The sequence below is a fragment of the Apostichopus japonicus genome, chromosome 21 (genome assembly GCF_037975245.1).
Source record: "Apostichopus japonicus isolate 1M-3 chromosome 21, ASM3797524v1, whole genome shotgun sequence".
Lineage (NCBI taxonomy): Eukaryota > Metazoa > Echinodermata > Holothuroidea > Aspidochirotida > Stichopodidae > Apostichopus > Apostichopus japonicus.
Genome location: NC_092581.1, coordinates 1026825 through 1153223, shown reverse-complemented (window position 1 = coordinate 1153223; position 126399 = coordinate 1026825). Strand labels below are relative to the sequence as shown.

The 126399-nt window shown below is 37.2% G+C and overlaps 4 protein-coding genes and 1 long non-coding RNA gene across 35 annotated transcripts; 4 read left to right on the top strand and 1 right to left on the bottom strand.

Annotated features, from left to right (window-relative positions):
- Positions 1–3730: 3730 nt before the first annotated feature.
- On the top strand, positions 3731–15765 carry LOC139962430 (scavenger receptor cysteine-rich domain superfamily protein-like). 2 transcript variants are annotated; one of them, XM_071962366.1, is made up of 6 exons: positions 3731–3913; positions 6246–6572; positions 7874–8206; positions 8973–9311; positions 10223–10537; positions 11488–15765. In XM_071962366.1, exons 1-6 carry the CDS (start codon positions 3739–3741, stop codon positions 11844–11846), a joined length of 1848 nt encoding a protein of 615 aa, XP_071818467.1. In that variant the 5' UTR covers positions 3731–3738; the 3' UTR covers positions 11847–15765. The 2 variants fall into 2 exon arrangements, with proteins under 2 accessions (XP_071818467.1, XP_071818466.1); XM_071962365.1 differs by having other exon boundaries at positions 3732–3913; positions 10220–10537.
- A 2924-nt stretch (positions 15766–18689) lies between these two features.
- LOC139962711 (ABC transporter C family member 12-like) lies at positions 18690–33021 on the top strand. Of its 27 annotated transcripts, none has more exons than XR_011791324.1 (8): positions 18697–19049; positions 21525–21628; positions 21876–22032; positions 23529–23679; positions 24549–24763; positions 26820–26946; positions 30944–31022; positions 32219–33021. XR_011791324.1 is itself a non-coding variant. In XM_071962946.1 (6 exons), the coding sequence occupies exons 3-6, from the start codon at positions 21988–21990 to the stop codon at positions 32226–32228; spliced, it is 285 nt and encodes a 94-aa protein (XP_071819047.1). In that variant the 5' UTR covers positions 18690–19049; positions 21525–21628; positions 21876–21987; the 3' UTR covers positions 32229–33021. The 27 variants fall into 27 exon arrangements, 1 of the variants encoding a protein (XP_071819047.1); XR_011791339.1 differs by lacking the exon at positions 26820–26946 and adding an exon at positions 23771–23901 and having other exon boundaries at positions 18703–19049; positions 21876–22058; positions 24639–24763; XR_011791335.1 differs by lacking the exon at positions 26820–26946 and adding an exon at positions 23771–23901 and having other exon boundaries at positions 18704–19049; positions 21876–22058.
- An 8411-nt stretch (positions 33022–41432) lies between these two features.
- On the bottom strand, positions 41433–58290 carry LOC139963020 (uncharacterized). Of its 4 annotated transcripts, none has more exons than XR_011791471.1 (8): positions 57929–58290; positions 55493–55645; positions 54348–54591; positions 53331–53483; positions 51306–51464; positions 48193–48324; positions 46539–46955; positions 41433–43791 (listed from the first exon to the last, which is right to left on the bottom strand). It is a non-coding gene; the product is annotated as an uncharacterized lncRNA (long non-coding RNA). The 4 variants fall into 4 exon arrangements; XR_011791470.1 differs by having other exon boundaries at positions 58014–58290; XR_011791468.1 differs by having other exon boundaries at positions 41434–43791; positions 57987–58290.
- A 467-nt stretch (positions 58291–58757) lies between these two features.
- On the top strand, positions 58758–69755 carry LOC139963147 (testis-expressed protein 11-like). Its single transcript, XM_071963693.1, has 14 exons — positions 58758–58942; positions 59907–59988; positions 60956–61095; positions 61774–61858; positions 62744–62823; positions 63465–63495; positions 63828–63877; positions 65234–65365; positions 66173–66253; positions 66535–66620; positions 67447–67594; positions 68291–68372; positions 68952–69033; positions 69596–69755. Exons 2-14 carry the CDS (start codon positions 59934–59936, stop codon positions 69753–69755), a joined length of 1212 nt encoding a protein of 403 aa, XP_071819794.1. The 5' UTR covers positions 58758–58942; positions 59907–59933.
- A 6-nt stretch (positions 69756–69761) lies between these two features.
- LOC139963081 (testis-expressed protein 11-like) lies at positions 69762–106586 on the top strand. The gene is made up of 18 exons (XM_071963584.1): positions 69762–69823; positions 69961–70043; positions 72202–72345; positions 72974–73076; positions 73590–73711; positions 74097–74182; positions 74682–74732; positions 75957–75994; positions 77054–77143; positions 78064–78134; positions 78388–78504; positions 78712–78802; positions 79083–79220; positions 83015–83123; positions 100123–100249; positions 101125–101195; positions 103802–103895; positions 105262–106586. The coding sequence occupies exons 3-18, from the start codon at positions 72271–72273 to the stop codon at positions 105334–105336; spliced, it is 1458 nt and encodes a 485-aa protein (XP_071819685.1). The 5' UTR covers positions 69762–69823; positions 69961–70043; positions 72202–72270; the 3' UTR covers positions 105337–106586.
- Positions 106587–126399: the final 19813 nt, after the last annotated feature.

Genomic DNA, 126399 nt, shown 5'->3' with positions numbered 1-126399 from the left:
ATATATGTTCCAGACTTTGCCTCATACTATGAACTATTTACTAACACCCATATACTCGGAACGAGCTCATCTCGTCAACTGTATTTGGGTACTTTGGACTATGTAGGCTATTACTCATACTCTTACTTATAGCAATATGCTTGTATTCATACTCAAACTCAGGGCTATAGTTTTAACCCACAATAAACAAGAGTGCAGCTAGTTTTTTTTTTCCACACAATTTTAGCCTCTGAAATTGACTTTGAAACTATAACAGAAGATTATTCAATCCAGGCATCATATGATCGATATTTTGTGATTCTATGGAATGCTGAGCAAAGTGCAGGTTACAACCAAGTTTGAAAAGACACAGGATCAAGAAGTAATTCTAGTGGTAGGATTGTGAATCTGTATCAAATTGGAGACTTATAAAAGACTAAAGCTTAGCCGGGGTAAGTGATAATATTGAAATCATTTTGAAATGGGGGACACCGGGGGGGGGGGGGGTGGTTGTAGCAATTTATATGATTTTGGTTGTAGATAGAAATTCTTTCGAGATAAGTGAATAAGTTCGTTCATACCGAACTAAACATAAATGTGTCCTACATGAGCCTGTATGAGTAGATGCATGACTGCAGTTCAAAGATCACAGATTAATTACCTGAACAAGTCGAGTATAGTTACTATCAACACAGATGTTGAGTCAAGTTGTGACAGGGCATCGGGCAAGTTGTAACACCGTTTTTTTCTAAAAAAACATCATCCAATATTGGTGAACCAAAGTAGTCATAAAATTTAAGTTTGATATATACCCCAACACATGCAAAATAATTTCTCCTTTCAAAACGCAATAAATGTGAGTGTACCATGTACAAAGAAAACGTGCCAAATTGTCTTATTTTAACAGAAGAACACTAACCTAAATTCGAGAAAAAATTGAAAACTTCAACAAAGAATGAAAAAAAAAACAACAACAGCTCACAGTTGTATATGCCTATGTATATTACATGCCAACCTTACGCATTACGAGTAGAACTCCGTAGCTGGTGGCAGCAGAGACGTTCATAAAGAGAGTTCGGCCAACTGCGTAACGATTTCTGATTGGTCGAAAGATTTCATCGCTCACTGGCCACCACCAATTACAGCTCTGTACAGGTAGGATCAATACCGTCGTCATTACCTCGCGGGGAACAGTTCATACTGAAGTTTTGATTTCATACTGTACGAAAACCTTTTTTTCAATAGTTTTAGCGTTTTACGAACCTTGTTCATTTTTATTGGAGATCAAGAAACATCTGGAGTCAACAAGCTAAAACAGTGAAAACCTTCTACCTACCTCACGGTACAACGTGAATGGAAACATGTAAGCTACACCACTCTGAGTTGGACAGACCCCTTGATGACAGCTTCATTTTGACGTCAACTGATCGACTCAAATGTGAAAAACGTTGCAAACCACCATAGCTAAGGAAATGTAAGGCTTCTGAATTTTGCCTCCAAATTCCTCCTTTTGTGCTTGTAACCGGGAAAGCCAATCACTCGGAAATATTTCAGACATATTTTTGCTGCACCTCAGGCATAGGCGTACGGGACCATTTCAGTTTGGGGGGGGGGCAGAACTTTTTGTGCGCGAAAGTTCCCGTGACACTATCTAAGCGGAGCGCCACCATCGGTTGGCGCGTAGCGTACAAGAAAATTTTTGGCAAACAATGCCTCTCAGATTGCCGGAAACGGCACTTCTGAGGCCTTGCAAGTTGCATCTAAACATTCTTTATTTTATAATCTCACGTTTTAGAAATTTACACTTCCCCAAAAATTTGGTAAATTAGAAGAAGAAAAAATGGTAACATCACTTTGAAGGGGAAAAATGGGACAGTATATTTTTTAAGCTCCTATTTAGTTACCTTATTTATTATATTAACACAGTACTCAGCTACCTCCAGAAAAACATACCTTTTTCAACGACACGTTGGCGGGATAATGTCGCTGTGTCGGATGAGACTGCAATTTGTCTCACAAAAAAGTATAAAATATAACAAAGAATATGATACACCTGTACTTCTAGGCTTGTAGGCACTCCCCCCCCCCCCCACCAACCATGAAAAAGAAAATGTTTCTTATATACACTCATGTCGGGGATGTCCATGTCAAGGGCGGCGGAAGCATTTTTAATCTGGGGGAGGGGGGGGGGGCACCGACATCAAAGGGCACTTTGCAGAAATTCGGTTGGAATGATACAGCCTTATATTTAGTACCCTTTATAACTCTTATTGTATTATCTTATTTGTGTATACACATCACTCCATCAACGCCCCCCCCCCGCCCCATAAGGAAAATATGCATACTAGCACTGCAATATCCAATTACGCAAATTGGGAAAGAAAGAACAAGTTTTCTTTTGAGACAAAATGAGGTGAAATCATGCTAGTTGCTAATGTAGGAATCTTCCGAATTAGAGTTTTTTTTCTTGTTAATATCTTAACAATTTTTTTCCCATTCGAAATAGCTTTGAGTTTGACCCACAGAAATTAATTAAAAGTCACGGGCTTAGCCAGGATTTGCAAAGTTGTATGCACGACTATCTGAGCGGAGCGCCACCATCGGTTGGCGCGGAGCGTACTAGAAAATTTTTGGTTTTACAAACCCCTCAGATGGCCGGAAACGGCCCTTCCCGAGTGTTCATTCTGGTTCCCTGGCCTCTAACTAACTTGAGGCACCTCAATATTTATGTAGAAAAAAGGCAAATTTTTAACCTGAGGAAAAGTGAGGGGGGGGGGGCACGTGCCCCATGTGCCCCCCGTCGGTTCCGCCACCCTTGGTCCAGGTATACAATTGACTAGTTAGAAAAAAAATTGATCGTGCAAAAAGCGTGGTAGCCCAGATGAACTGCGCTTACGGTGGTGTTTCACGGAAATATTCGGGCATCATGATGCTAAATAAAGAAAATCATGGAATTGTCGGGCAAAAATTTGAAAAAGATTCGGGCAAGCTACTGCATATTTATATATAAGAGGAGAAAAAAAAATTCTCCTCTTAGGCTGCCCGAATTTTTCAGGATTTTTGCCCGAATTTCTTGTCCTCTGGAAATTTGGGGGGCAGTCTGCCCCCCCCCCCCCTGCCCCCCGCCTCGTACGCCTATGACCTCAGGCAACGCATGATCACGGCATATTCTCTAGTTTTGAAGCATTATTAAAAATATCAACAAAGTTCTCACTAGCAGCCGACAAAGTTTGTGTACGAAGTCAATTATTACTACAATTTAGATGTGTTAGAAAGTGGCGGCCAGTGAGCGCTGAAATCTCTCGATCAATCAGAAATCATAAAGCATCTTGAGCTATTTTTGTCATTACCATGACTACGGAAGCGTAGAAAGAACATTTAAATTGACGTTTTGATGACATGCACAATTAACTCGTCAATATTGACAAGAAGTTGAAAACTGACTATTCCAAGGTATCGTAAGTCGGTACCTCGACAAAATCGATTTGTAGTCGTCTTGTCGGTTTCCTAAGTCGGTAACTCGACAAAAATCATATTTCTTTGCCCTGTTGTCGAGTACTTATTAGTCTGTAACACTAAAATTTTGTCGAGTCAATGGTATCGTAACACGGTATATCGACATCTCGTATGTCGTGTTAAAGCTTCCGTAAGTTTTCCTGTTTTCGGCGAATTGTACTTTGTAAATGCTTCTTCAAACCATAAAATTGTACCTAGGCTAGACATGTTCAATTTCCTGGAAAGCGGGACATTGCGCAATGAATGCGGCACGTCCTTAACACGGTAGTCCATAGTAGGCTGATGCAAACCGAACGCCATTTAATTAATAAGATCTTGATACATATAATGCTTTGGAAAAGCTCAGGAAACATTACCTTTACACACATTGAAATATTTGTGTCATTTTCAATTTGTTGTATCTTACATGTCACTTCAGGTAAGTTTGGTAATAACATAACATCGCTCATGTTAGTCCAAGTCGCCTAATGTTAGGAATAGGCTAGGCTATGCTTCACATTCACAAGTGACATACTGTAAACCTAGGCCTACGCAGGTAAAAGTTGGTTGAAGGTTCCAACGCGTTCAAGTAGATCGCTTTACTGGTACGAATACCAGTATATTCGGAAGTAATGTACATACCATTTCAATGATCTTGGGGTATCTGGATTGGAATGTTGTACTCATTTTCATGATATTTCCTGAGGTTTCTATTTAAATCTGGAGGGTACCGTTATTCTTCGGTGCTTTCTGCACAGCAAATTTGTCAGCGGAAAACAAACAACCTTTTGTCAGCAGAATATACCATTTTTTTTTTTTGTGGAGGAGGGTGTTACTAAAACGAATGACAATTGCATTACACATAACAAATGACAATATGTTGTACACACTAAAAAATTGCGTTGACTAAAACAAATGACAGTGAACGACAGCACAGATATTTGCTTCAACCGGATATCACAGTTCAGACTTTGTGGGTATATTAAAGCCGCGCAAACCGAGTGGACGCGAGGTGCGTGGCTTACAGATCTAGTAAAGTACGGACAAGATACAAACACACCTTATAGTAAGCGAAATTGTAAGTCTGAATCTAAAAAGTAAATTCAACGTCATTTTTCCGATATTAATTGTTAATAACTAACAATACTATAATCTTGAAACGGCTAAAAATTTCAGGAAGAGTCCTAACAACTACTTCAGTTATCTTTCTATATAAATCTACAGAGGTAAATGTCAAAAGCACAGCACTCAAGCGCATTCTCACACAAAAACTTTCCCTGTGTTTCTATCCGTAAATTACACAAAAACCCTGCAACCACGTAACATGCGATTTTCCTCAATTCATATTTGCGCAGAAAACCAATAACCGCATTTACTCCACTCCGTTAATCATTCTATCTCCACTCACCACCATCCTTCGTTGTCATTCGCTGTCATTCGCGAATGATAATTAACCCTGTACAAAGTCAATTGTCATTCGCTGTCATTCATTTTAGTTTGTCCCGTGGAGGAGCAGAATGGCTTACTTGAACTGATTAGGCACATTGAATTGATTTAGGAGGAGAAGATAGAATTTGACTGTAGCAGGATAGAATTTATCTCCGAGACTATATTATTTTTACGATAGCTTAGTTAGGTTTGGAAGAGGAATGATGATTTAGTGCAAGTGGCAGTAGTGATTAATTTTAGTTGAACAGCATAACCTTATTTGGTTGTAGTTTTCGATATGGCGTGAAGGTGAAAATGGTGAGCAGTTGAACAATTTACGATTCAAATTTTAACCCTTTAGGGAGTATCTTTTGTGATATTTTCTAATTAACCTGTTGTATTCTTTTGATAATTTTTTTTTTAATGTCGACCGCCACCACCTTGTACTTCTTTACGTAAGTTTCAGTAATTATAAACCCATGCTTCCAGTAAATTGTAAATATGAAATTTCAAGCGTATTACTGTACGTAATCAATGGCGGCTTACTGTGTATTGTGGTGAGGTCGTGAAGCCAACTTTCAAAGCGAGCGTATTCAGTCCAACAGGAAGGGGTTAACTTAAAAATTGAATATTATATAGCTTTGAGGTTACTGAATAATAAAAATTGTCTTTGATGCCTGCCTTTGTTATTAATTTAACGGATGCCAGGTAAATAGTGTGCTACATCTACAAGACACCTGGGGAAAACTAATTTACAAGTTACCTGGCAGTTCACCAATTAAATACTCTACTCCCTGGATGAATAGAGATAATGGAGATTAAGTGCCTTGTCCAAGAACTCTCCATTTGATGCTTCAATACAATACATATCAACTTTATTTCATTTCAACAATGACATACATGTATGTTTTGTACTAAAGTGAACTTTGAGCCACCAGGTGTGATATTGTAGATCAGATGACAAATTTTTTTTATGATTTATTAAAATTGTGCATCTCAATAAATACATCTGATGATATAGCAATTGAGATGAATTGTTAATTTGACATCCTTTGTGATACAGTAAGATTAGGAACTCTTTCCAGTCCAAGGTAATTTGCAATAATGTAAAGAGACAATATACTTACTTCAAGTTCACGTAAATGGTACAATCTGTGACAATTCCAAGTATCAATATTCTCAGAAATGCAAATTATATCTAGACTTGATTAGAATATGATCCTCATTCGTCAGTCAAAACGTATAATTTTTCCCGATTAGACTACTTTTAATTGTCAAGGACTTCCAGGATGAATGTGTACACATTTTATTTCCTTGACTTTTGTTTTTTGTTTTCTCTGCAGGAAACATAGAAGGCAGAATTCGACTAGTTGGTCATGGTGCAGGAGCATATGAGGGCACTGTGGAGATCTACCACATGGGGCAGTGGGGTACTATTTGTGATGACAACTGGGGTATGGAGGAAGGCCATGTTGTCTGCAGGCAGCTGGGATATACTAAAGCACTTCGAGTCTTTGGAGGGGCACGATCTGGTCAGGGCAGTGGTCCGATCTTCTTGGATAATGTAATGTGCAGTGGATTTGAGGAAAAACTCACATATTGCAGCCATTCAGGTTGGGGAATAAGTAACTGCAAGCACACTGAAGATGCAGGTGTAACCTGTCAACAAGGTAAACGTCATTTTACTTTCACTAATCTGTCTCTCTCTAACGTATCTTTCCCTCTATTCTCTATCCTTCCCTCTGTTATCAATATATCTTTATCTACATATATTATGTTTCTAAATTAGCTGCCCGATAAGAGCAGAAATACCATCAGGCAGTGTAATGTGGCTAGTGTAGCCAGAGGGCCAGACATTCCCAAAATTCAATCACCTGTGCTCTATCGAGTATGTCCAGCATTTCTCATAAATGCAGAAGAGGAGTATTTATTGGCTGTAACTAAGAAATCAATGTCAGATATATTAAGAGTATAAGCTGCATAATTTCCCAACTGTAAGCAAGATGACATAAACAACTGTGTATGTACACAAGGTAGGGATAAAATATGGGAGAGCCAAATTCAGTATTGATTGAATTTTGAAGATCTAAGTGAAACCTGTCCAGTCTTTGACACAGGGTTCTAAGTTTGTTGTAACCACACTCCTGAACTATATATGACCTCTGCGTTTACAAGTGAAGAGTATTTTCAATTTTAAGCATTTTTATTGCAAAAAACAATGTGACAGGCATCCGTATTTCCTTCGAACAATGGAGGTAAGATTCAGATCACGTATAAAATGGTACTACATTTAGAATTCCTGAGAGACTGGTAACATCTGAATGGCTGAGGGATTAAGATGTAACATAACTGGGCCACATAAGTAATGGCCTTCCTACGACGTAGGCTAAGCACAAACAATGGTATGTCAATCAGGCGCGTAGCCAAGGGGGGGCGAAGGGGGCAGCCGCCTCCCCCCTTGAGCATATTTTTTGCAAAATTTTTAAAGGTTTTTATGATATCGCTAGTATTTTCAAAAGAGAAAATGCTAAGATGCAACTTAAAAGGCATGGGAAGTGCCATTTCCGGCGATCTGGGAGGCATTTACAGCCAAAATTTTCTTGTACGCTTCGCGCCAACCATGGTGGCGCTACGCTTAGATAGTTTGCAATGCCAAATCTACAGTTTCGCCCCTCCCTTGGCAATTTCCTGGCTACGCGCCTGATGTCAATTATGATGGTCACACTTGTACTTTTTCAGTAGATTGCTGAGAGAGGATTACCTTGTTATGGTCATTTCAGAATTGAAGAACAAGGTCACTTTGAAGTTAAGTGAAGTGATTACCAGTGATTTTCCTTAGTCGGGTCATTTACTCATTTCAAGTTGCAACACTGCTGTTATTTGATTTCAGTATATGTGGATCAGTCTTGATTAACACTAAACTTTGCAAAGAGTTAAGCCATTGTAATAATTTCTTTGGACCTTCTCCCAGGATATACTACCAAAGTAGAAAATAGGAATGGAGACCTAATCAACCTCAGGCTTGTGAATGGCGACTCTGGTTTTGAAGGCCGGCTAGAGGTATACACCGATGCCTATGGATGGGGGTCGATTTGTCCGGACAGATGGACTGACGCAACTGCTGTAACTTTGTGCAGACAGCTTGGCTTTTCTAATGTAGAAGCACCCTTGGCTTTCTATGGTGATGGACCATACTCTGTACTACATATCAGTTGTTATGGTGATGAAAGGGAATGGCAAGATTGTCCCCACCATTTCAACCCTGATGTTCACTGTAGGAATCAAGTCGGTGTGAAGTGCGCAGGTTGGTTTTGTATTGTGATATTTGTATTGTGGTTTTAATTTGTATTGTGGTATTTGTATTGTGTTTATTTATGTATTGTGTTGTGTATGTATTGTATTGTGGTATTTTCAGACCAAGTATCCATAGCTGGTGTGGAAAATCATTTTGCTCTTGATGTAGGCGACCAAGGCCATTTTGTGTGTAAGCCTTTTGGTTTGGTATTGTCATATGAAGGGTTGTAGCTGCCAAGGGCTGGGATGTGGACTGTTGTCTGCTACCTAATGTATCACCAAAACTCCCATTGGAACCCACCGTCCAACACTCTTTCGTTGAGAAAGTGGTCAAGTAAACTATAATATAATATAATAAAATATAATAATGATTAACTTAAGCATCCAAGGAACAAATGTTTCATATCAATTCAATAAAGTGAACCACTAAACGTAATTTCATGCATGCCTGATACTGGTAAGCAAGACACTATAGCATGCCGTGCACACTTTTGGTGTGTGTGTTACGGTGTGCTCCGAAGTGTCTGTTATGTGGGTTTTTCAAAATAAATTGCAAAGCGTTATTCTTGTTCTTTTGCTACATACCATCCAACACAAAAACACTGTTTTTATCAGTACCAAATATTTATATTTGCCCGACCAGAGTTAAAACAATTACCACAGTTTTTGCATTGAGTTAGACAAGTCGGTGTGGATAAATTCAATGACCAGTTGCAAAACGCGGCAAACATCATTTTATCTGGCCTAATGTATAACAATATATTGTCATGTTGCAGATTTTGCAAATGAAGGCACCATTCGCTTGGTTGGAGGCCAGTCACCAGTGTCGTCCACAAAGGGCCGTGTGGAGATCTTTCATGACGGTCAGTGGGGAGCTGTCCGTACAAGTGTATGGGACCATAAAGCTGCACAGGTCTCCTGCAAGCAACTGGGATATGAGGGCGGAGTGGTACTCGGTCCGAGTGGTGTCCTGACAGCGGAGCAGGAATGCTTCTTTGCCAACATCAGTTGTGAAGGATTGGAATCCATGTTAACTGATTGTGCTCAAAGTGGATGGAAGCTAGACTGCAGCAGTGCGCATTCAGTAGATGCAGTAGTTCAGTGCTACCCTCCAGGTAAGAATTACTATCGTTGTGCTTCATAGCAACAATAGCCTACAAAATGAATGTGGGCAACAAGTCACTTGTAACCTGTTAAATTAGTGGTACAACAGATCTCTGTGAAATATGTCAAGAATATCTACTGCTTTTTCAGAGAGAAAAAATGAAACAAGCCTTTGCATAGATATAAATTTTGTAAATGAATCTCAACAGTTAGAAACTAACCTATAAGAATCTTACCGGAAACCCAGTTCATCTGGTCACGGTGAAGGAGTATCGGAATTCTCTCTTCGCTGAGCATCAGAGAATAACAAGGAAGACACATAATTTATGCATTCCTGCTCCCGGGTACCTTAATGTACCCATCGCAATAGTTGAGAGTGTATTTTCATCATTTGAACAGTTTCTCAAGTACTGAAGGAGGAGAAGATACCTACTTCATGATCACTGCAGTGCAGCCTTGGTGAAGGCAGTTGTTACAATGTCGGTTACAAAAACAATGAAAACTCATTTTGACCTTCCTCGGTACTTGAGAAAGCAGTCAACTTTTGAGGTACCCTGGGTGGTGCCAGGTCTGGGCGCAGGTTCCTCCAGCTGAAGTGAAGCACACTTCCCCCCCCCATCCCTTCATCCCCCCTCTCCTCAGTCTCCTGGTTATTGAGGGTTGTGCCTTTCCTGCCTCCAGCTATAGATAACAATCCATTTATTGATGCCATACTCTATGCAATTCATTGTAAAGTCTTAAGTCATCTTTATGTATTTGAAATCCACATGTTTACCCACTCCTAGCAGAAGCTGCACTATACATGTAGCTCGGTTGGGTACATATCCCTACACACCAGAGGTATACTGCCATTTCTTGGGATGGTGACATTAAGTTTTCCTTGTTACACAAAAGACAATGTTTTCCTTTGGTTATACAGTAGCTCTTTATACACCTCGCTTGTACAATGGAACATCTCCAAATGAGGGGCGTTTAGAAGTGTGGGATGGAGAAGACTGGAGGCGACTTTGCCATGACGACATTGAGACGACTGAGGCAGAAATTGTATGCAAGGAGTTAGGATTTATTAGCCTGAGAAGTCTGGATACTGATAACGGAAAATTTGGAAACGGTTTGACGAGCGCCTTGCACCATGGTTTTATGTGTGACCAGGAGGAAGAGAAAATAGGCCAGTGTTCAAGGCGTCCATATTACAGCTATGCGTATAACTGTGCTGGAATTGCAATCACATGTGCTAGTGAGTAGTCGCAAATTATATTGAGTTCTCTGTTCAAAGTCTGATTATACATTGTGTTACACTATTTCTGTCACAGGGAATAACTCAGTGTTTATGTTTGTATATGTCGTAGACATGAGGTTAACAAGTTCTGTTCGTAATTTGCCCCACATCTTTGCAGTTTTGAAGAGGTTGGTCATTTTCTGTAGCATTTCTTACAGAGACACAATAGTAGCAACTGATAAATGGTTACTACAAACTAGCTTGTCATATACAATGTGTCTTGCTGCAGTAGGTGGTCTGTTGTTTTATATTGATGAGCACCTTATTCACTAAGTCCTGTGTTTTGTCTCTGGCACAGATAGCAATAACGTTTGAAATTCTTTGGTATGTATCTATGTATTTTAGATCCTCCTGCAAGCAGGAACTCGCGAAGAAGCCATTATATATCTTTTGTCTTTTCTGCAATTCTGATATGTGTCTATTCCTTTGGTATCGTTTAACTGGAATTGGAAACTTGAAACATCCGATTAATTTTGTTTTGAACCAATAATATTTTTTCTAAGTACTGATTACAGACTGTGTCATGTTACCATTGATTAGTATGTATGTCAGTAATTATCCGCAGTCACTTTACTATGAGCCTTGACAAAACTGAAATTGATGTAAACTTTACATGTAAAGTTTACATGTAAAGTTTACATGTAAAGTTTACAATGTAAAATTGAGCAAGACTTGCGAGAAAGTGTAACGACTTGAATTTACTATGCTTAAATGAACATCATGGTTCGTTTGTTGGGAATTTAAGGAATTAATCTGTTGGTAAGGTGACCAAACCCTGAACAAATGTGTTGCTACACATCAAGTACACTTTTAATAGCTGTTAAATTATTATATTCCACTCTCATTTCAATTCCCCTGAATCTCAAGCTTTGTTTCTCTCTCTCTCTCTCTCTCTCTCTGTACAACAGCCTCCAGACTGAGTTCAGGTGCATTAGTCGGTGTAGCTTTGGGATTGTTCGCATTGGCTGTAGGCATCCTTCTAATGCTGCTGTTCTGTCCGAAGAATAGGAGAGAAAATACATTTATGGAACCTCCCCTGCCACCTGCAGAGCTCCCCTTGAGAGGTTCAAGGAACGGTTATCCACTCAACAGAGGAGAGGATGAAGAAGCAGTTCCATTTACAGAAGAAGAAAGCAGTCACCTCAGAGAAACAAATGATTTGTTTCCTCCGACTTACATAGCTCTCTTCCCTCAGAGACAAGATTCGTCGCAGACATCTCCTCCACCGAGTTACGAAGATGTCACCGCTCTGGATGGTTCGGAATAATATATATATGGGATCTCCCACTTCCCAATGTGTCTCCCACTACCCAATGTGTCTCCCACTACCCAATGTGTCTCCCACTTCCCAATGTGTCTCCCACTTCCCAATGTGTCTCCCACTTCCCAATGTGTCTCCCACTTCCCAATGTCTCCCACTTCCCAATGTGTCTCCCACTTCCCAATGTGTCTCCCACTTCCCAATGTGTCTCCCACTTCCCAATGTGTCTCCCACTTCCCAATGTGTCTCCCACTTCCCAATGTGTCTCCCACTTCCCAATGTGTCTCCCACTTCCCAATGTGTCTCCCACTTCCCAATGTGTCTCCCACTTCCCAATGTGTCTCCCACTTCCCAATGTGTCTCCCACTTCCCAATGTGTCTCCCACTTCTCAATGTGTCTCCCACTTCTCAATGTGTCTCCCACTTCTCAATGTGTCTCCCACTTCTCAATGTGTCTCCCACTTCTCAATGTGTCTCCCACTTCTCAATGTGCCCAAAGAGACAGAGAAGATATGCTTCAAGCGACAGACGAGGTACAGCTGACTTATGAAATAGATTTTACTCAGAAGCAGGCAGAGGGGTAGAACTTAGTTTATAACACCTGTACAGTATCATATAGCACTTGCAAATGCCAACAAATATTAAACTATGTTAGCTAATACTTCTAGACAGAAAGTTACATGCTTTTTGATGGATTTTTTTAATATTTAGTGCTTTTGTTAAAGATAAAGAGATTATAAAATATATTTAGTATTGCTTTAACTATGGCCTTATAAATGGTTGACAGGGTTTAATACACCTTCAGGAAGCCTACTGAAGAGTTTTATACAACATTGAAGGTATTGTGCTACGTAATCCAATAAGAAAATTTTGTGCTACATAAGTAAAATAGGATTGGCTTTATTTCATAATTTTTACCTTGTAAATAACTTCTGTAGGCTTGAATATGATTTTGACATTTATATATTTACTAAAAATGCTACAAACTTCCATGTCATTGAAATTTGGGGGATAAAAAAGCTGTATCATACTGCTAAAAATGTTGGAAATTTTTTATTACACTGAAAAAGTGGAGGAATAAGAGAGACACTTGCAAAGAATGTTGCCTAAATGCCCTAAACTGTAACTTTTTTCTTTGTTATATAATATCAGTATCATAATTTTTAAATGAAGTTATCTGTAGGCGAAAGTTTTAAAGTATATTGTAAGTCTGCAGTACAAAATTCACTGAAATTTATGCCAGTGTGACAATGGATCTTTGTAGTTTTACCTGGAAATAAACCATAACATTGCCTTTTTTTACTTGCTAGGGTAGATTTGTATGGATTTTCTACATCATGTACAGACATGTTCACTTTGAAAACAACATTGTACACCCTGAATGTGCCTTTATGTTTTCTTAATGTAACCCATAGTGTTATTGCAGTAACATGCTTCAACTAATAACCATCTGTTTATATGAAACGCATGACATTTTATGCCTCACCTCTTGTGTTGACTACATCATCAATGCTCCTATTGGACATGTCAGCTCCGGTCACATTCGGCACCTTATACCCATTTGTGGCCTGGCACCTTATAACCATCCGTTGCCATGGCACCTTATAACCACCAGTTGCCATGGCACCTTATACCCATCAGTTGCCATGGCACCTTATACCCATCTGCTGCCATGGAAATGATTTATTCTAGCCAGTTTGCTTTTCTTCAATTCAACACCCCCCCCCCCCCTTTATATTTAACTTTGAATTTACATTATTGGTGTCACAGTTGTTGCATCAGTACTAAGCATCATTTTACCATGCTGTTGCCATGGAGATTGCCTTACAGTTGTACACTAAATTTATATAAATAATCATCAGGAATGGACTCAAATAAGCTAGAAAGAACAAAAGTAACCCCATGAGATCAAAGATAAGAACTTGACCATTGAAGTATTTCTCCTGAGCGGGATAATTGATGGCTTTATTTACTTATTCCTTCATATGTGGAAACATTTATGTGGAGTTAAAGCACCCCTAGAAATGCTCTTTTCAAAAACTTGTTAGAATTATGACTTTTAATTTCTCATTCACTCTACCATGACTTAACAAACAATTACATTTCACATTCCAACTAATGGTTGAATAGCAAAGTGTAAATATGTGACACAGGCCCAACAGATGGACCCGTCCATGCCACAGTTTGCCCATAACCCAGTACAATTGAACTGCATATCATTCTTGCCAAATGTCTCTTGTTTTATTTATTTTTTGTCTTTCATTTTTCCAATAAACATGAAGCTATCTTTGTATATTTTTTTTATGTGCACCCATATTTTGATTTTGGGAAAATGTCTTCCAAAGATCTTTAATTTTTTGACATGTTAGTTGTTGTTGGTTAACATGCATTTTTAACAGACTTATTATTCTGAAACATAAGAGTAAAATTTCACGGTAGTACTTTAAACTATTTGAGATGTGTGTAATGGTAGTACAGTAGTTTTAGATGCAACTTTCCTAAAAAAACGATAATTGATTGATGTGATATCCATGATGCAGCTAATTATTATCCTTCTAAGTTAAAAATTGAATCAGGAGAATTTGTGTCAAGTTCATCTGTGGAAAGTACAGTATGTGGCCTGTTAACTGTTGGATGAAAATTTATTATTTAGAATTGGTCAATATCTTATATGCAAATAGGTGCATTATGTAAAAAGATACAATCTTAGAAGCATTTTTGTTAAACTTCAATTATTTAATTGATATAGTCTCTAGCTAGGCTGAATATCTGTCCGTTAATATCATTCCAGGAAAATATATTGTATTTTATTTTTTATTCATATTTTTCTAAAATTGACAAAAGTGGCTTACATTTTCTTTTATACTGCATATGAACTTATCAGAATTTCTTATTTTTTCAAAATATTCATTAGAAATGAAGAAAACTAATCTTTGCTTAATGTAATACTGGAACAATAGTTTTAAACTGATGTTTCTATACTTATATATATATATATATGTATTTTGTGCATTGCCTTTTACAGTGAGAAACAGTGTCAGAACTAGGAATTGCTAATTAAATCAAGTTTAAAAAAGGTTTAGTTAAAATATTATAAATCTTTAACTTAAGGATTCGATCATTGGCAAGCTATTTCTGGAATTTGCCTCTACACTTTTGAAGGTACTAAGAGCACAAAAAACAGTAGTTTATCAGGAGACTGGTGCCTGTGAAGTGTCCTTATGTTGCATAACTTAAAGCAACCTTACAAAGAATTTACCAGGTACTTGAACAACTCCCTGCATTAACAAAAATATGTCAGGAATCCTGTCCTGGAAATCAGTGGCGTAGGAAGGTACTTTTGAGTGGGGGGGCTGAAGACTGATGGCCGGCCTGGGGGAGGGGTCTAAGGGGAGGGGGTATCCCCCTTTTTTTGTATTTCCAGGGGGGCCTCAGATGCAATTTGGTGCAATATAGCACACTTCAACCACCCACTCCATTTTGTATATAATTTTGCATTTTTACCTGGCCTTAGATACAATTTGGTGCTCCAAATGAGATTTTTTTCTCATTTGGAAATGAAAAAGGGGTTTTCTGACTTGCGGAGCGGGGGGGGCGGAATGATACTTCCGCCCCTCCACATTTTTCACTGGGGGGGCTGGCGCCCCCCCCAGCCCCCCGGTTCCTACGCCCTTGCTGGAAATGTTCATGTTTTGTCTTCCAAACACTACTGTAACAACCTTTTTTCCATCATTTTTTTTTCTTTTTTCTTTTTTTTTACCATTTCTGTTCTCATTTTGCATGATTGCAGAGCTTAAGATTATAAATTAAGAAATGCTTGAGTACTATGATTTTTTTTTACTTTGTGCAATAATTGACTGATGCTTTTATACTGTTGCCAAAACAAAGTTAGCTGATTAATAAAAAGTTTTTTGTTTTCAATTGAGCATCTGTTGTGTTTTTTTTTCTTTCTCTCACCATATGAATTTTGAAAGAGGAATGTTCTCAGAGTGTTCAACTTTATGTGTTCAACCCTGCCTATTCCCTGCCCCCCTCCTTGCCCCCCCCCCATAAAAAAACATTACATATTCTTGGCTATCACAGTAAACATTGATTGTATATTGATGATTCAGCCAAAAATACAGGTAGGTCCATCAAGTATTAGATGGAACTCCTTGTTGCTTTGGGTAGAAGGTCATGTCACTCCATATAAATGATTATAATTTACAAGTTGGTTTTCGATTAATTTATTCTCTCTCAAAGTAAGGTAAAGTAATGACAATAGTTAAGTTGCAAAATAAAGTTCAATTATATCAGCGTTCATATTGATTGTTAGGAAATGACTGCGAAACTCTTCTCTTCAAAACCGGATAATTAGGCCTAATACAGGGAACAAAAGAGAAGTGGAAGATTCATTTGAGAAACTTGTCTGAAACTAACACTTTCAATTGTGCCCAAACCGATTCGGAGCCCGTCTACCTCGTTCATCATACCCTGTAGGAAATTGGAAGGATACTGAAATTTTAGCAACTCGCTATTTTGACTTTAAATTTCGTCCCTGATTTAAAGTCATTACATGATGATAATCGCATACACATGAAAGTCCGTAGCTGAGATCACAGGACCGAAATCGGGATTGTGAAAGGAAGTGTTTCTTAAATGGATTTAACGGTGGCAGGCAATGTCACACTTATCGAGAAAACTGCTCTAATATGTTAGTTGAAACCCCAGTCTCAGTATCTAGACCCTTACTGGTTAGTTGACTTTTCAATATTGTTTGTGCCAAGGATATATATATATATATATATATACTTTTTATAACTGTTAATGAGGGCGTATTATTCCAGTGTTATGATTGTACAGAGTGCACCCCTGGTGCTTTGCCTCCGACAATTTAATATATATCTGTCATACTACTTGCCAAAGTCAAAGCTTTCCCAGGGAGCAGCCACAAAGTATTGCCTTACTAAAAAGCACTTTTCTGGTTCCATTTTGGGGGAGTAGGATATTCCCCCTCCGTGACCTTCCCCCTTCCGTGGCTACGCCACTGGGATGTGCAGCACCTATATCATGGATTTATGCCTTAGGGAGGAAAAAAGGTGTTTAAGCTACCGAAATCGAAAAGTGTACTGTTTCATCAATAGGTGCTGTTCTTTTTAAGAAAAGGGGCTCTTTAGAGGTTCCCTGTCACTGTGCCCCCCCCCCCCCACCACATTCACATTGTTTTCAGACTAGAAGGTTTTTCTATAGAATGTTGTAAACATTTTCATCTTTGTGTTAAAACGTTTTCATCTCCATATAAGGTTCACATGATAAGGTTTGAAAAATCACTCAGACCTTCTTACTTAATAGAGAGCATTTATGGAGGGGATCGACATCGAGAGCGGATGGTATGAATTGTAAACCCCATTTTTCAAACGCGACATTAAAAATAGGACGTCAGCAGAAACTTGCGTGTAGACCTAATTATAGCCTAAATATGCACCAGAATGCACTATTTGCTATCCAGAATTAAAGCAAGAATTATAGTATTTTTCATAGCTCATTACTGTAACTCATGGAATAAGTCAGTAATTTTCGACGTATATTTTGTCGCGATCGCCAGGTCTGACAAGCGGAGCGGCGGGGGAGGGGGTGGGGCCGTGGGGTGTTACGGGAAAGGCTGTCCGAACAGTCGCTCATGATCCCCTTTTGGCCGACCAGTACCATATATATTATTCACCGCCCTCCAATATGGGCGAGGAAGATATCGTTTAAAGTGATCAGGGGTTAGTGAAATAATGAATATAGTGCCAGGGGTGTGCGTGGGGCGGGGTGGGGGGGGGGTGCATGGTCTTGCCGACCCAAGACATTTGCACGTACCGTGAACGTACGGTATTTGTTTTATACAATACCTTCAAATTTGGATATAATTGGATGTAAAATGCACTCATGCAACAGATTGTTTTGAACAGACAGGATTCTCTGCTCTCTTACCATTGAAAAAAAGTGCTATAAAAAAAGTATAACACATGGTTCTATTTCATAGAGTGCAATAGAGCGGATTTTGCATGCGATCGACGAGCAATTGACCAATCAAATGGCCGGAATATGATTAGGTGTTGTATAATAGGCCTACTGTCACGCCTAGGCTTAATCAACGAGGTAAATGAATCTGGAGGATTCATGTCAATTGGGTGCGCGCGTACCATGTATGGAGGGTCATGTGATGTGTTCCAGGGTGGTACTATACTGATATTTCTCTGTAGCAGTTCGAGAACAGTGTTAGTGACTTCGTGAAAGATTGGTCGGTTCGGACATGGGAACTAACGGCATAAGAAGGTACTGGTACTTCAGGCCTACGAAATAGTGCTAATGCTAACGTTCAACCTTATTCTCTTGAATTAAGGCAGGCATTCTACATAATAGATCTTACTTATTAATACAGCTCTAGAGGCAAGCTTTGTCTCATATGGCCTAACGTTATTACAACACGCTATAAGTGAATGAAATGTGGGGAAATGTTTAGTTCAGTGCAACCACGGAATTCTCCATGGAACAGAGCCTAATGCTGCTCGACGGAAATATAGCTATCACGTTAGGCTACAAGCACGGTTATTGCTAGGTAACGGATGTCGTCTGCTGCTCTAAGCACGCAAACACATTTACGTACTAGTTGGGTGAAATCATCATGCGTAATAGGGAGAGTAGTATATTAGTACCACCCTGGAACACATCACATGACCCTCCATACATGGTACGCGCGTACGCTCGTATTTACTGTGTGATAGTTTCTCCAGATTCATTTACCTCGTTGGGCTTAATGCCAGACCAACCCATTCGGGTAATGCTATATTGGCCATTAAAACAACTTTTGTGACGAGATTCGCAGCGAACTCAATAAATTATCTTGACCAACATGTTTAGTGATATGTTATGAGACCATTTGAATTGTTTCGTTGTAAATGTAATGATTCCAAGTGGATATGCATCTAGCATGTCATTGTTAGTAAATCTTCGGTCAGACGCACACGGTCGTGGTCAAAGGTTAAGGGAATTAGGATCTGTATATAAAGCTCACGAAAGGTTGCACGAGCAGTGCAGTTCGCTTCCTGGCAGCCGTTGGCTAACAATTCATACGTAATTGTAATTTGTAGCCTATTCTATATGGGGAGTACTGTAACTGTCAAATAATGTGAATGGCAGATATATTCACCAGCTTGAAGGTTGTTCATTAGTTTTGTGGAGCAAGTTAGAACTTCACAATGTTTGAGTCAGCGAGCGTGAGAAATTAGGCTAGCCTATCATATAATAGTATCGCTAAGGCCAAACGATAGGCTAGTTCACGTAGGCACTGGCGTCTATAGGCCCTAGCCTAGGCTTAGTTAGTTGGAATGCTAGGCTAGGCCCCTAGGCCTAATATGATATTCACTAGACAATTTACGTAAGTAAAGTAAGTCACTTTATATCTTCCGACAAAATACTAGACCTAGCTGGTTGGGCCTAATTACTGTACTTTCTGGTTAAGGCTAGTACAGTTAGGGTAGGCCTAACTTAATTCTTACCAGAGTATCCTACCATAGCCTAGGCTATGCCACCTAGCACTTAACAGTAACAACTAACACATCCTCAAGAAACTCGCAGCCGGACAAATTAGCTTAGGATGAAGCTCTCTCTCTTTGCTTTTTTTCCCCTTTCTTGACAGGCAAGGCCGGCTCCTGTTAGATATTTAATTATTTTTAGGGGTTGAAACCAACGTTTTTCAGGGGAGGAAAGAAAGACGGCTTGGCTGTGGAAAGAATTCATTTAGGTAGTGAAGCAACTGTACGTAGTATTAGTAAATGTATCTTGTTTAGGAGAGTTTGGTGAAAGAAAGGAACATATTTCAAAGAGACACTTGTAGTAAATGAAGAAACTGGTAAATGGGAAAACAACGGTTTTAGGGGAGGAACCAAGGAAGGCATACCTAGTATAGGCTAAATTTGCTATATTATTTCATTCCCACAATGAATGCCATACAAGCAAACAACCCATTACCACTATGAATTCCATTCATGTAAATTACCCCATGTTCGCATACAATCCTATGCAAACAAACCGGCCTATTCACAAACACTTTTTATCTTCCAATCACTGAACAATTACACAAGTAAGGTACCTGGTCACATTTTCTATTTTCCTTCATACTATCACAACTTTCTCTAGCTTACTCTACAAAGAAAATATGCCATCAGAGCCTACAGAACAACAGTCTCCTCCCTTGAAAATAGTATGTTAGTTTCCTTAACCATGTTATTTTTCACCCTTAACATTACCTTTCTCCCTTAAATCTTTTCCTACAGTTATTCCACTTACAACATCTATTCTTTCCACATAGCCTAGCCAATATGCCTCCCATGAAAAACCTTAGTTAACTCCCATGAAAATGTACTTGGCTCCCCTATGATGTAGGGGAGGTAAGTTACTCAACTTTTTAGTGGGAGGAAAATAATGTTGTTATGGGAGGGAACAAATGGCCCCAGACTAGGCCTACCACCAAATGAAAATGGGAAAACCTAGGCTAGCCTACCAAAGGGGAGGCTAGATAGAGATGAGGACGAACTAGCCTATCCTAGGCTTCTTATACAAGCAATGGTACTTTGTAAAATGAAATTCTCAAGCAATTAGGCCTAGCTCTGGTCTAATTGATGTTGGTGATGGTTCAAGTATGGAGAAAACTCTCCATGCAAGCTGATGTTACCTAGCGTAGGCAACTAAATTGATATACATGTATTAATTTGATCAACTAGCATAATTTTGACCTGAAGCTAGGCTTAACAGTATTGGTCCAACTCTCGGCATATCTTTATCAGATCATAGACTTCTTTTGATGCCTAAGGCATGATTTTATGGTCGGTAGAACTGTTTCACTGAAACTTTGATTATTATTAAACCGAATTCAAACTTTGCTAAGTTGACCTCTCATTGTTGAGTAATTGTCTTTAATTTGGTTTTTAATTTGAAAACATTGATTGAAAGTTGTGAGGAAAAACAACTCATGGTAAACACATATTAAAGGTATTGAGAGATAAGTACAATATATAGTATCTCTGTCCTTGTTGATATAGAATATTATTACACAGATGCTAGAAGTCATGGAAGCACATGAGGGTTTACCATGAATATACCAATATGTTGTTGGTACTGTACTTGTGTATGGCTGAAAAGCCAGTTTTCATCTTTGCTAAGTGTACATGTTGTAGCTTAAGTGTCGGTCCTTGTATCACTTGTCAAGTTTCTCGTTTCAAGAATGATATTTATTTCAGAAAGTTTTCAATTTTCCAGTTCTTCATGAATGTGCTTGCCAAGTTTGTTTAAACTAGTACATGCTCACAAAAATTTTTGGCTGATGAAATGTTCTCAAAATTGTATTGCATTCATTCCTTACTTGACCATTATAGTGAACAATGTGCATCAAAGAAAGTTTTGGCATTTTATGAAGTGCTTCATAGGTTTGATAGCAATGTCTAGTAAGGTTCATTAATGAGTCATATTACAAGTATTAAAAATAAACAGGCACTTAGTAACAAAAAGAGGTACAGTTTATTCATGTTTGTAAAAATTCATTGGAAAGGTATGTGCATATGCAAACTGGAAGATGATCTAATGTAAAACTACTAAAAAAAAACTACTAAAATTTATTTCACACCATAGGTATACATATTGCTTTTATATTTGTCTTTACAGCATTGCATTGGCCACACTGATTCACAGGAAGACTCCATGAACTGTGACTGTAACATCCTGCTGGAGGTCTGAGACATTGAAGATTCTGTAATGCTTCCGTTTGGGTATGCAGTTTACTATAGTAACACAGAAATATTTAAGCTCTGGTATTCGTTTCGTTTATTTCTGCCATTAAACCACAATGATATTCATTTGTTTATACACAGTTATATCAATGAGGCAGCAGTCAGGGTTGTTTAGGTAGTCAGGAGGGGAGGAAGGGAGGGAGTGTATAAAAATGAGTCTAGTTGCAATGTCTACAGTATCTGCTTACCAATATATGAAATCTTATCTTTTACAATACTGTCTCAGGTGAAAGTAGAAGATGAAAAAAATGGAAGGAAAATTGTGAGTCTTGGATTTCTGTAATGAAGCTGGATCAGGTTTAGAACAAGTGGTTGAAAGATCATAAACTCCACCAAAAATGAGAAGATCCTTCAAGCCTGTCCTCTACAGAGAGATCTGGAAGGTGATTTAACAGAAATTGGAGATAAAGTAAGATTCAAAGGAAACATCAGTGTGAGCCCATATCATGAACATCAGTCTTGTCCTCTCAACAGTTGATTGTTGTCAAGATCAGTGCTAAATGTACGAGACACGGTGCCTTAGCCTGTTGGGACCAGTCGGTATTTGGTGTGGTCTGTTTTTGTGCTAAATGTACGAGACACAGTGCCTTAGCGTGTTGGAAACCAGTCAGTATTCGGTGTGGTCTTTTTTTGTGCTAAATGTATGAGACACGGTGCCTTAGCCTATTGAAAAAAGTTGGTAATTGGTGTGGTGTGTTTTTGTGCTAATTTTATGAGACACGGTGCCTTAGCCTTATGGAACCAGTCGGTATTTGGTGTGGTCTGTTTTTGTGCTAATTGTACGAGACACGGTGCCTTAGCCTGTTGGAACCAGTCAGAATTTGGTGTGTTCTTGTTTTTGTGCTAAATGTACGAGACACGGTGCCTTAGACTGTTGGAACCAGTCGGTATTGGGTGTGGTCTGTTTTTGTGCTAATTGTACGAGACATGGTGCCTTAGACTGTTGGAACCAGTCGATATTCCTTGTGGTCTGTTTATGTGCTTAATGTACGAGACACAATGCCTTAGACTGTTGTAACCAGTCGGTATTTGGTGTGATCTGTTTTTGTGCTAAATGTACAAGACACGGTGCCTCAGACTATTGGAACCAGTCAGTATTTGGTGTGTTCTTGTTTTTGTGCTAAATGTGATCTGTTTTTGTGCTAAATGTACGAGACACAGTGCTTTAGACTGTTGGAACCAGTCGGTATTTGATGTGTTTTTTTTTGTGCTAAACTACTATTCTTACAGAAAGGCTGAACAAGTTCCATGATATAGTTTGAACAGAGTTACACATTCCACTCATTCCAAGCAATCATGACAACATCAAAATGTAATTGGTGTTGCCTTTTTTGTGCTAAATGTATAAGACCTCAGCCTTAGCCTATTGGAACCAGTCGGTAATTGGAACCAGTCGGTAATTGGTGTGGTGTGTTTGTATTAAATTGATAAGTTCTCTCTTAGTTTATTGATATGAGTTGCTAATTAGTGTGGTCTGTTTTGTGCTAAATTAATGAGACCCGTTGCCTTAGTTTGTTGGAATGAATTTGTAATAAATATTTTGGTTTTCTTAAATTGATGATTGTTGCCTTAGTTTGTTGGAAAGAGTTGCCAATTAGTGTGGTCTGGGTTGTGGAAAATTTAAGAGACATTGTACCTAGTTTGATGGAACGAGTTGGTATTTAGTGAGGTCTTTTTTGAGAGTTCTTCAAACCAGTGTCCAATAACTTTGATCTGACCCTATAATTCCATTTCTTTCACAAAATGCCCCTCTAGAAGAGTACACATCTTTTGTCTCACGGCTGACAGTTTGGTTGTTAACAGGGTTTGACTTTTTTACTTTTGCTGTTACTTTGAAGAAAAGTGACTAATTTGTTTTGTATTCCTCTCCTTTCATCAGAAATCTGTGGTCTATATTGCTCAACAAGCTTGGATCCAAAATGATACCGTGAGAGGAAACGTTCTGTTTGGGAAAGATCTCAACTCCACCAAATACGAGAAGATCCTTCAAGCCTGTCCTCTACAGAGAGATCTGGAAGTGTTATCTGGAGGTGATTTAACAGAAATTGGAGAAAAATGAAGTTTCAAGGGAAACATCATTGTGAGCCAGAATCATTAACATCAGTCTTGTCCTCTTAACAGTTGATTGTTGTCAAGATCAGTGCTAAATATAGGAGACACAGTGCCTTAGCCTGCTGGAACCAGTCTGTATTTGGTGTTGTCTGTTTTTGTGCTTAACCTATGAGACACAGTGCCTTAGCCTGTTGGAACCAGTAGGTATTTGGTGTGGTCTTTTTCGTGATAAATTAAAGAGACATTGTGTCTTAGTTTGGTGGAATGAATAGCTAATTAGTGTGGTCTGTTTGTGCTTAATTGAAGAGGAGTGCTGTGATAATTTGTTGGTAATTAGTGTGGTGTGTTTGTATTAAATTTATAATTTTGCCTTAGTTTATTGATATGAGTTGCTAACTAGTGTGGTCTGTTTTGTGCTAAATTAATGAGACCCGGTGCCTTAGTTTGTTGGAATCATTTTGTAATTAGTAATTTGGTTGTCTTAAATTGATGATTGTTGCCTTAGATTGTTGAAAAGAGTTGCCAATTAGTGTGGTCTGGGTTGTGGTAAATTAAAAAGACAGTTGATTGTTGTCAAGATCAGAAAACTCAAAGATGAGCTGATTTGGTGGAAAAACACCAGCTAAGCTGGAAAGCTGCAATATACAGTCAAGGTTAGTCATAAGAAAGTAAGGTTCCTAAAAATGTAATATATATTTACTTGTGTTTCCACCAGTAAAGTTTCAAACACAGCCTAAACTTTGTTGGAATTAGTTGCTAATTAGTGTTTAATGTTTTGTGCTAAATGTACGAGACTTTCTTTGAAGAAAACTGGCTCATTTCTTTTGCATTCCTCTCCTTTCCTTAGGGTTCTGTGGACTATATTGGTCAACAGTTAGCTTTTTGACATAGCGCCACCCCATCATCCTTCACTCTATGACTTACCCACCATTTACAGAACTTACACGTCCTTGGATACCAACACAACGCTACCGAGTACACTTTCGATTCAAAGTGTGTCTCTTCAAAAGGAGTTCATATTCTTTCCGTCCGCCGTCTTAGGCTGTAGACTAATTTGTTCTGGTAAGTGAAGTATATGATCAATTTCATTGTATAGAAGCCATTTAAAACCCGTAGGGAGGGGCTGTTTTGCCAATATGACAACCCCTTACCCACCTATAACCGCCACCCTAGTCGAAAACTTAAACCTCTCTGATTTTGACGTAGACATTAATGACTGGATCCCTGCACAAAAATAGCAAAAAAAGACAACGTCCAAACTCCGTTGAAATAAACCCATCTCCTAACTCCAAACCAACCACCAAAAATTCCGCTCAAACAATCATTGTATCAGGAATCTTACCAGAACTATCAAATAACCCAATAACCCTTGCTAAACTAATCAATGAAGAAAAACCAAATGCCATGTTCTCAAATATAAACCGTCTTCGTAGTAACGACATCCTAATCACCCCCATGACCCTAAATCTGCAAATATCCTCCTGAAACCATGGACTCAAAAGACTAAACTAGGCAACCCCAAACCAAGAATCCCCCAAAACGTAAGACAAAGAAACTTCTCTGTAGTAGCCTGTGGCATAAACCCTGAAATTCAAATCAAAGATATTGAACAAGAACTCAAAGACCAAGAATACACCCCAATACAACTAAAAGACTCATTAGTCACGCCACAAACAATCCAACTTGGAAAGTAAAAATAACGTTTGAAGAACAAGAACCTCAACAATCCCTAATGAAACAAGAATACCAAGAACCCCCCAAATCACTCAATGTTTCAAATGTCAATTTTTGGACACACCCACCATACTTGCAAAAATCAAACCAGATGTCTTAGATGTGGCGAAAACCACAGTTTTTTTTCACTGTCACCGAGACGACGCTCAATGAAGCTGAACTGGTGGTTGTCGGTTTTTACCCATTTATTTACATGCGTAGTTTCAACAAGACCACGATGAAAACTAGAAAGTAAAGATATCAAAACATCAATATACAAACATTGGTGAAATCAACATATGAATTGAACAAATCAATAATACATAACATAATAATGCATAATATTTCTCCTTATAAATAATGCACAAAAGGAAGAAGTACAACAAATAACATTTGGTAACATGAAACAAGACATAGAGAAAGATTGGCAACAATTACAATCTTGATAATTAACTTACAATCGTTACCGGGCAAAATCAACAGCACGACAAACTGCGGTGTACAGGGGTTTACATGGATTAACTGCGGCTTTCTGGGGTTAACGGCTGCTTTCTGGCGTTAACGGCGGCTTTCTGGAGAATGTACAGAATACCAACAAAAAATAACCTCTGGCGAGATATTCTACTCCAGATACTCTTACAAATAAGCAAACAACAAATACACAAAAAAAGGCAATCAAAATAACAGGCACAAGCATACAGCAAAATCACATTAAAGGCAAATATCTATAATGGGATATTAAAAGAGATATACAATTACAATATCAAGCCCCTTAATACTTATATAAAACATTGAGAATACTTACATACTAAGAAACAGTGCTACAGAAACACATGCGACGCCTCTCTGAACCAGGAGAGGAATGAAGCATGTGCACCTCACAAAATACGCAAGTATACATCGATTACGTAATTGTACATCGATTACATAAGTATGCAAATCGAGGAGGTGGATATGAAATGCAACCAGTAAATGGGCAGTATTGACGTCTGCCCGACCTCGACCAAGCGGAAATTTCCCTTTGGTCACGCTAAGCAAATAGCACACATCGGCAACGATGACACTCCCCCCACTGGAATACATTATATTCAAGTATAACAATACCTACAATACCTAAACCACCCCATCGATGTACATTAAATTCCATAACAGCTTTAGCAATCAAAATTGTGACGTAAAGCTTCTAAACCAAGTAAATAACTATGAAGCCTCCCACACTTGACAGCTTAATAACGAAGATAAAACACATCAACTATATTTACATGGAAATTCAACGATAATGCTTGCAAACACTTAAGAAGATGAGAATGCAGATTCAAGTAAAACAATCTTAGTAATAGGAAGAACCAGCTCGGTAGTCCTAGTCTTAACTCTTACCGACCTAACTAACCCATCTCTACTACAGGTAACACTAACAACCAGCGCCAACGGCCAGAGGTTACGGGGAGTCATTTCATCTAAGATTAAAACCAAGTCACCAACTGCCAGATTATCCGTGACCCCCGTCCACTTAGACCTCTTTTGCAATTCAGGTAGATATAATTTTAACCACTTTTGCCAGAATTGGTTAGCTAGGTGCTGGACATGCCTCCAGCGGCGACGAAAACGGTCAACAGAGTTAGAGACTGTCCCGAACAAAAAGAAAACACAAAATGTGCCAATTGCTCAGGGACTCATGCCGCCCTTTACAAAGGATGCCCAAATTTAAAGAAGCTAAAACTGAAGCTAATAAAAAACAACAAGAACAAAGAACCTATGCAAATGTAACCAAATCTACCCATAAAATTGAAATAACAAATAAAATCGCCACTGAAAAAAAAACTTAATATCGCAACCTTTGTAATTGAATTAGTACAATACACCTTCCAAAAAGCAGACATTAATATTAAATCAGACGACCTTGCCAGTTATGCCACTGTGTTAGCACTAAAACACCTAAACTTAAATATCCCAGAAACTGTAATTATGGAACGTCTCCACCAACCTTCAATATTTAGTCCTCCTCAATCACCTACATGACAAGCACACTCCCTCCTTCGGTCAAGTTCCTCCACCTAAACATCAACAGTATCCTTCAAAATTATGCCTCCTACTTAGTATATTCACCAACCACTCCCCGGATATCATTTCGTTAAACGAAACTAAACTAAATACAAATTCCCACCTTAGCATCCCTGGTTACCAAACTTTCAGACACGATATCTCTCGCTCTATGGGAGGAGTACTTACTGCTGAAAAAAACAACCTCAAAGCCACCCTCCCCAAACCCAACCCAAACAAACTATCAAACAATTGAAATTGTACTCGAAAGAGACAATAAACCTCTCCACATTATTAGCTATTATAGTCCCCAAATGAGCCCATATCCACAATAAAAAAAAGTTCTAATAAAAATACAATAGTTCTAGGAGATCTAAATGCTCACCACATCATTTTTTGGTAGCACCAAAATATCTGAAAAAGGCATATCTCTCTTAGAAATATGTGATAAACACAACTTAACAATAATTAACCAAAATACCAAAACTAGGATAAACCCAATAAACAATAATACTGAACTACTTGACTACGCCATAACCTCAAACCACCTTGCAACTAAAACTCATTGGATTCAAATCCTAGAAGATGACCTAATCAGTGACCAATTTCCACTCCTTTTTGAGCTAGACATAAACCTCAGTCGCATCCAAAATAACGAATTAACATATAATTACAATAAAACAGACTGGACATCATTTAAAAAGGAACTCGTAACAAATTGCATTATCCCCAATTACCACAACAACAAGCTAAATTACATCGGCATATATTGTGACAGCATTGCCCAACATATCTTCAATACCTTCAAAAAACACCGCCCCTTAAAAACAACACAGAAATCGAAAACTAAATAGGAATATTCTTACTCTAATTAACTCAGACGTCGCCTACATACAACCTATATGATCTCCCCAGATCCAACTCTAAAAACCCAAATTAACCAACGTAAAAAACAAATAAATAGACAAATATCGGCGGTCGACCAAAACCGAGTCCAAAATAAATGCGATTCAATCATTAATGATAAAAACCAGAAACACTTTTGGAAAATTTAAAAAAATCATTAACCCCATTACAACCCCAAACACAGGCAAAACAGACCAAGGCCTTAAAGATAACGTAGGTAACCTCATCACAAAAACTCAAGACCAAATAAAGCTTATTGAATCGTACTTGAAAACTATATTCAATATCTTAGATGGCCCTCCATACGATAACAGATTCCAACACGAAATAGACCGTACAATTATCTGTAATGCAACCAGCTTTCTCCCCCATCTCTAAGGATGTCTCAACAAAAACATCCCTCTACTCAAAGAAATAGATATAAACGATTGGTATAGTGCCACTAAATATGCAAAATGCCTCCTCCCCTGGTCTTGACAACATAAATGACCTAATGCTAAAAGATTCCCCTCCGTCAGCCTCCGATATTCATTAACTCTCATATTTTCCCATTATTTAACAAACTCCTTAGACTCGGTTATTTCCCAACCCTGTGGAAATCCGCCAAAATGATTTTAATACCGAAACTAAGTAAAGACACACCAAAATTCAAAACTATCGACCAATTAGTCTCCTACCAGCCTTAGGTAAGATTTTCGAAAGAAATATAGATAGCCGCACCAGAACCCACCTAGAGTAAAATAATCACTTTGCCCATATCAATCAGGCTAATTCCACGCACACAAGTCTACAATAAACCAAACTTTCCACCTTTCCGAAGAAATTCGCATCGGCTTCATAAAAAACATGATACCACTGCCCTCTTCCTTGATGCCTAAAAGGCTTTCGACAAAACCTGGCACAACGGCATAAGAATTTAACTACTTAACTTTAATCTACCCTCCAATTACACCAGACTTCTTTAATTCCTCTTTCCTTAGTGAGCGCAATGCAAAAATATGCTACAAAAACCAATACTCAAAACCTATTCCACTTCGTGCAGGTACTGTACTCCACAGGGCGCTGTTTTCAGCCCCCTCTCCTACACCCTATTTTTTAATGATTTGAACATCCCCCCTCTATCTAAATGCAACTAAAGTCAGTACACTGACGACATAGCCATTTGGAGCACCAGTAAAAATATTTATATGGCGGAACTAAATATTAAAATAGCAATTACACATCTCGAAAATTGGTGCTCGATGTGGAAAACAAAAATATATCCCTCAAAATCTAACTTAGCCAATTTCTCCATAATAAACTCAAAGACCATAACCATATTTCCAAAATTAGTCTTTTCACCACCTCAATCACTGCTACTCCTAATGCAACCTTCCTCAGTACCACTTTCGATAGCAAATTATCATTGAATCTACATTGTAACAGAACTGCAGGACGCTGCTAGTTCCAACTTAAATCCATTCAAATCCTCTCACCCAAATATTACTTCCCTCTTAAATCAATTATTCAAATCTAAAAATCCAAAGTAAAATGATTCTCAGTTACGGGAGCATCACCCTGCTTACCATCTCTAATCCCAATAAACAAATTTTAAACAAAATCCACACCCCAGCTTATCCACTCGCACTCAAAAACCCTACCTATATTGCTACTTTGTACGTTCTCCGTGCAGGAAGCACAAAATCTACTTTCACCCGACTTGAAGAATTCAACACCAAGTTATACAAAAACAACCTCGAGAACGACCCTTTGATTGAAGACCTCCCCCTGAAATACAAAGTCGCAACTACTCACTACCCAAAAACCAAACCCTTTCTGTATAGACAATTGTTACTACTTAAAGACTCATTCCATTAAAAAATTCCTTTCCTAAATCGGTTTAGGCCCCAACTCCAAGTATACTTATATATACAGAACAAACCAAACAACTCCAACAATGACCGATTGATTAAAACATAAAGTAGCAACCACTCCCTTACCAAACAATAGAAACCGCAACCACTCCCTACCCAAACAATAGAAACCGCAACCACTCCCTACCCAAACAATAGAAACCACTCCGTCTCCATAATCCTCAGTACTTAGAAATTCCTCTCCTTTAGAAATCCCTCCCTAATTGGCTCTTCGACTCCGACCTCTGGTATGATTATGGCTATCCTGTACAATGTAAATATATAAGACTTCATTTACCAGCAATTCCCTGACTGAACATAAACAACTTTTCCAAGAAAACAAAGAAGAAAAAAATGTCTATTCTATAAAAACAAACTTATTATCCCCCATAGGACCTCTCGCCAGGTCGACCAGGGGTTAAACTCCTTTTGATTCGATATCAAAAACAACAAGAACAAAGCTTTTACTCGAATTACGAAAAAATGTAACTAATTTCATTTATTTCATTTCATTTATTTATTTTTGTTCTATCTTAACATAAGTATGACATATGACACAGAAGGAGATAAGAAACAAAACTTGTGAAAGGAAGTGTACTAAAAAACCCTATAGGGCTTGTCGGGTAGTGACACTCCCTAAAAAACTTTATGTGGAAGACATTATTAGATTTTGGTTTCATTTAATCGATAGGTGGAGGTAGAGGAATTGGACACTCTTGCTCAAGACATCAACGGCTTGAAGTACTCTGCTCAGGCGGCCTCCATTCTAGGTATGTACTTATAATAATATAATAATGATAATCATAATAATAATCATAATCAATTTACTGTGTTTGGAAAGAAACTTTTTGCTGCTTTGGATGAAGATTAAGGATTCTTGTTTTTCAAAAGGCAAAATGCAAGATGGACTATATATGAAAGGATGAATACCAAAAATTTAAGAAAAGAAATTGGGTGGGGGGAGGGGCTAATCAGGCAGAGACCATCATGCTACTACCCTGTTAATTTTGTGTAGGACCCTGGTTAATTTAAAAGGAAGAAATCCCTTTAGTACCCTTGAGTTTCTGAAAGGTTTCTTCTTTGGGATAAGGGTGGAGAGACATATCGATGTTCTCTTTTGGGTCTGATCGTCAGGAAAATGCAGATTAAACTGCCGTGTCCATTTGGAACCTGGGAATTGAACCCTGCTACTGGAACAAATGTATTCCATCAGAGCATAGACAATGATTCAGAGAAATATGGCCTTTATATTAATAATCTGTTGTTTTCTTTCCCAAATTTTTCTCTTTGGTTAAACAATGAGTGTAAAGATTCATTCGGTTGGAAGCAGCACCGCCCTTTTTCACCCTTTTTTTGGGGGGGGGGGGAGACCTATTAGCTCTTAGGGTCTGAAAATATTACAATAGGATTATTGTGGTGGACAGGACAGACAACAATTATTTTTGCTTGTAGCTGAATGTATGATGTCCAGGGATCACAAGGAAGTATCAAAAGCCCGATCAAAAATGCCGTTTTATTATACTATCAAAATTTGTCAGAATAAAGAAATTGAAAGCCAAAATATAAAGAGTTGATCTGGCCTTGTAGACTGCGATTGAACCAGTCTCTGTGTTCTACAAATAATAGAAAGTGGGTATCCATTTCTGTTTGTGACAGCAACAACAAAAAATGACTGCAAATTAACAAGTTTTTGTAAACTTTCTCTATTCAGGGATTCAAATCTCAAATCCACTCCAATATACCCCCCTACTTATGAACTGTCAGGTAGCTCAAGCTGACAAAACTTACTACAAAGATGAGAATAGGCCTTATGTGGTTCCTAATTGAGTGACATTCTCACAATTAAGTTAATTGACTTCCCCCACCCTCCGACTACTCTCACCCATAGAAAATACCCTCCACCCAAGAATACTTTAAAAAAAAAAAGGCCATGGCTTACCAAGAACCTCTTTGCATTAATTTTCAGATTCCAATGAACCTTCCATCAGCAAAGGAATGGCGCAACTCGGTCTGAAGGACAATTGACCGCTGGTGGAAAGGCTGTACCGGTACAACGCCAACCAGCTGGACCTGGCCGCCGAGCCCAAATTCACGGCATTCCCACCGGACTTTAAGCCGTCACCGTGCAAACCGCTCTTCTTTGACATACCTCTGAATCATATAGAGTTACCCTCCGTGGACGAGAAACTGGAACAGAATAAATCGGCCGCGCAGGGGGGTCTGGGTGGGTTCCTGCATAGATGGTGGAGCGGGGGTGAAAAGTAACTCTCGATTTGCCACGATGTCGGAAAAAGGATCGAAAGATAGCGTCTCTCCGGGATCAAATGCGATTCCCAGTGGGAATGTCAGCAGGTGAATAGGAGTGATATCCTTTACCAACCATGTTATTTTTCTTTTTATTCTCTCTTCTTTGGTCTTAGTTGTTACAGTATGTATGTGTTGGCATTATACAGTTACATGATTATATCTGCATGTATTGCATGTCATGGTTCCGGGTGCATTCAGATGAGGCACCTACAGATTGATATATCACATTTCGTAAACATCCATCATAAGACCACAGGAATGACACACGTCAGGTCAAATGGGCTAGTCCAGGTTATTTGGAACTTCAAATCGGTGTAACTCCTTCACCCTTAATCTGCGTCTATGAGGTCTTTTGTATACATAAGCCGGCAGTATTTGGGAGGGCTCTCACTCTTCTCCTGCATGTGCTGTCATCATCTTTTATTTAAGTTTTTTTTTTTTTTTTTTTTTTTTTTTTTAGTAGAGAAAACTACACCTTGTTGCAATGCCAACACAAAGATTGGGGAAGGCCAAAACTCACTTTCTTAACGTGGCTTGGCAAAAAAAAATTGAAGAATATTCAGAATGGGAATTGAAATTTTATATATTTTGGATTTGAAGTTTGTGTGTTAATCGTTTAGAGAAAAAGAAGAAAAAAACAGCATCTTTATTTGATGGGGCTTTAAAGATTTAAAAATGGGTTTCGGTTGTTGATTTCTTGGTCTACAAACATTGTGGTGCTTGACCAACTGACACTGTATGGGGATGTTAAGGTGACTCAATTTGATATTGGCAGGAGTTATGGATGGTAGTTGGAAGTACCAGGGGTGGGGGGGGTGGGGATGGTGAGGCGAAGCATCGAGAAGGAGAAATGAAAGTGTTGAAAGTGAAGAGGGAGAATCTTTGAATTGAATTTTCAGTTTGCAGTAGCACAGGTTAACTGATAAGGCTATATTTAAAGAAACTTTTAATAATGCACTCTTTGTGTATATAATTTGGGGTGTGGTAGTCGGAGTGGGGGGGGGGGGGTGATTGAGACGGCAATGAAAGGGAGCAACCTTTCCACATTTATGTTGTTTGTGCTATGGTAGTATCGTTTCCTTTTTCAAACTGGAGGGCAAAAATGTAAAAATTAAGAGTTATCTAAAACTAACTCAAACTTAGGTTTAGTTAATAAATGAAAGTTAAAGAAAATGATATTGATGGAAGCAGGGGTGCCATGGTATTGTAAACTGAATCATCAATCAGCCATGGAAGGCCAACTCCTTTTTATTGGGAACTTGTTGTCAGGCAAACCTATGGATTCAAGCCCTGTCTGGCTAAAGTAAGATGGGGTTATTATTTTTTATCTAGGAGAAATCCATTTCTTTTTCCCTCATGTGAAAATGGTCTTCCAAATGTTTAAAAAATGTGTAAAAATGTCCAAAAAGAATGGACTGGTGTGAATTGGATAGCCACCTGTTGTGAAGTAAAAGGCCATAGGCTTATCCCATATGTACATGTGACTGCTTAGCATCATTAAATAACTGCCCTCCAGGCTGATATTATAAATAATAGAAACATTATAGAAACTAACTGTCTGTTGTCACCCAATCATCTCAATAGTAGATGCAGGTGTCACTAAGAATGTTTATGAAAGATGTATTGCATGTTTTGATAAGTATTTGCATAATAATTTGATAAGGGATAACCTGTGTCTGGACAGGTAGTTGAAGGGTATTAACTGTGGTGGGAGGGATGAAGAAACATCCTGTCCATGAACTGATTTGTCATTAAAAAAAAGAAAAAAAAGAAGTTATTTCCAAGTGTCACTCTCTTTTTTTTTCTTCCTTTTACTGGAGTATTGTAAAAGGAAAAGCAGAGGTTGAGTTTGAGCCAGGGACCTTGAGATGCAAAAGTGAAAGTCTTTACCACTAGACCATAAGGTGGACCTCTGGTTTGAACAGCTTTTCAAATATTTAAAGATCCTGCTGTTTGGACTTAGTCGTTTTCATAAAACATTTTCTCCACTACTCCTTCCCCCTGACTAGCGATTGGCTAGTCAGGGGGGAGGGGTGGCGGCGAACTCCACTTGTCCGCGCGTGGACCTTGTCAGGGGGAGGGGTGGCGGCGAACTCCACTTGTCCGCGCCTTTACCTTGTCAGGGGGAGGGGGGCGGCGGCCTCACCTTGTCCGCGCCTTCACCCCTTCTCACCTTCTCACCTCTCACCCTTGTTACTCACCTTACCCACCTGTCAGGAGGAGGGGGGACCGCCTGCCTTCGGGATTCACCTTATCCACTTGTCAGAACTCCTTTTGCGAATACTCACCTGGGACTTGAACCGATGTAATCCAAACCAATCAACGATGGAATAACCAATTACACCATTTCGGTTCCCTCTGGAAAAACTTCGATTCTTATATTTATACTTCCACTCCCTCCAGAGAACAGAAAAGTAAAAGGCTCTGCCTGGACATGAACCGCAGACATGATGCTCTGTCGGGGGATCGAACCGGCGACATGGAGTTTGTCTGTCTCTCTCCAGTCCAGAGCACTACCAACTGCGCCACTAGAACTGTTGAGAATTAATGCTCGTTTCTAATATTTAAACTTCAGAGCCCAGAATGGAAGAAGGAAAAGAACAGAAAATCAAAATGCTCTGTCTGGGAATCGAACCGGAGACATTGAGTTTGTCTGTCTCTCTCCAGTCCAGAGCACTACCAACTGCGCCACTAGAACTGTTGAGAATTAATGCTCGTTTCTAATATTTAAACTTCAGAGTCCAGAATGGAAGAAGGAAAAGAACAGACATGATGCTCTGTCGGGGGATCGAACCGGCGACATGGAGTTTGTCTGTCTCTCTCCAGTCCAGAGCACTACCAACTGCGCCACTAGAACTGTTGAGAATTAATGCTCGTTTCTAATATTTAAACTTCAGAGCCCAGAATGGAAGAAGGAAAAGAACAGAAAATCAAAATGCTCTGTCTGGGAATCGAACCGGAGACATTGAGTTTGTCTGTCTCTCTCCAGTCCAGAGCACTACCAACTGCGCCACTAGAACTGTTGAGAATTAATGCTCGTTTCTAATATTTAAACTTCAGAGTCCAGAATGGAAGAAGGAAAAGAACAGAAAATCAAAATGCTCTGTCTGGGAATCGAACCGGAGACATTGAGTTTGTCTGTCTCTCTCCAGTCCAGAGCACTACCAACTGCGCCACTAGAACTGTTGAGAATTAATGCTCGTTTCTAATATTTAAACTTCAGAGTCCAGAATGGAAGAAGGAAAAGAACAGAAAATCAAAATGCTCTGTCTGGGAATCGAACCGGAGACATTGAGTTTGTCTGTCTCTCTCAAGTCCAGAGCACTACCAACTGCGCCACTAGAACTGTTGAGAATTAATGCTCGTTTCTAATATTTAAACTTCAAAGTCCAGAATGGAATCAGTAAAAAGAGCAAAAAATCAAAATGCTCTGTCTGGGGATCGAACCGGAGATATGGAGTTTGTCTGTCTCTCCAGTCCAGAGCACTACCAACCGCGCCACTAGAACTGTTGAAATTATACTTGTTTCTAATATTTAATCTTCACAACATTAGGAGGCAAATAAATAGAAAATCAAGTGCATACTCTTGTGTTTGAACTCAAGACAAGGAGTTTGTCTAATTTTTTCTCAGTTTATTGACAATTTCTTTGTACAAAACAATAATAAATATGCAATATTATACAACATAACAACTGCGCCACAGTAACTGTTAATTGGGAGATATGATAAGTGATATGATAAGTATTATTTTTTCTTCAGTTTAATGACAATGTCATTGTACAAAACAGTGATGAATATACAAATTATACTATATATACATATTCATATGTACTTATAGACAACGTTTATATAGCTTGGAAAATGGAAAACCAAATTTAATGTGATTTTTTTTCTTCTGAATAGACACCACACAGTTTCTTACTTTAAGTCTATTTACAATTTCATTGTAGAATTTTTTTTAAATAAATATACAAATTCTACGAAATATACAATATTAACAGCTTGGAAATAACCAGAAAAGCAACTTTGACATTATGTTACATATCATTGGCAACACATATAGCCTACACACAACTAGAACGTTACATCAGCAGTTTCCCGAATTGTTTACAATTGAAAATGTATTTGATATGGAGGATAGACAACTTCAGCGGGTCATAACCAGCTACAAGCTTGCCGAAGAATAAAATCTTCTCTTGAGCAGATAAAATGTCTTCCAAAAAATGTCTGTTCGCAATCTACAAGGAAATTGAGGTCACATGACAGGATCAGAATTAATGTTCAATTGTTTAATCCTGAATATTGCAAAACGGGTACAGATCGGGGAAGCCGCCTTGTTCATTAAATGTAAAAGACTGATTGGTTACTAAGACGTGGTGTTGCAGAAACCTCAACTGGAAATATTGAATTTTAGCTTCAGAAAGCGTACGGGAAGGAATCTTAAATATAGTTAACCAATCGTTCTGTGAGAAGTTAAAAGTTAAGCTCCACTTAGCGCAGGCTTTTGGTGGAAGTTAAATAGAGTCAATAAGGTGAGTGTAGACTAATTGCAACAATTAAGACATGCGAGACATAAAGATTGAAACGGTGATCTTGCTGGTCCCCGACATCGTTTACAAAACTGAGGGAATCCTTCCAATTTCTAGGGATTGCAGAAAGGATCCCATAAAAACGAGTGGAGGGATACCTTAAAAGCTTAAATTTGGTCAGAAGAGCTTTAAAGGACAATTGCTTCCCATCTGGCAAAAACATATTCCTAACAAACAGTAAACCGGCGTCGTAAAAGATTTTTGTCATAAACAATGGTATTATCAATTCTAATAAAATTATTGGGGATTTGCTCACCCAAGTGTTCCGAAGGTTTCTTAAAGGTAGCTAAGCTTACTCCAAACCATACAAATTTGTCCAATGAAGGTATTTGTAGAAACAGGAAATATCCTGGTCATGAAAATTACAATTAAAAAGCAACTCTTTACCGGACGGCGACAGAGAGGAATAAAAAAAAAGAGTTTCCAATACCCCGTGTTGGCATTATTACAATAACGCTTGACCCAAGAGGTTTTGAGAGCAACAACAAAGCTGTGAACATATATTATTTTTAAACCCCCCTTTTCAATGGGGTTAAACATAGTAAGTATCCTTACTTTATCAGTTTTCCCGTTCCAAATAAAATCAAAAATAGTACTTTGGATCTTATTAATAAAATCTTTTGGAGGCTAGGCAGAACCTGAAAAGGGAAAACGAGTTGGCTGATTGCTTCACGATTGTGTTTCTACCAATAGGTGTGAGATCACGCCCATTCCAAACTCTAAGCTGGTGCTTCAGCCTAGATAAGCTCTTCCACCCTCTTGACCCACCCCCCCCCTACCAAGTCTACCCAACCCCCAAGTCCACACCTTCAAGATGTTTAACCGTTCTCTTGTACCTCCATCTGGTTTACGTCACTGATCGACATGTATATCCCGTCGACTCCAAATATTTGGAATTTTAATTCCCTTTTCCCAATGTGTCCCAACCAACTTTTGGTGGATAGACCACCCCAACCCCCCCCCCCTCCCCTTCCATGGTACGCCATTTGACGCAAGAATAACACACCCTCAATGCAACTTATAGCTAATGGACACTTTCGTGTTATGATTATATAGTACCCCAAATGAGCCCATATCCAGCGCCACAATGTAAAAAATTGTTCTAATAAAAATACAAAACTCCTAGTAAATGCCCACCACATTATTTTTGGTAGCACTAAAATATCTGAAAAAGGCAAATCTCTCTTAGAAATATGTGATAAATACAACGATAATTAACCAAAATACCAAAACTAGGATAAACCCAATAAACAATATTACAGAACTTCTTGACTACCCATATAACCTCAAATCACCTCGCAACTAAAACACATTCGATACAAATCCTAGAAGATGACTAAATCAGTGACCATTTCCACTCGTTTTTGAGCTAGACATAAACCTCAACCGCATACCAAATAACGAATTGACGTATACTTACAATAAAACAGACTCCCCAAATACAACAACCAAAACAACGAGCTAAATTACATCGACAATTACTGTGACAGCGTTGCCCATCATATCTTCAATACTTTCAAAAGACACTGTCCCTTAAAAACAAAACAGAAAACGAAAACTAAATAAGAATACCCTTACACTTATGAAACTCAGACGTCGCCTACGTAGAACTTATATAATCTACCGAGACCCAACTCTAAAAACCCAAATTACCCAACTTAAATAGCAATAAACAGACAAATATTGGCGGATGAACAAAACCGCGTCCAAAACAACTGCAATTCAATCATTAATGATAAAAACCAGAAACACTTTTGGAAAATTAAAAAAAAATCATTAACCCCATTACAACCCCAAACACAGGCAAAACAGACCAAGGCCTTAAAGATAACGTAGGTAACCTCATCACAAAAACTCAAGACCAAATAAAGCTAATTGAATCGTACTTTAAAAGTATATTCAATATCTTCGATGGCTCCTCATACGATATCAGCTGTAAACACGAAATAAACCGTACAATTATCAGTAATGCAACCAGCTTTAACCCCAACCCCTTAGGATGTCTCAACGAAAACATCCCTCTACTCAAAAATATAGATATAAACAATTGGTATAGTGCCACTAAAAAATGCACCCTCCACTGGTCTTGACAACATAAATGACCAAATGATTAAAAAAATCCCCTCCGATAAATTCATTAACTCTCACATTTTCCCACTATTTAACGAACTCCTTAGACTGGGTTATTTTCCAACCCCATGGAAATCCGCGAAAAAGATTTTAATAGCGAAACTAAGTAAAGACCGCACCAAAATTCAAAACTATCGACCAATTAGTCTCCACCCAGCCTTAGGTAAGATTTTCGAAAGAATTATAGATAACCGCACCAGAACCCACCTAGAGCAAATTAATCACCTTTCCCCGTATCAATCGGGCTAATTCCGCGCACACAAATCTACAATAAACCAAACTTTCTGCTTATCTTTTAGGCAGAACAAAGGTTTGAGAATCCTTTGTTCGTTCTAAAAGTTTTTCGGGTTTCTATTGTTCCTCTGAAGTTGCAAACTGACCCAAAAAGGCCTATAGAGGGCGCTCGACGCATCTTGCCAGTCATACGTGATTTCAAAGCAGTCAAATCAAACCTTTCTTATTCATAAATGTTCTCCAGTTTTACGATGTTGTTTCCTCGGAAGTTGTATGCCAAGCGATAGAAGTGTTCAATGTATTAATCGTAATTTTTCCTTCAAAAATGGAACGGAGGGTGATAAAATACTGCCTGATACTGTTGTTTTAACTGGTTGTTGTATATTAATAGCTTTCAACCGCTCCGCGACATGAGCTATGCAGATTCAGGAAACGTTGCCTTGACCATTACTCTAGCAACTAGGCAATCAAAAGAATTAAGATCTTTTAAGGACTCAAAAATGTAGAATTTATATTCCAAAATGTTTCAATACCCAGAGAGAACAGTCTTCCTATGTGAAATAAAGAAATACAGATGCTCTATGTAGCACATGGGCATATTCTTTGATCAATTTGAGCAAGAAAAGCGGCTCTGCCACCCCTTTAATAATTAATGAGTTACATGACATTGTTTTATTTTCACTATTTCAGTTTCAAGTTCAGTACACACTGAATGTTTCGATTCTCTATCTGCCTTCAGTTTAGGTAAAATCTTGGGATTTTCATCCCTAGATATCGCTGGATATTGCTAAAAATCCATACAGTACAGTGTTCTTGGTCTTTTTCGGGCATGATCTTGGGAAATTGCCAAATCGGGAGTGGTCACACTCCGTTTAGGTCAGTGCACAACACGACCTCTAGACGTCACTAATACATAGCCCTATCACTAGACTTGTTATCGATGAAGTGGTGTGTTGCTGGATTTTGTCAAGGTTTTGGTACAACGGGCGAAGGTTATTAAGTTTTGTAACTCATCGGGAATCGATAAGACGGGGGTGGGGCGCAGTTGCGTAGGAAGGTACTTTGAGTGGGGGGGGGGGCTGAAGACTCATGGCCGGCTTGGGGGAGGGGTGTAAGGGGAGGGGTGTCCCCTCCCTTTGGAACTTTTTGGCATTTCCAGGTGGCCTCAGGTGCAATTTGGTGCAATCTAGCACTTCAAAACCCACTCCATTTTGTAAAAACTTGCATTTTCACCTGGCCTTATATGCAATTTGGTGCTCCAAATGAGATTTTTTTCTCATTTGGAAATGAAAAAGGGGTTTAATGACTTGCGAAGCGGGTGGGGGGGGGGCGAAGTTATAGGTGCGTCCGCCTGCCCCCCCCCCCCTCCCATGCACTTCATGATTTATTTTTAGATTCATTGTATGAGTTACGGTACTAGGTTTAGGGTAACAATTAGCATTCAGGTCGGAGTATAACATTTTATCTCTGGATGGCAGTCACGGTGTTGCATCGAAGGACATATGTCTAGTACAGTTCGCATATAGATCCTAGTCTAATACATGTTCCCGACGACTCGGTCGAGTTCGAGACCAGCCACAAGTGGTTTCATAGCACAATTGTACAATTGGTTATATATATATATATATATATTTATATATATATATATATATATATATATATATATACATATATATATATATATATATATTTATATATATTTATATATATATATATATATACATACACACATTAGTGAGAGAGGAAATATGAAAATGTCAAAATGGAGTTGTCGGTGTAAGGAGGCGCACGCCCCTTCCGAAATCATCGATCCTTCACAGGCTACCCTGTGTGTATAATAGGGATCAGCCCTGTAATTATGTCACTGTTCTTCTTTCTCTTCCCGGTTTCTTGCCGTTTTTTCTCCTTTTCCTCTATTTCTTCTTTTTCTTTTCCCTTCCTTCCTCCCCTTCTTTCCCCTCTTTTTCCCCTTTTTTCTTCTCTTTTTTTCTCTCCTCTTTTTCTTACCCGGGGTGAGCGCGCCCCCAACGCCCCCCCCCCTGGATACGCGCCTGATCAAGGTGGTCAGAATTTGACCCTAAGTGACCTTTGACCTCTTCATAGAACATTCAGTTCTTGTACATTTCTGAGCATGAGGATAATCACAGCTTTGATTTTGAAGCTATGTCGACAAGGATTTCAGGCTTTTGGAAGCTGATGACTCCAATTTACATTTGACCTCTTAACAGAACTGCTCAAAGTGTAATGCTCAGTGAGGGGGACCTACCACCTAATTATGACATTTTACCGATGCTACAGATGTTCACTAAACTCGACTATAAGGTTTTTGTATTTTGGCCGCTGATGACCTCAATTGACCTTTGACTCCGCTCAATAACTGGAGCAGCCAAAGAATTCATTGCTGTAAATTTACATCCTAATTTTCCTGAAATTCATGCAAGATTATGCTTGGTGAGTCATTCTGTTTACAAGTTGGAACATCACATATAAATACGTTTACCTGCATACATACACGCCTAGATTCCCTTTTGCATTTTGGCTAGGAATCAATCAAAGATTGAAAATTCCTCTCTTATGAATTTACAGACTCTTTATGCATTAGATTATCTTTTAGCATCATCACATGACCATCCTTAACGAAAATCCTTTCATAATTTCCATCTGTAAATCTTAGAAAATTTTCAACACGATACCCTTGGAAGAGCACTTTTGAAAACATGCAAGAGAGAAAAAAACCTGGTATTTTTAGGTGCAGGACAGATATGGTTTTATGGTATTGCAGAAGTATTCAAGACTATGCATGAAATAAAGATAGATTTCCCCAGAAAAAAATTCTGCCAAACTGTTCCTTAAAATTTAGGAAAGCAGTTTTTCAAGTGTTTTAAGTACAGCTTTCATAACAGTGTTCTCCATTTTATCCCTTGCTATTTCAAGGAAAAAAAACCGCATATCTTAGTGCTTCAATATATACACACATGGTGATACAAAAACAAGAAGTAGAAAAGCTTACATATATATACAATATATATATATATATATATATATATATATATATATATACTGGTATATATACTGGTATATATATATATATATATATATATATAAATGAAAATCGTAATGAGTTGGAAAATCAAGAACCGTGAAAACTTTCAGCCTCCACCGGGATTCAAACCCGGGCCTCCCGCTCTGTACACGGACACCCTAACCACTAGGCTATGGACGCTGATTGTATGTCCAGAGGTTCGAAACCGGTAAGGAAGGTCATGATTCCACTGTAGGCGTTTGTCACCTGTATCGAACAATACTAGTTCTGTTTTTGGTGACATATTTTGCCTTACTCTAGAGATCAAACATGATGCTAACCAACTCGAAATCATTTGTGATTCCTAAAGCCGGATCTCAAAAGAGATACTTCGAACAGACTTTATGTTTATGCAATGGAGGTAAACGACAAAGGCAAATAAATATATATAAATGAAAATCGTAATGAGTTGGAAAATCAAGAACAGTGAAAAAACTTTCAGCCTCCACCGGGATTCGAACCACGGGCCTTCTGCTCTGTACGCGGACACCCTAACCACTAGGCTATGGATGCTGATTGTATGTCCAGAGGTTCGAAACCGGTAAGGAAGGTCGTGATTCCACTGTAGGCGTTTGTCACCTGTATCGAACAATACTAGTTCTGTTTTTGGTGACATATTTTGCCTTACTATAGAGATCAAACTTGATGCTAACCAACTCGAAATCATTTGTGATTCCTAATATTCCTATATATATATATATATATATATACATATAGATAGGTAGTACTCTATTCGATTAAGCCCAAAAGGGTTTCTTAGTTGACTTCCTTTCACATTTTTTACTTATTTGTACTTATATTGTCTTGTTCACCTTGTAATACTATGTGATGAAACAAATAATAATAATAAATATATCTTTTAAGAAGCTGCAACATCGGTGGCTCAAAAGTTTGTGATCCTGAAAGTTCAAGACCGGCAAGACTATCTGGTAGCTGGATCGAATCACTTTCCGATTCTTCTTCAACTTTAGTCCTATTTCTAATCCCTTTGGAGGAAACTTCCATCGGCTTGTCACTTTGGATTGATGAAGCGTTCGGCACGTCGCTACCAGAATTGGAACAAACTTTTCTGTCTTCTTCTGCCTTCAGGAGGTTATCGTCTTGTAAGCCTTTCCTGATCTGGTAAGAGTTAGACCGTACTTTACTCGGAGGTGAGATGGAGGCTTTCATGTCCATAATGAAACTAGAGAAGGGATCTGAATCGAAAGACATGAAGGAAAAATTCATAAAAAAGATGACTTTAGAAACAAAGTTTAACAAACCTCAGTTAATTTGTTGTGAACAGTTGAAAAACAGCGCTATAAGGCCAGGCTGGATTTTTTATGCCACTTTTAATTTTTAAGGGAACGACCCATTAATTTGCCGAGGTTCATCGGTTTAGAGTGACAAGACTTTTTAGTCTAATACTTTAACCATTTAGCTCAGTTCCTCAGATCCAACACAAAATCACAACAAGAGCATCAATGATGCAGTATCTCAATACTGGAAGTTCTAATTTCGATTCCTAGTTTCATATCTTTGCTCTGTCTCTACAATTATCAATATCAATATATATAATATTTTTGGTCATATAGTTTGACGTCAATGGCAACAGTCAAATAAGAAGAGGCGAAAAACTCGACTATATTCTTGATGCCCGCCTTGAGAAAGCTAGGCCTATCGACCTACTGTAGGTTACTGTAGACTGTAGTGGTGACTACCATCAAAACTGTGTACACTTCCAATTATCAAAACAACCCACGTTTTTCTATCTCAATAATTTTGACATGAAGATTTCGTGGATTTATGACTTGGAAAAAATAATGTACATATGTAGAATATAAGTTTTAAATTGAAAGTGATGGGTGGCCTCCTCCTCCCCTAATAGCCACCCCAGTTCCTCTCCATTTTAGTATTTTCTTTTAATTCTTTGTATATTTGATGTCAAACATCACAGGTTCAAAAGAAAGCTAAACATACTTCTTATAACCTTATTATATCCTTATAAATAAAACATAACCTTATCCAAATTTTATAGTCTTATAAAAGTTGTAATGCTATGGCCGGCTCCTCTTTTATACATACTCCAGTGAAAATAAAATGTGATAGATCTTTATAATTTTTGTTTTTAATTCTTTTTTTTTGGGGGGGGGGGTTAAAGAAACATACCAAACAAGCTGTTAATTCATAATGATGCTTCATTATAGAAATGCACAATATACACTCTATTCCAAATGAATAGTTGTTGTATTATCCCATTAACATTATGTTAAATTTATGGAGTCACAGTTAATATATAAGTTGGAAACTTAACTTAAAAATTAAAACACACTGTAAGGCAATCAAACAAACTTACTGTACCATGGCCCAAAACTGCCTGAACACCACCAGTACAATGCTAATGTGGCTATTACTAAATGAAGGCCTAATATAGAATGCATTAGGCCTAGCCTAAACTTGTAGCCTTCAGCAGCACAACAAAGTGTATACGTAATTATACAAAATACCTGATGGGCAATCAAACAAACTTATCATGACTCTTGCTCTGAAAAACTACCTGAACAGAAGAACAATCCTTAAATTGATATTACTAAAACCATGGAGCTATAAACAGACGAAGTCCTAATATAAATTAAATGCACAACAATGTGTATGTGGAATTAGTGTGCAATACACGACCAGTGCCAGCATCTCACAACAGTACAGTAAATTGGTCGTGAGGGTGACCATTTTCGTATATCTAACATGTAGCTGCCATGAGGCATAGCCAATCTGCTACAAACCAGACTTGGAGGCGGGGCTTGAGTCATAGCCAATCTGCTACACAAGACTTGGAGGCGGGGCTTAATCATCAAAAATAATGAAACAAACAAGTTTTGGAGCGTGTGCAAAAAGGCCTTATTTCAACTGTTTTTCAGAGTGATTTGGCCAAATTTGGACATAAATCGGTGAAAAAGTCATAGAATGAGATACAATTCTGGAATAAAAAATAGTAACTTTTGTTGGCCTATATGATATATGCTTGCTCTGGAAATTCCAGAGAAAAAGAACTTTGTATGAAGACGCTGAAAAATTTTTAAGAGAAGAGAGAGTCCCACTTACTGTTACAATATCTCTATACATGTAATGTATTGAGATAAAAAGAGATTTACCTGTCTCAAATGACATGTTTACAGTGGTAGTACAAATTTGTCAACTTTTGGATAGATGATGTTTAATTTTCATTCAATGGGTGCAAGGGTGTTGTTGTTTTAATATCAAGTTAAAGGAACATGCTTTGGTTGAGTGAGTTATAAGAATTTATGTAAAGCAATGGGTTAACAAAACTTAACATTAACATTAAAGCCTGTTCTAAAAGAGCTGATAACATCATCAAGTTAGCCTTTAAAGGAACATACCGGAGGTTTAGCATATTTTAACGGTGAATAGCTTGGAACTGGATCAGCAGTGTGAGAGTGTAAAATCTCAAATTAATCTTGTTCTGGTGGACTACGACATTATTGTGCCTAAATTCAGCCTACATTTGTCATTTAGGTAGATACTGAAGAAGTGACGGATATGAAGTCATGCTGTCGAGGAAGGAAACATTTCTTTTACAATTTTATTAATTCTTATTCTCATTTCATTATCTGACAATAACACGGATGGAGAAATGTACTACATCTCAAACCTGCACATAATCAGAAAGCAAAGCCAGAATATTAAAGTGGAGGGTGGAGTAGAGGCAATAAGTAAGTGTTTTGTAACTATTTTGAATACATGTGCTGAAAGTTTCTCCATTTTGTTTATCATTATATTGATGATAACACTAGAGATTCTGTTAATGGAAAAAAAAAATGCCACCCCACCAAGATGGGGAATATTTTCACTTTCATTAAATGGCGTGTTAACTTTTTCCCCATAAGGTCTGTTCATACCACCGTCTCTTATGCTATTGTCTTGTACAGGAGCTGACGTCACTTACTCTCTTCGTTGAGATCTGGGTAGGAGTTGAATTTAAGCCCCAATGAATGAGCTGGAGCTTGCGGATTAAACACCAAATGCTTCATCACCTACAGCAGTGGGTAGTTTCAATCAGCATTCTATTAAACACGAAATGTAGTGTAAGCAATGAAACTTGAAATTTTCAACATGTTACATGATGTTGCATGTTAGTCGCAATTTAACATCTGATGATATTAAACACTAACATGTTAGGACAGTCCTTGAACAAAGCAATTAAACTTACATTAAACTAATTACTATACTCAAATTGACAGTTGAATGATCCATTAAGTAATAGTTTTGTCATCTCACCTTCATTCTGTCATGGATTGCTTCATTAGTCATCTTAATTCCTTGCATACCTTGAAGGTAGCCATCTTTATCAATCATATCTTTCCTGAAACTTGCCTAATAAACTCCCTTGTTATGGGATCTTAGCATCTATTACAATTAAAACATAATTACAAGATGGCAATCTATGGTACTCATTTCTTCTATGATGGAATGGATCTACAATTGACCCTTAACAACTGCATAAGTTCTACTTTAAAATTTGTCCCATTATAGTCCACATATTTTGTGGTTTAATGACTTTTTCCAACATACCGACAAGCAGAAAATGGCTACACTTTCTGGGTATTTGACCTTTCACCTATGACATTTAGACAATCACCCAAGATCAAGTTTACAGTATATGGTCAGGCACCTACCCACCAAGTTTGAACCTGATCGGACTAACAGTCTAGGACACACTCTTTTGCTCAATTTAGACCAACTTTAACTTTAACTTAATTGACCAGTTAACTACAAGCCTAAACAGCTAAATCTGTCTTGTTTTAAACTTTGTCTCTTCATTCTCTACATATAATGTGGTTTAATGCCTTTGTCCAACAAGTTGGCATGCAGAAAATGGCTAAAAACCAATTTTTAGATTTCTTGACCTTCGACCTCTTTGACGTCATCAATCACGCAGGCATGAGTTAACATGGTCAGGCACCCACTCACCAAGCTTGAACTTGACAGGAATTTGGGTCTAGGAGGAGTTTGCGACATATTTAATTTTGCTTACTCACTCACGCACACACACACACTCACTCACTCACATTTTTTATGTGGGGTGAAGTACAATATGTCATCTCCCTATACATTACATGAAGGGAGATGAGATCAAAACAAACTCAACAAAAAGTCACAAACAGTTCTGCTTTACAGCAAGAAATAGATAGTGGTCTACTTTAAAATGCACTGTGCAGTTTTCAGTACAGTCAACTGTTCAGAGTGTAAATTTAAAAATCATATCGTTACAAGCAGCTTATTTTAGCCGCCCACCCCTCCTCCACTCACCCCCACCCCAAATAGACTTCTATTTATCTTCCCAATCCTTTACAACTTGAGATAGTTTAAAATGTCGTTAAAAAGACACATATTTACCTTTCAACCAGTTACATTTATAGTAAGTAAACATTCAGTTTGGGATTATCCAATAACTTGTCTCAATAAAGTACATTGCATTTACTTTTCCCAGTCAGTTTTTTATTTTTGAATTGTTTTACAAAAGAATAAAACATAGATAATATGTTGCCAGCTGACAAAACCTTGGTTCAAATAAAACATGTTTAGAGAGTGAAACTTACTTATGACTGGTTAAAATGTCCCTGTAACTATCGCTACCACTGGACTCCGTGTTCAGAGATGAGCCATGCTTGTCCTCCGACTGAGCCGTATCTCCTAAATTTTCTATAGGGACCTTTTGTGGGGAGAATAAACTGCAGCGGAAGATGAAAGAAAAGAGAACCAACAATGTAGACAGACAAAGGGTGAAAGAAGAACAAACAAAACACACTCAATGAACGTAAGAATATGTACGTCAGGAAGCAGGTCGATGGCAAAATACCTCTTGCGGTAATGAGCTTAAAAATCATCCATCACCGATAGCAACAACTGCGGTATGCCCTTTAACCCTTTCAATGCCTTAGGTGCCCTCTTGATCATCCTACAACTTTATCATCTAAGTCATGGCTCTAAGACTGTCCAAAACTCCAGTGAAATTTGCGCCAAGAGCCAGTAAATATTGAGCAGCTGCGGGAAATGTTAAGATTTTCATGTACAGTTTTAAAAAAAACACTGAAAGAAAAGTTGCTTTTAAAATTCTGTCAATTCCACATGTTTTTTCTCACTCTGGAAACCATGCCCCCTGGTGCCTTTTCACAAGTGTATGTAAATAGCCTTGTTTTCCTACTAAAACTACAAAGTTGCCGTAGTGCCCTGCCATCTCGATGAAAACCAAAGACAATTTCGAATTCTCTACCTTGAAATAGTGGCTGTGCCCCTTCGGATTCTTAATGAGAGTACATTAATAAACTGGGTACTTAGGTAAAAGCTGCAATTGCTGATTTAAGGCACCAAACTGCATTAATAAAAGCTTTCAATATATAAATATCTCTGCATCCTACCCTTTTGGTTTCTGTTACAGCTTATTGTTGCTCCATTTACTGATACTGTTAATATAATAAACTATTATCAACTTTTGTTTACCAAAATATTCTATTTTGATTATTCTTGTGTGCAATTACTCCATCGTAATGTTCAACTACAGTAGTAGCAGTGTGGTCTAACAGTTGAATGTTAAATGGATTCCTGAGGGGTGAGAAAGGTAGGGATTTGGGACAGGTACAGTGACAGGACTCACAGGAGTAAGGATTGGGGGGGTACAACAATTACAGCCCATCATATATGGAGGGACTACGCCTACCTGCGGAAAGAAATATGATGTTTGTCCAGACGAAGGACAGATTTATCCTCTAAACTTGACAACTTAGGGAAAAGCTAGGGCAGTAGAATATTTGAAAGAGCTATTTGCATTAGAAAATACAGGAATGTCTATGAAAACCTCCAAAATTCTGGAAGGATACAACAGCTCCTGAAACCCTACTTCTCTTGTCCCTTGCATCATTGACCTTACACCCCACCCCTCTCCCCTCCGTCCTTTCACTTCAAATCGCATGGACGCATGCAATAAAATACTGCTTAGTCATTCCATCAGCATGGCTGGCATCTACTGCATGTCTAAATTGTCCTTGGGTCCACAGAATGTGTTTTAAGCACAGTCCCTCATAGTGCTGTGCCGTTTACACGTTTAAACGTGTAAACGAACGAAACATCGTTTAAACGTTTAATAAAACCTGATGAACGTTTAAACGAAACTATGATATCCACCGAAAATTAAATTATTGGCAAAAATCACGTATCAATTCCCGTGTTTATTTTGTCTACTACGCGAAATAACAACACAACTTACGATCAGTCGAATCATAAACCGCTAACGTAATCCTACTATTGTTACCCACCGATTTATCCGGCGATATGAATGGCTTAAACTTGAATGCTGTTATCCTTTTGTGAAAACTTCCTGATTCGCGGCACAAGTGTACTTTATATCGAGCCGACAGCGGCGATGCAGATAATCCAGTCAATGCATGTTCGATCGAAATGATTACAATCCCTATCCATCACGTTGAACTCTCCGACCAGACAATACCGGGTCTAATACTCGACTTGGTAATAGTTGTTCAAATACATGATCAAAGGAAATGTATCGATTGGAGATTGTAAAAAAATACTCGGAAAACCAGTAGAGAAATTGCCAATTGTGTACGAAAAGTAAGTTCGGTCCTTTCAAATTTTACGAAAGATCCAGCAAAACACTTTCGAAAAATTCACGCGAAACTGGCATATCGTGTAAATGCAACTAATGTCATGTAAACAAGGCTCTAGTACACCCATTTATGAATAAACCGTAAGACGACATCTGGTGTTAAGCAGGGGGAAAAGAAAGTATTTTCTAGAATTTCCAAAATACGGGGAAAAAAATGTCCTACCATAGTTAAGTGCATAGCAAATAGCCTAACCACCTCGTTTGTTACGGATCTCACGTAACTACAAAAACACAACTAATTGTATTTTGCGAACTTGACGTTTTCTACAAGAACATGGAAATAATGTTTAGCATTAGTTAATCATGCTGTGTGGCCTAAAACATATTTTATTACAAGGTTTACTTTCATAAAGATGGCCATAGCTTGATATCTTGTGCTGCGTGTATGAACTGTGCAGTCTGTGCCTCGTGTATCATGGGGAATACTCCATGAAACGTTTCTTGGAAACGTGCCAAAAATGTTAACAAACAGGTGTTAGACAGGGGATGAGCGCAGTTGTTTGGCAAAGTATCTGGGAAAATTCTGAGCACATGTACAGTATCCTACCGTAGTATTTAAGTTCGGTTAAACCGTACTGCAGTTGTAAACTGATGTACGTTTAGTGCGCGCTATTGATTGTTAGGCAGTCTAGAAACGGGGCTTTGCCGAACGTTTTTTGTTTCATAATATCGGAGGTTCTGTAAGTTAAACTTTTTAAAGATTGTAAGACAGATTAAATCTCTTTTCATTTTATAACATAATATAGCTACTCTAACTTGTCATTTAAAATTTTTCATCAGCTTCGTGACAATTTAAATTAAAAAAGTTGTCAGTATTTTGCATCCTCAACTGCGAATTTTTTTATCGCCAGACACGCAAAAATTTCCTTTTCCTTTTCCGGGGTCTTTGCCCCACCAGGGCCCTGGCTCGGCGTTTTCTCACGATTTTCGCAAACGTTTAAACGTTTAAACGAACGAAAAATCAGCCGTTTAAATGTTTAGGTCTTTAAATGAAAACTCACAGCCCTAGTCCCTCAGTTTGGTGCTACTTACTCACTCTGGTGGGAAACTTGAAACAAGTTGGCTGCCTTTCCTCTGAAAATTTGATCACTCCCAGCATCCATTATTAAGCATAAGCACTAAGATGGCCTTCTTCCCTCTAAAATTGGATCTCTCAAAGAATCCAGTATGCATGAGCATTTAGCTGTGGCCCTAAAATGAAAGAGAAAAAAGTTACTTGTTTACTTTGGTCCTGCTTGTCATAGGCATTTTGTCAGGGAAACTTGAAACAAGTTGGCTGCCTTCTCTCTGAAAATTTGATCACTCCCAGCAATGCATCCAGTAAGCATTAGCACTTAGCTGTGGCCATGTAATGAAAGAGAAAATATATACATGTTACTTCAACGGCACTGCTTTTCAAAGGTATTTTGTCAGATTTTGGTGCAAAAAGTACTCAGGAGAGCTGTGTACTAGATGTGACCAGATCTAGAATGAGGCGCTGTTCAAACAATGTTATAACTAGTTGTAGTCGATCATATTGACTAGTTTCTCAGTGTAAGTCTTGTCTTGTATCGTTCTATGTGCAGCTATTCAACTGCTTAGACTTCCAATAAATGCTTACAAACAAAACTAATGAATAGGTCAATGGAACATTGTTGTATTTTAAGGATAAAAACTGATTATTATTTAGAAGAATGAGTAGAAGGAAAGGCATGTATCGTAGGTGTAACAACAACCTTTAATCCAGGTAACAGGTTTGGCTTAACAGCTCATACAGATGATGCCAACCAGACTGCCTAGCCCTTCTGATTCAGATGTGGCAACTATTTCCTCTTGCAAACCTGCTCATACAAGGCTCAGCATAGAAGAATATAGAGAGTAGTTAACTCACCAGTTAAAGCAGCATTTTGCGTTGGGTCGCTTTGTTCCACCTTTTTAACATGTGCATCGATTTTTTTAGATGTATCAATCATAAAACAGCAAACTAAGATACCATCCAAGTTTCATCCTGCCAAGAGCGTTAATTAGCGAGTAATTAACGATTTATGTCGATAACGAGTAAAAGTGTCCTCGACAAAGTTTTCATATCTCTAAATCCACTAGTTTGAATTCCACCAATCAGTGAATAGTATGTTTATTCATGAGCATTTTGTGTTTGGTCGCCGTTTTCTACTTTTTTGACATGTCCATCGAGTTTTTTACATACATCAAATCACAAAACAGCAAATTAAGATATTAGTCAAGTTTTTCCCTGCCAAAAACGTTAAATTGGCAAGTAATCCACATACAAAATTAATCGCATTCAGTTCCCAAACCCACTAGTTTGAATTCAACCAATCAGAGATGCAGGTTTAGTTATGAGCCATTGCTAAAAATAGATGCAAGACTTTGCGTTGGTACAACCAGGGAGTTGTTATGCAACTCTCTGGTACAACTGCCATATAGACTGTACACAAATCAAGCGTGGTGTTATATTATGTATCTGTCAATGACGTTCGTAGTGTTTAAATATTCATATTATGGGCGAGGTTTATTGGGTTCCCAACGGAAAATATCTTGGAGAACAACAAAGTTGAAAGTTGCAATTTTTTCGACTTTTATGCCACCATTTGAAGTAAAATAAAAATAGATAAGCTAGTTATGTATGTCGTTATGGCATAGTGGAGTCAGTGAGGTTGAGAAAAATCATAGAAAAGGACGCAAAATGCTGCTTTAAAGGACATGAGATATTTTCAACTCAGTCACAACAAACCATGCGCTCAGACCTAATAAGCACCATGTTGGCAAGCTTGATCAAATGGCTCATAATTGCATTGGTATACCAATGCCATTAAAGTGTTTGCAGAATCTAAGTGTTTGCAGAATCTACAGGAAACAGTTTAGTAAATATGCAAGTCTTATTAAGAGCCTATGATGGCTCACAGAGAGACAAGCAATGGATGTGGGGTTCTCCCTATATCTCTTTCTGATATTGAAGAATTTGTGGGACTTGATTCTAAGGTTGTATTTGGATGCATACTCTGTAGCTACAAAGGTAAACTCTTGCCCATCTGTTAAGTTTAAACCAAATTAGCAAACCTGGCAAGAATCCCTCAGAACTAAACATTGCATTGCAGTCAGGCTTGCATCAGATGTTGATCAGTTCAAGTGCAGCTCGTAGATGGCTCAGCAGCATCTCTCTTTCAAGTCCTGCTTTCAGTACACTAGAGAAGTCAGCCAACCAGTTTGGACCTACATGTAATGTGAGAAATGAATGAAAATGATATGGCACAAAAGAGGGGTCTAATTGAGAAGACACTGCAACTGCATGGCCTCTCCAAGACTCTCCAATTTTTTGCAGAATATGATCGTCAATATAATAACCCTCTGAGTAATGCAAAGAGGAATATGCCATTTGTTCCTGCAAGCCAATGCAGAGATGTAATTGTTGAGAATGTCACTATGGAGAAATTTGTTTATCAGTTAACATCACAATAACAAGTTGTACTTAATTGGTTTGCAGGGGTCACAAGGTACAATGTCCAGGCCATGAGGGCTGTACAGCAAAGATTCCAATATCACAGATGAACATTATTGTGGAAAGATTTGTGCATCCAAATTACTTACAGGTAAGAACCCACTAAAGGTCAAGTGCCTCACAACTGATGCTGATGGCAAGGCATGTAAAGGGTTCAGTAGAACAATGGCCGTAACTACTCATTCTGAAACAGAGAACCTGTTAGACCAAGTACACTTAAACAGGTCACTCCACAGAGCACTGACTAAAGCAGTACTCTCCTCTGATATGTTACCTGCAAAAACTGTGACTGAGAAGCACTTGATACAAAAGTGCATTGCAGAGGACTTTACCTACCCTATACAGGCAGAGGTGACTGCTTGTAGGAGAAACCTCAAATATGAACACTGTAAAAGTTGTGAAAGCTTTATCAACATGTTTGGACAACCTTGCAAAGTGCTACAGTGGAAATCATTCATATTGCTCAAAGCATTCATTTGTATGCAAGGGGGGAAGGAAGTACAAATTTCCATTCATGCCAAATGCTTCAAAGAGATCTCTTCTTATATCCCACACTGACAGGAAAATTAACAAAATACCTGAGACACTCATCTGCAGCAAACTATTATAGTTGACTTGTTTTCAGACTTCCACTCAAAAAGCAGAGGAGTCAATAAGGCTTTCACGGTGACCAATCCAAAACACAGCACCACATTTTCACCCAACAGTCAGTACAGGGACCCCAGTGCCATACACATCACAAATAATGGACCTGCCTGGAGAGTCCATAGCCAGGAAGGTGCAGGATTAAAGGTGAGCTCAAATAGCACATTTTTCCAGACTCTGAAATTGATGTAAAGAAAACAACAGTATGATAAATTACATAAGAGAGGCAGAGCATTCTGAAGGAGGAGAGCACAACTCAGAGAGAGAGAGAGTACAAGCTACATGGTAGAACTAAAAACATAAACCAGTCCAGTATCTATTAAAGAGATCAACTGATTCATGACCACAGTTACTCTAGGATGTAAAACTACACTGATGATGAAGATGACAACATTTATCAGTGATGCCAGTAATTTAAACTGAGTCCTATCCACACTCACTGTGATGATCTTAAACAGTATGACTCACTCAGGGAAGCAAGCAATTGGGCCAGTGACCCTGACCTTGGCAAGTGCCATCAAACTTGCAAGACCTTCTGCTGTTGTTACACTGCAAGATTCTGCTGAGAGATGTGACACCTCCACACATAGGCTGTTGCGGCATATGTGGGAGATGTCAAATGATTTGGTACTTGGTATTTGATTAGATGGCTAAAAGGCATTGGTATAGTGTTTACAGAATCTACAAGACACAGGTAAGTAAATTTGCAAGTCTTATTAAGAGCCTATCACAGTGCTATGATGGCTCAATGAGAGACAAGCAATGGATGTAGGGTCCTCCTTATATCTCTTCCTGATGTGGAAGAATTTGTGGGGCTTCATTCAAAGTGGAGTGTTAGCTCAGTGGTTAACGCTGGTGCCTTCCAACCATAAGGTCCCAGTTCATATCACTCCAAGATTAATGTATGTCGTCCAGTTACAGAGTTATTGACAATTGACAATTCATAATCATGGACGTTAAATATGAATGTAAGAGACTGACTTCGGTCAGCAACAAATGTTGTGTTTGGATGCACTCTCTGTAGATACAATAGTGAACTCTTTGCAAATCTATCAAGTTTAAAACCAAAGTAGCAAACCTGGCAAGAATCCTTCAGAACTAAACATTGCATTGCAGCCAGGCTTGCATCATATGTCGATCAGTTCAAGTGCAGCTCGTAGATTGCTCAGCAGCATCTCTCTTCTCAGTCCTGCTGTCAGTACACTAGAGAAGTCAGCCAACCAGTTTGGACCTGTAATGAAAGAAATCAATGAAAATGATATGTCAGAAAAGTGGTGTATAAAGGAGACACTGCAACTTCGTGGCCTCCCAAGACTCCATTTTTTGCAGAATATGATCATCAATATAATAACCCTCTGCGTAATGCAAAAAGTAAGACTCCATTTGTTCCTGCAAGCCAATGTAGTGATGGGATTGTTGAGAATGTCATCATGGATAATTTGGTTTTCGTTATGTGCATACAGGAGGAGAACACAACTCAGAGTGAGGGAGAGAGTACAAGCTACATGGTATAACTAAAAACATAAACTAGTCATAAAACTTGCAATACCTGTTGTTGTTACACTGCAAGATTCTGCTGAGAGATGTGACACCTCCACACATAGGCTGTAGTGGCATATGTGGGAGATGTCAAATGTTTTTCGGTACTTCAAATTTTGTTTTCTTTGCACAATTCTTGAAGAGCATATATGCTGGAATGAGGACCCTGATGGCTCTTAATTCTCTTAGCTGCCAGGGGTGGCTTTGTTACAATTACTGTTTTGTTTGCCTCTACAACATACTGTACAGTAGGCTTGACAATCCCTATCAAAGCAATCAGTGTCCATTTCTTGTATGATGAAGTATACCACTTGGACAAATGAAAAAAAGGACAACTGAACACCCAACTTTGAATGTAATACCTTAAATTAGATTCATAGTTGGCTCCATCACAATGGTTCATCATAATATCTGTATTCCTAGACTAATAACCACATGAGTTTAATTATCATCATATAGCAACAAAGACTGCAAGGGACCTAGAATATACTTGTAAATGTTTCTTATTTCCCACAAGCATTAAGTCCAAGACAAATTTTAGGTGGTGCCAACAACTTCAATATATATTGTCTGAAAAACTGAAGTTTCATGGTGGCTCTCACTAGCTATATGGTCAATAATTTCAATTTAAAAAAAAAAAACGGGAATGTTTGGACAATCTTTCAGATCAACCAAATTTAAGAAAATTATTTTAAAAGGCTCAATCTCTTTCAATATCAGGAAGATTTGAGGCAAAAAGTTTCTACAGTTGATTAGTTCTAAACTTCATGTAAAATTTGTCTGGTTAATTGTGAACCTCCACAATTTCATTATGTTTTTGCATATGGATATAGATTTGACAGGTGAACAATGGGAAAATGGATCACTTAAGCTCCGTTTTCTGGAATATCAGAATTATTACCTTCACTACCGATGGGAATTTACATGCCCACATCATTCCTCATAGCTAGTTTGACCTATATGACAGTTGTTATGAACCCAATTTTCAGTTGTTTCTCCATAGGGTCAATTCTAATGTAACTCTTCTCACAACTGTTTATTCCACATCTATAAGATAGGTTCTACTCATATAAGTGAATGAAGTGTAAATGTTTCAAAATATTGAACCTTCCTATCCAGTATATATGACATTTTGGGTAATTATATGTAAAATTCCACCTGTTTTTGGCCGTTCTACTTTTGTGGGAAACGGTGCAGTGCAAACTTGCATTGAAAGTGGTAATTAACAACCTGATTATGAGCAGGGCTCACTAATTAGGCCGGTCATTCAACATATTTTAATGGATTAAAATGATAATTCATTCTTCTAAATTGTAGTTTAACCATAAACATAGCTTGAAAAACAGCTTGTTTCTTAACTTAATGATCAATGTTGGTTCCTAACATAGTTCATGATCAGCTGTCTGCTGCATTCTGTTCATTGAGTGTTTGTGTAATGTGGCTGAGCAAGAGGAGCGTAATTGTCAGGGCTCCGTGCTGTTGGATAAGGGGAAATCACTGACGGAGTGAATGAAAAGCAATTATACAACCTTAAACAACTGTCGTCTGGCCTGTTATTTGTAAACAAACTCCATTAACTTCCCTTATCCAATGGCATTGCTGGCATGCTCAGCCATATTGCAAATACAAAGTTAAATCTAGTAAGAAGTAAGAGTCTAAGACTAGAGTAAGACTGAGGTGGCTTCTGCAATTACATACAGTACTCGGCAGAAATAGCCTAGGCTACATTATGATGGAAACTCCGTCTAGCCTAGTGACAATTAGGCTAGGTGCCCAAAGTATTAATATTCTCACTTTTAACATCTACATTAACAAAGCCAGCATGCATGGAATGTTAGGCTTCCTAATCCATGCAAGTCTGTTGTGTAGGAATGTAGCTGCAGCCTAGGCCTCGTGTTAATATTCCGACTGTTATTCATTCGCTTAATTCAACCGAAGTGTGTTTTAGTCAGCAATATAGATAATCCTTACTTACAAGATACAACTTTGGATTGTCAGGAAATTGAAACATTCACCGTCAAAAGATAACTCACATTTAAGTATATGAGTCGGTTACCTACCGACTCAACAAGCTAAAGTTCTCTTCGGCCAATATGTTTCGTTTTCGACGACAACCTTTGGAACGGTCATACTAATTAGCGTCAACAGGCCCACTTCACGACAACTCACGACAACTAAAACGACGACTAACAAACTAAAGACAACAAGTTTAAAATACCATCAAATACAATAGTTGTAATCAGAGTGTATCTGGAAACACGTTTAATACTGACTGAAACTAGCGTGCATACATATTTTTCACGGGTGAAACTGTGTTTGTCGTAAAAATCGTCAACTTTCTCCGTCCGTGCTACAGTATTGCGCTTGCGCAATGATATTGGACCGCACCATTACACTACAGATAAGTGCAATTTTTAAGTCGAGAATGGTGCCCAAACACTCGTGTCAATGTAAGAAACTCTTCATACTATAGTTTTATTTACAAGTATTTCTTTGTTTCTTCCTTCATTTCTTTTGTTCTTTTACCCTTTTTTTCTGTCTCAATTTCTTTTTGTCCTTGTTGTCTTCTTTCTTTCTTAATCAACTATCTCTATTTCTTTCTTTCTTGATTTATTTGTTTTTTTCCTCTATTTTTTTTTTCATTATTTCTTTATTACTTTATTTCCCTATTATTTTTCCTATTATTATTCGATATTGATTGCTTGGTTTTTGTAATATTTTTTAATTAGATTTTCGTCAGTAATGTGTCCTGCAAAAGATGATCGTTTGGTTTGCCAGATTGATTTTCGCTTTCCATATACAGTACCGATGCCAATCACATAGAAATGACCAACAGGTGAGGAGATCGGAGCGTGGACGAGGCAAAATTAAATAATATTAGTTTCAAAGTTAAATCAAGTATTCCTGCAGGCAGCACTGACATCCTGACCATGCAGATACACTTCCTGCGGTAGACGCCAATAAGTCAAGGCCTGCTAGTAAATGTGGAGTGAGATATTTGAAAATTTATCACACTCAGGCTGACAGGGTTGGTAGGTCTGACACAGTTGCAATGTCGTGTGTCGTCCGCATGTGTGGCCTAGTAATATTAATACTGTAACTTTGTTTTGTTGCGGCATTTGTGCGCCACTACTAGCCAAATCTGTCTACAACAACATGTAACGTAGGCCTAAACCTAATTAGCCTAGGATGAGTAGCACCCAAAAGACTGAGTGCAGTGTCGGATTTCTCTCTAAGCTTGCTCAAAGAATAATTTAAGTTAGTGCACACTTTTCTGAATCAGTTTTGAAGTGATTTTGCTGACCATAGCCTAATCACGGCATGCCACTGGTTGGTGGGTTTTGCTAGTAATTGTGTTGAACTTGAAGATAGAAAGGCAAGGCCTAGGCTAACTTAGTTTAGGCCTAATTTGTGTTTGAACAAAAAGCATAGCCACAGCATTTGACCATGGTAGGAATGTGCCTAAAGTTTGACATAAGTCTAATTAGGATGCATGCATGCCAGTCAAAGCTCATTTTTAAGATTCTCAGGTAATACCAGCTTTTCTGCTGGAAATGGTGGTCATCAGTAGGAAAACCAGTACATTTACCCTACATTAAGAACTGGATTCATAATGTAGGCTGGTAGGCCTTGATGCTTATGTTGCATTAATATCATCTAGGCCTAGTCTTATTTTGCTTAACAGCAGGTACAGATGGTTGCCTGATCATGCACTGGGCTGGTGGCAGCCAAGAAAGTTTTGTAAAGAATCAGGACTGATATGTTCAATCAAGTTCTTGAAGTTGAACTGTCCAACTAGCTAGCTTAAACTCAGACGAGGCATATGGTTCTATGGCACAATATTTTGACATACACTGTTATATTGGTGGTTAAATTTAATATAAATGTAGGCCTTCAGTTAAATTTTATATTAGTATACATCACAGTGCATTTCTTTCTATTTTATCCAACAGTAGGAAGAAAACATTGCTCATTTATGCATGTTGACTTACAGCAAGATGGAAGATATCAATGCCTTTGTCAGAAAATTAAATAGTAAGTGATTTATAACCCATTCAGTAGTCCCTTCCCTATAGCTGTAGGTTTTGCAAACATGCTCACAGTTTGTTAATGTTTATCTGTCATTGAAAATTACTGCAGTGACGACATTAATATATAACACTTTCATTGCGTTATTTGCTGTGCTCAGTTTAGCAAAATGGTAAATTGTAAATCCATTAGTTGTAATTAATCGATTAAAGCTTCATTGTTTTACAATGGCCCGCCTGCAATGTATTCCAAAATTAAGGCAGAATAAAGAAATGCGAGGCTTTCTGAAAATATAATCAAGTTTTATTCAATAAAGTAAATAAACTCCTCTACTTGCAGACAAACCTAATTCAAAACTAGGAGAGACAGAAGAGAAACAAGCAAACCCAGACAGTGAACTTAAAAATATTAAACAACTTAGATGTAAACTTGCAAGTGAAAATCCAACCCTCACAGGACAGCTGCTCTCATGGAAGACCCTAAATTTAAAAACATTCCCACACCAAAAGACTGCCCAGCTATAGACAAAATAAATTCCAATGCAAGCAGTGCAGGGGCATGAGAGGATGGATTGGTTGAATTGTTAATAGATGAGGTGAGGATGAAAGGTTAGTCATGGGCCCTGGATGATGTCATGAAATGGTTATGCGAAAGGATTGCATAATGAGGTGAAATGGGGTTAGTAACAATAGTATGGATTAATTCAAAATATGATTTTGAATCGTCCTTTCTAAATAGTAATAATAATCAGTACTTATTTTTACGACGCAAAATAATTTATGCAATGTGAAATTGCCACACATATAATTTGATGAGAGTGAAGCTTCATATTTTGCAGGTCAACAAAGGACACACTTAATTCAGATACTTTTTGTTGTTGTTAATTCTGTACAATGCATTCACTTACATGTTTATCATTACTGCACATTTCCAATTTTTTATCTTCGTCTCTTCCGTGTTACTTTCAACAAAGGTCTTGTGTCCAAACTTTGTGCGGAGGATGACTCATGCAAGTGTGATGGGATTGTCGATCAGCTGATGCTTATGCTAGATAAAGTTCATCAAATGTCTGAAGCAGCTTTACAAAAGCTACCTACTGAACAGGAGTTGCAGGTAAATGATAGGTTTACCTTGCCCGATGTACTTCAAATCACCAATTGGACTGTTTTGTTGTAAAATTTTGTATCGCTATAATGTAGTAGTTTAAATATAAATATCAACCCTTGTTGCCATGCATAGCAATAAGTATTTAACCTTTTAAAAGTACATTGCCACAAGAAAATAAATGTATATATCCATCGATAGGTTAACCTTTGGAATGACCCAATTATGGGGGCAACATATCCTATGCTTTTATCTTATATAGAGCATGAATGGAGGTGGACTGCATTGTGTAAAATTGTGGAGGATTGATTGAAGGTGATGTATTAAAGAATTTCAAATATTAATGAAATGTGTGAATCAGCCCGGGAGAATAGTCAGAAACTTGGTGGGATCATTATGTTAAATTTTGATCATGCTAAGGTTTTTCCTTTTTGATGTGAAAAGATATAGAAGTTTATCTTTGCATGACCAAGCAGAGTCTACTCTTCTCCTACTCCATCTCCTCTTCCTTCTCCTCCTAATTCTCCTTCTCCATCTCCTCCTCCTCTTCCTCCACTTCTCTTCTTGTTTTTTGTGGAAGTGTTGAAGCTACTGTAATGGGTTACAGTAGTTATATAGTCTTATTTTCAGCCATCGTTCAGTCATTTCACTTGATACATCTTCTTTGTTTATTGATGCGGTTTTAAGTTTCAGAGCAGCTCTGTGTCATTATGGAATGTTGCTGTGGCTAAAAAGATGAGTGGTTCAGTATCTGACTTATTTATAGCCAAATGTGAGTACTTGAGTTCTTACTATCTACCTCAAATCAATTCTTTCTAAGAAATAATTGGTACATTATTATCTCTTTAATATCAAGTTTATAAGAAAGGGTATTGCAGCAATGTCTGTGTAACTTAAATGTAGGTTAAGCAAACAGTCAGCAAGTGGGAGATCAGGGAATACAGTCAGGGAGGGGGGGGGGCCTGTGAAAATATGGGATAAAACATAGTATATTCTAATTTCATTTTCATAATATGCTCAAAGGAAGGAGAAATGAAGACTACAAAAATTTGGCCTGGCACATAATTTGTTTTTGGTGGCTCTTTGAACAATTTGAAAATGCAAGAATCTTAGCCTATAAGTACCCACAACCAACTCCACTGTCATCACATTACCACCCATCTCCCCCCCCCCTCCCTCCTCCACCCATCATAAAACTAACATTCATTGTATGTTGATATATAGTAAGAGGCATTACACCACAGACATTCAAACATCCATCTTTGTATTACTCTATGATTATGTTTGGAAGGATTTGATTGCTAAGTGATCTTTGAAAAAATTACATACATTTTTAGCTGTATTAAATTATTGAAAAAGATATATTTAGGACTTACTAAAAGCATTTTAGAAAGCATTTGAATTGTACAAGAGAGTGTGTGTTTTACTCACCTTTAATATCAATTGATACATCTTAAAATATAGTAAAATTCTTTAATTGGCCATGTCAATGTCCTCTCTAGTTGTATATCAGAACTTCAATACTATATAAGCAACATTTTATTATTCATGATAGTTTTAAATCATGTACAGTCTGGCTGATACAGTCAGTTTAGTTTACACAATGTTTCCTGTAGTTTCCTGTTTACTCTTTTTCTCATTTTCTCTTTACTCCCAGTGAGACATCTAGCTTGTAATATTTCGGTCGCAAGTAGTCTTGGTAACACCAACTTTGCAGTCTTGAAACGACACCTCAGTGTGAGTATTTTAAAAGGAGACAAACTTAACTCTGGTTGTTAAACTTGAATGACATAAATTGAACAGTAAATGCTTCCACTAAAGTAAACTCAGTCCATAGTTACATATTCATTTTTTGCATACCAATTTTAGTGGTTACTATATTAGTTTGATGTGTATATATTTCAAACTTGGTAAATCTAATAAAAATTGGTGCTACATAAGTATATGAATAATGGAATAACTGACTGGGCAATTTTTAGACAATGGAAAAGCGCAAAGAAATTTATGACTAGTAGGGGATTCGAACAAGTGACCTCTGGGTAACAAACATTGATGCTACCAGTACAAGACTCATAAGAGAGTGCTCAATGTTCACAATGTTATGTGGAACCCTCAAGTGAACATGTACAGTTGCTCTAGGTGAAGGGCTAGGGTACAACACTGTCACATCAAGAAATGCCTTCAAACGCAATGAGCTACTAGCAGGTGCACGGTTCAATACAGAAAATGGTATGGTAACTTGCATGGGAACACCTTTGAACACAAACAGTTGCTCTAAGTACAAGGCTTATAGACTATTTACAGTAGCATGACTGTGGATCAATGAACCTAGTTAGCCTGAAATATTCTCCTCTCAATGTTCTTACTTCAATATTCAGATGACGAGCAAAGCAGGGAGTGATTGGCTCGGTAAGTAATTTTCAGGTTCACTTAAAGAATCAAAAAGCAGATAATGTTATGATATGATGCGATATCAGAGGCAATTATTTAAGGGATTTTTGGAGGAAACGTTGGCTCTACATAGGGATTGAGTATTAATTTTGTTGTTCAATACTTTGAAATTTTATTGATAACTACAATCGCTTATTTTATATTTAAGAAGTAATTTGGTTTGGGCTGAGGGGGGGGGGGGGGGGACAGAGGCAGGCGGTATGAAGCATATTTTGGTCATATAGATTCTTGGAATTTTAGTAAATTGTTTTTAGTTTTGCATGGAAATGTTTGTCTGCTTCACTTCCTAGAATGTGATAATCCAGAAATGGCAGACCAGTGCTTGAATCTTGCACTGCAGGTGAGCTAATTCAAACATACATTAAACTTATTTTAACTTGCACCATGGAGTACAAAAGGACATTCTAACCATACCACAATGCTTTCTATGGCAATATGGATGACATCATGGGTGTCCCGGGGCACTCATTACATGGCATTGTAGCACATATTTTGTGATAAACTTGCACCAAATTATGTGAGCTTATAGTAGCTAGACACCATCTTGATAGATATATTTGATGAAGATCTTGCTGTAGAATTACTCAAATGTTTTGAAGGTGAAGTCAAGGAAATGCTAGTCTACAACACACTTTCTGTTTGAGTGATTTATGAGAAATAACAAAAAATGTGACAACAAAATTACATATCTCGTGAGTAATTTGGTGTTAAAATTTTGCGTGGCAGTTTGGAAGGCTCTCTAGCTTACATTTTATAATAAAAAGAAACTGAAAAACTATAGTTGCTGTGTACAAAACTACCATACATCTTTGCATTTATTGTATAGCAATTTGACCATTTTGTATATTATTCTGCGAAGCCATATACTGGATAAATTATCCCCTGAACCTCCATTCAATTAAAGTCATCCAGCTCTGAGATTTGTTGAAGTTGAATTTCCTCCCAAGAGATTGACTATGTAAAATATTTGGATGTTAGGGTTTACACATGCTATGCAATAAAAAAATAGTTAAAATACATTGTAGCATTACTATGATGTACAGTAAGGTTAATTTACTTAGGCTATGTGAAACATCACACTTGTAACATTAATAAGATGTTAAGGTGTCATAGGCTATGTGAAACATTACACTTGTAACGTTACTATGATGTTATGCTTTCATAGGCTATTTGAAACATTACACTTGTAGCAATACTATGATGTTATGGCTATTATGAAAAATTACACTTGTGTAAACATAACTGATGTTAGGATTTACAAAGGAGGCTATGTGAAACAATACTCTTGTAACATTAATGATGTTATAGTTTACATAGGCTATGTGAAACATTACACTTGTAACATTACTATGATGTTTATAAGTCTATGTGAAACATTACTCTTGTAACATTAATGATGTTTTGATTTATATATAGGCTATGTGAAACACTACTCTTGTAACATTAAGGACTATATGGTTTACATATAGGCTATGTGAGGCATTACTCTTGTAACATTAATGATGTTATAGTTTGCATATAGGCTATGTGAAGCATTACACTTGAAACATTAATGATGTTATAGTTTGCATATCTAGGCTATGTGTAGCATTACACTTGTAACATTAAAGATGTTATAGTTTACATATAGGCTATGTAAAACATTACTATCTGCCACTCTTTTATATATTTCCTTCTCATATATCATTATTCATAGATGCTTCATAGTTTAGACTTTACATCCTTGTCATCTGAGGGATTGACTAAACAACAAGATATGCCTGAAGCAAGTTGGCTGCAAGACCTGCAGAGAGATGCATTCAAAGTCTATTGCTGCAAAGCACAAGTGGTATGAAAACTATAGATTTTAATGCATGAAAATATGTATTAGTGCAAAATTAACCCATCGCTTAATATTTAAGATGAAATACCTACTTAAGTGTAGATGAATTGAGTCATGGATGCAGGTTGCCTTCTACTTTTTTCCAAAACTGGAACTTCCTGCAAGTGTGTTTGTTTGTTACTTTGCAATGTACAACTTTAATAACGGGCTGTTTTATCTTTAATGTTAGTACTTCATTTTGTGGCATCCTTGATAATAATCTTCCTGTAACTTACAGAGCTGTACTTTTAGATATCATTACTGGACTTGACCTTGTTTTGTTCCTTTCCTGGGTTTATTATGAAGGTACAGTGGCGTAGGAAGGTACTTTTGAGTGGGGGGGGGGCTGAAAACTGATGGCCGGCCTGGGGAGGGGTCTAAGGGGAGGGGTGTCCCCCTCCCCTTTGGATTTTTTTTGCATTTCCAGGTGGCCTCGGATGCAATTTGGTGCAATATAGCACACTTCAACTCCCACTCCATTTTGTAAAGAATTTTGCATTTTCACTTGGCCTTAAATGCAATTTGGTGCTCCAAATGAGATTTTTTTCTCATTTGGAAATGAAAAAGGGGTTTTCTGACTTGCGGAGCAGGGGGGCGGAATGATACTTCCGCCCCCCCATATTTTTCACTGGGGGGCTGGCACCCCCAGCCCCCCCCCCCCCCCCCCGGTTCCTACGCCCTTGTGAAGGTAACTGAAAGGCTACTGATCTGTTTTTATACATATATTTTTTGCTCTCATCTTTCACCTTTATTATTTCATATCTATCTTCTCAGTGCGTAGCTCATGATGAGTATGAAGAAGCTAATGATTGGATCAAGAAAGCAAAGACTCTCGTAGGTGCTCTTCCTCAAGAGGTTAGTTTACCGAATACCCTCTTCTGAAAGAAGAAGGCTCATGTTTACAAGATGTGTAAGCCTGGAGTCCGAGACGACAAAACAAGAAAGACAAATTCCATGACGTGTGAGAGTGTTCCTTGAAGCTATTTAATATATGTCAGGAAATAAGTTATCAGTAACAGCAGTTTTTGATATTAACTTTATAAGGGGACAAAATTCATAGACTTTAAAAATGCTATACAAATTTGAACACTAAATTAATCCCTGCAAATTTAAATCTGTTTACTTTTTCCATGCAGTCAGACATTTTGGCGATGCTATGCTTTAACTTTGGTTTTGATGCTCTGAAGAGGAAGCAATACGCACCTTGTGTGGATTGGTTTAGGTATGACTCAATTCTTACTCACCAATATGCACCTTGTGTGGATTGGTTTGGGTATGACTCAATTCTTACTCACCAATATGCACCTTGTGTGGATTGGTTTGGGTATGACTCAATTCGTACTCACCAATATGCACCTTGTGTGGATTGGTTTAGGTATGACTCAATTCTTACTCACCAATATGCACCTTGTGTGGATTGGTTTGGGTATGACTCAATTCGTACTCACCAATATGCACCTTGTGTGGATTGGTTTGGGTATGACTCAATTCTTAGTCACCAATATGCACCTTGTGTGGATTGGTTTTGGTATGACTCAATTCGTACTCACCAATATGCACCTTGTGTGGATTGGTTTGGGTATGACTCAATTCTTTCTCACCAATATGCACCTTGTGTGGATTGGTTTAGGTATGACTCAATTCTTTCTTACCAAGAATATTATCCTAATATACATTAACCTACCACAGACTATACTTTGCATCCATTAAAACACAAATGTAGCTCCATCTTTCTGTTTGACCTGCCATTATAGTAGACATTTGTTAAGTTGTTACAACCAGTGGACTGTTCTTAGCATACTGCTCTACTCAGTGAGTCAAAACATGCTTTGTCCCACAATTTTAATTACCATTTGGTTTGCTTCATTTGCATACGGTGAAAGCTTATGCTCGAGTTCATCCTTCCCGATGCAGGTTTGGGGGCCACTGAAGTAAAAATCGATTGATGACTTCAATTAAGTAACTGAAATCCATCTTTCATCAGTCAAATCTGTTTACAAGTTGATAATAACTAATACAAAACTTTTTTAAACCAATGATTTTCACAGAGAAAGCTATGAGCTGGGAAAAAGTAACCATGAAGTAGAGGGCAGTGTACTTGCCAAAATTCTTCGCCTCTTGGCTTCTGCTTACCTAGAATGGGACCCCGAGCAGTACGCGCAGAAGGCAATCAATGCTGTTGGGTTGGCTAATGCGGTAAGTCTGACCACAAGAATGCCAAACTTTGCAGCAAAGGATGCATTTTAAAGAACCCATTTTTATGAACCAGATTTATACAGCTTTTTGACGTAATGGCACAAAGAGGCTACTGTAGATTTATTCAACAAATGAGCTTCTACTTTTTAATGCTAATGATTCAGTAAAATTATAAAGTCATGTTGCACGGAGACAATTTTTGCTCTTTTGACAAAGAAATTAATCACACACAATTCACCAACTGGAGAATTTAAGTTGGCATTATTCTGAATTTTTAAAAAAAATTGAATGACAGTCGTAAAAAATGGCCATCATGATTTCCGTAGCTGATACAAGTCAAGTTTTACTACTGCTTACTATCTTCACCAAAATTATTGTGCTGCCCTCATAAACTTGTAAAGTAACTGATGTGTTGCTGTAATCTAGGGGAAAGCCAGTAACTTCAGTGAACTGGATGATCTTAGCCAGTCAATTTGTTAGGCACTTGCATTTTTTTGTAACAAGTAGTTAAAATTGTGAAATTCTTGGCCTCATAACTAGTATATTGATGCACTTTCATATTTTAAGAGAACACACATATGGTTAATTATTGACATTATCACTAGAATTCCAAAAAGGAAAGCTATGTTTTACCATTGGTATGATGTCATATTTATGATCTCCGGCGGTGTTGATTAGTTTTTTATACCTTCTTAGGAGCATAGCCATCCAGCAGGGTTGCATCTCAAAGTCAAAATTAATCTCTTGAGTAAAGCTGCTGGTTCAAAGCTACAAGCAGGTGAGTTATTAACTAAATTAAAATATTTATAATCAAAATTGGGAGTTGGTTGCTTTTGGTTTTTCCATTTTCTTGTTTTTGAATTTCAGGTTGTATTTGAGGTATCTCAGCCTAATTGTTTAGAAATTATCATTAGTAATTCACTAGTAGACATATCCACACTGTTCTCTTTCATTTAATGTAAGAATTGAAATGAACAAATAAATAGTTTCATTGGTCAATGAATGCAGAGTCAATTTGCTTACAGTTAGAGGTTAGGTACTAAATGGATTAGTTGACTGAGTATGATGGATGAATGTTTAATGTGTAGTTTGAGCAATACACTTTGAGGAGTGGGTAGATCTGGGAGGAAGATCTGGGCTGTGATCTTAGTTTGGGTCAGGGAAGGGAGGGGGATGGTAGCACATTAGAAGAATGTTGTTAGGCTAGGGTAGATCAGAGTGCGTATGAATGGCAGACATGTAGCAAGTATCGCCACTGGCATGATATATATCACTATACCAGTAAGTTTGGAGATATGTGGAATAACTTTCATAATTAATTACAGTCTTCTTTTATTTTATTTTTTCATTTTGTAAGCTGTTGACGAACTTTGGGCTCACCCTGAGTTGAACCTTGACGTTGCTACTCAAACCATCCGTCTTCTCACCAAGCATAACAGGTCAGATATGGGATGATATTCATTACTTGGTGGGTGAGTGGGTAGTGGTGGGGCAGGCTGATGGTGTGGCATGGTAATGGTGGGCCACAGTAATGGTGAAGTAGGGTAATGGTGGGTCAGGGGGGAGTGGTGGGCATGTGTGGTATAGGTAATCTGACCGTGCCTACCTGCATACTGTTGGTATTAGATAGTAAGTCTGTTCTAGTGACTACTTAAAGCCTTATGTGTCCTTTGTAGCACCCTCTGCTCTCATACCTGGTTTATATAGTAAAACACTTAGCACTGGCAGAAATAAACATACTAATTGTTAGGTATTACATCAAAGAAACTCAGTCACAAATATTCAAAAATTTAGAATGCAAAATCAAAAGAAGTTGGTGTGTACTTAGTTTAAAAGTTGGGTGTGCATGTCTCTCTCCTATGACTGCCAGTGTTACAGACAGCTTTTAAGCAAGTATACTGACCAGCAAGTGCTTTATGCCATGTTTGGTAGTAATATAGTTTTGCTGTTGTCAAGCCATAGCATGTTGTCTCGAATTCTCCGATATTTCTCTGTTTCCAGACTGGACATAGCAGTTGGTACCTGTGGGAAGTTGAGTAACCGTTTCCAGAACAAAGATGATGAGGGCAAGCTGAGAGTTTTACAGATTGAAATACTATTAAAGAGCAAAGACTTACCACAAGTCCAGCAAATCCTAAATGATTGTCTCAGTGCAGGTTAGTGAAATATTGTTAAAGAACAAAGACTTACTACAAGTCCAGCATGTCCTAAATGATTGTCTCAGTGCAGGTTAGTGAAATATTGTTAAAGAACCGTTGTTAAAGAACCGTTGTCAAAGATGAAAACTAATAATAATACATCTTCTTTGTGAGGCAAGAGATGTAATATAAATTTTGTTGCACTTTCTCTTCTTTTTCTGTCTTCAGGTTCATCTACTGTCAACTTTGATTCAAGCAGTCTGAGGACTTTGCATTCGTTGCTATGGGAACAGGCGGCAATTTCATATGAGGTAAAAACATGTAAATGAGTATCATCAATGATTCACTTGATATTTGCATTCTCATAAAAAATGTTGTTTTGTTTCTAAAGTCATAAATCCATAGTCTAAGACCCAGAGCTGATGTGGTAATTATTGGATGAACTCCCATCATACCAATAAAACTACAATTAAACAAGCACAAGATATTTGGGTAGTCTGACTATTAACAACACTTTCACACTGCATATTAAAGTTATCCGTAGTAACTCAGTCAAAATTAAGTCTTTCATCACTAGACAAAAACAAGTGTCTTAATTTAATTAATAAGACTTTTATCAGCTTGATCCATATCTTGACCCACAGAGAAATGTAACAGACTTGTTTCAAAGCAAAGTTTCTGTCCAATATTCAAAAGATATGGAGGTATGATCTTGTTAGACAATATTGCCTCAGTATTATTGTTGCATATTAGTCAAGCTAACCAGATGGCTCAGAGGATAGAAGCAGTGGACTGGTACAATAGTCAGTTGAGGTTTGTTGTTAAATGGCAGACACAGGCGACACTTACAGGCCCGCCTCGTAATTCTCAGAACACTTGTGGAAACGAGAAGGCATAATATAAGTTAATGTTCATCCATTGTCAAACTTTGTTAGGTTCTGTTGGTTTCCCAACCCTTGGGATGGACTAAGATAAACCCTTCTCTTAAATTTCTTCCCTGCCTCTCTCTGTATCGTTATCGAATGAAGATGGGACAGGAATCCCTAGTTACAAGGTATGCAAGGTGCTGTGGCTTCTAACTGATAACACCAGCCCTGGCCAGTAAATATATTATAGAGATTGCTTTCAACTAAGGGCTGGTAGAGTGCAGGGTATTGTAAGTCCAAAAGTCACCAGTTTGAGACCCATTCTAGCCATAAAGTTCCTTTGTTCTGTTCCATTGTTTATACTTTTCCTAGTCAGTTCTCCATTGTACTTCTATAATTAAGCTAAGCAAGTCTCAAAACCCTTCCAATGTCTCATTTGAAACAGGCAGAGGACTTCAACACAGCTTTGGTCTGGTATAACTTCTCTTATGGTATATATTCCTAAACAGGCAGACGACTTCAACACAGCTTTGGTCTGGTATAACTTCTCTAATGGTTTATATTCCTAAACAGGCAGACGACTTCAACACAGCTTTGGTCTGGTATAACTTCTCTTATGGTATATATTCCTAAACAGGCAGACGACTTCAACACAGCTTTGGTCTGGTATAACTTCTCTTATGGTATATATTCCTTAACAGGCAGACGACTTCAACACAGCCTTGGTCTGGTATAACTTCTCTTTTGGTATATATTCCTAAACAGGCAGACGACTTCAACACAGCTTTGGTCTGGTATAATTCTTCTCTTATGGTATATATTCCTAAACAGGCAGATGACTTCAACACAGCCTTGGTCTGGTATAACTTCTCTTTTGGTATATATTCCTAAACAGGCAGACGACTTCAACACAGCTTTGGTCTGGTATAACTTCTCTTTTGGTATATATTCCTAAACAGGCAGACGACTTCAACACAGCTTTGGTCTGGTATAATTCTTCTCTTATGGTATATATTCCTAAACAGGCAGACGACTTCAACACAGCTTTGGTCTGGTATAACTTCTCTTTTGGTATATATTCCTAAACAGGCAGACGACTTCAACACAGCTTTGGTCTGGTATAATTCTTCTCTTATGGTATATATTCCTAAACAGGCAGATGACTTCAACACAGCTTTGGTCTGGTATAACTTCTCTTATGGTATATATTCCTAAACAGGCAGACGACTTCAACACAGCTTTGGTCTGGTATAACTTCTCTTATGGTATATATTCCTAAACAGGCAGACGACTTCAACACAGCATTGGTCTGGTATAACTTCTCTTATGGTATATATTCCTAAACAGGCAGACGACTTCAACACAGCTTTGGTCTGGTATAACTTCTCTTATGGTATATATTCCTAAACAGGCAGACGACTTCAACACAGCTTTGGTCTGGTATAACTTCTCTTATGGTATATATTCCTAAACAGGCAGACGACTTCAACACAGCCTTGGTCTGGTATAACTTCTCTTATGGTATATATTCCTAAACAGGCAGACGACTTCAACACAGCATTGGTCTGGTATAACTTCTCTTTTGGTATATATTCCTAAACAGGCAGACGACTTCAACACAGCTTTGGTCTGGTATAACTTCTCTTTTGGTATATTTACCCGCTACAAGGAGATGGAACACAATAACTTGGCACGACTACAGAGGAACATAGTCTCTTGTCACCTGAATCTTGAACAGTATCAAAAGGTGAGATTCTCCAGTATTAACAACATGTATGAATTGACCTGTTGACCTTAAAGTAACGGGATGATATGGTTATGAGCCGATTTGTGTATATATGTATATATTGCACTGATCACTGTACCAGTGTTTGAATTTACATATTCTGGTTAGGAATATCCTATTTGTACCCCAAACTTACAGTAGGTCTAATATTCTGCGTCTCTTCCTAGCTGGCTGTTCCTGCTTCTCTGTTGCCTCTGAGACCATGTACATAAATTATGGACAACAGAAGTCAAAGACTTCAGTTGAACAAAATATCCATAAATTACCATTGTGTCCGTACAGCCCGTTTTATAGAGTCTTATTCATAGAGAGAGTGAGCAGTAGGGTAGAGAACCACGACAAGTTCTCAGTGTTGGAAACTTGTAGAGGGATTGGAATTCTCATAACAGAGCCTATACTAGCGGCTGAAAAATTCCCAGGTAGATCCTAATCTGTATCTAGCCCAAGATATTGTTGTGGTAATTCTATATACAAAATTAGACATTCATTGTACTGCCGACTTGGTACAGAAGACCTATACACAAACTTATTGTACAAATATGATTTTTTTTTTTTTTTCAAATGACAAATTTCTTTTGGTGTCCAACAGGCTGAAGAAGCTGTTAGAGATTGTATCAAGTATGACCCAAAGAATCCTTACACCCATTACCTCAACTTCCGAGTGGCTCTTTGCAATAACCACCCTAATCAAGGTTTGTGTTATTAACCAACTTGAATCATGGTACAGAAAAGTAGATCCTGAAACAGTCCAGTCTATAGTCATTTAGAAATGTAACATCCCCATTTCGTTGGAATTTTGCAGAGAAAGGGAGTTGCAGTTTCAGCTCAACAGAAGCTGATATTTTCAAATTTTGTCTTTTGCGATAAAAGTTCTTATGTGGTGGATTTCTAAAAAAAGGAGCAGAGAAACGATAGCATTTTGTATTTGCGCGCAGTCTAGTTTTAACCTTAATTATAATGGGAAATCTGCTGAAAAGTTGGACATGGTTTTGCTAAGGTAGAACAACAAATGCGATTGATATCAGCATTCAGCACAATAACCAGGACATTTTCCTGTCCATTTTCATCAACAATTCAAGGTTTCTTGATCTGAAAGCCACTATTAACTTTTCAATTTTATTTTTTTAATTTTTTTGTGTGTCCATTTTGCTATGATGTCCATTGCCAGCGGTCATACATTCTCTGCTATTGTTTCTCTTGTACAGCCATTGGTGCAATTAAGCAGCTCAGTGATTCAAGGTTTGAAAATGAAGCCGATTGTTCGTTTGAACCTCTGGAAGATGCGGTGACAGGCCTCATATCTCTGGCAGCTCAGCAAGCAGTTGAAGTACGTTCTAATCTTTTTACCGCTTTATTACTGCCGCTCCTTGGTTTTATTTTCCATTTGTTTCTATTGACTTCCTTTTCTCTTTCTTTGTTTCTTAAGTTTTCATTAAGTTTCATTTCTTCCCTTTTCCTCAGTTTTCTTTTTCTTGTCCTGTGTTGTCTTTTCCGTCCCTACAATCCTTCCTGATTTATTTTGTTTCTTGTCATCAATAAATAGAAAGAGTAGCATATCACATTTGGATATTATATATTGCCTAGCTATGGTCACATGATCGTGTTAAATGTTCGATAAATGGTTATAAGCAATGTAAGCCAAGGGGTAGGATCAGAGGACAAGTTAAAATGGTTTCTACTAACTTATCTGGTTTCTCAACTCTCACAAGTAGCATACCAACCAGGAGATAGCTATTGAAGCTCTTGAGAAGCTTACAGAACATTCCAGAGATGAAAAGCAGCTGATCACCACTTACAGGTAAGTGGTGTGTACAATAAAGGAGAGGGTGGGGAGGGGAGGGGGTACAAGGGTGAACAACCTTCTTACTAGATAAGTGCCTCACAGCATGGGGTTGAAGTTTCTATCAACATATACATGATAATCACATGTACAAACAGTTGGAAAGCTTTCTATTTCACTTTCCCAATTCTAAAAACATATTTATATTTATCATTTATTATTGATCCAAAATGGCTATAATGGAGCAAGAAATAAGATTGATGATAACTGGTATATGGCATAGAAGACAATATAGATGATTTTTATATCCATTTATTTGTATAGGAACATTTACTAATGTAGCCCGAGTTGATGTTTTCGCTTATCTTCATACTTCAAAGCATCTTAATATCACAGTAATGATCAAGTTAGCATTTAACTTGATAAGCATTATTTTATGATTTATTAGTTTAAATTTCTTTATAGCAAAATGTAACAAATGAAATAAATTATGGATGTGTTTTTTTACTTCATGTAGATGCTTGATTCGTCTCCGATGTACAGCAAAGAAAGAAGAAGGGATGGAAGGGTAAGTCTACTTGATCCACCTTTAATTAATAATTGATTGATTGATTAATTAATTGATTGAGGTCTGTTATTAACGTCACGTATACCCAGGCGTTCCAGTGTAGACTAGAATCTGCCAGAATGATTAAATAATGTCAATTCATCTCATGAAGAAGTAGCAGTGCCATTTAATAAAAATTGAATTAGCAATATAATTTTAAAGAAACTTTAACTTACTGCTAAATAACCTGGTGTTTATGTAGTTTTATGACATAATTTATTTAAATTACAGCAAATAACCATGGTTGTTATTTCATTGGTCTGCTATGTGACTATTTATGGGAATGGTGATTAGAAGATGTAAATACTGAATCATCTAAAAATATACTTCAATCTGCAGCCTCCATCTATATCTTTGACACGTTCTTTATGTTTTAAGTCATATTTGTAAATTGTTTGGACCCGGGACTAATTTGCAGAGCACTTTAAAGTAGTCAGGTTTGTCCCTACCACACCAACTGCATTGCCGCCACCACTACCAGTACTATCCTTACCATAACTGCAACAGTGTCCTTACCATTAGCAACATCGTCCCTCCCATGGGTAACATTGTCCCTACCATTAGCAAGAATGTCCCATCCATGGGAAACATTGTCCCTACCATTAGCATTAATGTTCCATCCACGGGTAACATTGTCCTTACCATTAGCAATATTATCTGTTTCATTAGCAACATTGTCCGTTCCACAGGTAACAATGTCCCTACCATTAACAATAATGTTCCACCCATGGGTAACATTGTCTCTACCATTAGCAACATTGTCCCTTCCATGGGTAACATCGTCCCTACCATCAGCAATAATGTCCCTTCCATGGGTAAAATTGTCCCTACCATTAGCAACATTGTCCCTTCCATGGGTAACTTTGTCCCTACCATTCACAATAATGTCCCTTCTATGGGTAACATTGTCCCTACCATAAACAATAAGGTCCCTTCCATGGGAAACGTTGTCCCTACCATTAGCATTAAATGTCCCTATAACTATTTAACATATTGTCAACATGGTTATGACTGTTATGCCTTTAGCAGTACGTTAACAAATTCTCAGTAGAGAATCACTGTATTGTTTTACATGTGTAATGTAGTCTCTTTATTATCTTCATGTTGTAATCTTACACTTTCTAAAACACCAAGTTCATTCTCTTACATATACATGGTGTTTCTCTCAATTACATTTGTTTATAGAGCCGATGCTCAGAAAGTTTTTACATACTTGAAGTCAGGTATATAACTATTGAGGTTTACTGTTTTAGTTTCTTGTTGACCATTCTCTATTGGAGCGTGCCAGGTTCTGATATTTTGTGTTCAAAAAATATTTGTTCTTCACTTGATATTTTCAAAATGAATTTTTTCCTTGGAGGACTAACAGTTTTATAGCAGGAGTTTATTGCTTTTGGCTTAAAGATTATCTCCATGTTTTATTGTTAATGACCAGATATTATTTGCAAATATTCTTACTCATACAGAGTATGAATTTTGGACTCTTTTGTTGTTCCAGTCTGATTGAAATTTCAACTTTTCTTCTGATAAAGCATTTATCTCACATATTAGTTCAGCTTTTGTTCAGTGGTTGGCATTTTTGTTATGTTTACTTTGAGTTTTCATTTTACTTTTGTTGAGTCTCCAATTCTTTTAGTAGTTACCAATCTTTTTGATGGTGAAGGTAGTTACCTTTTTTTGTATGGTGACGGTAGTTACTGTAGATTGAAGTTATGTGACTTGCAGCATTTACCTAAAGATATATCTTATAAGAGATATTTGTTACTTTGGCAAGCTGAAAGAGAATACATTGTTGATGTTCATTTTAAAGTAAGGAAAGCCTCATCTAAGGAATACAACAGGTGATTGCAATGATGCTGTCGTAGACCCCCTCCCCTTATATTCTCTCGTATCTAACCCACTGTTTACAGCATATGTTACAAAGATTTCGATTCTGAGTGATATAGTTCAAACAATTTGCATCATACATTGAAAGTATTACAGTTTCAAAGTAAAGCAGTTAGGACAGAGTTAGTAAGAAAGCAAATTAATCATAACATATTGATTGTATTGCCCTCTCTCCTCCTTAAAAACGTTGTTAATTCTTTGAAAAGAAGTGATTTTTTTAGGCGACATTTACCTATATAGTTTGCATTTTGAGTTTAGATTTGAAATCAGTCCTAAAAGAAGCTGGTGTTATGTTGCGGCCTACTGGATGGCTATCATGATGTTTATCCTACTCATTATGAAATGTACAATTAATGAGTATTACTGACACCTCTTTGTTTTATCCTTAATAACAGCATGCAATTTACTGACGGATATTATACTACCTGATGCAGAAAGCCCTACCCTTAAGAAAGAAGAAACCTGCAACTGGTTTATGAAGATTGGTTAGTAGATGATTTATAAGTTGTGTGTTTGAGTAAGTCTGTCGGTCTGTCTGTGGTGTCTTTTCCTAAATCCCCATGGAGGGCGTGTCTGGGTGTTCGCATTTGTGTTTAATTCAAAATGGAGTAGTGGTGTTCACATCTTAGCATGATGAAATGAAAAACATGTTTTCGTAGAATCTCTCCATTTAAGGACATGCCTGACGTAATATTTTAGTTAGTTATGTAACAAAGCCTATAAATTATACCAAATATTTGCACTCGATCTTTGTCTACAGTCCTCCATGTTAAAGAAACATCAAAATTTTAAGGTTGCCTACAACTATTTAGTCCTTTACCTCAAACACTATAGAATGTTATACAGGAATTAAATACAAAAAAATGACCAAGAAATGTCAGAATTAATATTAAAAAAATGGCTCAGATTGTCTAGCAATTATGTGACTTTCTTCGGATAATGTAGAGTTTTATTTGTAACAATGTTCTTAACAGTTTTCTGGAGGAGTTCCATAAAGCATAGTATCTTATTCATCTCGGTCGCCTGGATCGACCAGAATTGCTGTAAGAAATTGGTGAAGGATTGTTGCACAATTTAAATATTCAATATTAGCTGACCAACATATTAAAATGAAAATGGGTCTGAGAGAGGGACAATGGTAAAGGAGTTAATTGATGTAGTTTCAGTCATCACCCTCTAAGAACTTTGCAAAAAGGCCCTGAGAGAAAATTAAAAGAACTCCTTATTGGTATATATCCCTCATGATTTAGGCAAATTATACCCAACCCCTGCCCTTTTTTATCACAACAGTTTGGGTTAAGAGCATCAAAAATGTTTACATGTAATAAGAAAAGCATCGTAGACAGAAGAAGATACATTTAAAGTTCCTTACCGTCCTCTTAAAACTTCCCATTTGTCCCTACAGCTTGGAATATGGCACTTGAAAACTCTGAGAATTGTGAACTATCACACAAGTTCTTCAGTCTTTGTGCAGAGGTCAGTACGTATGTTTTGTGATATACATAGAGTAAAAATGTTTTCTTAAAATGTTTCATTATAAGAAATTCATTAATATTTGTTCATGTGGGTTTGTGTTTCAACAATATTTAATTATAGATATTTAAGTATTCATGTTTAACAACCCTTAGGAATTCATTTGGCATTTAGTTGATAATTCTAAACTTAAACATCACTATTTTGCTCATGGAAGTTAAATTCTTACATGAGTCTTGTTTCTATTTTGTTACAGTTTTGTAGCCTTCAAGAGCAGGATGCAGCCAGCTTGGGGAGACAGAAGACCTGTCTTGTAATGGCTGCAGCTGCATTGTTACAGACTGCCAGGGATACTCTAGACCTGCAAGAAAAGGTTTGAATTACCCATCAAAACATTTTGTCAACTAATATCTCAGATAATAGGGGGAGGGGGGGAGGTATTGGAGGTAAATGCATGGGCAGGGAAACTTTTGGAAAGCAATATTTCTAGGTATTAAATATAGGGCAAGACAAAGTACCTTTAATGTATGTGAATGCATTTATGGATGTATTCATTTATTCATGTATTCATTTATTCTAGGCAGTGCTCTTGGAGCAAGTTCTCCAGCTTGTGAAGGCCTGTCGTGAGGTTTATAGTCAGCTGTCTGTGACTGAATCAAGCAGTAACTCTGGTAAATACGTCATCTTGTTACCTATCATATATTACATTTATATTCCACTTATTAATAATTCCAACAGCATTTAGCTGCCAGCCACATGCCTGCTGTTATTTAACACTTAGTATGTTAACTTAATAGTAATGCTTACCCAATCAATCTCTCTCAGTTACAATTTACTGCAAAACATGCAAAGACAAAACTATATGATTTGTATTTTCTAACCATGTTGCTGCAATTCATGTCCTTAAACCTTTGTTCCATTGATAATGGTACTCTACTTTCTGTTCTGCAGATAGGGCAATGGTGTTGCTGAATCTCAGTGAGTTTGAAGCACTCGGGAAGCTGGGTCGAACCACAGAGATGGAGTTATTTGCGAAACAGGTCACATCTAATCCAACAATTGACCTAAAAACAATTGAAACGCTAGCAGGTAATTAACTTAATTAATTTAGGAGCAAATTGATATCATTCTTCTTGCTGTACCTTTCTGAGTATCTCGATCATTATATGTAACTTTTATTCACAGGAAAGTTCGACTCAGAAATGATTTTTCAATTTTGTGAAAACCCTTTCCCCTTCCCATACTGGCTCTCCTCCAACCCTACTCTTTTCCCTTGCCTTAGTATATTATCACATTCCTTGACTATACTTGCAGTGTTTGAGAAGCTGTATATTAACTTAATCAGATCAGTGAACAAACATTTTGTTGTTATTAGCGAAAGCATTGGAGATGAAAGGTTACTGGTAGGTGATGGAGTTCTGGTTTAGCGCCCTCATAGTAATCTGTCTTTTTGTTTAATTTGAGAATGAAAGTTAGTAGGCTAAGCTTAATATGCAGTAGACATTAAAGACTCAATTCATATCAGACAGAAAACAGGTTCATTTTTTCAAGAACAGTCCCTATTAATTTACAATAAGTTAAATGCATTGTCCTAATTTCTTTGTCCCTCAATAAAAATAAGAAAAGCCTTCTTAGCACAATTGCGTCTATCAGGATGCTGACAGATTCTAGTACGTGGTTGGCTGTTTGAAGTTAGGAACTTGGGTGTTACTACGTGTGGTTCTGGTGGATTTCTAAATATTTTCCTAATGAATTAGCACCGGTGTTAATATACATTTTTCAAGAAAGTATTTTAAGAAGTGAAATACCTTGTTTATGGAAAAATAGTCTAACAGTACCTTTCCCGAAAGTGAGGGTTCCTAAATGTGGGAACAATTTCAGACCTATTGATCTAGCCAGTATAGCATTTAGCAGTTTGCAAAAGATTATACTCCCTCAGTTTATGGATTATGTAGATCAAACTGGAGAAAAAATGCAATTTGCTTATAAAAAATTTGTATCCTGTATTGATACTCTGCTTGTAAAAATCCATGATATTGTTTGAATAGTAAGGAAACAACTACACCAAAAATACTTTTCCCTGATATTTCTGATGCTTTCAACACATTAACGCAAAATCAATTATGAGCCTTGGCTAATTGGCTGGCTTGAGCAATTTCTATATGGACAAGCCAAGTAGATCTGGACGAGGGGTTTTCGGAAATTTCAAAAATAAAAGTTGGTGTGCCAGAAGTTCCGCTATCTGCTATGCTATTTTCAATATACACAGATGAAATCAAGTCAAATGAATTTATTTCGGTCATAAAACATGCTGATGATTCTTCACTGTCAAGTAAAATTTTGAGATGAATTCATTACTCAATCCCAAGAAATCAAAGGAAATATGGTTTACAAAGATAAATAGGAACAGGAAGGCCTGCTATCATCTGACTTACAGAGTGTGACTAAAAGAGGGTCCGATGTCGAACGCACTTCAAACCAACTATTTAGGGTTATGTGTTTAGATGACAGACTGACCTTGTCCTCTCACATATCAGATGTTATGAGCAAAGTATATAATATTATCTCTGGTTTAGAAGATATTGCATCACTTTTTAATAAGGATGCTAGTGAAAGTGTTTTAAAATCTGTCATTATCCCACATCTCATTTATGCAGTGCCAGTCTGGTATCATTTTATTTTGCAAAAAGATGATAGAATTGTAAAGTTTTTAAAGTATATGTCAAAGATTCTTCACTTATATTACCAATATACTGTATGAAGGAAACCGTGAATGTCTCTGCTAGAGCTGATGATCAGAATCACTCTATGCATGCCTCCTGTAGGAGTCTGTGCAATCAATCAGAAAGCTAAAAAATCTTAATACTCTGCCAAAGTACAACATACTTATAGTGGTTTAAGAATTCCTTGTAAGAACTGCAATTTTTATTCACTCAAAAAACTTAGATGAATTGTTATATATTTTGTATGAACTAATATTTTGTATATATTGTTTAGCATTGTATTTTATTATTCCTGTTTAGAGATAGTTTTTATATTTATACTGGACAAAAATTAATTGAAATTTGAAACAGTAATGACAAAAAGCAGAAAGTTATTACTATTCTTATTATTATTCACACATTCTCAGAGGTCCAGTCACTAAGTGGAAGATTAATTATCGTGATCGTTTATGATGGCACCTAGAGCAAATTGAATAAAGGGGCAGGGTATCATTGTCGTCAATAAGAGGAGATATTTTGAAGGTCAATTAATTTGAGCTCTGTTTTCATGACGTCACTCGACCATTTACAAAAGAAAGAAACTGTTGGAAAGGAAACTATCACGACTCTTTGTTTTTTGTTAAATTATTTGATTTGAAAATTTTGCAATTGTTTTTTTTTTTTTAATCTGATAGCTGAACCACAAACTACCCAATTAGTGGATTGACACTATCAATTGAGGTCAATTAACGAGGTAGTGTTTCCGTGTTTTGTGTGGTCTCCTCCGATGATAAAAGTGATAACGAAAGCTAGGCGATCTCAAGTGGATACCAAAATCAACATCAAATGTTATTTTCCGTAGGCTGCTTGTTGTAAATCATTCCTCTCTGTTTTGGCTGTCACTAGGGAGGCAAATCTTACTTTTATGCACCTATGTGAGCTCGATTTGATTGCCATGATGATGATCTTAACAAAAGGAGGCTTGTTGTTAAATACTGAATACGACGGTTCATGTAAGATCAGACCACTTAATTTGGGCTATTTCTAATTGAACAAAGCCAGCCAGTCCTTTCGAGTTCATTAAACTTAGTAATTATAAATATTTAAAAATTTCATGTGTATTAATCCATTAATCCAGATTTGAAAATACTTGGTTAAATGTTTGGCCAGTATTGTATGTCAGCCACCTTCCTGCAGAATACTGATGAGTGTTTACAAAGTATTTGTTCCATTGAGCAATTAAGACTTCAAATGTTTTTGCGGAATGTTGTATCAAAAAGTATCGATATGAGAAAGGCTTTCTCATTATATGTTTTCAATCTGTTATGGCTAACATCTGCAACCGAAGAATATATGAAAGTGATATGAAATATCTATATTTTTCAGTTGCTTTTCATATCTGCATTTATTTTTAGGTGTGAGGATTGTCTTTTGAAAGAGTGATGGGAATTTTAGCAATAACGGGAAGTATCATAGACTAGATATGAAAGCCCTAGTTCTATTAGCTTCCCAACCAACAGTTGTTGGAGACCACTTTTGGGTTTCGTTGATAATGGTAACCTTTCCATTCATGATGGTGTATGTGTGCGTGCGTTTGTGACGCCCAGATTGTAAGCACGATAAAAAGGGAACGTTGGACCAATTTCATATTTGTACAAGAAGCCTGTTGTTTTTTGTGGAGGTCAAAGGTCATTTGGAGTCACCAGGGGTCACATTGTGAAAACCTTCATGAATATTAATAAGTGCATGGAGGGTCAGATAACACCAAGATACTTTGAAATATCACCACATTGACAATACTAAGTACTGGTGATCAAAGAGTTTAGCCCAGAGCTTCATGGGGTCTATATAATGCCATAGAGTACATGAAAATGTTAACATTTATGAACAGGACATGAAAAATAATGCTCTAACAGATAGGTGTAAACAGTTGTATACAAGAGAAGATGCTGTATCTTAGCTTTCAGGTTTGTTTATGAAACGAGTATACTATGCTACTCACTAGAGCTGCGTTATGTTGTGAATGTTACCAATTAATTTATCTTTGGCCTCCAAAAAGTGAACTTTCTGGGGTAGAACATAGATTGACATTGGAAATACATTAGCAATGATGAAATATTTAGCACACAAAATATGAAAATATTTAGAAAATATCATTCATCTCTTTGTTATAATTCAAAGCTTTGGCGATGGAGCCACCATGCCAATACAAAGCCCTCAGTGAGAGGTTCCTGACAGTAGCTCTGATAAGACACAAAGAAACCATACCTATGAACATAACCAGATGCAGGTGAGTGATATGCATGAACGTTACCAGATGCAGGTGAGTGGTATACTTAGTGACACATTGTTCCTATGTCTGAACTTTTTCTTGCGATTGGGCGATTCCTTTTTTTGCAGTGAAATAATATTATTCTGATTAAGAGGTGTCAGTGTAGACAATACATATCAACAATTTTTGTTAATGTCTTCTATCTCCGATATAGAATCAATATTGCAGGTAATATGCATTGTTTTATGTCACTATTTGAGTTTGCCTGCATGTCAGGTTTTAATAATACAGCAAATTTACTCACTGATTCACCACAGTTAGACAAGAAGATCTGGGGGGGGGGGGGGGGGAATGATATGTTTGTTGGAGAACAACCTGCCAGATTTCTTCACAATGAGCCTGCTGCCCTCAGAAGGCTTCCATTGAGAATAAAAAGGTTCAAAACATAGGTTCCTCCTAGTCAATGTACAAGTCAATGTTTAATCTAAACCACCCATTGATATTGTAATGTAACTTGTGTTTATTATCCATGCTGTGGATTTCTTTAAATTTTTGTGTCTGTGTCCTTCTTCATGTAAATACCGCACCATGTTTAGACCTGTATGTAACTTCTAACACCAGCTACTACACAGAGTAGACAAAATTCAGAAAGTCAAATAATCAGATAGACTGAGTCTAAACATCCTATTTTCCTGGAAAACAAAGAGCTTTAAGAGTATCCATTCCAAAAGGCAAAACCACATGTTTATTCATGAATTGTCGCATGGAGTCATATCCTGAAGCTTGTTGTTAAATCACATATTCCTACGTACGGTATATATCTCTCGTTCTCTGGTATAGTACACATGTATATACACGCATACACACCTATAGTATATGTTGGATAAAATGTGTTTAAACAAGAATATAATCAAGGCTAAATGTAATAGTAAACCATTTTGCTGAGTAGACTCTGTTATTCTAAGAAAGTTGTTCCTGAGTCACAACAATTTCGCCCGATTACCACTTACATTACTTTCATGTTGGCCAAATATCAGACCTTGCTGAGATATCATAAAATACTAGTTAATATGCTACCATTCTTCTTGGAAAACATATTGTATGTCACAACTTGGCTATAAATCTGCTTCAGTTAGCACTAATATAAATTCATTTCTAGTTGCTGTTCTTACCACACTTTGAACCCAGGTTTGTCTTTATCCATTCTTGACTTCATAACGATAAGTTTTTTCAAGTTCTGCTGTATCAGAAAAATCAAGACCATACCAGAAGGTTTGTGAACTCTCAAATTTCGGTTGAAAAATGATAAATGAAATATTCACGTAAGAAAAAGAATGTGGAAGGAACTTTTTTTAGAAGAAATAAAACTCAATGATCACACATGTGTTTTAAAAGCTGCATCTTTAGGATTTTTTTTTACTCTCCTCATCTGCTATATATTATTATATTATTATATATTACTGTTATATAATATTTTTATATGACGGTTTCCACATAGTATAGTGGCAAAACTTCAGTGAGGGGGTAATTTTTGTTTTGTTTCCATTAGTTAGTTTGACCACATAGGTTTGATATATTGTTTTGAAGAAGGAACCTAATAAGCAGAGGCAGTATGACATTTGAATTTTTCATTCGTTCTATCCCTCAAAATTTTGGGCCAAAATAAAGTGTGTTGTCATGACCGTGATAATTTAAAGGCATTGAAGACTCGCCCCAAACCGCGTGCGGCAATCTGAAAAAGTTAACTTTCTGTTGCTTGCAAGTGACGTTTTGTTTGTGTCGCTATAAAATGCAGACAGTAATGAAACGTGATACCTTGTTATCTTTATCTGGACCTGAGATGTCTATTGCTGTATCGTTGTATACTGTGTTATGGGTATTGACCGCAGCTGTATGTACTGACTGTACACTAGTGTCTAATTACCGACGGTAGCAAGCTGTGTGTGTATTTTCTGGGGTCGATGGTGGTGTTTAACACTTCTGTAACACCTCACTCGAAACTAGGTCAAATTACTTGCATTAGACGTTTCTTTTTGCGCAAGTCTTCACACCCTTTAATGGATGTTTGATACTTTCATACCAGAGAAGAAGTTTGTTAAGACCGTCATAATGGCTTTGTAAGTAAAATGAAGATTGAAGTAATCAATCAGTTTAATATTGTGATTAGACTCTACAAATTTCAATGCTGATAATACAGTTTAAATGTGCAAGAGGAAGTTTTTACATTTAACAAATAATTCAGGGAGCCTAATCTACCTGTTACTGGAAATATTAAAGCTGTTTGGTTTACAGAAAGAAGGAAGTAGTTTTGATGCAGTGTGCTTCTGTATCCTTTCTCTGGTTTCGTTTTCCTGCTTTAGTTTTCACTCTAAAGCTCTCTGTATACATTCAATGGGCATTTATATATGTATATATATCATATATATATGTATGTATATATGTATGTATATATATATATATATATATATATATATATAAGCATTCCAATACCAGCATGCGTAGATCCGGTCAATGTAACCTCTGTATTGATGAAAAGCTTTGTATCCTCCTGTGCAAAAACCCGCATTTACTCATAAGAGATCTGATTTCATCTCCAAGTGTCGCCACAATAGGCTCAAACCAATGAACCGTGCACGTAAGAAATAGGGTTCGTGTTCCCCATAGAATATATCCGCTCAGCGAGTATTTGTTCAGTTGTCTGACGATCGCCACCCTAAGGGCGTGAAACTCCGAGTAACAGCTGTACTTACCAAGGCATTTACTTATATATATATATATATATATATATATATATATATATACATATATATATATATATATATACATATATCAATATATACTATTCTCTCTATGACCATGTTTGAGCAATCTGCAGGCCGCCAAGGGGTTCACATTAATTGGCAGTCTTGTCAGAGGGAACTAGAATGTTGTTGTTTCTTATCTACAATAATCCATTGAGTTGGATTGGGTTAAACCTTAACCCTTTGTGGTCCATTGATATCGCAAAAGTCACCAAAAAGTGTTTGAAAAAATTCAGATTTTTGTTCGACTGAATTGTAAATTATCTGTAAAATGACAGAAAGTAACAGAAGACAACTTTCTGTTCATTTATTCATTTGATCATTTCTGGTTTGATGAAACTGCTGACCTAAACAAATGTTAGGGTTCATCATTAATGCATGACATCATCCATTCAAAGTTAAGATTAAACGTTTAAGATACGCCATAAAATGTGAGCCTAAGGATGCTTTGTCGATTTCCAAAACTTTTTTTCCGTTCGGTACTTTTTTTTCCCATACACATGATTTTTATGCATGTACATAACATGAGCAAGTTGTGTATTTAAACCTGACCTAATTTGTTATCTGGAAGATACATTTAGAGTTAAGTTGATTTCATGCGTTATAATCACAAGATAATCGTTCAAACTGCCGATATGAAACTTAATGGAAGAGGAAGGAAGTCATTGGGCAGCAGGTATGTTGATCGATCGGTCTCGTATTGAGTAACACAGAATAATAAGCCACGCAGATAAACAAGTTTACATAACATTTTTACCATTAAAGAATCATTGCCGGCCAGGGGAAATTGCTCAATCCAATCCCCGAACATTGCTAAATATACACATTTAGAGACTGTCTCTGTGGTTAGAATGACATATTTAATTTGCCCTCTTATGGAAATGGTTTAGGTGATGGGTGTACAGTGGTGGTGATCGAGACTAAACAATAATGTAAAATTCTTCATGAGGGTCAAGCGTGCCTATAGAATAAACAGTCCTCAAATTCACATGAGCATTAATAATTTGTTTCTTGATAGCATAGGCCTTAAACCACATTTAAGAACCCAAGTGCGATTATTAATATTAAGTCTGCGAGGAGGATTATCAATTAAGAACAAGACGCGTTCACATTTAAGAACGAGTGAGTTTTGTATAACGTACGTATTAATATACTGCGCAGACGTGAAAAGGTCATATCAGCTGTTTACAATTCCCTCTGGTTTGCCGTTGGTACGTACTACTCCGTACACCACTGCGCCTGAACGTTCAACCATTGCACATAAACAGTATACTGTATTCAAACCAATCCGTACCACTATATACCAATACACGTTAACCCAGATCTGTCCCGTAGGCCTAAGTGCAAGTTCAAAAATACCCGCCAAATTGCAACTGGATAGAGCGAATATTGTATAACTTAACCGGAAATCTGGGGTCACCATAAGTCCGCGACTGTTCACATCACATTTATTAAGAACTGAAGAGGGATTGAAGAAACCTTGAAAGGAGGATTATTCTTAAGAACGCACCAGACTTGAAGTATGACTACGCGAGCGTTCACACAAGAATTAATCGCCCTTGCAGGCTTGAAGTATGTGAGCGTTCTTAAGTGTGAACAAGGCCATAAACTACCACAAGCACTGCATTAGGACTCATCCTTGAGCGCTTCGAATTAATTGACCAGCCACCATATGATTGTAAACACAAGTGCTCTAATGGCCGGCACTACATTCCTGTGTGGAGACAAATTTGGCTTGACCACTGAAATAGTACACTGTGGGTTTAATCATGAATTTCTGCAGCGGACCATTCAGTAGTAACACTGTTAATACTGTACGCCTGCCGCAGACTGGCCGACTGATCTCGGGTTACAGACGTCTGTAGAAAGAACACCAACTTTAATTGGGCATTTGGGTTGGATTCACTGGCTTACCACTATTTCTGTTTTATTTCAGTATTTCCAAAGTAATTAATCATTTACCTATCAAGGGGTATTTTACCAATCGAGGGGCATTTTACCTATCAAGGGGTATTTTTAATTACATTGCAATCTGAATTTGATGCTAATATCTGGTTGTCCCAAGACAACCATCCCATGCTAAATTTTTTTTTTAGAGAAGTTGAATAGTTAAAATTGTTTTGCTGAACCGATTCGTTTTATTGTATTGTGGAAACGACCGGAATAATTAAGCTATAAAACTAACAGTTTCAATTTGATTTGTATCTGTGTGAACTTTCTAATGCATGGCTATAATACTCTGGGGGAGTGACAAGATCAACCCAGTTATTTCATTTTTTTATTTGCCATAAATTTTTGGCAGGATGTGGGGAGTTGATGATACTGATTAACCTAGAATTGGTTTACAACCTTCTTCAGACATCAATAATATTAGTGTAAATAGTTGTTGAACACTCTTAATCACGTATAGTACTGTCTATGTCCTATAAATAAGATTCAGAATTAGGCCATATTGCGGAAATCCTCGAACCCATCACACTTGTAGCTTCTTGTACTTCAGTGATATACCTAAAATGAAGAGCAAATAATAGAACGAGCTGTTAACCCCCGATGCTGTGAAAGATCAATGACCTACATTGCCTAAGGATTTCAGCTGGTTAAAATTAGTATACAGTATCATTGTGCTCATCTGTGGTATACACTTTATAAGATCTTGAACTGGATCAAAAATTAAAAAGAATATTATTCTAGTGTAAGAAACCATTTTGTAATTCATCAATTTTGGGAATTGCAAGTAACACAAGACACAAGAATAAAGGAGACATGCATAGTCATGTAAGCTTAGTAAATTTTGTTTCATAGCCAAAGATATCCATCGTGGGATGATGGGACATATAGGACTGATCATAAGGCTGATCATTCAAAGGAACAGTAACCTAGGGAGACACTTTTGTCTAGCTAATATAAATCATTAAGAATCTGGAAAATTTCGAGAAATTCAGCCAGGAAAGAGATGAAGAAATTCTTCAATCTGCTGCCGAAAAATGGAATATCAAATTTTTAATTTATTTTATTTTATAGTGTAAGTAAGCTGATAATTAAAAGCAAAAAGTAGGATTATTTCAATGAAGCAAGTTTTGCGATAAAGTGATGAAAATGGATTAAAAGCAGGACCGTTAAAAATATATCAGTTCTCTGGATATTAGTTTGTTTTTTTCTTAAAATTAGTTTGGAGAAAAAGTGCAATAATGGGCGCAACATTTTGGATATAATGTATAGCCTTTGTTAAAACACTATGCAATTTTTTTGTCTGCAGAGTTTAATATTCCCCCCTCTACCCCCCCCCCCACCCTCCAAAAAAAATAATATGTTTCATTACTTGATATTGTATAATTCCATGATAGCTATTCATTAAATTTACTCATGGCAAGCTTCAATATATGAAGACACGAAAATGCCTGCCAGTTCGTGAAGACAATTGGCTGTGTGTCAAGAAGGTTTTGACATACTTCATATTTACGTAACTGTTTCTGGAATTTACAGGTGCCTGTTAAAGTGGTTGGCTTGCCCTGTACGTGTTACTGGTCAATACTTCTCTTCGATACCAATCATGAGGAGTCCATCTGTTTAATTTAATTCAATGCCAGATTTAGTTATCTTTTGGGTTATTTATTCTGGTCAGCAATAGCCTTCAAGTTCAAGGTTTGTACAGCTGCCTTTGTCATCAACAAGCCCAGCTAATCTGTGACATATTTTATCGGTGACTGGGTACGAGACTGTCATTTAAGAGAATCGACTCACCGGCAAATCTTATCGGGACGTGTTTTATACATCGAAGATCTCGGATGCAAGCAGTCAGCTGGGTGATATTTGGATACTGTACCATGTGGGACATGGGGAAATAAATGATTGCATGCTCAATAGATTGCTTTGACATTAAAGATTCACAAAAAGGTGAATTTGAAGTCAGACTGCTGAAATAAAACAGCATTTGATTGATGGACATTTATGATGGGAGAGTATTGACCCTGTCCAGTGCATACATACACACACATATACCCATACATATATATATATATATATATATATTTATTTGTATATATATACTTATTTATTTATAGATCAATATTTATTTTATATGTATAAGACATAAATGTGTGGCAAGTGGTATGACAGCCGGTTTCATCCTTTTGGGACTCGTCAGGCGAAACCGGTCATGTAGTGGAGTTTTCTGGTGTGTTGATCTTTGTATTTATATATTAATATATATTGAGATCTGTATATTAAATTTTCAATTTATATGATAGATGATAGCTCATGCATCTTGCATCTTGCCAGAGTTGGTTAGGTGTACTATAGGTAGCCTAACATTACAGATCCTCATTAGTGTATAGGCTACTTTATAAATGGTTTTATAGTCTGGAATTTGTTGGAAAGTGTAGCACAAAAGTGTGAACCGTTCTGAACATTCATCTCATAGCGACATATGATATTCATAAGTCTGTACATTCATAAGTCATATAGTCTGTACAAAGCGGGTGCTTGGAAGTGTGACATGAAAAGGACCCTGCATAGAAGATTGTCCCCAAACAGGGAGAGTTACAATAGGGCAGTATATCACAGTGACGTACATCACTCTACATCTCTGATCAGTATGTTCCATATTCTAAATTCTCCATTTAACAATTACAGAAATAATTTCATAATTGTGTAATTCTTTGGACGAGTTAATATAACATATCCTTGCCTTCTTGTGAGTTTAATATAGATCCCATAGCAGTTAATCATCAAAATAAAGCATGATAATAGTTTTAAGGAAGTTTGGACTGGTAGTATCTGTTTCACTTGCGTCACTTCCAGGTTGCACCATATAACACACGTATTACATCATGTTTGCATTGTTGACCAAAACTTGCTTAATATATGAATTCTCAGAGAAGCTCGGACCTGTAAACCTTCCACACTAGTTTGGAATATCAGATCAGAGAATATCAGACTTGTGACTATTAAATTCTTTCATCTGGTTCACTATAAAATTTTGACTTAAATAAACACGGTTCAATATGGTTCGCTGAACATGATATTGTGACAGAACCATATGTGACCCGGAAGGGAGTGAGGTCGCCCTCTTTCAGACTTGTTTTGGGGCTTTCTTTTTTCATTTTGTGAGTGCATGTAAAAAGTTTTCCGTCAAACCTCACTTCAGGTAGTGTTGCCTTTTCAGGAATGTCACACCCTTAACTCGACAGATTTCTACCATTAATTCAAGTCTACTAAGAAGGAGACTATTAAAATAACCCTAAAGCCAGCTACTGATGTGTGGAAGGCCTTGCATGTATAGCAGTTGTGTAAAAAAAACCTAATATTTTCACCCTCCGGTATATCTCTGTCCGACAAATTTTAGCTTATTTCCAATATACTGTAATTCCAGCCCACGTACGCATCATGTATTTGTATTCAAATCACATTGCCAATGATAACTATGTCTCTATGATCACTTTGCCACGTTTAAGAGTCATTTTATTTGCATTTATTGCCTCATGCAGGAAAGAGTTCAATTTTTAATTGTGCTCTCAGTTCCTCAAACATAGGGCATTTGAAGACTGCCAAACATCCTGTTTATATCGCAATTGTATATATCTGCAAGTTTTTTCATAGTCTGTCTACCAAATGAATACCTTTATTTTGAGTTACAAGATCTGCAAGCAGTGGGTTATTAAAATTTGACTGTCCAATAATTAACAGCTGGTCAAGCACTGTAATTCCTGTTGAAATTAGTTTTAGTCCAGCTGCCAGGTATGGTGCAATTAGGTCCATAATGTTAACAAAGGAAGCAAAACAAAGAGAGATACAATAAATTTGTGGGATGCAGCTTCTACTAATATTTAATTATACTCTACTAATATTTAGATACTCTACTAATATGTAATATACAAAAAGAGATACAGTTAATTTGTAGGACGCAACCTCTACTAATATTTAAAAACGGCAGGTATTTATCCACACCTGTCATCAAAGGAAAAAGGAAAATAAATTTTTACTTCAATTGTTGTAACATCTGGTTTTTGAAACTGATATTGCGTACATCGTTAAATTACATGTTTGCACATGTTTTCATGTTATAGTCTTAAAAGCTGTGAAGATGTGTGGTACAGTTGGTGTTTGACACGAAATGAAAAAGTGAGAAAAAAAATGTCACTCTTTGCGAATTAAAGGTTGTTACAGATTCCTATGTCAACCAGTGCATTCTGGGGTTTCAAAACCGGAGGTACCTTGTGACAGTAGGGGTGATGACTGGTGTTATTCTTCACCAAATATACACACTTTGAATTTCATGAAAAACACTGGTTTCCAGTTGTGATATTTCTACATATATATCTTTTGTTCCCCATACATCTCTTAGATCTATTGAGGATTTGTAAATAACCAAGTGTATAGTTAAATAATTCATGTTTTGGTCGCTAAGCTACAACACTCCTCAAACTGTGGCTATAATGATATGCTCATTGCAAAGTTCAAATTTAAATATTCATAAAAATTTGAATTTGGTTCTTGTTGGTAACTGTAAGTGCTTTTGATATTTGGAGCTAATAAAAATATATATTTTGTATTCAGAACCTTGGATGGATATCTTATTAAAAAAAAAGAAGAGCCTCAAAGATTATTAATTAAATACACATTGCTTAATTGAAATTAAATTTTGTGAAATAATTCTCTGCATAAATTAAACTGAAGGTTAAAAACCTAAGCTTGCTGCACACTTATTGGATAGTGTGTCATGTAATTGCTACAGTATGAACTGTACAGTACTTGCTTTAATTCTGGATTTTCACTGCCAACTTACACCTCCAAAATGTCATTTCTAGGTACCTAGAAATATTTCAGGGCAAATATATGGGGTATCGTCTAGTTGTCCCTCGGACAACTCGGTCATACTTTCGGCTGTCCGAACAGCAAATTTGGTCATTCGAAAACAATTTTAGCCAAACAACAAAGAATGACAAATACATGTAAGCTGTAGAAGAGATGTGTAGGTTTGGTGAATAGAACACCAGCTTTGGGTAATGTACACTCCCACATTGGATGGATCAAAGGCCGGCGGCCTACTACTAGTTTCGTTTTCTATTGTATCTCCAAAGTGTTGGAAGTTGGCACCAATTTATCATTTTACCTTGTGTGGGTGTGTGGGGGAGGGGGGGCTTAGTTACAATGTAATCAGTATTTGATCTAAACAACTATAGTCATACACCTAGTTCACCTCCTAAGCTGATTTTTGTCATCCAAACACTGAGTAGTTTGGTCACCTAGGACAACTGGACGACCAGTAAAAACTTGCCCTGTACTTTGCAACATACTGTAATTGTTGTATGGGGTTGAAGAATATTATTTATTCCTGTTTAAATGTCAATTATGTAGTTCATATATATGCTGGACCAATGACTGAAAAAGTTAACTGTGGCTGAATCATCAATGGCCCTTTGCTTGTAAACGTAAAGGTTTCCTTTTTTTCTTTTCTTTTTTGTTATCTCAATACATTACATGTATAGAGATATTGTAACAGTAAGTGGGACTCTCTCTTCTCTTAAAAAATTTTCAGCGTCTTCATACAAAGTTCTTTTTTTCTGAAATTTCCAGAGCAAGCATATATCATATAGGCCAACAAAAGTTACTATTTTTTATTCCAGAATTGTATCTCATTCCATGACTTTTTCACCGATTTATGTCCAAATTTGGCCAAATCCCTCTGAAAAACCGTTGAACCAAGGCTTTTTTGCACACGCTACAAAACTTGTTTGTTTCCTTGTTTTTGATAATTAAGCCCCGCCTCCAAGTCTGGTTTGTAGCAGATTGGCAATGACTCAAGCCCCGCCTCCAAGTCTGGTTTGTAGCAGATTGGCAATGAGTCAAGCCCCGCCTCCAATTCTGGTTTGTAGCAGATTGGTTAGGACTCATGGCAGCTACATGTTAGATATACGAAAATGGCCACCCTCGCGACCAATTTTCTGTATTGTTGTGAGATATGCTGCTGGTACTGGGAGTGTATTGCACACTAATTTCATACACATTGTCGTACTACATTTAATTTATATTAGGACTTCGTCTGTTTATAGCTCCATGGTTTTAGTAATATCAATTTAAGGATTGTACTGTTGTTCAGGTAGTTTTTCAGAGCAAGAGTCATGATAAGTTTGTTTGATTGCCCATCAGGTATTTTTGTATAATTACGTATACACATTGTTGTGTTTACAAGTTTAGGCTAGGCCTACAGTAGTGCATCCTATATTAGACATTCATTTAGTAATGGCCACATCAGCATTGTACTGGTGGTGTTCAGGCAGTTTTGGGCCAGGGTGCAGTCAGTTTGTTCGATTGCCTTACAGTGTGTTTTAATTTTAACTTAAGTTTCCAACTTATATTTTAAGTGTGACTCCATAAATTTAAAATAATGTGAATGGTATAATACAACAACTATTAATTTGGAATAGAGTGTATATTGTGCATTTCTAGAATGAAGCATCATTATGAATTAACAGCTTGTTTGGTATATTTCTTTAACCCCCCCCCCCCCAAAAAAAAAAAAATTAAGAACAAAAATTATAATCTATCACATTTTATTTTCACTGGAGTATGTATAAAAGAGGAGCCAGCCATAGCATCACAACTTTTATAAGACTATAAAAATTGGATAAGGTTATGTTATATTTATAAGGATATGAGATGTATAACTATAAGGTTATAAGAAGTATGTTTAGCTTTCTTTTGAACCTGTGATGTTTGACATCAAATATTCAAAGAATTAAAAGAAAATACTAAAATGGAGAGGAACGGGGTGGCTATAAGGAGAGGAGGAGGCCACCCATCACTTTCAATTAAAAACTTGTAATCTACTTGCACATTATTTTTTCCAAGTCATAAATCCACGAAATCTTCATGTCAAAATTATTGAGAAGGAAAAACCTGGGTTGTTTTCATACTTGGAAGTGTACACAGTTTTGATGGTAGTCACCACTACAGTCTACAGTAACGTACAGTAGGTCGATAGGCCTAGCTTTCTCAAGGTGGGCATCAAGAATATGGTCGAGTTGTTCGCCTCTTCGTATTTGACTGTTGTCATTGACGTCAAACTATATGATCAAAAATATTATATATATTGATATTGATAATTGTAGAGACAGAGCAAAGATATGAAACTAGGAATCGAAATTAGAACTTCCAGTATTGAGATACTGCATCATTGATGCTCTTGTATATGATTCACCCCGCAATGGAGCAATCAAAATTATACATGTTTCTTCTTCTGTAGTTTTTCATAGTGGGGTGGAGTGGGGGGGGACGGGGGACGGGTTGGTTAGGTTGTTGTTTTTGTTTTGAATGCCTGTCAAAAAAATTTGCCTTCAGAGAAGATCACATAAACAGAAGTGAGTATTTGAGTGGATTTGAGCTCTATAACCAAAATGTATGTGTAAAGTTGACACTGGTGCAGTTTGATCAGTTCAACTGAAACCATGCTCTCTACTTGTATGGCAGTGAGTTATCAAATATTGACCTATTATAGGGCAGGAAATGTAAACCCTTCCAAGATAAATGCTAGCACTGGAAATGTTCCCCAAATAGGAAACCATCCAAGTCATATTTGATGAATTTTCGGATACGATTATATGCAAGGTGGAAGGTGGTACTTCAGACGATGAATGGGTCAGTTATTGTACAAACAGAACCTGGGCGACAGGACAGTTATTGTTTTGGTTTGGTTGCCGTGGTTTTTGTTAGACCGCCTAGCAAGATGACTTCCTATATGCATGAGATCTTACGAGAGATATGATGCGAGATGTGTGGACAGCTGAATTAGTTGGCCTAGCTGTAACTATAGAAGAGTTGTTGGAGGGCAATACTTGTTGGAAAGTTTAAAAGGCTAAAGGTGCATTAAGGCAGTTGGTGACATGATTGAGTCTGTACACCAAAGACTGTTTGGACAGTAAGTAGAGTAGTTAGACGGATTGCCAGATCACAAGATATTATGCATGCATGGGCACACCATCAAAGACAGAGTGCTCACACTTAAGGGATATACACTACAGTATGTTAGACAACGGATTGCCAGATCACAAGATATTATGCATACATGGGCACCATCAAAGACGTTGTGCTCATATTGAAGGGATATACACTACAGTATGTTAGACACGAATTGCCAGATCACAAGATATTATGCATGCATGGGCACACCATCAAAGACATTGTGCTCACATTGAAGGGATATACACTACAGTATGTTAGACAACGGATCATTGCCAGATCACAAGATATTATGCATACATGGGCACCATCAAAGACATTGTACTCATATTGAAGGGATATACACTACAGTATGTTAGACAACGGATTGCCAGATCACAAGATATTATGCATGCATGGGTACACCATCAAAGACTGAGTGCTCACACTTAAGGGATATACACTACAGTATGTTAGACAAGGGATTGCCAAGATCACAAGATATTATGCATGCATGTCCACACCATCAAAGACATTGTGCTCACATTGAAGGGATATACACTACAGTATGTTAGACAACGGATTGCCAGATCACAAGATATTATGTATGCATGGCCACACCATCAAAGAGAGTTCTCAGATTGAAGGGATATACTGTACAATACAGTATGTTAGACAACGGATTGCCAGATCACAAGATATTATGCATGCATGGCCACACCATCAAAGACAGAGTGCTCACATATAAGGGATATACACTACAGTATGTTAGACAAGGGATTGCCAAGATCACAAGATATTATGCATGCATGGGTACACCATCAAAGACATTGTACTCATATTGAAGGGATATACACTACAGTATGTTAGACACGAATTGCCAGATCACAAGATATTATGCATGCATGGGCACACCATCAAAGACATTGTGCTCACATTGAAGGGATATACACTACAGTATGTTAGACAACGGATCATTGCCAGATCACAAGATATTATGCATGCATGGGCACCATCAAAGACATTGTACTCATATTGAAGGGATATACACTACAGTATGTTAGACAACGGATCATTGCCAGATCACAAGATATTATGCATGCATGGGTACACCATCAAAGACTGAGTGCTCACACTTAAGGGATATACACTACAGTATGTTAGACAAGGGATTGCCAAGATCACAAGATATTATGCATGCATGTCCACACCATCAAAGACATTGTGCTCACATTGAAGGGATATACACTACAGTATGTTAGACAACGGATTGCCAGATCACAAGATATTATGTATGCATGGCCACACCATCAAAGAGAGTTCTCAGATTGAAGGGATATACTGTACAATACAGTATGTTAGACAACGGATTGCCAGATCACAAGATATTATGCATGCATGGCCACACCATCAAAGACAGAGTGCTCACATATAAGGGATATACACTACAGTATGTTAGACAAGGGATTGCCAAGATCACAAGATATTATGCATGCATGGGTACACCATCAAAGACATTGTGCTCATATTGAAGGGATATACACTACAGTATGTTAGACAACGGATTGCCAGATCACAAGATATTATGCATGCATGGGTACACCATCAAAGACATTGTGCTCACACTTAAGGGATATACACTACAGTATGTTAGACAACGGATCATTGCCAGATCACAAGATATTATGCATGCATGGGCACCATCAAAGATTGAGTGCTCACACTTAAGGGATATACACTAGAGTATGTTAGACAACGGATTGCCAGATCACAAGATATTATGCATGCATGGGCACCATCAAAGACAGAATGCTCACACTTAAGGGATATACACAGGTGGAAGACAATATGTAACTCTAAATATCTTAAGTAGGCTATGAAGGAAAAGTCTGCACTGTTAACTGTTGAAAATTCCATTACAATATCTTAGTTGTTCCTATAGCTTGAACTGTGGTGGATTGAATGTAACCTAATTGGCATGGACTACCAGCTAGCTAGTTCTCCTTTACTTCAGGAAGTTGGTCACATGGTATCTAGTGCTTTGTGACAACAACAAACGAGGCCAGCGCTCTTCAAGTTAGCGTTGCAATTTTCCTGCCAAAGACTGGATGTCTTCTTAGTGACTGGAAAACTTTGTCATAGAAAAGTGAACTTACTGTACATGTAGAATGCACCTACTAAATATAAAACAAGTGGTTGATGATGAGAATATTGTGCATATCTCAAGATGATATTTAGTTGTTCTTAAGTTTCTTTGTTATGCTCTGCAGTAGTAAGTATTTTCTCAATAAAAGAAAACTTTATAGTTAACAAAACCTCAAACAAAGGTTTGTTCCAATTCCATCCATCGTCATAGTGTTTGTATCGTACCAAACTAAAGAATTAAACATGATTTGTTTTAATATTCTATCGCAAATTTTGTAATCAGTGAGAGATCTTTTGTTTCAAAAATATTTTCCTTTAGAAATAGAAGTACTTTAAAAAAACCTTTGTCCTATAGAATCTTTGACCTTTGATGGTTCTTTTTGTCCCTTTTGACATTTACATAACATGTGTGAAACTTGAACAGTATGATAGGAAGGGGTGATGGTGGAGCAATTAATCAAAACTGGTTTCCTTAAGATTGGTGCATAGCAGGAAGTCATGATCATCTTTGTCACAAAGAGACCTGATCATTATTATGTTACTTTCCTTCTTTATGGTTACATCGCGGAAGAGTTCATTGGCGGTCTTCCAAAGCACAACATTTAGCCACCTGCGTAGCCAGTCGACTCACTAGTCTACACACGCAGGTTGTCTCAACTCTATGCAATGCCAGGTTATTGTGACTTGAAGCTTGATGCAGGTGCTTCAGATGACCCACAAGTCCAGATGAATGAGGGCGCCACAGAAGGTTGGAGGGCAGAATTTAAAGTTGACCAATCAGTTCACCTAGTCGTCTAGCTACTCTGTTAAGACATGAACGAATGGCAAATTGAAAGAAAGCTTAATTTATTACCCTTTTGGGTAACACACAGAAAATTAAGCAATCACAAAATTATTTTAAATTAAATCTTTTGTATCATTATGAGCTCTCAAACCATCTAGATTTAGCTTCTTTATCGTTTTTTCCTGAAGAAGTAAAGGTCTGCAAAACTGTTTCAAGAAAAGAAACATTACTTAATCTTTGTTAACATTTATGGTAATCTAGTAAAACGAAAGGCTTCTTTATAGGAGTGTTCCTGTGTGGCATTGTTTCTTCTTTGCATTACCTGCAATTGAAATTCTATTAAGGGTATATATGTCCTTTGTTTTTCTGTTTGTGTGTATTTGGGTCTTGTTTTGGGTCTTTCTTCTTTTTGTTTGGCCTTTTCTGCTTATTTATATTTTGTAAGTGAAGTCTCATCCTTCCTTGCATGCCATGTGGGATATAATGACTTTGAAATAAAAAAGAATGTTTTTTTTTTTGTCTTCTTAAGCACACCTGTTCAGGAACTGGAACAAAAGACTTGTCAAACAAATATAATGTAGATAAGGATCAGGATGTAATTAATAGCAGAGAATATCACTTGCCATGCACCTGTATTCAGAGATGTTGTGGTGTTATCTCTAGCAACAAATGTTATATATATATATATATATGTAAAGAAATAAAGAAAATCAATGATTCATACCAGTATATAATGAGATGCTTTATAAAACAAAATGGCAGCAATTCAAATTTTACTACTCCAAGTTGAGCACAGAAAGGCAATTGAGTGTTAAGAGTAAGTCCTGCACCCATTCTGATCTTACAATAACACATTCCTATAATAAACAAGTTAGTTATGGTGGTTTAGTTTATGTCCATTTTGACAGTGGCTCTTGTGGGGGGAGGGGGGTGTGTGGGGGTTTGGGGATGGGTTGATTTATCAGTATAGATTGTATGAATTAATTATGATCATGGATAGTCTTGTGTCTACTTTGCTGGTTGTTTAGGGGATTTATTGGTCAATAAAATCCCTATCATATACAAGTTAATTAACATACTCCCAATTAATCATACAGGTCATGGGAGATCATGGGTTAGGTTTAGGTGGCTAATTAACGTGCTGCATCTCTATTATGTACAGGTGGATAAGTCGGTATGGAATTATCCATCCCATTTGATATGTGTATATCTCTTTTCTACAGCTTGAATTTTAATAGTATAATTTGTAAAACTGTAAAACCTTAACTGTAGCTGAACAGTCATGCATACAATTTTGACATGTTTATTGATTTTTACCACATCCTATTTTCTCTTTTATATATTTTTACAGTAAAATACTACACAGCTTGATCCAACTTTCTCTGGGAGATGGGAATTGTAATGACACAGAGAAGATGGAGGAGGCTTGGCACCACTTTAGTGATGCCCTGAGTCTCATCCACAACAGCACAGAGCAGGTAACAGTCGTACCTATGGTTAACACAACATACGTCCGGAGTTACCCGGACATGTCGGGAGTCGATACCCGGACATGTCCTCCTTTCCTGTCTAACCTGGGCATCCCGGGTGATTTACAAATTTGAGAATTGTCTGCTTATTTATCCTACTTTCACTACAATGATATAAATGCTGTGACATAAAAAAAACTGACTACGAAGTTAAAACAGCAAAAACATTTATGGCTAGAAGGGGATTCGAACCAATGGCCCAGTTTCATTCAATACAACCCAGAGAGCTGCAGGGTTGGGATATCATAGAGAAATTCAGATTTATACATATAATTATATAAAGACAATGATTAGTGAAAAACTGACTGGGATATTTGAAGTATTATGGATAGCAAAGAAATAAAAGAAACTGGGGACATGATCCCTAGGTACACAGTATGCAAGTTACTGTGACTTCTGACTGCACACCTTCAGTGAAGAAATTTCTTATATAGGGGTCACCACCAACTATATAAGGACTGGATAGCTCAATTGGTAATGCACAGGACTTTAACCCAAAGGTCACTTGTTCAAATCCAGTTCAAGCTGTTTATTTAGTTGCTCTTTTCCGTTGTCTAAAATTTCTGTTTTCCATCATTCATTTACTTATAAAAAAAAGAAGAAAAACTTACTAGACGGTAATATGCTGCTCCAACTTGAACATAGGCAGTTGGTAAGAATAATCCCCCTCCCCCTCCTTCCCCAGGCCTCCTCCCTCCCTCCCAATTTTCCTTCGCACCCCAATGAAGGAAAACAAGTTCTGTTACATGTTTTTCATCAATCCCTTGTTAATTTGTTTAAAAAAATTAAACTCTTTTTTTTTTCCCCCCGTCTTCCCTCAATAGTTGGATTACCCGGAAATTGAAATTCTCTGGTTGATGACAAAATCTTGGAATACCGGTATTTATGCTTACGGGTGGGTGTGTGTTGCAATAGCTTATTCTCTACAATGTATATATTCTTGAGGTTGTGTATGGTACGTGTCCTGCCCTATAAACAACAGGCTTCCATAGCTATAAGTGCAAGGTTAGCATATTTGGTCGGGTCTTATCAGCTGAAAATGAAACCACATACAATCCCACATCTTTTTCTCACACAACCAAGTCATGACCTGGCTTACATATTCTTGCATGTGATTGCGTCTACATGGTGCAATTATAATTGCCCGATTTGCAATTCCGTACCAAAATAAATTTCACACAGTTGTTTAGTTTCGATACATCTTTGTTACAACACTTCCTGAAGTTTCTAAAACAATGAAAGTGATATTGCTTAATAATAATAATAATAAATGAACTTATAAAGCGCTAAAATCTACGAAGTATTCAATAGCGCTGTACAACCCTAATAGAACGCCAACTTGAAAAAATGAGTCTTCTTTGAACTAACTGAGAGTGGAGAACTCCGCACAGATATAGGCAGACCATTCCAGAGCTTAGAAAAATTTTGTCAAAGTGAATACATTTACAGTAATGTTACAGCAAAATAGGATACCTATTATTTATTTCATTAAGGAATATAATATGCAGTCTTGATGGTGTTTGTATGCGCGCTTAATATTATTTTCTTTGGGGAGGGGGCCGGGCTTGTTTTCGTTTTTAAATTGTTCACTTCATTCCAACTGAGCATTTGGAATGAAAGTGAACAATTAAACATTTTGCAGAAAAATGTTGAGTTGACGAGATACGATAAGTTGTCAGTTAAACATTTTGCAGAAAATTTTTCAATTGCTCAGTTGGAATGAAGTGAACAATTGAACATTTTGCAGAAAAATGTTGAATTGACGAGATACGATAAGTTGTCAAATAAACATTTGCAGAAAATTTTTCAATTGCTCAGATGGAATGAAGTGAACAGTTGAACATTTTGCAGTTAAGTGTCCAATTGAAGAGATATGATAAGTTGTCAATTAAAAATTTTGCAGAAAAATGTCCAATTGCTCAGATATGATAAGTTGTCAATTGAACATTTTGCAGAAAATTGTTCCATTGCTCAGTTAAAGCAACTGAGCAATCCAACATTTTTCTGGTTTTTGATATCTTGTTATCTAAACAATTTACTGAAAAATGTCAAGTTATGGGGCAAAGTTTTTCTTATTTTGATGGCACTTTTAAGCTTCCATAGATTAGCATTGAGTGTTTTATTGTATTCCATAGAGATAATATATATCCTGAACTTACTTGAAGTTGGCGAACAGGGTCAACCCACCCAATAGCAAAATTACCGAATTGAAGCTGGCGAACGTTGTACAGTTGTTCTATTAGGCATTTTTTTAGAGTATTCAAAATCATACAAAGTTTTGTACAGTGGAGTATAAGGATCGTGAGATACAATTTCTCAAAGTTGCAAGGAAAACGTGGTAAATATGACTGATTAAAGGTCAATTTTATCGAAATTTTTAGGTCATTCACAATCACAAGAATATATGAATTGGCCTAGGTAAATTAGAGTGCGACAGTCGGAATTCCGACTGTCGCACTCAAATTTTCCAACCATCGTCAGTTTTACCAAGATTGGGGGGTGAGACACCCCCCATATGGTTTGTACGTTCTGCTATTATTATAGTCGTATAGTTTGAACAATGTACATAATGTTGCTGGCTCATTTCTACTTTTGTTATCAAGGCTTGTAAGAGAATGATGCACTGCTACATATGCTGTGTTCTAAAACCATTAAGCTGTTTATAAAAGCAAACTTTCTTGGTAAGAAGTGTTACCAATATTATGTTAAATTCCATAAGTTCATTGCAGGAAATGTCTTGAAAACAGACCTGTTATTAAAATGAGTACGTTCTGATTGCATTACCACTGGAACAGGTCGAATTTTTGTATTTTGTTTTTGGCAACAAGAGGCATTCCCAGAAAACTTGTTTTAGTAAAACAGATGAAAACAAAGACAGATTTCTTTTTTTAGTTGGTTTCCTGTTTGTTACTTCCGATAAAATGAAACCAAAACAGTTATAGGAGCCACAAAAAGTAAATTATAAACATCATTTGCTTCCTTGTTTCACAATCGGTTTTGTCTAAATTACATCTGTTGCTAACTGGGATACGAGTTCAAAGAAAGTTTAGAGGAACCGTGGTCTTGTCATATTGTTTTTGAGAGTTTTTTCTTTTTTTTGGGGGGGGGAGGGTGGGGGGGTATTTACGTTTACAATTCAAATGACATGTCAAAGGTTGATAAAGCCAAAAATGAAATATTTCATGTGTGATCTGCACTTGTAGAGCAAATATGGTTTATGAAAGGAAAACAAAGATTAGTTTAAAAGGTAAAACAAAGAATATTAGGAAAGAAAGCATAAAAGCTAGAGAGGAGAAGCAATAAAGTTGGTATAGCAAAGGAAAGCAATGGAGAACCTGCCACAGTTGAACAATATTAGTTGTAAAAAGGTGTTTATTTGAGTAAACGAAATATGCTGTAAGTATGAATTCATTGTAGGTTGTTATTGTACATGACCTTTGACACAGAACCTGGTTAAGTTAATTATAAGTATGATTAATGGGTAAATGTTTGGTTTCACAGGACTGGTAAACCACAGATAGCTATGAAATGGTCTTCCCTTAGCATGAAGTTCCTGAGCCAACTCAGAGATTTTAAACAGAGCTATGAACCAAAGGTAAGTATATAGGGAGGGGATACAGGGGAGGGGATATAGGGGAGGGGGGCACAGAGGAGGGGAAACAGGGTAGGGGATACATTGAAGGGTACACAGGGGAGGGGAAACAAGGAGGGGGATACAGGGTAGGGGATACATGGAAGGGGTACACAGAGAAGGGGATACAGGGAGGAGGATACAGGGAGGGGGATACAGGAGGGAGGGTACACAGGGGAGAGGATACAGGGAGGGGATACAGGGGAGGAGGATACAGGGGAGGAGGATAGATCATAGTTAACAGAGTCACACAGGACCAACAGGGTAGGGGATACAGGAGGGAGGGTATACAGGGGAGAGGATACAGGGAGGGATACAGGGGAGGGGGATACAGGGGAGGAGGATAGATTATAGTTAACAGAGTCACACAGGACCAACAGGGTAGGGGATACAGGAGGGAGGGTTTACAGGGGAGAGGATACAGGGAGGGGCATACAAGGGAGGGGGATAGATTATAGTTAACAGAGTCACATAGGACATGATGTAGTCATGGTTACTGCAGGACATGCACTCCCATCCTGTAGAGACAAACCGCAATGGGTAAAAAAAAAAAATTGGTAATGAGTGAATCGGACTCGATAATAATCAATTGACCCAAATAAACCAACAAAGTGGTGAGGGTGATCCTGGAAAAGCCAAAAGTGCAATAGAAGGTGATTTTATAGACCATACGTAGAGAACTAAGCTTTCGATTCATGATAAATTAATGGATCCAAAATTGCCAGATCCGATTAGAGAAAAACTTTTGTGGTTTTCAAGTGATTACAATGGATGATTAGCTTCATTAGCCATCATCAGTTTTGTGGTGACCATCAAATTTCTTATCTCACAAAAATTTACATTAATTGTGACTACTTTTGTCAGTTCTCAGATGTCTTCATCATTTCATTTTATTGTGAATAAATTCTCAAAGATACTAACACCGGCACAAAGTGGGAAAAATGTGTAACGAAAAAATTAGGACTGTTGACAAACTTGGTCATTATCAGCTCAGGAAATGGTACAATGCGAAAAGAATTTATAATGAGGTCAATATATGGCAGCTTGGGAAACTTAAAACCCCAAATTTAAATGAATTTTTTCATTAGAGAATTACTTCTATATGGATTTGAAGGCCTTGTATTTTGTGCTCAGAGTAACAACTTGATCTTTACTCTCAGTTTGAATGCTCTGGCAGAGGTAATAAAAGAAATCATTAATTGCCATTTGTTTTAATTTTGCTCTTTCTAGCATATTTGTGGCCAATATTGGTAACCATAATGGGATATTTACATAAGGCTGCTCCTTTTGTACATATGATTTATACTAATATAATCTCTCCTTCTAATAGATGCAAGCCATGTTTGAAGAGGTTTCCACCAAGCTATCAGATGAAGACACCATCGTTATTAAAAAGGAACCTTAGGATTAATACCCATAAGAACGCCCAAAGAAAAGAGTGGCAGCTTATGTACTGGAATCCAGTCACAGTACCAAGAAGATAGACCAACCATCGAAGCAAGGACACTGTTTGTCAATCTTAAACAAGCTTCTCTTATCATATTATTAGTAAAACTTGCTATTCCATTAGGTATACTTTAGTTAGTACACTGAGAATTGAAAGCCTGAAACATCCCTTCACCCTGTGTAGACATGGTATGTGTTAGGTAGGGACAACTAGTACCAACTCGCCTCACTTCCACCTTCCTACTTAATATCCCCCATCCCTCCTTTTGAATCCCCTAGTTCCCCCTCCAGGCAAGCTTTCTGTCTATGATATTGAAAATTTCAAGTCAATTCCCTCAGGAATCAGCATATGCTGCTAAGCATCATTTATGAGGTCAGGTACATGCAATGTTTTGATGATGGAAATGTCTCTCCCCCACCCCCACCCCCACCCCCCCCATTGTGATATCAATTAGCCTCATAATTTCTTCTTTTTTTTAATTTCATCCTTTGATGCCTTGAATTTGCAGTCTGAAAAGAGTTGCTTAAGTTTTTATCCAATGGAATGAGAGTTTGGTGAACTATTTGTCATTTTATTTTCTTTACAGTTGTTATCCTTTATGATGCTCCATCTTCTTATAGTTTGGTTGCTCTACATTTTATTTTTTGAGAGTTAAAATAAACTTGATGTGGGCTTTTAACATCTGGTTGTCATATCTTACAATTTCCATGTTTTGTTCAGTATTTGCTGTTGGTGAACCCTTGCAGCCCAGGATCAATTAGGTGGCCTTGAGAAATATGTGGGTGGCCTTGGAAAACATGGCATAAAGAGTAACGTATTTTACATTATAAGCAAGGGTAACTAACACAATGCTAAGAGGTGGTTTATTGGCATCCTTGTCGGCTGCAGGGGACCCTTTCCACAATCATCCTGCCCCCTGTGCGGCCTAACCCTTCACGAGCTAAGTCCAGCCCTGATTAACTCATGTGGAGGACCCATAAGGTGATATATAATTATGTTTCAAGCAAATACTTGAGTAGGATTGAAGGGACAGTAAGAACAGTCAGAAACGAAAATATAAGAAGGGAGATGTAACTTTGCCACAATTGAAAATCTGATTAAGGACCTGCTGAGAACAATGAAAGACCGGATAGAATTTATACTAGAAGACTAATATAACACTAACACATATGTATTCCTTCCATATTCAGGATTATTCTTACACTACTCACATGTACCGACCTCAGTTCATCTCCCCCCCCCCCCCCCCCCCCGCAAACAAAGTTTTGACCTGGATATTTCCAAAAGAATACCTAGGGATGTTTCCGAAAATCAAATGGTTTTCCAAAATGTTCTAAAGTTAAAAAAGCCCACATTTTTGGCATTCTAAACAAGTTCTTGGTTGTCAGCTTTGTGTTCCCTGACAACCTTCTTTGGCAAAAGTTCTATATTTGGTTTGATCATTATAAGAACAAAATATCAACAACTCGATACATGTCTGCTTCACTTGGTTTTACCGGGTTTTACGATTTTTACACTTGAGAATTGATGATCCCACCGTGATTGGACGGTGCAAATTCACCGTTAGTCTCACGGGAAAACCGTGAGAGTTACTTGGCATTTATGCTGTACTTTGCATATCGTGTGACGAGCTACATATTTGGGTAAGGAAAAAAATGATGCTGGGTGATTTGTGGAGTCGCAAATGTGAACTACACAGTTAAATTGTAAACTGCCATTTCTTAAAAGAAACCAAAACTTTAATTGCAACTAGTATTAGCCTATTTATATGTGTACACAATCTGTCCGATTATTAGGTCCAAGATTCGCCACTATCTCACCTCGTAACGTATGTACGTCCACTGCGTAATGTGACACTCGGTCATTGCCATCCCGGTATCGTAGTTGGTGAACTTGGTACTTGTCAATTACTGCGTTTCGAACATCACCCCTCCCTCCCCCTCCCCTCCCTCCCTCAAAATGATTACAGTAAATAGGAGTGATTATGCGGTCATGTACAGGAGCGATAACGATGGGGGAGGGGGGGGGGGGGCGAACTTCGGCTGAAAATTTGCGTGTGGTCCTAAATGAATACAATTTGTACTACGCAATTTTGCCAGAATAATTTGATATCTGGAGGTGAAGGGGATGACGTCGGTGTCAGGGTGGAGGGAGGGATGGGAGGGAGGGAGGGGTTAGAGGGGCGGATTCATGGTCGATGATGAAACAAACACATAAATCTTGTCTCTTAACACTTACATGCAGTTATGTTTTTTCGAAAAGAATGGTATAATTACCTTAGTAGTTTGAAGCTCTTGACTATTTCAAACTCATTTTATTGGAGTGTTTGTCGCGGGGTTTAAACTCCCCAGATGGCTTTATAAACTGGTAAAGATTACACAGATTATTATGAACTAAGCTTTCTTTTGTGCATCACTGTTCTGTTATTTTCCCCATTTCTGTTGTGTTTTTTGGTTTTTTTTGTTGATGGGGTCAAAGACATCGTTAAGTTATGATCACGTGTCCTATACGTAGTTCGTGCTGTAACACTTACATTACTTCCCATTTGTAAGGAAGTTGAGACTTGTAACTGAAATCTTATCGTTTGTCAGGAACTCCTCCTGGACTCATCTCGAGTATTATATCAACATTGTAAACGTCAATTCAACACTTTAAGCCGGAAACCGAAGCTTATTACAAAGTAGGCATCGGAAGCAACCTTGTTTTCTTATTTTTTCTTCATCATTTTCCTTTTCCCTCTTTTTACTTCTGTTTTTATTTGCTCGTATTTTTACCTATTCTGCATTTTTCTCTCGAAATAAAGGTCTTGTTCCTAAATATGATAGAAAGTAAATATTGGACACTCAGGCTGAAAGTTCAACAAACTGCATTTTACTGCCAACCGAGACCTTAACAGTCTTCTTTACAATGACTTTTTAATCGTCTAACTGAACATCCCTCATCTCTGGTAATAACATGTCAGACCCCCAACCCCACCCCATCCTAAAAAGTACTTTTGTAAAGTTTTAGCATTTTGTTGCTTTCATTCTGTTTTCTCAAGGCCACCTTTTATGTGCAAATTGCTAACAGATGCAGGAGGCATACATGATCAGCTCGTGCTGTAGGTAAATGATGTGAGTATAGTAAGCAGTTATTAGTAGTCTATATCATTGCCCATGAAATATGTTGAGAAAGAGAATTTGTTTTTAAACCTTACACTGAATTCCCAATAGCCTAGAACGTTTATCTCCCTTTTCGGCGTATTCAAACTCCCGTTTACGAGATGCATTCCAGTTACTTTGAATGATGAGGCCGTTGAAACGTAATGAAACATTTTACCCCTACGAGGGGAGATGGTAACTGGTATAATTTGAGTTACAAACGTTTTTCATTCACAGATCTAGGCTTTCTTATAAGAGGATGCCAAGACAGGATAAGTATCGGTTGATACCGAAATAGCGGTACATAACACCATACCAGTAGGCTAAAACAGGAAGGAATGCCCGGCAGGGAAAGCGTTGGCCTACGTTCTTGAATTTTGAAGAATTTATGTTTGTAGCTATAATGTTCAGTACCAAACAACTTTAAAAACGGTGCCCCGGGCCCGCACCCCTCCCTGAAACAGGCTCCCTTACCCACAGCTGCCACTTGATTCTGGATAATCATGTTCAAATGCGGTTAGACCAATCTATACGTGTATCTGATGCCACGGTGTATGGGTGTTTAATGGTTGAAACTAATCTTTAGTTAAACGAGCGGAAAAGATTATGTTCATGCACAGTGAAGTGTTAATGTGTGGGAGAAACATTACCTTGGCGACACAGAAACATGCAGTGACTTTCCCATTTCACAATGTCATTCCATTATAACCATCGCTAGGGATTCATGAATGCAACTTATCAAGAACTCATCAAGTTTTATTCGATAGGCATATTAATGAAGACAAACTCAACATCCTGAATGTTGGGCAATGATTTTATGAAACAAAATGTATATATTGTGATGAATCTGATGATATTTTACACGTTTTGATCTCATTACTACAGAGTTCATTAGCTTCAACTCATCAAATTTCATTTCAAATAACCGATCAATTTGTTGGTTTCGGAATCAGTGCCCTTTTTGGGAGTATGTCTAATTAACACCACTGTCTGGGCAATGTTTTTCTTTCGGAAGAATATGGAGACGCTAATTAGTCCCAATAAAAACAAGGCTGATGAGTGTAGTGAAAATTAAATCAATTGCAATCATCTTCAACAGTATATATATATATATATATATATATATATATATATATATATATATATATATATATATATATATGTATGTATATATATATATATATATATATACAGTAATAAATAGATAGACCGAGATAGGCCTATAGATATATATATATATATATATATATATATATATATATATATATATATATATATATATATAGATAGATAGATATATATATATAAATAGATAGATATGTTTGCATGGGGGGGGGGGGGTTCATTTAGAGGGTGCTCGCTCAAGTTGTCTGAGATGTAACAACTTTCCATGTAGTCCTACGTTGGTTTCAATGGCATATAAGTTAACATAGGCCTTATTTCGTCCGCAGTGATAAACCTTTGCTGAATTAACCAAAACAGTTCAATTATTCTTAAATACTACCTGGCAATAGAACATTATTACATCCCCGCCAAAACAGAAAGAGACAAAAAACATATTTTAAATTGCTGTTAATCCTTTTAAATAACAGAGGCACTTCCCACCAGGTAATTTAAGTTTATACTTCTTACCAAAAAACCTAACTGTTGGAATTATTTTCGGAAGTACAAGGTTTCTAGGGTAAGACCCTTGGAAAATGCTATGCTGCATGTGGGGAAATGAACATTATATGGAAAAAGTCAAAGAGAGGCACGTGTGAATTGATAGTGTGTCAGGAAACGTTCACACGATAGGAGGAAATATCGGTGGATATGCACAGCAAACTTGAAGAGTTTTTATTGCTCCATAAACTTAATCACGATGGCCGCAGTGGTTGGACATTGAACTAATTTAATTCTCACCTGTCTAATATAAAAACCATATAAACACATAATGATCGGGTATATTATACACTGATGAGTGTGTGGTAAACTCTAGTTTGATCACTTTAGCCAAGAAGTGTTATGTCTACACACAGCAACAACAGGGCATAGGCTATGTGAAAATAGTCGTGGAGAAAATTATATTTAGCCTAGTTATCTTTCCATTACAAAATCTGACCGCGTTGTAAATACTTCGATAGGCCTACTTTGTGGAAACGTATGTAGGTTATATGCCTAATAGCGTTTCTTTTCCGATCACACCGCTTCTGCACTGGATGCATGATATATGACACTACATTTCCTGTGGGTGGCGTGATGATAGTAAACCCAGTACTGAAATCAGTTCATCTTTGTTTGAAAAGCGGTGGCCTTTGTACGTCTAAGATCATGTGTAGTATCTACAGTGGCGTAGGAAGGTACTTTTGAGTGGGGGCTGAAGACTGATGGCCGGCCTGGGGGAGGGGTCTAAGGGGAGGGGTTGTCCCCATCCCCTTTGGATTTTTTTGCATTTCCAGGTGACCTCAGATGCAATTTGGTGCAATATAGCACACTTCAACACCCACTCCATTTTGTAAAGAATTTTGCATTTTCACCTGGCCTTAGATGCAATTTGGTGCTTCAAATGAGATTTTTTTTCTCATTTGGAAATGAAAAAGGGGTTTTCTGACTTGCGGAGCGGGGGGCGGAATGATACTTCCGCCCCCCATATTTTTCACTGGGAGGGCTGGCGCCCCCAGCCCCCCCGGTTCCTACGCCCTTGAGTATCTATTGTCTTTCTAACGGACTCGTGATACACATTTTACGCTGATCACAAACAGTCACAGTCAGCCATATAAGTGGACTGGGGCTTGAAAGTGGATCACACAAGGGGACTGTGGGTTTAGAGTGATACAAGGGGACTGGGGCTTGAGAGTGGGTCACACAAGGGGACTGGGGCTTGGGGAGGGGATCATACTGGGGGGACTGGGGCTTGATGAGAGTGGATCAGTTAAATAGTTTGGTGTTCGTGCCCACTCAGGTTTTATCTTGGGTGACTTTTCTTAAATATTATTAAATTCTTTTGACTAGTAAAGTCCTCCAAATTAGTGCATTTGTTTTGGTAGTTTGTAGACAAAGTATGTAGGATTAATGATCAACGATGATCGAAAGAGTGTTAAACGGTAATATATGAAATCTGTAATATTGAACTCATCTTTCTACAAGACCGTTCTCCTTTGCAATCTATATGTGACCGTTAGGAGTATAGCCCTTCGCCACGACTTACTATAAGGGGAACACAAATAAGCAGAAGTTAAGTTTCGACAAAAGACAGCCTGAAACAAATACAACTGAGAAGTAGAGTACTTATCAAGTTCTGCAGTTTTCAGAGCTATATATAGACTAGGTTATCCAGCCGTTAGGAAGCAGTGACCTTGCTATGAATATATGATTTAGCTACAAAACAGGTCAACCCAGGCGCGGATGTAGGGTATTTGTGTGGGGGGGTGGGTGTGGGTGGGGGGGGGTCGTTTACACCCTGCGCATTTCAACCTCACCATCAATCTTTAAACTTTAAAAGTGTTCATTATGTGTGAATAGACCTTTTTTTGATAAAGAACGAATTTATAGTCAGAATATGATGCTTCAGAATGCAACTTGTGAGGTCTTAAATTTTAATTGTTTTCTGTGGGATGGCTGAAGACAACTACATGACAGACGGCTTCAAGTACATATTGTCGTTCATTTTAAAATCATGGAGTTGCCCTTGGAAATCAGTTAACACAGGCGGGATGAAGCTACGGTGTTCCACTATATGTTCTAGTGACGAGTCGCTTGTTCTGTTACAATGGTGTTATTTGTAGAGTTGTATGGGTGTTTGAAATAACGGGAAGAGGGGGTCATGTATGGGGCTGTGCGACCGAATTTTAACCAGTGTACTGTATCGATAACGTTCTCACTGCCGTAACATCCAGCGTCGTGTACATCCATTGGTAAATTATCTTTGTATCTTGAGCCTGATAACGTTTCATGATGCCACACTGTCCTCGCTGTAACTAACATACAATAGTTACAGATTTCCATCTCTCAGTATTTTCTGAATTAATGGTTTTGAAGGATTTCCGACGAAGTTACACACGGAAAGCTTTAATGTTATCATGTATCCGATGTTGCTGCACTTGAAGCTTACATCTCAAAGATACCGGAAGCGCTAATCGAGAAGGTAAGGACATATCGGTTGATTCCCAGGTATACCTCGTCAAGGGTCTTTCATATTCCATACTTCATAAGAATCCTGGGAAACAGATGTTACTTTTATGACATTCCAGGTTCGAAAGGTCGAAGTATTCGTGGCGCCAGAAAAAAAATCTATATACCGTTGTTCACATTAACAACCCACGGTATCCTATAGCGGTCAGTATTGTTGAGTCAGATGACGTCCATAGGTTGGGTCACAAGACTCAAACTTACAAAATGTCACCCCAGTCACCCCCCCCCCACCCCAACCATCCTCCACTCCTCTACCTTATAGTAAAAATAACCATTTTTTCTGAAATATTTGTCGGATGTGGCTGACATTATATCGGGAAACCCCCGCACCCTCATCGCGTACTCCTTTTGGCTCCGCCCTGCTCTCCACACAATAATTCATCTGTATACAAATTTAACAGTAGAAAACGAACATGGTTCGAATATTTGTTGTACACATGTGTATAGCATTTTTTTCAGCTGTATTGTATCCCATGTATATATTAATGTAATATAAAGGGTAAATATGATATTTTAACATTATATTGAAACATATATTGTAACTATATCTTAATCAAATGTAGGGCCTACTACAAAGTTACATAATGGTGTAACCAGCGCTCAAAATTCCAAAGAGATTTTACTTTCACCCTCAGTGTAACCAGGCTATAAACTCACAGGAAAATATCAGTCTTCCTCCCCGGTGTCAGGGAATTGAAAGTCATATGTATTTATGCCCAATAATTACGGGTCCAGTACCACTGTGGTCGTTCTGCTGAAATCTTCGCAACTTGGCTGCTATAACATATTGGGCCCGGTATGCGGTAACCTTTGGGGCTACAGCCTACAGGGCCGCATAGTCGGCTGAGGAATGTAGTGTGTCCTTTGCAGATAAATGTACTACCCCGTGTGTGTTTAAAAACTTTACGACTTACCTGACATGAGCACTTAAACAGTGTGTGCCCCCTCGACCCCCCTCCCCTCCCCACCCACTTAGAATTCCCGGCATCGGGTCTTAACTGGACTACAAAGTAACAGAGAAATCTGGAATGCATGGCTTTATCTATGGAACCAAACTTCCATCCTTGCTCAGTTAATGTCACATTGAAGGCTTGGAAAAGTTATTAAGTTCACAAAATATATGAATACCACGAACATATATTTAAAATAAAACCTGCTACGAAATGCCTTGACGGTTGTGTTATGGTTTGGGGACTGCATGTTCAAGTTAGCATGTCTGGTATCGTTTAAGTGTGTGTCACTGTATTTTTGTTTATTTTGTTTTGTTTATTGGACAGCTTTGACACATATTCCTCAAAATAAGATTTCACTTGGTCAAATAATGGCAGCCCACACTAATTTTTTTTATCGATAGAAAAATTGAACTCTCAAGTTATTGATATAATACCGTACATATCTAACATTTGTTTACTCATTTCTATGATAATATTATTTATATATAGAGTGACAATCTGAACAATATATCTTTGACTATAGTTAAAACTGAACCTTGAGCAGTCTGTTAGCAATCGAACTGCATAATGGGATTTTCAGGAATGGTGAAAACTTTATCAAAAATAATTCAAACTTAAGTTCTTTTAGACTGGAAGTTGCGTCAATTTGAAAAAAAACAGTTGTTTTTCATTTGTCTTTGTTTTGTTTTCCTTTGAGTCGTTTTATCTTATTTTGTATCGTTTTTGTCTTGTCTTGTCTTGGCCTGTACTATCTTCCTGTCTTGTCTTGCTTAGAGTTATTATCATCATCATCATCATCATCATCATCATCATCATCATCATCATCATCATCATCATCATCATCATCATCATCATCATCATCATCATCATCATCATCATCATCATCATCATCATCATCATCATCATCATCATCATCATCATCATCACCATTAATATTAATATTATCAGTATTGTTATAGTATTATAATTATTATTTTTATGATTACAATGATTATTATTGTTACTGTTATTATTAACATTATTAGCATTAGCATTAGCATTAGCATCAGCACTTTTATATCATTATTATTTTTAATTTGAACAAAATTGAGATTTGGGAGTACCCTACAGTGAAAAGTTCGATTTTGTAATAATGGCTTTAACGCCAGGATTAGGTAAAAAGGTGAAAGGTTAAATATCGTGTAAAGAGAGGTCATATGTATATATCAGTTATTCTTAGAATAAAGCCGGTCGAAATTGTTTTTCAATTTGAACAGATCGGGCGATCACCTCTTTTCATGAACTATATGTTGGTGGTGCGTGCGTTGTTATGTTCAGTCGACTGATTGAGCGTTTATTGGGTTTCTATCGGACATCCTATGAATGATCTAAACCTCTCACGAGCAAGGATGTTGTGGTCGCATGTATCCGTTTGTTTATCCATGACAAGACAAAGTTGACTAAAACCGAAACAATGCAGGGTGCAACTCTTCCGACCTCTTCTTTAGTTCTCTTGTCTGCTAAAAGTTAAATATCTGGAAGGTTATTAGGTTGTACTATCGCTTTGTTAGCAGAAAGGTCATCGAAATACTTCAATAAAAGTATAAACTGGTAGCTTTCTGAGTTTGATCGGTAACTTGTCCAAACCGTGCCTAATGTTACTGACGACAGATATTTATTAAATACATTAAGACAGTCTACTCATTTTTAAAAGGAGAATGAAGGTTGCTAATCATGCGAGTAATTCCTACATTTGATTCAATCTCGAACAGGGTGCCGCCCGGGTATACCTATCGTGATTATGTGACATTACTTACCACACAACATTACTGTACAAATGATTGTTTAAGCCGCCGAGACTGAATGCATGAGACATTGCGTATAGGCGCAACTTGAAATTTGTTAACAAATTAGTAATAATTTTCTGTAACAGAATACTTAGTTGACTTCAGTTAATTGTGGAAAAGTTATGACCTTAAGGATTAAATTTCATCCAGCTTATACTCCGGAATATCCAACCGTTCGTTAGACGGATATCCGTTTCCCCGTATGCCATTGAGTGTATATAATACAATAAATTCCGTTCTTCTAACACACCCTTTATATGTAACACAATACTTACAGCGATATTGTCCGCCAAAACCAAAGTATCTTGACATCTTGTTAGTTTAATTTTATAACATCCAAATTGTGAAGACGACACCCCCTGACCCATTGGAAGGAAATCGATATTTTCTTGTATCATCCTTGGATGAACATTAGAGGCTTTTCCTGCTATTTCAGTGTTCAGAGAATTGCAAGAAGAGCTTGGTTATTGTCCCTCCCTACTTACCCCTACCCCGGGACACCCCTCTCCCTACATCCGACACCGACTGTTGTTTAATACCTACATGCAGTTGTGACCATGACGGTGTTACATCAGGCGGACGTACCATCAGACCCTGCTGAAGGAATAGAATGGAAGCGTAGAAGGGACATCATATTGATGACTTACATTACAAGACGGTCACAATTTGTATATTATAGAATTGCATACTTGGTACCAACTGCAAAAAAAGGGCACAAAAATGAAATTTAACCCTTTTTCAGCACACTTAGTGCTTCTCGTCAATTAGCGTCAAACATCTGTACGGTAATTTTCAGATGTTGACTGTTTTTCAATGTGTGTAAGTTTTGCAATATGATTTTGGTTATTAATTTGATAAGTGATCTACGTCACTGCGCACTGGTGTGATATTGAAGTTACAATGCTTCATGTATACACTTTGTAACTGTTTCGAGCTCAAAGAAGAGTCATAGACGTGTTGTTCCAACAACATTAAAAAGTGTTAACGTAATGAATAAAATGAAGATTTTCAAGATATCATCTAACTTTTAACATATGACAAGTCTTTAAAGGCAAGGTCTTGTTCTGTAAGTCGGTCAAAGTCTATTAGAATGCATATATTGTGTCCCACTCCGTTTTTTGCTGTTTGTTTATTTAAAAAATATCGGTAACACTATAAGCCAAGGAGATATTCATGTGTAACATATTGTTTCACTTAACACAGATAAGGTTGGAGAGTAATCTGTACAAGAGTTTGCATCCTCTATAGGTCACATCGGAAGGAAGCACCGGAGCTTGTTTAAAGAATGACCTCATTCTACATTTATACTATTGACATTGACCGATAGGATAGAAGCCTATACCGTTCCTGGAGGATAAAGTGGACGTCCCTGTTGGATGACGACACTTAGCAACCATGCTGAATTCATTATGTGATACAGTCCCAACGGTATAGGAAGCTATGGCAATAATAAGGGAGCAGAAAACTGGTGGTGTTCGCCGGGGGTTCTAATAATTTTAGTTATTTTGGTTGCTACCATAGGCGTACGAGGCGGAGGGGGGGGGGCAGGGGCAGGCCGCCCCCTAAATTTCCAGAGGACAAGAAATTCGGGCAAAAGTCCTGAAAAATTCGGGCAGCCTAAGAGAAGAAGAAGAAAATATATATATATATATTAATATGCAGTATCTTGCCCGAATCTTTTTCAAATTTTTTTTTTCAATTCCGTGGAACGCGTTTTGTGTTATTTGTTTTGTGACATTAATATTAATATAGGCCTAATGATTTTAAATATGGTAACTAAATAGGAGCTTAAAAAATATACTGTCCTATTTTTCCCCTTCAAAGCGATGTTACCATTTTTTCTTTGGGGAAGTGTAAATTTCTAAAACGTGAGATTATAAAATAAAGAATGTTTAGATGCAACTTGCAAGGCCTCAGAAGTGCCATTTCCGGCAATCTGAGAGGCATTTTTTGCCAAAAAATATTCTTGTACGCTACGCGCCAACCAATGGTGGCGCTCCACTTAGATAGTGCCACGGGAACTTTCGGGGACAAACGTTTCTGCCCCAAAACTGAATGGTCCCGTACGCCTATGGGTGCTACTATGGCCAAGGTGAGACATTTAAAGTCAAACTTTAACAACAGGAATATTGACTACTCCTTTTTCATCACCTTATTATTTTGAGGTCCAAATGTCTACGTTGAATATCCATAGCAACCGGCATCTGAAAATTACGACATTTTTTAACTTTTTGTTTCACATTTGTTACTTCTTATCCCCAAAAGTTTTGCGTAGGTTATATTTCGAAAATTGGAATGCTTTATCTCACAATTTCTACTTTTTGTCTTTAAATATTATGCCAATGCAAAGTAATTTGAGATAATGTTAATTCAACATAAAGACAAACTAGGACACGAAAGTGTATTCGACTTTTGATGACCTTTTTCATTTTCAAATTAGTTCAATAGATTGTTAAATAATACTTATAAATGACGTATTCCTTTTCTTACAACAAAAAATCACTGACAGATATTCAATGAGTTTATATAATAATAATTATAATAATACATTTCAATGTTACACCATTCACCCAAAGAAGGACTAGATTAAATTGCATGTTATATATATATGTAACCTGCATGTATGGATTCCAGTGCGTTATACAGTATTGTAATGATCAATAATATATAGATGTGTTGACCTTTAGATGAAAACAGGTCAGAAAATTGGCAATGAAATCCAAGCTTGACATCCGCCGGAGTTTGGTGTGGGTGGATTAGGCTTCAACCTTTCCTGTGTTTTCAGCGTTCACATATTGAATCAGTGGAAAAGGACTAAATTCATAGAAGAGCCACAAAAAAGGAGAGTTTTGAGTCCATGTTCCATATTGTCATTACCTTTGAAAAAACAGAATAAAACTCTCTTTCGTTTGTCGAAACTCGTTGACTATTATAAAGACTTTTCTCCAACTATGAGCTCCGTTTTGATGAAACTATGTTAGGTACCCCCCCCCCTCCCCCACTCGTTCGTTCTTCATTATATGGAGATGGTTAATATTTTGAGTAACAAATGTATTTGTTTCGATCCTCAGCAACTCGTCGCCATGGCGACACTTTTCAATTTTTTCTTCAGTATGTAGTCACATGTGAATTTAATATAAAAAAGAAATCTTTCACATTCTTCAGCTTTCATCCCGATACTTGACTAGTCCATACCTTGGCCCTCCTGACCAGACCAACTGAGCATTTCTTAAACTAAGAATACATATTATTGATCGAAGTAAGACCTTTTTTTTTTTTTTTTTTTTTAACAAGTGAACGAGGAAGTGAGCATGTAATTCTCTTCTTAACATCTGTACATTTTTAATACTAGCATAATTAAATCTAACATCAACATAAAATATAAAAACACATTCTAAGACAGGTATGTTCGTACTCATTCAGTTATTCATGGAAATATATGGCAGTTGTGTTCCACGGGGACCCTTTCCAGCCTGCATGGCTACGCCACTGGAAGTTGTCACTATATATAATGTGCTCAAGAGACCAAAACGTTACTAACTGAACTCTAACAACAGAGCAATCTAGTCCTACGTATTTGACGATCGTTATTAACAGAAAAGCCATTTTTCTTTTGCATCATATAGTGTCGGTCAGAAGCGTTTACACAAATAGCTGTTCTGAAAATACTTATAGGTTATATTGGCCTAAATGGCTTTAGAGATGTGTCAAATATCAATGCAGTTTGCGTGAACGAAACATGCAAAGTTTAAGCTCACAGAGGAAGTTGCTCAGACTGTTCGTAAATCCAACCTTTCCTACATACCACCTTCCCATGACTTCACAATTTTCATCTTATTTTGCCATCTTCACATTATTTTTTGTTAAATCTTCATATGAACCAGATGTGCTTACTTCCGTTTCACGCCAATATACGCACCTTTATAAGCATTTTATGGTGGGCGAGAAACCGCCTTTTTATGGTTCCTCATCAGATTAGCCTGCACATATTTATGTATGCGCTTATGTCAATGTAATCGACATACCGGACCGTTGGCCTTCCAATATTCATTTACAGTGGAGATTTTCGGTATTTAAAAAGACAACAATATACCGTATATAGAATAACAGGAGTAACATGTAGCAATCCAATCCACGTTAGTAACTCTTGCACCGCAGTTATGTATAAAAAAGTGATAACTTGACTCTCACATGTTTGTATTGCTGTCATTGTACAGCGAAAAGAAATTAAGTGAAGTAAATGCTCCCTCTATATTGCGTAATGGCATCCATTGTTTTGCAACTATTAATGACCCATCTGTACCATTAGCAATAAAGCGCCCAAAGATGGCACCAAATATAACTTTTGTAGTGCACTACAAAAAAAAGGTTTTTTTTATGTCCATTGATACTTTGACTGATGCCACATTTATACTTCAAGATTCTTCTAACAGAACTATATTGTTGTATAAATGCAACCTGCACTGACAATAATTTTTATAGTGGTTTTATAATACTTCAGTATAACTAACTGTCTTAAATATAACTATAACTTACTATAACTATAAATATATATAACTATAAGTATAACTAAACTATAACTAAAAGTATAACTATATATAGTTATAGTCTGTTCAAAGTATCTCTGTCGAGATCCGGTCTAAGGAATCACAAAGATTACGAGTTGGTTAGCATTATCATTGATTCTAGTGTAAGACAAAATATGTCACCAAAACAGGTGTCAAAAGCCTACAGTGGAATGACGACCTTTTTTACTAGTTTGAAGCGCTAGACATACAATCAGCGGCCATTGCCTAGGTTGGTTACTGCGTCCGTATGTAAAGCGGGAGGCTGGAAGTTTTATCACTGTTCTGAAGTTTCCCATCTTATTACAATTTCAAACATGTAAATGTTAACTTTGAAAACGTCTCTCAATCTGTCAATCTCATCAGTTTTGGTTATTTTTAGAGCAATAAAGTTGAATTTTATAATAACAAACTATTTTATAACATTATTTTTGTATCGCATATCTATTAGCGGCTGTTATATTATATGGTACAGTGCACTTTGAATAGGATGTATCGTCTGACGGAAGACTTATCATATGTGTCAGCTCGAATTATGCCTAATGTGTACGAAAAAGTAGATTTTGTTAATGAAATTACATTAGCATTACTTCCTTTGAGGTCATTAAGGTATGTCTGCTAAAAGAGTTCTTCGTGGTAAATGAGTACGGAAAGTGACTGGAATGATGACTATTCAGTATAGTCCAATAACTGTTTATGAATTTTTTTATGAACCCTCCTACTTTAAACATTTATAGTATATGGGGCTAATATTTGTTGAACATTCGGGTATCTCTGCATAGCAGACGAGTTTTTTTGTGTGTTTTTTGGGGGGGGGGGGGAAATTGCCGGTAGGACTAAACAGTTAGTTCCTCGTCATATTCTCGTTTCATTGGTCATCAGTAGTGTTCCCATGCAAATCTCACTATATAGTTTTATAGCAAAGTTATAAATTATTTCAAGATATTTAGGCGTGATTTACGTAGACGATTTAAGACTTTGAGAGTGGGAATAAAACTATTATTAAACGTCGAGCATAAGTGGACTATCATTTGACAACCCACATCTTACGGGTTAGTAGGTTGCATATACCGAGTCGCCATTTTTAAAATGACGTAATATGCAGACCCCCTCCCCTCTCTCTCTTTCTCTTGGTGTTGATATGATACATCACGACAAACACGAAACTTTGCGAGTAGAACTATTTTCTTTAGCTATTCGGTTTTGCTCGATATTTGCGTGTACAATATACCAATTGTGTGGAATTTGTCATCAAGGTAAACAATGAGCTGACGTCATAGCTTATGTTCCAGACCAGTAAGTAATCCAGCTGATTTGGCGAGCATCTGAATTTTAATGACTCATATCTAAACAAAATTACACTGTTGCATTAGACTGTTAACAATGATTTTAAACGGTCTATTAGGGATACCTGACTAGGCACAAACTTTATTTTGTATACCAAATAAAAAGTTTGTCTACAGTCATCGCTTAACTCTTTGGACTACTCAGACAATGTCTTACGAGAACAGTTTTTTTTTGTGTTGTGCTTTTCTGTTCTGTAAAACCCATGTGCATGTTCAACTCTTGGAACAAAATATAATCTTCCGGTAAAAGTTCAACCACTCAACGTAATGAATACTGTCGCCTTGTCAAAAATAAGAGACGCCGTTTATGAATTGTTCACATTAGCTCGGGGAAACATCACAGCAGGTACGACGAACTCGTGACGTGAACATCAAAACGTTTACTAAGGAAAGCCATTCAAATACATTAACGTATTTCAGAAAAGTTTCAGGAATTAGAGTTAAACCGGTTATAACTCGTTAATTAGTTTATCAATCAGACATACTGTTATGTTCTGGGGGGGGGGGGTTCAATTATTTACCATATGAATATCATAGCTCCATTCTAATGCTTCATCTATAAGTTCGAAGGTTGGAGTTACTAACCTAAAACTAAGTGTCTGCCATGGCTATGTACAATGAGGAATATTATTAAGATTAAAATTAAAACTAAGCTATCATTCACAGAGTGAAAACTAGTAACATGGCTATGTACAACGAGGAATATTATTAAGATTAAAATTAAAACTAAGCTATCATTCACAGAGTGAAAACTAGTAATATTGTCCTCTCCTTCATCTTCTCCACCTCTCGGGATACACTCTAGATTTCAAAATTCCAAAGTTACTCGTTTTGTACGATTTTTATAAGTTTCCATGTGCCATTTCAATTTGATTTAATCTGACAGAATCACTTATCGATCAATTATGATATATAAAGTTTAATCAATAATCTGTGTTTTGAAAGTCCCATGGTTTCATTGACACTTATATATGTAAAATAAAGTCGACACACATTTTAATTTCTTATTGAGGTTTATTCATCTCGTTGTAAATTTTTACAGCATAACAATCAGTGAGACATAACACATTACTTTGATAATGGTTCTCCTTACAAAAACAAAATTTATTCTTAAAATTTCACCTATATGTAATACTCATAAACGAGTTTAACTTTCATACGTTATTTTTATTTTTATTATGACAATTAATTTTCCATTCGTGATTAGATTTGCTTGTAAACAACAACAACAAGAACAATACGAAGAATATTAAGGTCTTAAATTATCATATATTAGTGTAGACGTTACTCAGTCGTGGATCATTTGGGAACTGTTTTTTTTTTCCTTTTCTAATAGTTAATTTGCAGCATACTCATTCTGCAGTGGTGTACAACTACATTATATGCCCGACAAACCCCGTCGAACGTTAAACAAACCTTTTATTTTACACGTTATCAGATAAATTTTTCCTCTATCACCATATATAGCATCATAGTAGCGAATGGAAGTTTGCGTCTATATACTTTGCATATGAAAGACTAGTCTATTTGTTTAGTACAAAATATAGAAATATGCATTATTTTTCTTTAAGATTATTAGTTAAAAGACAAACCAACAGATTTAATAAAACAATGGATATATGCCTGCAATAATATATACTAAGAGTGATATCATTACCATTTCTCAATAATCGTTTTCCTTTTTGTCACTGATATATAATGCTCCTCTTAGTAAAACGTTAGTTTAGACATCGGTTTTTAGAAGGGAAAAAACATTGTTGACTGGATTTTTAATCAATTTACAGTTTCATTGATTTTGAATTTTAGTCTAAATGTTTAGAATTAATGACTGATCTAACAAGAAGAATGAAAATAAACATTTGACCGATTCTTCTGTCTGTGTGCAGGTATAGAACCAATGATAGAAATCATAGTATAATTATACTGTTATCGTACTTCATACGTTATCACGGGAATCGACAGCATTATGAAGTCAAAAAATTAAACATTAAACTTTCAATCAATGACAGAAATTGTCACTTATCTGCAGTAATCTGTTTGATGATTCGCTTGCACATGCGCAGAATGAAACCAGTAACCACTGACGTAAGTAACAGTTTCATATACGTTATACGGAATGTACAAATGTGACATGTGATTGTGGCATCATGTGACCATGGACCGGAAGTATGTCACGCACATGCGCAATTGGAACCATGAAACGGAATATGTAGAGGAGTCATTTTAATTGTCTTCACATAGCAATAAAAAGCAACACCAAAGACATGAAAACTTGATAAAAACATAATCTCGTGTTCATGACTTTGTACAACTTGAAAGATATAGACGGGCAAATGCTTTCATAATAATAATATCATTATATTTTTTACAATTCCTTATATACCTATTTGTTACATACTTTTACAACAAATTTAAACAAACTTGGATTTATCTTATATAACTTATGTGAATACATTTTCAAAAAAGAAAAAGAAAAAGCTATCATAGTTACATTTATACGTTCAACAGTATCAGTTTTGACATGGCAAAGATTCCAACAATTGGGTTGATTATACAAAAATAACTTTTGAAGAATTTGTCGGGATATATTAATTAATTCACTAATGAACAATCTGTTTTGACATTGAGTAAGTACGAGAGACCTGAAGTTGCAGAGTAAACGTCTTTAAATTTAAAAGTGACAGTTGTGTTCACCTGTATGTTTATATTATTTTCTTGTCACCGCCATTGTAACGTAACCTTGCAGTTTCGCACACTTAATACAAACTAGAAATCTATGTGATGGTAAGGTGGTACCAGGATGGGGCCAGCCAATAAATCCAGATTTGGCCTTAGTCGATTGTCAGATGACACTGACAGCTTTTAAGGCGCGACTATAATGATAATACAATATCTAATAATTACTCCTAAATAAAACGGATCTCGATATGACGTCACGGATTTCACATACAGACTTACGTAATATAACTTTTATTTATCCTTCATAATATACCATTTAGGTATATATGTGATAGAAGCATTCCATCCCACATCAAAGGATAACGCGATATGGTAGAAATAACGATGTAAAATTTAATACGAGCTGGTTGAAGTTCAAGTAGCCTACTAAGCTCAAAAAACCATGACAACGCCTTTTCTTTCGCCGAGATTGTTAGTACAAACTCGATATTGCTGGGACAATATTAAAATGTTAATATATATAACTCTATACGATAATTTCATATCACGCATCACGGCAATCATACTGACAGTATATGGATATGTCCTAACCACTACAAACAGGACATTCATACTGCCCATACTGCCCTAATAAGTATACTTTGAATGAAGTGTAACATGAAAGTATCGTATATAGAAAACAAACTTAGCAAAACTGGTTGTGTAGGTCCACCGATACATATGGTATGCCTGAGTGTAGCGAAAGAGTTCCATACATAATAACTCACCAAAGAGACACGTGTATTGATGTATTATAATAGTTTCGTGGGAAACATTGTTGTAACCGCCCATTTTGTGCTTAGGGCAGACGTTTACGTAGGCGTAGTTAACAAACAAATATCTCAAAACATTCCTTTATAATTGTTGACCCGATCAATTTTAATATTGTTTGACATTTATTGATAATAAATGTAATTGATTTGTCAATGTGACGAAATTATTTGTTTCCTTTTGATATTCTTACCTTCGCCTACGCATTAACCCAGCACTTGAGTTGCAATGGTTGTATGTGTTTCCTGCATCTCGTATCGGATTCTAAGGCACGTGAGGTAGGGAAAACTTTTAGATAAGCTCTTTTTCAGGAGTTTCATTCATTCGAAGAAACTTAAGATTCGACGGGAGATCACGGACGCTATCAGAGCATGCACTCACTACAAAAGCCTACATGCAAACTTCTTCTTAGTTACCGCTGTTCATATGTCAGGACAAGAATAATACTGACTTGTTAAATTACATGAATAGAGATGAAAGAAATAATTCAAGTTGCAAAATCGGACGCCTCCCCAAGACGTTCAGTTATGCGAGAAGTGTCGCTAATTCTCTTTAGTTGTTTCAATACGCTGAGAACCGCTGAGATATTTCCGTTTAATATCGATACAATTAAAAGGAACAAAGAAATAATGAGAGATAAAAGCTCTCACGGAGAGACACTTCCCTTTACAGTTGTTGGTTGCCGGTAGCATTTGTCAAAATTGAGTCATAGTTATTGTAAATGTGTTATTGACAACTTTGTTAGTAGAGCTATTCTAAAAGCCTTCCATAAGCTGTGATCATGTTACCGTATTCAATCCTAACATTTCTTTGTGCTGATGCATGAGGAGAAACTTTGTTTCAGATTTTAAGGGAACCAAGAGAGCATGACTGGTAACATGATCATATCATAGCTTGGTAGCTATTCAGCGAAACTCTACAAGATATGTTAGAGTGGTACTCGTTACAACACTACATATAAGCTATATGACTTAAACTGTATTGTGATGAGTCTGACAAATTAAACTGTAAATATCTCCTCTTGGAAAATAATTAAATTGTGATAAAATTCCCATTCATTTGTAATCGTTTGTAATTAATGATCAATCTGAAAATATTTTACTTTGTGATATAGAGTTACATATTTTTCACTAAATTATATAGATAAAATACATTCCGTAATACCCAATAAACAATTAAACATATACCTTGGGTTATGTTGTTGTTTTGTTTATACCCCTTGAAGATTTTTACACATAATCAATATACTGTAGGGGAAATATACCACTACTCTGATTTTTAGTTTAAACTAAAAAGCAAACAATACTTTATCTTATGACTGTCAACTCTCACAGGGAGCTTGAACGAAATATTTAAAGAAATAATGAAGGAACAGGACAGCTTCCCGTAATATATATGTGCTTCATCACATGGTGACATTTATGCCGCACGTATATCATAATGTTGCATGTATAGGCATAGTAAAGGCCCTCACAATGATTAAACTGGAGTCATATATAACAACACGGCAGCCAGCTCGTAACTTTGAAAAC

Coding starts and splice junctions, on each gene's coding strand:
- LOC139962430 (XM_071962365.1), top strand. CDS start 3,739: ATGCGGCACGTCCTTAACACGGTAGTCCATAGTAGGCTGATGCAAACC. Junction 8,207..8,972: donor AGTCGGTGTGAAGTGCGCAG/GTTGGTTTTGTA, acceptor GTCATGTTGCAG/ATTTTGCAAATGAAGGCACC. Junction 10,538..11,487: donor AATTGCAATCACATGTGCTA/GTGAGTAGTCGC, acceptor TCTGTACAACAG/CCTCCAGACTGAGTTCAGGT.
- LOC139962711 (XM_071962946.1), top strand. CDS start 21,988: ATGAGAAGATCCTTCAAGCCTGTCCTCTACAGAGAGATCTGGAAG. Junction 22,033..23,528: donor TCTACAGAGAGATCTGGAAG/GTGATTTAACAG, acceptor TCCTTTCATCAG/AAATCTGTGGTCTATATTGC. Junction 23,680..30,943: donor TCTGGAAGTGTTATCTGGAG/GTGATTTAACAG, acceptor TTTAATCGATAG/GTGGAGGTAGAGGAATTGGA.
- LOC139963147 (XM_071963693.1), top strand. CDS start 59,934: ATGTTGACTTACAGCAAGATGGAAGATATCAATGCCTTTGTCAGAAAA. Junction 61,859..62,743: donor TGACTTATTTATAGCCAAAT/GTGAGTACTTGA, acceptor CTTTACTCCCAG/TGAGACATCTAGCTTGTAAT. Junction 69,034..69,595: donor CTTCTCACCAAGCATAACAG/GTCAGATATGGG, acceptor CTCTGTTTCCAG/ACTGGACATAGCAGTTGGTA.
- LOC139963081 (XM_071963584.1), top strand. CDS start 72,271: ATGGAACACAATAACTTGGCACGACTACAGAGGAACATAGTCTCTTGT. Junction 77,144..78,063: donor CAACTGGTTTATGAAGATTG/GTTAGTAGATGA, acceptor TTGTCCCTACAG/CTTGGAATATGGCACTTGAA. Junction 100,250..101,124: donor TCCACAACAGCACAGAGCAG/GTAACAGTCGTA, acceptor TTCCCTCAATAG/TTGGATTACCCGGAAATTGA.